The 144,179-nt window shown below is 39.7% G+C and overlaps 4 protein-coding genes across 6 annotated transcripts in view; 3 read left to right on the top strand and 1 right to left on the bottom strand.

The window, feature by feature from the left end:
• Positions 1–304: 304 nt before the first annotated feature.
• On the top strand, positions 305–67,610 carry fibcd1b (fibrinogen C domain containing 1b; the record flags this gene model as incomplete). The annotated part of the gene is made up of 8 exons (XM_079475418.1): positions 305–367; positions 21,082–21,165; positions 24,812–25,291; positions 31,285–31,444; positions 32,805–32,941; positions 48,787–48,883; positions 62,118–62,297; positions 67,342–67,610. The coding sequence occupies exons 1-8, from the start codon at positions 320–322 to the stop codon at positions 67,608–67,610; spliced, it is 1,455 nt and encodes a 484-aa protein (XP_079331544.1). The 5' UTR covers positions 305–319.
• A 59,116-nt stretch (positions 67,611–126,726) lies between these two features.
• On the bottom strand, positions 126,727–129,894 carry LOC306891067 (uncharacterized protein). The gene is made up of 5 exons (XM_079451053.1): positions 129,847–129,894; positions 128,536–128,952; positions 127,449–127,577; positions 127,244–127,311; positions 126,727–127,083 (listed from the first exon to the last, which is right to left on the bottom strand). Exons 1-5 carry the CDS (start codon positions 129,872–129,874, stop codon positions 126,961–126,963), a joined length of 765 nt encoding a protein of 254 aa, XP_079307179.1. The 5' UTR covers positions 129,875–129,894; the 3' UTR covers positions 126,727–126,960.
• Positions 129,895–133,546: 3,652 nt separating this feature from the next.
• On the top strand, positions 133,547–140,638 carry LOC306905417 (protein CutA homolog). Of its 3 annotated transcripts, XM_079476001.1 has the most exons (9): positions 133,601–133,861; positions 134,835–134,983; positions 135,625–135,710; positions 135,796–135,830; positions 135,940–135,965; positions 138,011–138,070; positions 138,271–138,316; positions 138,456–138,505; positions 139,795–140,245. In XM_079476001.1, exons 1-8 carry the CDS (start codon positions 133,774–133,776, stop codon positions 138,491–138,493), a joined length of 528 nt encoding a protein of 175 aa, XP_079332127.1. In that variant the 5' UTR covers positions 133,601–133,773; the 3' UTR covers positions 138,494–138,505; positions 139,795–140,245. The 3 variants fall into 3 exon arrangements, with proteins under 3 accessions (XP_079332128.1, XP_079332126.1, XP_079332127.1); XM_079476000.1 differs by lacking the exons at positions 135,796–135,830; positions 135,940–135,965 and having other exon boundaries at positions 133,576–133,861; positions 139,795–140,409; XM_079476002.1 differs by lacking the exons at positions 135,625–135,710; positions 135,796–135,830; positions 135,940–135,965 and having other exon boundaries at positions 133,547–133,861; positions 139,795–140,638.
• Positions 140,639–142,061: 1,423 nt separating this feature from the next.
• Positions 142,062–144,179, top strand: part of LOC306902589 (ras/Rap GTPase-activating protein SynGAP) — a gene marked incomplete at its 3' end in the record, with an annotated part of 24,604 nt that continues 22,486 nt past the window's right edge. Inside the window, exon 1 of the mRNA XM_079471262.1 lies at positions 142,062–142,254. Coding sequence (XP_079327388.1) covers positions 142,173–142,254 — 82 coding nt within the window. The 5' untranslated portion in view covers positions 142,062–142,172. The remainder of the gene's footprint in view (positions 142,255–144,179) is intronic.

Genomic DNA, 144,179 nt, shown 5'->3' on the forward strand with positions numbered 1-144,179 from the left:
GAAGTTTTTCTTATTACAGTCTTTTCTTAGCAAGTGCGTATTATTTACGATGTGTGTGGTGATAGTCTTCGCCGCCCCTTTTCGACCACATTTAGTCCGTGTGGTCCCGGAGTAGAGGCAAGATCGGTGTCTTCTCCCTCTCTCCTCTGTTCCCTTTCCCTTCTTTTCTCTAAAATGTCATTTGTCTTTTTCTATGGAATAACTGGCCAGAAAAGCGACTGAACGACCCCGTGTCTTGTTTTCTCACCTCCGCCTGAAACTGACGGGCGGTTGAGGATTGTCTCTTCTCCGGTGAACGCTCAATGATCGATGGGGAATCATGAACAGCTCATCGGAACTCGAAGACGGACAGCGGGGCAAAAACCAGGTGTGTGTCCCACTCTTTCCTCTTACACTTAGCAACGGATCAATGTCGTTTCCTGATTAGATATAATACGCATTCATGTATGTGTGTGTGAGTGTTTAAATACAGTCGTGTGTGTGTTCAGAGAACAGTAGCACAATGAGTTGAGCGCGCCTTGTTCCTGTCATTCCGCATAAACGTGCTCGTGGATCATGCGCTCGGCTGAAAGCGGCTGAATTTTGTTACCCGTTAATGCAGGTTGCTGAAGAAAAGATCGCTATTCGTGGGAAATGCAGTTGCTGTGCGGATTTGGCAAAACATTGTTTAGTGAAGTTTATCCGTTCCTTTTCCAGATAAGGTGACTAAACATAATCCAAACGCTTTAGAAATATAATTTGATTCAAGATCCGAACACTACACTGAAACGTGTTTCATAAGGATGGCGGGGTAAATAACACTGTTTGTGTCACAGATGTTGGAAGAGATATGTGCTGGGCATGATAAAACCCAGACCATTTACATACAGAAAAAACATTAATAGAAATATGGCTGTGGTAGTCATGTGTGTGCGTGGGTAAGGGAGCTTTTGTGTTCTACCTGAGGGTCTGCAGAGGGTGAGGTGGAACGGAACGGTAAGGTAAAGTGTGGATACGCCACAGAGGCACTTTTTTGGGCTCTTTAAAACAGATCCAAGGCTAGAGAGACTAAGGCAAACACTGCAAAACGTCATACTGAGACTCCTTCATCCATATAACTGAATATCATATGGCTTCAAAGTGCGTAAAACATGTTTCCATCGATTTGAATAAGTAGTTTATGGTGAATGTGAAAATCAATGGCAAGTGATCTAAAAGTCTGTGACTGTATTTGTCAATGGCATTTCTGGAACACAAGCAGCATCTGAGAAGACAACCCTTAACACGCACTGACATCTAAAAAAATACCAAAACCAACACATCTCGAGAAATACTTGAAGCTTAAGTTCACACCCACACCGTTGCACAATCAAGTACACAGACTTTTATGGGGGAGAGAGAAAAAAAGAGAGCGAGAGAGGGAGGGAGAGTAGACTGTGCAGTTACTACTCAACCTTTGCTTTTTTCCTCACCCTCTGTCCCATTTATCTTTGTTTATTCATACTTTGTGTATTTTGTAATGCTTTTTTGGAGAGCTCAAGAATGTGATGCCAATAGACCACAACACAGTATGTGTTTCTCTATGCTGCGATTAGGGGTGCCACAAATATACAGTATCAGCACTGACAAAAAATATGAATATATTGACATGATATTAAGAATCATAATTATTGATACATTACTATACATATTATAATTTTGTCAAAAAAAAAATTAAAAACTCTCTCTGCCCCCCTCCATTTTAATTGTACAATAATATGATAATTGTGTAGTGAAATTCAGATATTGTGAGAGCCCTAGCTAGGATGAGACTGTACCAACATCCAGCCTTTATTTCTCTGTGCCTGGATACATGTGTAGAACAACAAAGCCTGTGTTTCTCTATCCTGGGATGAAACTGCAATACAATCCAGTCTGTGATGAGAGAGAATCAGTCCTCAAAAATGACTTTGCTCCGATCTGCAGTAGTTATGAGAACTGGTCTCTGATGATATGATCTGGTGTGAGTTTCTTTGGATTCAAATTATCTCTATACTTATAACCTGGATCAATGTCTGCATCAGTAGCTGGTTTCAGGAAAGGAGTTTAGGGCCTTCTGATTCATATCCGTTGTCTTCTAGCCTGAATGAGATGGTTAGATGTTTGGAAGATTACAATGAATGCATCAAAAATGAAACTTAAAACTAACAAGGGTTTGATATTTTAGCTTGCCCAAGAATTTCAAGAAGGTTAATCAATCAATGAAGAAGATCACAAAACACACACATCCATACACACACAGTAGTGGATTGGAATTGATTGAGTCCATTTTTGCTGACAACAGTCGGCAGCAGGCTCTGCACGTGCATTTTAAACTCTTGACCTTAGGTGACTGTTCCTCTGAAAATCATTTGTTATTGTATACGTGTTTACATTTTAGCTGTGAAGTTTGGTTGCAAGAACACTAACAAGAAAGTTTCAGTGAATATTGCAGAATTATTGAACGTTTCTGTTGTACACAGATGCAACTGATGTACAGTATTTTTTTATTGTAGAAAATAAATGATTCAACAAAATCATTCATAAAGAGCAATACTGTATTTAGATAACTTGCCGAGTAGAAAACTAAGTTAATGCCAGTGAGAGTTAAAGCTTCCCAAGAGGGACAGGCTGAAAAAACGTTATGGGTGTAACACAAAACCTTTTATTAGTGTAGATTTGCTCTTATTTCCTCAAAGAATGTTCTCCTGCTATGATCTCCTAAGCTACTCAAGAACACACTGATACGCACTTCTGCTTGTTTGACGAAGCATATCAGGACCACGGACAGCAACAACAACACATCAGTGCCACATTCAGAACCATGGACAGAACCTGTGCTAGGTCTAGCACAGGGGTATTCAATGAAAGTTCCAAGAGGTCCAGTCTTTATATTTTCTTCCAAACGGAGGTCCGGACAATATAAATATTTAATCAATTTAGCCCAGTTGGATATACTGTATGATATATCATGTTTTATCAGGCTATTTTTTATATATTTTGATATACGTAGCCTATGTATGTGCTCTGTGGTTTTAGGGGAATGCTCTCTTAATAGAAATCTGATAATTAATATCTGTAAATAAAAAAACTACTGAAACCATGCAAAAATGTGTTTGATTACCTTTGATCAGGAAACTTTAAGTTGATATTTTTAACACACTCTTAATCTACAATATGTAGGTGTATTTTCTGCAACCTTGGGTCAAAAGGGGTTGTTTTAACCCATTTTTGGGTCAAATATTAACGGTTGGGTTTTACCCAATGGTGGGTTGAAAATTACTAAGCATTTTTTTGAGTGCAGTGTATGGACATTTTCGGGGTTATTTTATCCCAAGAGTTGGGTCGTAAATAATCCAGCAGTTTTAAACGTTTATTGTAGTTTTATTGTAGTTCAATAAACTAGGGCAAATTTCTTATACAATTATTTAGCTAAAACAAAACAAAACATGAACATGCATAATACAATACTTAGTGTAATGTAAATTAAATTATGATAAAAAATGGTAGAGAAGATATATAAATAATAAAACATTGACCAGTCAGCAAAATTCAGCCTGTAGTTTAGCCATAAATTGCAATATTACAATTGTGTCATGCTAAGAGGGACCAGAACAATCTGTTAATGTAGTAAGACAGTACAAAGCTGCCCCAACAAGGAAAAAATATGGAGCTGTGAGGAAGGGAGAGATAGTTTGAACTGCAAGTTGTGGGGATTTCTTTAAGCTTCAGGATATGCTGTAAGGCAGACACAAGATACACTTGATTGCATTTTGTTTTATATTAGATTAGTATTCTAAAGCATGATTTCCTGTAGAATCAAGTGCCCTGTTTATGCATATACTCAGATGCCAACACCACTCACATGTACCTAACATCTGCTAATGTGTGTCTGTATATATGGCATTGCTTTTTTACTGTATATACTGTTTTTATTCTCCTCGACTATCCCTTTCTCCTATCTCTCTTTCTCACAGACTGTCTGTCTCTTACCCTGCCTCACCCTGTCAGTCTATCTCTTCCTTCTTTTCCTCCATCAGGTCAACCGCTGACGGTTTCATCAATAGAGGCCTGGGGGGAGGTCTTGATTGTTTCTTTCTTTAATTCTACTCGTCCTGCCTTTCCTTTGAACCTCCAATCACTTTCTCATCTCTTCCTCCCCATGTTATTGCTTTCCTTCACAAATATGCACTGCTAACGGGAGCGTGGGCTTATGCACACAGACACACAGTTAGACACACACATCACCCCACGCACTATAATGAGGAATCATGGTTCTCCATGCTTGTGTTACACAGAGTATGATGCCCTTGTACCCTGAAAGAATTCTGTGCCCTGCGGGCCAATCAAAAAGGAGAGCGGCGTTAGTGCCTGCACATGCGGTTGCACAGGGCCTCTTAATTCACTTCCTGTTATGCATTCAGCAACACATGTGACAATAGCCTTAAGCCATTAGGCATGATTCACTCACTGAAAAATGCATGAAACCGTGTCTTATGCTGTATTTAAGATGCAGTAATAATCGTAAACATCTGTAGTGAAGTCTTCATAAATTCAGGCTGCTTCCATACATCAGAATGATGGGTTAAGCGTGTTAAAGTGTACTTATTGTTTCAAAGGGAAATGGAGGTGGGATGAATTTTCATGCTGAAATGCTTTGCATGCATTTACTTTTTATCTCACCTTTGCCTATAGGTTAGCCTATATACAGTATACTCAAAATATATAGCTAATTACTTGTTTTGTCATGTAATTACTTCCTTTGTTAAGAAAATCTTCATTTGTAGAGCTGAACATTCGCATGCCAAGGTTTCAGATGCATTGATACACTTGGTTATAAATTAAACTCATTAAAGATGACTGTTCAGTGATGCAGGGAGAATCCTCATCAATGGCTCCCTTATGACAATGCCTCCCTGATGACAATTTCTTTATATAGGCTGTGCTGATGAACTGTCACACAAAAACTAGAGTATGGTTATTTGGTTGTGGTTATGAACTTCTAAACAGTGATGGTAGGAAACGAATTAAAAACAGAACAATAACTGAATCTTTTATGAACAACAAAAGTGCTAATCTGCTTAGCAGGAGTGAGAGGAAGCGCGAGCGAAAGAGAGAGGGAGAGAGAGAGAGAAAGGAGAGAAAGCATAAGGGGCTGAGAAGAAATAGGATGGACGGATGAATCAGATAACTGTCAGGAGAGAGTGTGAGTCCATCAATGAGTGTGTCAGTCTGTGATGGTCTGAAGGCTCCTTAGGCATTCTTAGATTATATTAGTGAATGAGCAACCCTTACCGGGTTCAGAGTGACATACCAGTTGAAATGTAAGGCTGGTTTCTGTACTGTCCGTCATTTTCAATCAGAACATGTTATCAGAATTTTCATTGTACTATATACCTAACAAATAGCCTCCAAACTACATTTCTGTTTTCTGTCTGTCTAAAAGGAATACTGTAGTTCACCCAAAAATGTATATTCTGCATTGAATTTCTGACTCGCTAGTTGTTCCAAACCTGTATACATTTCTTTGATTGGTTGAACACAGAGAAAGATATGTGGGCAAACAGTTCTTGGCCACCATTGACTACCATAGTAGGAACAATGACAATTATATTCAGTTTGCTTTCCTTCATTCTTTCCACAGAACAAAAACAATATACAGTATTTTTTCTTGATATGGTAGTCAATGGTATCCAAGAACCGTTTGGTTACAAGCATTCTTCCAAATATCTTTCTCTGAGTTCATCACACAACTCAAAGGTGAGTAAAGGCTGATTTATACTTGTGCGTGAGCCTAGCCTATGCAGAGCTGCTTACAGTACGCTTTAGCCTGGCGTGCACCTCTCCCAAAATGTAGCAACGCATCAATGTGACACGGACCACATGTGCTGGTTTCACTGCTAATGCCAGAGAAATGGGAGGGTCTGTTATACTTTCAATTAGAGAACCCGTAACGGCTAACAAAACCCATTGACATTAAAAAAAAGCTAGCATCTGATCTCCTTCATGCCTTCCGTCGAAGCCAGGGCATTAGCATTAGAGGTTGCAGGCTTTCATTTTAAAAGGACTTTGCTAATGCTTCTCAGATGGCGTAACTGCTTCTTCTTTGGCTCTTGTCTTGCTTTCACTAATAACACGCCCGTGGACACTGACGCCTAGTGGTCATTGCCTGCCGACAACTACGGACAAGTATAAATGAAAACTGCCGCAGGACCAACGCAGAAGTATAAATCAGCTGTAAATGATTACAGATTTTTTGTTTTTGGGGGAACTATCCCCTTATATGTTATTAATGAGGAACATATAATCTTTTCACAACACCATGAACTAAAAATTTCATGACAGCTGGCTCCAGGAGTAAAAAGTGGAGTCTTTTGAAAAACTTAGCAATAGAAAATATATCTGATGTTGGTCTTAAAGAGCTTTGCATGAAAATCAAGGCTTCTAATTAATGTAATGAGCCAAAAAATTATTAAATGGGTATCTGTTGGTTGTGCCGTCAGTTCAAGATCCAAAATGAACATAAAGTAGCTCAAAATATACAAATAAAGTATTTAGCAGCCACCCCAAGTATGCAGCGCAGCACTATTTTAAGAACTGTTAATAGTGTTAAGTTTGGCTTCCTGCACTTCAGTCTAAAGTTCTAATAAACCTGGACCTGTTGATCAATTAGTTGTTTTGAAATCATATGCCTGGAATCAAGCGAATGGTCAAATGGGCACAGATCTAGCAAAATAAGTTAATTACATCCCCTTATAGACAGCATCGAGCCGTGTGCTTGACAGGTTTAAATAGCTGTTCAGATTCCAATTTCCCTGGAATTGGGGCTTTGTGTATTTCTGCACCAAATTGACTTTCATCTCGTGTATTAGGTGTTTGATTAATGACATTATTTAGGCCTCCCGCGCTTGTGTTTGTATGTTCACGCTTATGTGTGCATTATAAGGGGACGTGAATGTGCGAGTTGATTTAACACTGAGTGGTAATAGCATCATTAAGGCGGAATGATGTGATCAGGAATGTCAAGGTTAATCACTGGACTAATTACAGCCCAGAGATAGAGATTAAAGGATGGCGAGGAAAAACGGAGAGCAAGGAAGGCTTCACCTTTTCAGCATTTGCCAGACTGTAACCACATCTCGCGTCTTGACTTCGGCACACATCCACAGAAGTGGTCTGTCAGATGATGATTGTCTGGGGGTGGTAGCCATTAGGGATGCTAATAGGGATGGTTCCGCAGACCATTCTAAAAGGCGAATATACTGACAGATGGAGTGAAGGATGTGAAAACCAAAGTATGGAGAAAGAAACGTTGCAGGTTCTCCGACGAAGATCCAGGCCCTCGGTAACAGTAATCCAGCGCATGAATTATTTAAACTGCATCTAAGCTCAATCTACCAAACACCGATCAATTCCTCTGCACAACATATGGGGGAGGGAAAAGGATGGATGATGGAGGGAGAGAGGGAGAGAGTGGGTGGATTGATAAATGAATTTATATTATATATAAGAAGTTATTCAAATGCTAAATTATTTACATGTAAAATAAGTCTGAAGAACTGAGAATAGATAGCTGTGAGATTGCCTCATTTTAAAGCAGACAGGGGATGAAGTGAGGTGTGTGAAGAGAAGAAACAGGATAAAAGAGAGGTTTGAGGAGAGGCCAGAGGATTGGATCAATAAAACATGCGAATACATCAGCAGTTACTGCTTATTTGTTAAGAATCAAGATCGGAGAAAGTGACTGTTTGGAATTCTGTACGTATTTTTAACACGTGGAACCAAGTTCCTGAAAAAACAATTAATAGTTTATAATGACTTCTTTTGCAATTGTCTCTCTGGTTCTCCAGCATGTATAAATCAATGAAAGAGAGTCCATCATTTGTGCTGTTGTAACTACTGAGGGCAAATGAGATCAGCTGTATAATAGCGTATAAGTGTGTCGTGAGAACCTTAGATATGCACGTCTATTTACACTCTGAAGTCCTTCGCTTCCTCTTGTCTTAAACGTGTTTCCTTCAAAAGAAATACATTCCCACAGCCCAATATTAAATTGTTTTCATCTATTCGGATTGGTGAATGCTGGGTTATTTTTAACCCAATCTTGGGCCAAGAAGTGACAAACCCAACTGTTAGGTTAAATTAACCCTGAATATGTTTATTTTTTGTATTGTGATATACAGCAGCAGATAAAAGAGACCATTTCAAAATTAGTTTAACTTTTCTGAATTTACTATAGGTATGTGTTTAGATATTCTTTTATGTTTCATTCCATGAACTACAGTACTAACAATATTTCTCCCAAATAAAAATATCTGGAGAAACAGGGCAAAATAACAGAAAATATGCTCTGTATTTTTTCATACCTCTAAGACTGCAACAAAGTTCATATTCACGTTTAAGAAATACGACACACTATTGCTTTTACAATATTGTAATACATTATGTAAATGTATTTAGTTTAAAATATTTTTATGAGAAAACCTGGCTTTTTATCACAGTTTTCATTTATCTTTTCATGCTGTCAGTCTTTCACATTGCTGTTGGGTGACTTTTTGTCACTCCTAAGATTTTATTTTAGTGAAGTTTAACAGAAGGAATGGTCATATTACATCTAGAAATGCTGATTTGAAATGAAAATTTGTAATGGTCTCTTAATTTTTTTGATATTATTGGCAAAATGGCCCAGTGTGTTCGGCCGGCCGTCTGCTGTTCTTAGCTTTATCTGTGTTTGTGTTGTTATTCTCGTTTGTTGTTAAAAATGCAGGCTCTCTACTGGTGTATGATCACCAAGTGCTTCTCAACATCAGATCTGCCATGGAATACAAAGGTATCCGTGATTGGGGCAAACACAAAGCACTGCCCCTTCCTCCTATTTTGAAACGACAGGGTAAACACGGTGGCCTACTGGTAAAACTCAAGGGTCATCTAATACAGTGATTCTCAACCGGTGGGCCTCGGAGCGCCATCTGGTGGGCCGTATAGGCAGTGGCAGACTACCGCCAAATCAATTTGTATTTATTTTTAAATTGAAACATTTTCTTGTTTTGTAATGATTTAATAAGTCTTATGAATTTACATGTTAAAGAAACACTCAAGTCAAGTCAAGATGCATTATCTAAATGTCAATTTATATTTTAATGTCACAACACCAAACACGTTACAACGTCAGAATGAACTAACACATTACGACATTCAAATATAAACTACGTTGCAGTAAATTATGTAAAATGTCTCGTTTTCTGAAGAGAAAATCAGATATCGGAGACAGTCCTGTGCAAGCTAAAGCGTTGTAGTGTGTGGTGAGAATTAAGGCTTTGACAGTGGCCGAGGTGGTAAAGTGCCATGATGGTGGTGAGCTGCCACCGTGCATGTCACTATAGTTATTAGTGTAATAAAAATTATAGTTGCGATCAGGATTGCTATGTGTAGGCTTTCAATTGTAGATTGTTTCATTGAAATATTTGACATTAACACAGAAATGATTGGCATTCGTTTCCGTTGATGAGTTCAAGCATGGACGGGTTCTGCGATGGATCATTTTGTGAAATTAACAGTTACATAAAATCAAAACCTGCTATGACCCGCTGGCTTGGTGTCAGAGCGTGCGCAGAGGTTTTGTCGCAGTTGCGGATCTGTTCGTTTGCGCTCCTGTGCACATCTTCTGAACACGCATTTATTGCAGCTGTAAATGTTTTAATCTGGACAATGTCAACTATTTAAATAGGGTCCACATTTCTCTCCCACTCGTCATGTGGTTGCTACACGCAAATATAATAATATAAATATTAATTATAATGAATATATATTTCCCAAACCACCGAACAACCGCTGTTGATTTCTCCATTACCGCCACGGTGGAAAAAAAACTGCCACCATCACAGCCTTCGGCAGAATACATTAAGTTTGGTTTTATAAATGGCAGGTACTGAGACTAAGCCGAAGACATAGTGTATTATGTCGAACGATGCATTAAAACAATCAAATTTACAGAGATATTTGAACACAAAACACCCGGTCTGGTCTGACCTGCCCTGTTATTGTTACAGGAAGTTTTTAATTTGGTCCAGTTTGTGAATAGTCCGACACATGAACACGGGCATACATTCGATTTGGTTTTGTCATATGGCTTACTGGTTAGTAATATTGAGGTATGTGATGCAACTTTCTCTGATCACAGGCCTGCTGAATTGTTCTCTGGGGCTTTAACATTTTTTGAAGATGATGCTTCAATGTCCTTTTCTTTTATTAAATACTGAGGAGTTAACTTTACTATTTAATTTGACATCCCAAAATATCTTAGATACAGTTGCTCCATTTAGGATAACCCGTGCCTGTGTCGATTGATGGCTTAATGACATCACTCGGGCCGTAAGGCATGAGTGAAGGAGAGCTGAAAGTAACTGGAAAAAAGATAGGCTGCAGGTATCTTCTAACACTTTAAAGGAAAGTCTGCTAAAATATTAAAAAAACTGTTAAAACTGAAAAATTCAGGAAATCATATATAGCAGCCTTGCCTCAGGAGTTGTACCCCTAAATTGTAAACATGCAATAGTAGAACCATTGATTAAGAAGTCAAACTTGGATACCTCGATTCTTGTTAACTTTAGGCCTATTTTAAAACTACGATTCCTATCTAAAATATTAGAGAAGGTTGTTTTTACACAATTGCAATCATTTTTAAGCCAATATTGTAAGAAGTGTTTCAGTCTGGTTTTTAATCACTACATAGTACAGAAACAGCTGTTGAAAGTTTTTAATGGTCTTTTATTAGCCTGCCGCCCTCATGCTCCTGGATTTTACGCCTGCATTTGACACTGTAGAACATAATATCCTGCTTTCTAGATTAGAGCATTGCATTGAAGTTAGAGGAATTGTGTTGGAGTGGTTCAGATCTTATTTGTGTCCCACAGGGTTCCATTCTTGGGCCTGTTTTATTTTCTTTATATCTACTTCCGCTAGGGCTTATTTTTTAGGAAATACGGCATCTCATTTCAGTGCAATGCAGATGATACGCAACTCTACCTTTCTTTGAATCGTCAGGATGCAAACTCGTTAGCATTACTGTTTAAATGTCTTGTGGAGGTTAGGACCTGGATAGCCTCAAATGTTTTAAAATTTAAAGAAGGGAAAACTGAAGTCTTAATGCTAAGTCCTGGTAACTGTCTTGCCCCAGATTTAGATTTGGGTATTTTAAAACCACTTTTAAAGTCAAATATTAAAAACCTGGGTTTTATTATGGATGGTCATTTTAAAATGAACAAGCAAATTAACTCTGTTATTAAATCTATTTTTTTCCAGTTGAGGCAATTATCGAAAGTTAAGTCTTTTTTATCTTTTAATGATTTTCAAAGAGTCATTCGTGTTTTTATTTCGACTCGTCTTGACTACTGTAACAGCCTATACGTAGGTATAAATCAGGCTGACCTCAAGCTTTTGCAGATGGTGCAAAATGCTGCTGCTCGCTTGTTAACTACGACCTGCAAGAATGAATATATTTCTCCAGAATTGGCATCTCTCCATTGGCTACCTGTTGGTTTTAGAATTGATTTTAAGTTACTGGTTTTAGTTTATAAGTCTTTAAAGGGATTTGCACCAAAGTATCTCTCTGATTTAATTATTCTGCATAACGCAGTGAGAGCACTTAGATCTGCTGACCAATTACTCTTGGTTGTACCTCGAACAATGCTAAAAAGCAGGAGTGACCGTGCCTTTGCTGTCGCAGCTCCAAAACTTTGGAACAATTTACCTCAATATATCAGGCAGGCCCAATCACTTACTGTTTTTAAATCCAGTCTCAAAACCTACTTTTATACCTTGGCTTTTAACTCAGTATGAGAAATGCCGTTAATGTCTGTACGTTATGTGTTATCTGTTTAAATTTTCATCATGCTTGTACAGGACTTTGGAGAAGAATTGCTGTTTTACAAAAGTGCTTATAAATTAAATTCGATTTTGATTTGATTCTGAACATGAATATTCCAAAGTCATCTATATTTTTACAACTTTATAGTTCTATATGCCAGTGCATGATAACAAACCGTAGTACTGTTTTTTTTGTACACGTAAAACTGCATGCGTGTTAGACATGATGATGGATTTTCAGTTTATAGTGAATCATTTGCAAAATGTACGACTGATTCGATTTTCACTGTTCAGATTTCGTGAATGAACTTCAGAAAACACTATTCATTCTTTAAATATTTTCACACGAGGAGCATAACTGAGGGATTGTACTGTTGTATTCAACTTAGAGCTTGAACTTGAAATGCAGTTATGTTTGCCCCTCCCATTGTATCGTCTGATTGGTCTATTTGACAATGTTAAGCTGTGAGATTTGATATCTTTGAACTTTACTAGGCGTCTCAAGAATGATCAGCTTGTGCAAGATATTAAAAAAGTAGCTACATGAGACACAAGGTCAATGCTAATGCATGATTACATAGAAAGACCACAGTGGAACGCAAGGATCCCTACGTGTCACTGTTCTCTTCAGTCCATTTACTATGCATAATAAGACTGAAGTCAAATGATAAAGTGGAAATCATATTTTAAACAGCAGGCACAAGCTCATTTGTTTGCAGTATTCTTGCGCTGACTATGCAGAAGTTGGATTCAAACCTGAAGCAGAATCTGAGGAACATAATGACTTTCTCCAACTGAGTGACTTTGAGCCACAGGTGCACTTTATAATGAGCCTCACTGTGTGTGTGTCTCAGATAAGGTTGAATGCTACTGTGATTGATAGGTTCGAAGATCTGTCATTCAAAGTTCAAGCTGAGACATACAGAGAAATAAACAAACAGATAAAACTGTACGACAGAAACGGAGAGAAAGCAGCTGATTCGAATTGTTCCCAACCCATCAAGTGTCGCCACCACCGTCATGATATAAACCTACTGCACTAGGAGGTGCATACAGAGGTGGGTTTTTTAACAGGTGCTGTGATTATGGATACTGTATGTAGGGTACATTAGAATGTATAAGAGCACGGCAATAACAGCAAATGAAGTGTGCTTTAAAGGTGCTCCACTTTAAAGCCACTGTGGAGATACTGTCAGGCTTTTAAATGAGCCAATTAGAGGCAAGGAAAGCCAAATGGCAATTTTATCATTAGCCCTTCTGACTAATTCACTAAATTAGAGCAGTTCTTGTTAAAGTTTAATTTTGAAACATTCTGAATAGATAGTGATAATTGCCACAAGGTAATAATGGGTTTTTGGCTAACTCACTTTAAACAGGCTCGAATTAAGGTTTGCATAAATTGCAGATGATCATCGGTATATTCGTAAGGTGTTTTATCATTTGTTTGATTTTCCAAAAGAGGTCCTCCGAGCTCATTACTGAAGCAAACGATGTTATAAAAGGAGCTGAAAATGCTTTTTATAAGACCCATAACCCATTTATTGTCTCACTGTGTGGAATGAATGTGCTGTAATCTGTGATTACTGTAATACGAAAATACACAATGCCAATAATACACAATTTCAATAGTTTGCTGTTGGGAAACATACTTGATTATAAAGCACTACAACCTGTTGTGTGTCATAAATGCTTCTGCTTATTAGAAAATTACTCTAATTGACCGGCCTGTGAATTTTTGAGACAGTGAATGGTGGGTTCGGAAATATCAGCCGTCACATCTTTTGATAGGGTTAAAATGCGGTTAATTGTCACCATGGTAACAGGTGATTCGTGCAGGTGGCTTGTCAGCATTGAGCTACCAAAATGACAAGGTCATAGTGAAGCATGCATGGCATGATACACAGAAAGAGAGAGGGAGCATGATTTTAACCCATGCTAATGATGTGAGAAGAATGACACTGACTGATCTTACCATATTTCATAATTTAGCTTTAGCCTCAGAATCTGTTGTGACTTGTTTAAGCGTAAACAAATAAAGCTTTGCGCCCCAAGTTTTAATTACCAACAGTATCTTTGCGTTTGACCTTTATTAAATGCCAAACGAATTTGTTTCCCCATCTGCAAAATATATTTTTGGTTAATTTAAAAAAAATTGCGAGCCTCGTATCCTAGCTGAATTGAATGCTTTTATATCTTCACTGTCTCACAAAGAGCAAGCAGTTCATTCTACTGATGTCCTGTTCTTATCGGCCCTGCGGCCAGCTGGGAACTAGAGGTGCAAAAAGGTTTCACTCACTGTAGACATACAGATGTAAAGACTAGGAAAAGTGACTCATTAATTGTATTTGCCATCAAATTACAGGATTTGGGTTGATCAGCTTATCATCAATGTATTGTAAAGTGTGGATACGTTGTTTCTTTAAAGTAACATTAATAATAAATAAAACTATAAAATAGTATAATAATAATTTTGGAATATCATGCAAGTTTAGATGACATGTGAAACAAATTCGAGGTTTTCAGATTCAATTTATTTGAATGCTAAGTGCTAAAATATGACAGAATATTTCAACTACCCAACCTGTTGAGCTACAAAAGACTTTAATCAGTTCAAATAAAGAGATGAAAATCCATTCAGTTTAATATCTTATGATTAAGTTTAACCTAATGAAATTCGTGATCAGTTCTGCTGTTTCTTTCCTATTCGGCATGTGGAAAAATAGTTGCAGAAATGTTGTTGGTGTGAAATGGGTCGGTCTGTGATAAAGGTGGATATTCCATTGGATTTAGGCAAATTTAGCTCAAGTAGGGCTCTGCCTTCATGTGCTGCATGTTGCCGTGCATGTGTCTCTTTGTTTTGTCACTTGTTTTTCCAAACACCTATTAAAATGCCTGTCTCATTACAGCTTTGTACATCGGAGTGTCACTTGTCACTGTAGTGATGAAACTTGAAAGCAAGAGGTGTTCTGGTTAAATAATCACATTTTCACAGACACAATAACCACTAAACAAGTGTTCATTTCCAGTAAAATAGTCCCTCTCGCCGTGTCTCTTTTGTTTATATTGCCGAAATTTTATTTTTTATGTTTTGCTCATTTGATTGAAAAACATAAAATGACATTCATTTGTCAGAGTATGTGTCGTGTTACGTGGTAAAAACTGAGGGGTGTCATGATATAAGAGCCTATTGCAGGTTATGTATGCCAAAAGAAATTGTCAATTGTGTTACAGAACCACTGAAAGGCTGAATTACTAATTGCTGCCCAAAATGACACTCATAGAGAGAATAAAATCGCACCTACCCAAAAAAAACAGACCATTAAGGTCTGTTGTCCTACTCCTGCTATTTTTCATCATGAGACCTACATTAAATAAACGACGCAATGAGGCTATTTTATTTTTAGTGATGTTATACCATTATATACTCCAAAATCCCTGGATTTTGATTGGCTCTGACAAGGCCTAGCCACCTTCATTGCCCTGAACAGATTTTCTAATGGCATTTGACTTCAAGCACAGGCCTGTGTAACTTTGAAGGTTATAAGCTACACAAACACTCACACACACAAAACCCTGCTAGTTCTCTTATCCAAACCCTGCTAGGTAGGCGTCCGCTCTGATGCTTAATGTTAGATTTGGAGGAGAGAGAGAGAGAAAAAGTTGTGATGGATGGGTTTGTGAAAGAGATGCTGAGAGAGATGGTAAGAATGATGTGGGCGAGGAACAAAATGTATGTGAAAGGTACAATTTGAAATTTAAGGTGACAATTAAGCCTTATTGTTCACTTGAAGGTGCGAAAGCCTCTTTTCTTGCTCTCTTACCTTCACTGAGCAGTGACAGAGCATGGTGCTATGTGTTTTTTTTGCCTTGACTGTGTTTTCTTTAGAGTGTGTGCTCTGTGTTGTAAATTGTGGATTATGTATTTTGTTTCTGAGGGATATTAGTGAGCTGAATATTGTAAATTGAAAAGTGTCAAGGGTTTTAGGCATTAAGTTTAGTAATTGTCTCTTTGGCAGCATTTTAGGCCTTTCTGGGCTTATTGCTAGAATAATTGCATGGTAAGTGTTTTGTGTGTGTGTGGGTTGCACAAAGACTTTTGAGCTCTGTGGCACTTTTCAACAAAATTGATTTTTTTAAACATAGGCCATGAAAATAAACGGGTAACTTTCAGAATACGTTTAACCCTTATGTGTTCAAATAACTTATTTTACATTTTATTTATATTCATATGAATTAATATTGATATTTTATTGTATATTAAGTGTATTCAATTATATTTGTGTCACGATCCCAGTCCGTGTTTGCACTGTGTTTGTCAACTTTTCTGTTACTTCCTGTCTATGACATGTGTTTTGTAGTCCGTTGTAGTTTTTGGTGTTTAAGACTTCCCCAGGTGTGCCTTGTCACCTTGTTAAGTTCTCTGTATTCAAGCTGGACTGGGATTGTGACAACCAGGAAGCAGTAGAAGTTCACCTTCAAAATGAAAAATCTGTCATCATTTACTCACCCTCTTGTCATTTCAAACCTGTATTACGTTTTCTTCTACAGAACACAAAAGAAGATATTTTGATAAATGTTGGTAACAGAACAGCACATCCCCCCATTCACTTCTCTTGTATGGACACAAAACCAATGCAAGTGAATGGGGGCCAGTTAACAACATTCTTTAAAATATCTTCTTTTGTATACTGCAAAAGAAAAACGTAATACAGGTTTGAAATGACAAGAGGGTGAGTAAATGATGACAGATTTTTCATTTTGAAGGTGAAATACTCCTTTAAGTTTTGGCCATGGAACACTTTATGTCGTTGGCGCTGAAACTGTCTATATGATTAATGTATTTTATATTTAGGCTATGGCCACTACTGCTTCTGTTGGCTTTCTTCTTCTTTCTCAATGGGAGTCTATGTCAGCCTTATGAACCGTACGTAGGAAAATAATATATGAAATTGTAGTGGTGTTTTTGACCAAGTTTGGTGTCTCAAGCACTCACACTATAGTGCCACCTGCAGTTTAAATATCCAAAACTGGGAACAGATTTGAAAAATGTCCATTTATGCTTGTAACTTAGGATATGTTGGTCAGAAAATCGTGATCTCTGAGTCTACAGAATCATCGGGTCATGTCAGATTGTTTGATTACGATTCTGTTACGATTGGATACACCATTTTGAAGTTTTATCATAAATCCCAATATCTTTTGAATCGGATGATATATTGGTACTAGATTTTGTACGCGTCATTGAGTGTTTGTACCGGATTTACACGCCATGAGATTGCTTAAAACTCTTGAATGCTTTGTCTGAAATTTGTTTTCTGCCATTATTTCTCCTTGTCCGTGCCGCTTCCATTGATGCCGCGTTTTATCATTTTCTAACATTCAGTTCATAAGTTATTGTAAAGCATATGAAAAACTCGCTGCTCATTTGAAAAATGCATATGATATTTTGACTGAGCTGCACAGAATTGGCCGAATTCTTTTTTGGCCAATTTTTTGAGAAATACCTCTTCAAAGTTGACTGTGCCTGTGACATTAAATCTTTCTTGTATTAAAGTATTCTGACTGGATGTCACTTTTTTATTAAGCAAGTCAATTGATGGGCAGACCAGATAAACTGCATGCCTTGGGTACAAGAGGTCACAGGTTCAAAGCTCGAGTAGTGCGTTTAAACATAAAGTTGCATTTCATTCTCTATGATTTGTCTACAGATCGATTTCATACTCACCTATTCTTCATATCCTGTTTGCTTCTCACATACTTTCGATACCTGCTGGTTTTTGCTCTTGTTGCCCTGTGCCGCTCTGGCTATGTGCTACTATCACTCTAGACCGTGTTTATATATGCAGCTAAACCCCACAATCTGAGGCATCAAGGTGGTGGTTTTGAGTCTATTGAGAAAAGTGTAATTTTTTATGTTAAGTTTAGGTTTCGTTCTCAACCTTTAAATTGTTTCTATGTATATTCTGTTTCTGCTGTTTTGGCTCACGTGGTTGAGCTCAGCACTGCACTTGTGGCGCCATGTGGGCTCGGCCCTGTACTTTTATTTCTAACCTTTACCTAAGTTTAGGATGTCTTGTTGTCATTTTAAATAAAATGCATATCATTTCAAAATATTGTCCACAGAATGTCCCTTTTATTTTAGTTTTCTATGGGGGCTATTTAAATATATTATATTTAGGAGAGTAAGGCTAATCTACCCAAGATTATAACATGAACTCTTCTATAACATTTCACTTGATGTGGTTTTGGGTAGTGTGAACTCATTGGTATTGTAGTGGATTGGATTGCACTTTGTGGTCTTGCGAGAACTTTGTTATGTTTGCTAAGAACTGGATGTCATTCAATGAACAACACAAATCTCTGCCCATAGTGGTTTAAAGATTGCAAAGCCGACCACAATTTGAAAAACACCCTGGTCAATATGAGAAACAGCACCTTGCGGTTTCTCTCTTTAATGCACACACAACCGTGTTTCCGTTTTCACCTGCTGTGTTCAAGGTGTTTACAAATTGACAATAATTTATTACATGTTTCCAATAACTTCATCTTGTATGAACAGAACTCTACTAATCCTTGATACAAATCCCACAAGCTTTTAAATAGAGTCCTGTGCAAGATTTTAAATTTTTCGTTTTCTTCAAAACCAGTCTTGTTGAGTGAAAGGTCAAATCAGGATAATCCATCTTTTATAGTAACACATCAAAGCCCTGGCAGTTCTTACCCTCAAGTACTATCAGTTCGCACATGCCCGTGGCCATGATTGCCCCCAGCACCTCTGTGGTGGGTTGTATTTTGAAGGAAAGTGTGTGTGTGTGTGTGTGTGTGTTCAAGGTCTCCTTGGCTTGCCCTTCTATCTCTCAGTTCAATTGAGCATCACTTAACACCCGATAGTATGTGGGGTGGATCAGAGTTGAATGAACACACACCACATGCACAACGACCCAACAGCAGCAATGTCAAATGTATAATATATACAGTATATACACTCACCTGCATATCCTCTATATGAAGCTGGAGTAAGTGCAGATGAATCTGAGAAAAAGACATACAAAGAGACTGATAGAGGGTTCATCTCGGTGGTCAGATGGTAATGATTCTCCAGTTATTACATGCATTATTCACAGGAAACTCTTTCATGTATGATTGGAGATATAAGCAGTGGTTTTAAAATCAATTCGTCTTCCTCACCTCAGCACGCCTGTGCATCACGCAGATTTTTTTTTCATGTTCCCTACTTGAGCTTATTTGAAACATCAAGGTGTGTCTATGACTTTGATTCAAGGATGATATTGAACAAGTGAGATGTAGCCAATATAGTTCCGAGTGTGTTTTCATTTGTGCGTGTTACGTGTCATATGTGGGATATGTGACAGACTCTAGCTGTGGCAAAATGTTTACAGTAGGCTATTATAATTTTGTGAACATACAGTAGTCTGTATATTGTAAGCCTGAGTTTCAAGTTGCATTGTATTGTTGGACTTTTAGATTTTTAGACACAAAATAAATATATCTTAATACAAATTTACATTGGGGTGATTTGGCTTATCAAATGAAATTTTATATAAGCCAGTACAATGGAAAATTAAAAAGTTTGAAAAGTCTTTCCATCAATTCTGCTGGAACCATCATCGGTGGCACAAATACAATGCATAAGCTGCTTTCCTGTCAAATATTGCTGTGTAAACTTTTGATAGTCTGATTTCTGGATTGTTGATTATCAGTTACTCATATCGTCAGAATTTACAGCGAAGTTTTCGTCTGTATTGTGACACATACAGTATCTGAGTGTAACGGCTTCTGCAATGAGAAGAAAAGGGGCGGTGCTTCTGGAATTGATTGGTTTGTTGAAAGTTTGAAGCTTCACTTGGAAAGTGAATATAGTTTCCCCCTCGGGTCAAGACATACAGAAAAGAAAGGGAGGGGAACCTTCTGAGGGAATTTTGATTAAAGATTTTGCCTCACATTCATTTAAAAAATTGTATATAATTAACACTGCAATGTCCCCCCCCTCCAAAAAAATCATAATTTATTTTTGATTCATTTTTTATATCATGGAGACTTAAATATTTTTAAGGTGATGTGTGGTTAGTACGCACAACATCATTTTGAACGTCCTGCTATCATCAGATAAAAATTGCAGTTTAGTCTACAGATTGAGTTTCCAGAGAGTGATGCCTTCATAATTTTGGACAAAGAACCTACCAACTAAAAGCTTCTTACTACAATATGTTCCAAAGGCCTGTTAAATTGTTTTGATTTTAGTCACTTGAATTTCTCCAGATAATGCTGCAAAATTTACCAAAACTCAACACAATTTCATTGTTTCTTTCAGTTTAATGCATTTTTACTCTTTATACAAGTTTTGACAGTCGGAATTCTTAGCAGTCAATAATTCTGATCAGTGATCACTCTGTTAAGTATATCAGTTGCTCTTTCTCTCTGTCTGTCTCTCTGTCTCTCTCTTACCTCTCTCTCTCTCTGTCTCTCTCCCTCTCAAAAAACACTCCTCTTTATCCCTTTTTGTGGAACAAAGCCATAACTTCTATGGTCAGGGTCAGTTTTCACACCTCAACTATTCACATACAGTCCAGTCAAATATAAAATATGTGCAGAACTTGATGTTCTTCTATTATATCAGGCATTGATTGGATCATGAAATGCGATTGCCATTGTTCATTGAAGGGCATCATGAGCAGCGGTAAATTGTTCATAAATTTTACAAGGAACATGTAGCCTATTGAAAAAACTGTAAATTCCACATCTTCGCTTGAGCATATGAATGTATTGAATTCCTAGCAACTGTGTAACCGGACCACTCGCACTTCAAGTGAAAGCAGCATTACAGAAACACAGAGAGGCCTTCCTAATGTTCCTTTGATCTTATTCTGTAACCATTATAGAGAAATGCTAATGCAATATTGTCTGCTTTTATTGCCCGGGACATAAAACAGAAAATCAGATGAGATGCTTACAAAAGTTTATGCAACCCTATGTGTTTGTTTGTTTGTTTGTGAGATAAGAGGAGCTGTATCGCTAAGAAAAGTATATTATTAGAGCGTATTCATGAGCTTATTCTCACACCAACTGCTTTCCTGCAAACTTCTTTTGCTCTTGTCAACACAACGTATTTAAAAATGCAAAATAAAGGTGTCAAATAGTAAACAGAACAGCACTTTATTTAGTTTTGTGTTTATTTGTTTGTTTGTTTGTTTGATCCAGACATTCTGTGAGTGTGTGCCCAACTCTTCTCAACTTAAACACCGCTGGTCAGACTCAGATACAGTCAGACAAACATCGCCCAAGGTAAGGGCTCCTGTCTACCACATAATTTAAGTCCAAACTGTTTATAACACACAGTCCTAGAAGTACAGACAAGTAATATGTAAAATCTCCCACCATAAATCTGTTCTTTGCAGGGATAGTTCAACCAATTATACAATTTCTGACATCATTTGTTCAACCTCATGTGCTTTAAAACAGTAACACTTTATTTGTAATTTTTTTTCTTCCTTGGTACAAAAAAGAAGATATTTTGAGAAATGCCTTTTGTGTCCATACAATGAAAGTCAATGGGGCCCCAATGTTCTTTAAAATATCTTATTTTATATTCTGCAGAAGAAGGTCATGCAGGTTTGGAAAGACATGAGGGATAATACAGTGTCTTGCAAAAGTATTCTTCCTTCTATATTTTATTCACATTTTGTTATGTTGCTGCCTTATCTTAATCTACACTCCATGCAAAAATGTCAAAACCAAAACAGATTTGTGACTTGCAAATGTTATTAAAAGTAAAAAACTTAAATTGCACAAGTATTCATACCCTTAACTCAGTAGTTGGTTAAATCACCTTTACAGACTAAAATCTTTTTGGGTATGATGTGACAAGCTTTACACATCTGCATTTGGAAATGTTATGCCATTCTTCTCCTCAGATCCTCTCGAATCATCAGTAGACAGACAGATATTTGCAGGTGTATACAGTGATGTATAAAGCACTAGCTGGGCCACTCAAGGACTTAGACAGAGTTGTCCATAAGCCACTCTTGCATTGTTTTAGCTGTGTGCTTAGGATCATTGTCATGTTGGAGAATGAACCTTCTGCCCTGTCTGAGGTTCTGAATGTTCTGGGCTAGGTTTTCATAATCATTAGCTCAGTATGTTGTGTCGTTGACCTTTTCTTCTACTCTGACAAATGCCCCAGTCCCTGCAGCTGAAAAACACCCCACCTCATAATGGTGTTTTCACGACACTTTACTCTTGAGATGGTATTGTACAGGTGTTGAGCTGTGCCTGGTTTTCTCCAGACATGATGTATGAAACTGAGTTTCATCAGACCAAAACAAATCTTGTTTCTGACAGTTTGAAAGATTCATTAAAAGCTAAGCTTTTTGCATATTTCAGGTTTTCCTGTGTCTTCACTGAGTAAAGGCTTGAGTCTGGCCACTCGGTCGAAAAGCCCAGATTGGTGGAGTGTTGCAGTGCTGTTTGTCCTTCTATAAGTTTCTCCCATCTCCATATATGATCATGGAGCTCAACCAGAGTGATCCTCAGCTTCTTGGTCATCGCTCTAGCCAAGACCCTCTCCATCGATGGCTCAGGAGGTCAGCTCAAGTAAGAGATCTGGTGGTACCAAACCTCTTTCATTAAGGATTAATGGAGGCTAAATGCTTCTGTTAACCCTTTAATACAGCAGATTTTTTTTAAGAGTCTTCTCCAGATCTGTGTCTTGATACAATCCTTAAAGTAGTTTAAGATAAGGCAGCAACATAACAAAATGTGAATACTATGAAGGGGGATGAATACCTTTGCAAGGCACTGCACGGTAAATTATGAAAAAATAACATATAAACCCTATGATCAAAGTTAGAACCTTCATTTGTGTGTTTATGTGATTAGCTTTCAGTAGTTTGTGACTGCACCGATAATCTAACACACACATATGAGCTATGTTCACCTACGTGGATCAACACACTTTTGTATCTTTTGGATTTGTATCTTATGCACTAAACTGTCCTTAAGTCTTAAAAATGTTATCCAAACACAATTTTTTATGGCAGAGACATCATTTGTCTGGGCGTTAAAATAAAAATCAACATAATACACATATGTGTAGGAGAACACAGATTTAATGTTTCTCTCGCATATGGAATGCTCATTGGTTGTTTTTGATGCCTTGACTGTTATATACAATAACGTTATATAAAATAACGTTCATGTGTCTGTTTGTGTGTTGAAACAACAAGAGTGACACTCAGTTGTGAAGTTCTTGCAGTTTTCACTCGACAACATAATACAACAAGCTAAAATAGCTATAAATCTACCGTGGCTCAGCTGTAGAAAATAAGCAACGGGAAACGATAACAAAAACGGTTAATCTTCAGGGAAAATGGCTCATATAGTCCCGTCATCAATAACCTCCTTCCACCTTTTGAAGGTTTTGCATATAAATCTGTTTTGCCAGTTTTTCATCTAGATGAAACAGCTGCTCAGGAGGAAAGTGTCCAAGGGGCATTACTGGATTGCATTCAATTAGATTACATGTAGTTCATACGCGCATCAGCCGGGGCTTTTAAATAATATACCATTTGTCCTTTATCATGAACAGTTGGTTGGAATAAATATGAAGCATCAGAAGTCAATCAATTATGATGGAACTGGAAAGCTTTATTAAAAACTGGCCAATGGGTTTTGCTACGTTGCCATTCACGCTGACAACAGAGTTTCTTCTTTTAATCACTTTAGTGCGTAGCTAAAATAAAATAATCTACAGTATATTAAATAAAAACAGCTCCCTTTGGATCCAAAGTATACTAGAACTATGTCTCTAGCGAGCTAGCAATAGCAAAATAATACATGTAGTGCATATCTACAAACACTGAAAAGCCAGTATGATCCTATTTAAAATATTCAGCGGAGACTTAACGCCTCTGAAACATGTTTCATCAACCATCGCCGATGAAACGGGGTGGATCTCTGATCTCTCTGTGTAAACTGCTCACTGAAGTGCGTCCCAGAAATCTTTTTTATTTTCCCAGAGATGGTTGTAAAAGCCAAATCATAAAGCAAGCCATTAACCACCCATCAGCATGGGCAAATGCCAGCGTGACTGTTTTGCATATTAATGAACAGGAAGGCTTGAGACCGAACATATGTGTGGGCACTTATTCTCAAAATTACATCGTTAACATGAAAAGCACACTCACGTAGCAGCGCATCCTTGCACAATACCCAATGCGCACACAAATGCAGACTGCACATACATATGCATTTGTCTGGACGGTAAACTCAAAGTGGTTCAATTTTCTCCCATTAACGGAAGTAGGAGAGATGGAGTGTGATGTCTTTTAACTGTTTGAAACAGGTACTGTAATGGAGTGAATGAATACGATGCATTGACATCCCATACACACATATAGCAACACACACTCTCTAATACTACAGTAGGTGGATCTGAGATGTGCAGCAATGCTTGTTTGTGAGACGTATACTTCTGATGAACCCAAAGTTTGCTCTTGCTTGTGTCATTGGGTGTCCCATGTGGAATTTGCACCTGCTGAATTTTAACACCAAGTTCTGTTAATTCCCAATCATGCATGTTTATACAATTTTGTATTATTATGCTTTCAGCTCCATTCAGCGTGTAAAAATACTTTTGGCACAATTCTGTAGATTTCCTTCCAAATGAAAAAAAGGGTAGATTTAATCTAGACCTGCAGTACTTATTTCTCATTGTTACTTAAGTAGTCAGTTGATAAAAGCTCACAGGAGTGCAGAGTGGAGTGGATGGTGGAACACCTTCATCTATGTCTTTCTTGCCTGCAGTTCTGACAGACTGCACTATTGTTCTCAATGGGCTCTAAAAAGCACTCTCTGTTCTACAGAAATTCTAATGATGTTTTTGATATTATGATAGTTCTTAATCTCTCTCTTTTTCTCTATGTCTCAGCAGAGGATGAGTTGTAGCTACCTGCTATGTACCATCCTGCTCTTCGTTGCAGTGCTCCTCGCTGTCACAGTCACCGGAACCATTCTTCTTATGAACCACTACCAGGCTCCGCCCATGTCGGATGGACCGCCCCATATTAGCACTAATCAGGATGAAGCCAATGCACTGGTAACAGTTGAGAGGGGCGATGGATCTCGCATCAATATTTTCATCGACCCCAACTGCCCCGATTACAACAGTAACTTTCTTCGGCTGGAAGGCGTGCAGACGTCTTTGCTACACTCGCTTACTGACCACGATACAGATCTGAAATCCGTCAAAGGACAGGATCGTGCGCTATTGGTCAACTTGGCAGAGGAAGTCGCTAAGCTTTCTGCCCATGCAGGACAGCTGAAGATGGACTATGAGTCGTTGAGAAGAGGACAGAACAACCTGGGACAGGACTTGAGCACACTGCAGACTGAACAGAGCAGACTTATACAGGTAATGACATGCACACGCACACATTTACCAAACAGCTCCATTTTCAGGTTTCAGATATTGCCAGGCACACACAAAATGCTTGCCTGCAGAACTCAGCAGAAAGCTCCACAGATTTCCACGGAATTTAAATGCTCATCCATAATAAAGTTGTACGCATCCCCCACCCCTGTTTGTTTAGCGAATATTTTTTTCCATGATGCTTCCAATAAGACTGCTCTCATCTGTGTTTAACACATTTTACCATCTATAAATCAAATATGCCCAATTCTGCAGATTTTGCAACATAAGTCAAGATTTCATCTGTGCCTAGATACTGTATAACGTCTACAAAACATCACAGATTTAAATCACCTTTTTGCCTTCTATAGTTCATTTTGGCCCTGCGTATGGGCATTTCTATACGGAATTCAAAAAGCGTAGGTAAAAAAGCATAACATTTTACATAAATTAATTACTGGAATAAGACATTGTTCAAACCTGTTGGACACCATGTTTATATCTTTTTACAAAATAAAGGTATTAGTGCTGGGCGATATTCTCTACAGTCAGATCGTTCTATCCTGTGGATCACAGATACACGATAGTATTGAGGGGTGGGGCAATTTATGCATTTATCTAAGACGAGCTGGATTTGTGGACAAAACAGAATTTTACGTGGCTAGAAAATATTTATGTGTGACTACAATTAGCATTCTATCATTCTCACGTGCATAGTTGTGCCTGCGAGGAAAAACCAGAGCCGCACTGTCTAAGGAATCAGCTATCGCCGATACGTTTGAGTATACGCGTACAGCTGTATCTGTCTTTTACAAATTTGATCAAACTTGAGCAAAATACTTGACAGATATTAAGGGTACGATAGTATTCTGTAAGTACTTAAGATTTGAGATGTGAAGAAACTGTCCGAGTTGACGGCCACTTTAAAAAGTTGTAGTGCGATTAATTGTACAAATAGATTGAGCACAAAATTAGAGATTCCTTTTTAGAATCTGCCGAAAGATTTTGAAAAAGTTTCTGCAGTTTGCAGAAACAAATGGAATTGTGTCAAAAACAACATACCTGAGCTAAAATTGTTCTGTTTAATCATGCCGTAATAGTGTTACGTAACCTTTCTACTTTCTACACCTTTATATTTTGCGTAAGCCTTGGACAGGCATGAATGGTTGTATTACTAGCTAGCCAAAACAAATCTAGTGTTAGCTGTCAAACTTTATACTATTGTTATAATTTTGTGAAGTCAAGTTGAACAAAGCATTGCTGAGAAACAGGTGGGACCTCGGCATGGACCCTGCCCCGCTCATTACCAATGTTTGTTAAACCAGTAACAAGAAAGATCTGTATGACATGATGAAGTATACTGTATTGTATTTTCTTGTGGAGCTTACTGTTGGGATAAGACAAGAAGATAAGGAAGCGTAAGGAAGCCATTAAACAACATTACAGATTGCAATTATGTTTGAATATATAAATTGTTTTCACATCAATGCACAGTCAATATGACCAGAGGCAACCTAAAAAAGATATCACAGTGTATTCCAATAAATGCACAGCAAAGGTGAAACAGAAGCAGCTCCTACAGTAGTCACACAAGGGGCAGTTGTGGCCTAAATGTTAGAGAGTTGGACTTGTGACCAGAAAGTTGCCAGTCTGATCCTCAGGGCCGGCAGGTAAGAACTGATGTGCCCTTGAGCAAGGAACCTTCCCCCTCTTTGCTCCCCGAGCACTGCAGTGATAGCTGCCCACTGCTCCTGGTGTACGTGTGTTCACGACTTGCTGTGCGTGTATTCACTACTCTCTGGATGGGTTAAATGCAGAGGTCACATTTCAGGTATGGTTCACCATAACTGACAAATAGGTCACTTTCACTTCACTTTCATAACACAAACATGTGCATTAACAGGTTCATGCTTCACGTACCTTTTCACATTGCATTTGCTAAAATGATGTTATGACACGAGTTTTATGAATATAAAATTAGGATTTTAGAAACATGAACGTACCAATATAAAAAATTAAATATAAATGACTTCTAAATGTTACTTCCATTCATATTTGTGTCTTTACATTGAATTTGAATGCTCACTTCTTAGATGTCTTTATTTGATATTAGGGTCTACCTTGTGTCCGCATGCCACATCTTAACAAATGCCTTGTTCCATACTGTTATTTATAAAAGTAAACAAGCTGTTTTGGGCATTATGCATGGTTCTGGAGTTACAGTGGCATGTGTCGCATTCATGCCAGCTGTGGAAAGAGCAGGACGATATGAAGATATTGATACCAATTCTTCTGCTCCATGAGGTACAGTTTCAGAGCTGGGCAATGACAGATGCTGCCTGTTTCCTTGGGTTAAGTGATTTACCGCCAAATTAAAGCCTGACTTTAATCTGAATTACGCAGATTTAAGGTTTAGGATTAACACCATCTCTCTGTAACCAACAAGCTCATACAAACCAAATCTATTAAATCCGGATATGCGCACACACGAACGTATGGCGGGAAAGACCATAAGAAAGTTGTTTATCATCGGCAAACACCTGCACAACAGAGAAAAGCGTTTACAAAATCCCCCCTGAATGGAAAATAATCCTTCGTTTTTCGGAATGACTTTTAGACATGAACGGTGACCCGCCTTTGCAGGTGCATTTGCGCACATGCCTGCTTTGTTTGGTGTTTGAGGGTCTTTCTATATGATGCTCTTATTTTGAGTGAATAGTTGGATTTGGGAGTGTGAAATTTGGAAATTTGGAAACACAGATGATAAAGGCAGAGAGAGATTTAGACACCGGGTAAAAATATGCCATTTTAACCTCTCTAAACCTATCAACTCGTATTAATTAAAGCTAGTTCTAGCTGTTATTAACTCCATCCCACATGTAAGTGGAGTTCCTTCGCCTCTGATAAAACCTAATTTAACTGCCAATTTAATTGCTAATCTGTGGTGAAACCAGTGCTGATTGTGCACCAAGGTAGGATTACAGGCTACACATGAAAGCGTTTTACACATATACTCAGTGAAGAATCAGGATATGCACGCTAAAAAACCCCCACCACTTCAAGAGTAAATGCTTTTACCTACAAAAGCCAGTAATGAAAGCCTTGAGCTCCCTGTGAATTCATTTTAGCTTCAGTGGCATTTTAGCTGTAGAGACTATTCCGTTTACGCCCTGCCATTAAAGGAAGTAATACTGCGCTGTCAATCATCACAGCATTACAACTGCTATAAACCCGGAAAAGCCCTGAAGCTAAAGGTTACCTCCTCTGGGCACGACGCTGTCATTGCACTTACATGTGTGTGTGTGTGACTGCGGATGTGTGTTTGTGTGTGTGGTTGTGGGGATGTGTCAATCCAGACGTGATCATTAGAGTTCAGTGAGCTATAAACTGTCAAGGCTCCGAGTGCCTAAGCAAGGGCCCTGTCTGCTTTCTTGTCCCGGGAGAGAAATTACACCTTCACATATTCCATGTTTGTGTCATTTACCTGTATCCAAGAATATAACCAGACAGTCAACATTTGATGAGAGAGAGCTAAATATAGCATCCCAAGAAAACACACTGTAAAAAATTATATTTAACTTAGGGTTAGAGTTGTTTTTTTATGCTACAAAAAATGTACAAGTCACTTGAATTCAGGGGCGGACTTACTTTTCCGCATCTAAACCTGGAACGAAACCTGAAAGAATAACAAAAGGAGGGGACCCCCGGAACGCAAAAACACAAGTGTGATCAGGAAGGAAGTTCTTGGACCCCGTTGACTGCAATGCAGTAAAAATGGGCCCCAGAACTGTTTGATTTCCCACATTCTTCAAAATATCTTATTTTGTGTTCAAAAAAACTATAAAGTAATTTTTCCTACTATGGAAGTCAATGGGGTCCAAGCACTGTTTGGTTATAAGCATTCTTTCAAATATCTTTCTCTTTGTTCATCAGAACGAAAAAATTCCATACAGATTTGGACTATACAAAATTGGTAAAAAAACTAAGTTTTTATTATCATTTTAATGCAAGTGACTTGATGTCATGATTCTGCCATGTCATGTTTCTCTTGGTCTAGTGGCGGGATCATGACAGAACCTCATGTGTAATGTGGATAGAGGCAATTATTGTTGATTTGGCTTGCCATAACATCTTTCCGGTCTCGTCTCTGTTCCTGCCCTCTCATCTCCTCGTTATTGATTCATGCCCTACACCTGTTCCCCTCTTGATTTGGTCCCTTATTTAATGCCTTTGTCTTTTCTGTCTTGTGCTGGTTCATTTCGTTTCATGTGGTGATTTCCTGTTTGAGTTCAGTACAGTTATTTGTACCTAATGTCAATGTTTATCTGTAGTCTTGTCCAGTGTAGTTTAGTCTGTGTTCCTGTCAATGCCATGTTTTACCCTTGTTTTGTTATGTTACCCCCTCGTGGGTTTTTGTTTATATTAATTATCTGTTAACCCCTTAACCGCTGTCTGCACCTGTGTCCACTGTCCGTGTTTCACCACCCCTGTTCACGACACTTGAATTTGGTTTGCCAATTCAAGCTAATTGTTTTGATTTAACTAAAGGCATCTTTTTAAGTTGAAACATGTAACATTTGTACAGTGCATTACCTGAATATTGGGAGTTTACAGTCCAGCCTATGCAGAATATGTTTATTTTGTAATTTTAATAATAGTAGCAGAGAAACCACTTGAAGAGAACAATGCTTCAAACCTGGGTTTGTCAGTCAAAACTGCTTGTCTGTCATGTAACTGACAGGAAACACAACCCAAGTGCAGACAGCTCTCAACATGACAACATTGACATGACAAAACATAACTCTATATCAAAAAACAAGAACAAATTACTTATATCAAAACTCAATACTCTTAACTTAGCTTAGCTTAAAGCGACAGATGTCTTTAAAAAAATTCACTGTACTCACTTTGACATTTACATTTTGTCATTTAGCAGACGCTTGTACAAAGTTGTACACAAAACGTATCACTACCATTGAATATGTCTCACAAACGTACACACAAGCACACACTCACATTTTTTATCTAAAATGGTTCAGTTCCTCCAGGTTTAGAGTGGAAAGAACACAGTTGGTTTGTGTCTGTTTGTTTGTGTTCGTCTGTGTGTATCTTGTACAGGGGTCTTATTTCTAGGTAGTCAAGCAGAAACAGGTCCAGTTCACTGCCTCGAGCAGAAAACCACACCATAATTCTGGCACAAAGACCTTTACAGCTTTATTGCACGTCGAGCATTTGACTTCACTTGACAGGTTGCCTTTTGGGAACGCTCTCTCAGACGGATTTTACCTTTCCATAGGCTACAAGGGATTTTCAATAGAGAGTCACAGTTTGACAGCGCACTTTAGTGATTTAACATTTCATATAAGCCCAAACTAAAGTGTTTTCTTAAATTAAACCCATTCACACTTGGAATTAGAGTCGTTTCGCTGTCCAAGGTGCTGAAGTTGGCCTTAAACGACATGACAACATGCTTGTTCTTAATGGGTTTGTCGCATCGCGCCGCATCTAGTGTGGATAAAATTTGATTCTAATGTATTTTGTCGTAACTTGTCGCGCCTGTCGCAGACACGGTGTGAGTATAGTAGAATATGCAAAGTTGGACCCTGAATTCTTTGTAAGTCGCTTTGGATAAAACTGTCTGCTAAATGTAAATGTAAGGAACTCGCAATGGGGAATATGGATTACTAATGAGAAGTTACAATGTATATAGACACATTTTCTGTAGGTTTTTGAGATTGACTGTGAATGAGTGTTTATTTGATTTTCATGTACTTGAGTGAAATTTCACAAAAACGGATGTGACTTTTCCATTCAAAACTTGAAATATAAATTCTCAGAGAATGTATACAGAACTGAGTAATAAAACAGTGACTGGTGTGCAACTTACCTCTACCTATTTAGTGTCAATTCAGATTTCATTTACAGTTCATGTACACTTGTTAAATGTACCTACAGTATATGCTCTCTATGTAACAGTTCATATATTTGTGTTGCAGCTGCTTTCCGAAAGCCAGATAAACATGGTGAAGATTGTGAACTCTGTGAGCGATGCTCTGAATGCCATGCAGAAGGAAACAGGTGGTCTGAAAGCCAGGGTGAAGGCTGACTTGCAGAGGGCGCCAGTCAGGGGTGTCCGCCTTAAAGGCTGTGCCAATGGTAAGAAAGCCAGCATGCCTACAGCATATGCCTTAGATATGCTCGTATGTAAAATATGTTAGGGTTCAGTGACTTTCAATGTGGTAATCTCATAAGGCGCCACTAGAAATATGTCTGACTGAGTCTGGTGGGAAAGAACTTGACAGGCCTGTATAAAACACAGACCTATGTGATAACCCAACATCAGCATAAATGGGCTCAGATCCCTACAGTCATGCTCTAGCATCTAATGGAAAACCTTTATAGAAGTGTAAAAGCGTTTGTAGCATCAAAAAGAAGACCGGCTCCCAATAAAAGCTTTTGAATTTGAAACTAAGTGATCAACATGCATATATAGATTTGTATAAATGACCAATTGGCCAAGTTTGGGCTTTTTTCAACCACCATCTCAGCAGCATTTAAAAATGATAAATTCTGTTTGTCCATCCTACCTTCACCGCGAGACAATTATCAACTCCCACGATCTCGATAACACAACATGCCCTCTCGAAATCGCTCTCTGACATCATCAGCTTAGAGTCATGAGCTTTCCAGTCCCCGAGCAGAGGCACTAATCCTCCCACTGTTGACTCACCGACTCGCTCTCGGTCCGCAGAATATCAGACAGTTTAACTGAAAACTGTGTTTAATGTGTGCATATAACTGTCGCCTTATTTCTATACCCCTGCTGATTTTAATTCTCATTAGACGATTGACAGGGAACATGAGGAAAGTGCCCGTGCCTAAATTGCGCTCACCTAATGTGTCTAAAAGCATTTTGCCACTTTACTTTTAAGACCCTGATGTGTCTGCTGAAGCCACAGGTGTGGTTTGTAATGAACCCCGGTTGGAGGCAGATACTTGTATGCAGGCATGCGGCAGTGAAGGAAAGAGTGTTTGCTATAATCAGAGAGAAGAATAGCTCTTTTGGGAGCTAAGACAAGTGAGCTGAAATGCACCAGCTGCCTTGAAAAGCTGGCATGAAGTGATATTGGCTAACCTTTAGCACTATTCCTTTGTACAAAAACTCTGTAGTCCGAATTCACTGTTTTTCAGAAAATGGAAAAATCACTGTACTATGTTTTTTGTTTAAGTTGACATGCGTGTTTTAAAACTTTTTATTGGTTAGATATTTGCAAAACCAAGTGACAAAGTCTGTATAATATTATACATAATGATTATGATTCATGGCAAAAAAAACAATCATACAATATGGAGATATGAGGTTTCAGAAGGAGAGTAGTGATGTGTAGAATTATATTTTATGGTTATGGGTTATATTGTTAATTAATAAAAAAGGTTAAAACATAAAAATCTGTGATTTGTTAAAAAATATTACTATACAGAATATATCCAGAATGTAATTCTCTCTCTCTTTCAGGCTCTCGTCCACGTGACTGTAGTGATATATATGCTAGTGGTCAGAGGGAAGATGGCATCTACTCTATTTTTCCCACTCATTACCCTGCCGGCTTTCAGGTCTTTTGTGATATGAGCACGGATGGAGGTGGCTGGACGGTGAGTCACAGTAACACACAACAACACACATACACACATGCATATGTTGGTCTAGGCTTGCGGTGATACGCACTAAATGAGGGTGGATGCAGTGGGATCTGTGGTTTTGTGATTGAAAAAGCAGTGATGCTTTTCCCTATTACCTGTGTTTGAATGACACCCGATGTGCACATTAGAAAAACGACTGAATAGCTTCCAGCAAACGTCATTTTTGTTGCCCACTCCTGTTGCAATCGTTGTCCTTGTACTGGATTCACAAAACATTCCTAAGAAGAAAATTCTGCTTAGCTACCATATTTTTTCTCAAATTCGAATGTAAGAAAATGTTTAGGATTTTTTGACATTATTTAAAAATTAAATGTTTTTTTTGAAGATTGATTTACAAAGCATATACAATTTTATTCTTATGAAAAAAGAAAATATTTGAAAACTTAATAAGAAGAAACATTCTTAAGAACTTTCTATATTTTTTTCTTAAGAACAATCTTAATTTGTTTCTTAAGAACAGTTTCGTGAATTCTGCCCCTGATTAAAGGTTGAAGTCTGGAGGCGATATGTGCTGGGGTTACTATGAAAAAGAGTTGAAATGAATGGAAACTATTCCACAGAATACAATGTTGCCCTTTTTATCAGGAAGTATTCGGTTTGAGTGGATTTGCCATAGTCTCGTTGTCCAACTTTATCAATTTATTCTCAGATTTATGTACAGTAGTTATGGCTACTAGATGTAATGATGAAAACATTTTGGCATTGGTTAAAGCTTGTCTTTTGACATTTTGGCATGCAAAAATGGGTTTCCATGGTGTCTGTGTCAAATGTTTCATGTCTGTCCAACGAGAAGTGTATTTTACGTTATATTCAATGACGTGAAGCTTGTCGTTCAAGTATTGTGTGGCATCAGTTAATTTCAGAGTTATTATCGTTTAGATTTTAGTTTTATTTAGTTATTATTTTAAGATTCATGGTTTTCGTGGGAATTTTTGTTAATGTTTCAGCAATTCTGATATATACTATTGTCATTTCATAATTTATTGGTTTATTTTTTATATTGCTATATAAGATTCATTATTTTTATTATAGTTTTAATTTAGTTTTTGTTTATTATAAAAATTATTTTTATTTATCTTCGAGGCAACATTTCAATTTTTATTCAATACCATTTTCAAAGCTTTAATTTAAATAAACTAAAACAATCCTGGTTCATTTAAGACATTTAATATTAATACATTTAAAAAAAAACATGCAGCAAAATGCATTGCTATAACCATTGAATGCAGATTCTCCATCAAGCACAAAACCATTACTTTCACGTCTATTATACAGACTAAACAAATGCACTTAGTTGTATTCACAGATGTCTTAAACCACAGAAAAGGGCATACTAATCCATAACAATTCAAATCCACATCTGTGTTTTGGGGGAAAGATAAAAGCAACAAATATACTTTAGATATCATATACATTTATTTTTCGTTGAATCCCTCCAATCAAGCATCTACCAATAATCCTCCATCCAGTTCAGTAATAAAATGTAGCTGTTCTGTTTTATTGAGAGTCTTTACAGAATGAGATCATATTTTAAAGCTGAAAGATGTCATATTTGACTACTTAAATTGATTGAAGTATCGTGCACTTAGTAAGATTGAAGTCTTGATCATGATTAAGAGACGATGATAAGGATTGCTGGTGATGATCGCTCTCTGTTTTTAGATAATACATTGTGTATCCCTGCATAGAATTGAGTTCTGCTGAATACAGCAGCTCTCCTTTCCTGTTCGTTTGAGAATCAATAAGATGCATAACAATCCATCTGTGTACAGTGTCACATTCAAGTCATCCATATGTACTGTAAATAACCAGTGAGTGAATCACACAACTCATTAAAATATATCTTCTAATAATGATGCATTACGTGAGTCTAATGTTGATTACAGTATATACGTCAGTGAGTCATCTGCATATTTGATTATGCATTCTACAAATACAAGAATAAAAATCAGTGACCTTATAAAGCTTTTGAGAGAGAAAAGTACTGGCGTATTGGTCATATGGAGGAAATGGCTTGAGACGAAAGAGTCTTGTTGTCCGCAGTCTGGCAGGCTATTAGTTCTTCATAACTGCCCCACTTTTTGTTCCTCGTGAGACTGTATCAAGTGGGAAAAAAAGACACCCACTGTCGTTATGGGTGTGTGTGTAAATTGAAAGGAGACTAATGAAATTTAGAAATGAAATGAGTTAAAGAGGCAAAGGTGCATTTGATCTTCAAGATGAAGAACAACAAGAGAGAAATGCAGAGATGAGGATCTTTAAATTTGTGGAGTCTGCGACTCAAGCCTCGCAGAGGTGGTGTACGTGAATGGTTTGGTATATCAAAAAGCTGTAATCACTTTTGACTTCAGGGTCTCGAAATCATGTGACTTGAAATTGGAGATTGTTTGAAATCATCCCAAAAGGGCATGTAGTTTCTAGGTCTAGGTTATTGTATTGGACAAGAGGTCCTAAATTGACCACTCCAAGCCAAAACCTCTTTAAAGGGATAGTTTCTATTCTGTCATCATTTACTCACCGTCTCGTTATTTCAAGTCGGTATGACCTTCTTTTTCTCTTTCAAAATAGAAGATGTTTGGAAGAATTTTTGTAACCAAACCACTGTGGTCCCCATTGACTTGCAATAGGAGTGTATGGGTACCGCCGTTGTTTGGTTACCAACATTCTTCAAAACATCTTCTTTTGTGATCTGCAGAAGAAAGAAAGTCATACAGATTTGAAATGACAAGAGGGTGAGTAAATAATGACAGACTTTTTATTTTTGGGTGAACTCTCCCTTTAAATCACATACACACTTTTACAACCACCTCATGCTACAGACCAAAGGAAGCTTTTCAGGCATCTATTCATTGAATGCATATGTTTGCAGATGTTTACGCTGGCATGCCCATGTAAGCCTACTCTGAATAGTTTCACTGCTTTAACAAATGGAAACGAAAATGGTAGTTTTTAGACTGAACTGCTATGAGAAGACAGTATAGCCAAAGTTTTGCCTTACTTTTGCCTTAATTTGAGGAAAAAGTCCCCTCTATCCTCAGTGCTCTCATTCATCGGTTTCATCACAGTGACTGCTGCTTGCCCTCGTCTTTTTGTTGCCTCTTGTTTTCAATTCGGCAAGAAGCATGACAGGGAGAAGAGAGAGAATACTACACCCTGAGCTCTTATAAATAAGAGTGACATTTTTCCTCAGCAAAAATGCTAAATAGACAAAGTGAGTGAGCAAGAGAGAGACAGCAAAAGAGAGAGGGGGGAAATGGTAACAATTCTAACAGTTACGTGTTTCTGCTACAGTGATTTTTTCCTAAAACCAAGCATAGCATTAACATGGTCAAACACATATCGAAAGCTTTGACACATGAAAGAATCAGGTGGAGGTGTCAGTCAAGAATGATTCACACCGTCTCCCTTGATTTGATCATGCACTACAGACTCATTGCTTTTCTCTCTGTCTCACTCTCTTTCTCTCCTTTATTTCTACAAAGTCCCTCTCTCACACGTCCAAGTATGCATCCGTGCACATACGCAGCCAAGCTCGGTCACATTATCACCTGCAACGTTCTGTATTCTTTCCGTGACCCGCGCACTGGCCCTGGATAATGTATTCCACTATTATTATTTTATCTGCTAAAAGGAGAAGACTAAAAATGAGCACTCTATAAATCATTTATGGGAGCAGATCTATTAGAGTGCTACGTGATCTGGCATTATCAAATGGTGCTTTTATCAAAAGTACCCACAACTCATCTCTGAAATATTAAAAACGCACTAAGACCTGAAATGTAAAAGTTTTGGATTGAAACTCAATTTGTGGAGCGGCTGTGGGGAAACCTGGACTTGGAATGCGAGTCGTTTCTTTTTTTCTTCGGGAAAAATGGTTTTCAGCGTCTGACTGTTTCTTATTGCTCATCCATTTTTTATAAGGTGTTCGTATGTTTCTAAATGCATGTTTTTGAATGATTGCGCAGGCGAATGCAGTTGCACAGGTTTGTAGCTGTGATTAGATAAAGTGAGCCTCTGTTTTCACAACATGCCCCATCGTGCAGGATTTATGGTGTGTGATTAGATTTTGACAGGGAAACGAGTGGTTTAGAGTGTTTTAGATATTATAATGAAACATGAGGCATATGGAGAAAATTAAAAGATTGGTTCACCCCAAAAGAAAATTTCCACAGTTTATACAGTGTGTTTTGCTCCAAACCAATATGACATAATGAAATGAATATCCAGTAGAATACTGCAAGATATCACTTATTTTATTAGTTTAACTGAAAAAATAAGACCTGACCTTTTGAAAAGAACCACCTTAGTAAATTATTCATATTTCTGTTTGTTACCTTGAAATAGGCACTTAAAGAGACCGTTCACCCCCCAAAATAATTCACATCTTGTCATTTCAAGCCTATGATTCTCCTACGGAGAGCACAAAATATATTTTGAAAAATATTGGGAACTGGCACATTAATGATGACAGAATTTTCATTTTGGGGTGAACTATTACTTTAAGGCCCCGTTTCACAGACAAGGCTCGGCTTAAGCCAGGACTATGCTTTAGTTAAATTACGATATTTTTGTCGCTTTTATTAAAATGCCATAGATAACAATATTACTGGTGTGCATTTTGAGACAAAACAATGGCAGAGGCATATTTTATGATATATCAGGGCAATTTATTTTCAATTTAGACAGCTCAAACTAGTCTTAAGCCTTTTCCCATTTGGGTGTATACACATAAAAATTGCCCATCAATAAAAATAACAGTAAATGAAGGGTGTGGTTCCAAATTAATAATAATAATAATACATTACATTTGTATAGCCCTTTTCTGGGCACTCAAAGCGCTTAACATTGAAGGGGAGAATCTCCTCAACCACCACCAATGTGCAGGATCCACCTGGATGATGCGCCGGCCGCCATATTGCGCCAAAACGCCAACCACACACTTGCTTATTGGTTGAGAAGAGACAGAGTTTCGAAGCCAATTGGTACAAATGGGGATGATTAGGAGGCCATGATGTATAGAGGCGAATGGGTGAGTTTGGCCAGGATACAGGGGTTACACACCTAATCATATTCGCAGCACATCCTGGGATTTTTAATGACCAAAGAGAGTCAGGACCTCAGTTTAACGTCTCATCCGAAGGACGGTGCTTTTTGACAGTATAGTGTCACTGTCACTATACTGGGGCATTAGGACCCACACAGACCACAGGGTAAGCACCCCCTACGGGCCTCACTAACACCTCTTCCAGCAGCAACCTAGTTTTCCCAGCAGGTCTCCCCTCCAAGTACTGACCAGGCTAAGCCATGCTTGGCTCCAGTGGCAAAATGAGATGACTCAAACTCAAACTGCAGTTGGTTTGTTTTGATTTGAGCCATAATAACAAAAAATACACAATAAACATATTAGCATATTTTAAAAACGTTGTAATCTCATTTTGGAACCGAACTCTTCAAATATTGGATCAGGCAGCAACTTCACACTTCCTCTCTTATGTGCAGTCAATGATAGTTCTATCGTTCAATCTTCAGATTATACATCAAACATGATTCTGCCTCTCTCGATTGATCGCTCCACACCAATCCAGTAAATTCCCTTTACAGAGAAGGAAAAAAGAGCAGATCACAGAGACGGAAAGGGGTGATAAACTGTGAAGAATAGGTTTACGGAGAACATTAGTGAAAAAAAGAAACACATTTAAAGAAGCAAGGTGAATGGGAATGAGAAACGAAGGGTGAGTGCGCAATATATAAAATAGAGCCATTTAAAATTCAGCTTCATATCCGAACATACGCGTTCAGATGAGATAGTGTCTGAGAAACATTAAACCGTCTCTCGAAAGCCATCTTTTCCTTGCCACGTTCATTTATTCTCTTTTTTGGATCCTTCTACACATCCTGCTCTCTCTCTCCCTAAGCTTTTAGAGCATATAAGTCATTATTGTGGATGATTATTGCCACCCTGCTTAAAACCGGACATCTGTTTTGAGTGTCTTTCAGACAAGAGGTCCTGCCCTTGTGATGTAATCTGCCTCACTGCCAACCACAGATTAAAAACTGATCTCTTAATCACAATGTGGTGTGGAAAACCAAAAAGCGGGTTTAAGCTCATCGGATCAGATCCCATACAGCTCACACCTGTGTGACTTTCCCTGCAGCAAATGTGAAAGCTTACTGTGTGGATTCATGTGTATGAATAAAAAGGATTTGGATACTTGCACCACGCTTTAAAATGTATAAATGACATTGCATTACACAATTTTAAACTAAGTGGACAAAAATTACTGTATTGGGATACTTTCTGGTTGCAAATTTTGTTTGTAGTATATAAAATGACCTACACGTTATTATTGTATGAAAGATCATCTTTGTGGACTTGTAGTTGGTTAGTTGATAGAAGTTGTGAAAATATGTGAAAAGTGGTGGCACATTCAACCCAGTTCATTGCAATGAAATCTGTACCTAAGCGTCATAACTGTGTTCAAATACATTTGAGGGTTACTATGGCAGCTTCTCCTTTTGTAAGTCTAGGATTTAACAAATAAAATGCATGCAGACCTTCAGCAGCTGTTTTATCATCCTTCAGGTGACAATGAATGCACACACAGCTGGTTTTTACTTTTTGAGACGGATGCATTGACAGACACATTGATCTCTCAGTGGCTGGGAGATGTCCAGAACCTTGAGACTCCACACCATTACCTCCACTCTACTTACCATCAGCTTTTTGCTCTTGTTCGCAACAGTTTTGTTCTGCATTGATCAAAACTAACCGAAAATAAGGCTATGTATGATTTGTATAATTAAGTAATTAATACTATGGTATTTTAAATTCCACATCTGCGATAGGGGCCTTTTTAAAAAATATCATTTTCAATATCAATCAATCAATCAATCAATATAATTTTTATTGCAATATGTTTGTAATAAATTAGCATGCAAGAAATGTGGAATATAATGCTACGTTAGCCCACGAATGATATTGGACTTTGTCAATTGATTTGGTAGCGTAATGGTACACAGTTTCACAGTCATACAGTTGTTGTTTGAAAAGTAAACTACGTTTACGCTTTTTGGGGTACAAGGAACGGGACATTATTTTAAATAGGGATTTCTCTGGATTTGCACATTCTTGGGAACATTTGTGATGATGTAAGCACACAACTGCATGAAAAATATCAGTGATTTTTGGATATTTCATGACAAAATGATTCCATATTGTGGCTTTAAATCATGCAAAAAGCAATATTATTCTACGGAGCAATGGAAGGGACATTGGCGGAAAAAAAAAACAGAAGGCGAAAAAAAAAAACAGAAGACTTTCTCGTGCACACGCATTACAATTTCCGGCCTAAGTGTACCTTGTTTCCTGGCATCTTTTTTGGGTAAACGAAGGGGAGAGAAAGCATGGATGTGCACAAATTTATCAATGTCTATGAACGAAGATCCAAAACACACGCAATTACCATCACATCTGCAACAGTAGCAAAACAGCCTTACCTACATCGGAAATTGTAATGCTTGAGCACGAGATACTTTTCGCGTGCTCACGAGAAAGTCTTCTGTTTTTTTTTTGCCTTCTGTTTTTTTTTCCGCCAATGGCCCTTCCACGGCTCCGTATTATTCAGTACCAATGTAATTTATGAATATTATCATGCACTTTTATTTAACTTTATTTTTTGATCACTCAAATTTTTCTGCATTCATTTTTGTCTGTGCAGGATACAGAAAAGCAAACAGACAGTTTTATTTTTCATATCAATTTAAAATCAAATGAAAATTAAACATTTTAATTAAACATAGCTAGTGACATTGACTTGATTTAACTTCATCTGAATTCCCCAAACACTTCGCCAGATCTCAGTATCCATTCAACCATTGTCATGATTCCGCTGTCATGTTTATTCTTGGTCTTGCAGCGGAGTCATGGCATAGCCTTAGGTTTTATGTGAGAAAGACATGGCTTTGTTTTGATTCTGACTTGCCATGTGCTTTCTCGTGTCTCGTCAGTGTTTCCCGCCCTTCTGTCTCGTTAACCTTCCCTGAGTGTTTCAGTACCCGCACCTGCCCATTGTTATCTCCTTTGTTAGATTTCCTAGAAGATGCCCTCATGTCTATTGTCTTGGGCTTGTTCATTGTATTTGTTACCCCGTTATAGAAGCCTGGTATTTTGTCCTCGAAGCATTGTCCTGTAAGAGATTTAAGTTTAGTTGCGTTCTTGTTGAGTTTCAGTTTATCGTGTTTGTTATTGTCTACTGTTTTGTTACCCCCTCGTGGGTCTTTGTTTTCCGTTATTATTAAAGTCTGTTTGTTAACCCCTTCATCCCCGTTTTGCTGCCTGCACTTGGGTTCTCCTACACAGTTCATGACAACCATCTATGTGTGTGCTGTAATCATTGTTTTATAAAGCTTGTGAATCAAGCTTTTCCCCTTGATTCTGGAGTAATCCAGTAAGAAACCAGTCTTACTAATAATTTAAGTCTCAATGATAAAGTCTTCAAGTTTATTGATTTTGTCTTTAAGAAAAATGGATTTGCACAAAAAGAACCACATTCATTTTACCCGTCTGTAACTGTAAACGTTAGACTAAGTTTCAACTTGAACTGAATTCTGCAATATAAGACTGATTAATGGTCATAATAGCTGTAATGTGAGGAACAGAGGCAGACTTCATTTCCTTTCTAATGCCGACTGTCCAGTGAGTTATTTTTATTAAAGACGTGTATCCTTTGGCGGAATGTAAGGCCATAAATGCCTTTAAAAAGCGGCTTCATTTGATTCAGCAGTTATTGAAAAGAGAACTTTTAACTCCAACGTAAAATTTTCTTCTGAATATGTCATGAATGAAATAAACTCAAAACTTTAATAATGCATAATATTACCAATGCCTTAATATTTCATTAGTATTGACTGAGGATTTTAAAAGGCACAATCCAAGTGACACTTTGAATGTCAAGAATTGGCCTGTCTGAAGCAAACATAACAGAGCGCTTGTGGAACAACAATAACAAATAATTTTTCACCTTCTGAGTCAGACTGTATGCTAGAATAGGATATCAATTTTATAAAGGTTGTGTACTACAGAACAACAGAGAAAGCAAACGTCAGAGCGGTGCCCTTAGCTGCTGTAATCCTCTGGTGAGTAGTATAATTAAAAGAGAATCTTTAATTAGTCCAGTCTGCAGCGACTGACATTTTGGGTGCAGTTTGTCATTTGCTGTAAAATGGCAGGGCCGTGACACAAAGACCAAAGAGGGAGATTCACAGATCATTGCACTGTTAGAGTTTGGGATCACTTGCTGTAAACTGCAGTAATGAACAGGCCTCGTGAGCATAAACTGTTCGACTGCAGACGTGAATAGTTTTACAGGCTGCCCTTTTGACATTAAACAGTGTCTTGTATTCATATATTGAGGAACTAAGCAAATCAAAAAATACTGCGCAGCCAGATATGATTTGTCTGAAGCTGGCAATCTACAGTGCATGCGTGCGTGCCTCGTGGTCGAGTGATCCTTGCTTGAAGCCCGCGTTTTAACAGGAAATGCTTGTAAATTGAAAACAACTCAATTGCATTACGTTGGATTCATTCAATAATCTCTCTATTTGGAATTATTAAAAAACAATAGCTTAATCTTTAACCACCAATTCAAGTAGATTTTATTCTAGTCATTTTAAAATCATTTTAATGTAAAAAAACTAAAGTAATTTAGTTTAATAACGTTTACTAATTACATTTCATTAAATCTACAAACCCACAGAATGACGTTTTACAGTGTTGGGTGCGAAAAGGATAATATTATACGAGGTGATATGATTTAGTCTTTTGATTGGCCGAATGAGTGATTTTATATACTCGTATTGAAGAATACGGAGTAACTACTGTATTGATAAAAATCTAAACTGAACCAAAAAGCATTAACATGGTGAAAGTGAAATAAATCCTGTAAAAAACTATTTCAAAATAACATGGAAAAGCTGTAAAAAACTGTTTTTTACACTGTGGGATTAATTGTTCATATGAAATCATGATCTGTATCACCATCTGTGTTTGAAACCCTGCTTGAAAATGTTTTACTTATCTAATGATGTTAATCTTACCTTTCTCAGCCATTTGTACCCAGCAAGTAAAGTTATTCATCAAGTTGGACATCATTACATGTTTGCTGTCAAATAAAAAACATTAGCTTTTTACTTAATTTTTTAACTTTAATCTTAAAAAAATGTAATCACACCATACACAAATTACAGTATTAACTTTATAGCTTGACTTGTTGACTATTAACTTTAATCTGTATCAGTGAATGCACTTTTACAATTGTTTTGCATATTTTCTCATTTCCATTGCGAGATATAGTTCATGACCCATAAAAAGTAACAGAAAGTCCTGCAACATAAATTCAGAAAGGCAGTCGGTGCTATGCAGTGATACAAGCAGTAGTTTGGCTAAGACATCATATCAGGAATAAACGATCTCTTTTATAAACTTCCATACCACCTAGCCTTGCTAAACAGTATTACCATAAATTCCCGAGCCTGGTCGTGGCAAGGAGAGCTGCAGAGATTGCTCTTATCCTGAAATCTGTTGACAGGAACAGAGGGAAAGAGGTGGCCCATTTCTGTTTTCACCTTTATACTCTCTGTCTCCCTTCACTGTCTCTACTGACACCATGCTTAGACAGTGATGGTCAGAGCTCTTTTGACCTTTTACCGCTTACCTGCTTTAAATCAGTGGGAAAAAAGCAAGACATCACCGAGCTGTGATTGCATGTGTGTGCGTGCATGTGTAATTTCAACTTTGACAGCAATTTCTGCCTCAGTTCTGTGTAGGCAGGGTTGATCTCCCAGGAGCCTCCAGGGCAGCTACGGGGTGAGTGTGATGGAGGAGCGAGCACAACTTTAAAGATGATTGACATGTGTCACCCTGTAATGACTAAACCTTGCTATTTCTCATACACATTTCAATGAAAAAGTATTTCAGTTTATGAATAATTTGGACTGGCTATTTAATAAATGACCGGGTAGGGCAATGACATTAAACTGATGTTTTCGGTCTACACCCACATTTGACATGAAAATTGCTTTAATAGGTTGAGTTTAGATTCTGAAGTTTCAAAATCAACATGAAGGCAGGGTATGTTGCACTTTGCCTGGTAATAGGCTTTAAACTTAGTATTTAATGCATCAACCAAATTAGAACAATTATCAGTTTTGAAAACATGTCACTTAGCCAGAGAGATTACAGATACTGCAGAAGAACAAAACGAGACCCCTGAGTGTTGTTTATCTGACGATAATGCACTGAGTGCATTACTATGCCACAGAAAGCACATAGAAACTCTCACCCACATACAAACATTTAACACCTCAGTGTCAATAATTGTGTCAGGCTAATTATATGTCCTTTTTCAACCGCCTAAATCTGCACACGACTCGATTTATACCTCACAGGCCTTTGTTGTAAGACACCTCATTGAGTTATTTTTACACTCAATGTTTTGAATCTGGATCAGAGTTCAGAGATGTATATGATCCCTCTGTTACATTTGCGAAATTCATCAGTTAACATAATTTATCATTAATCTATCAACAACATTTATAGAATAGAATCACATGTTTCTATTTGGACCACTACTGTAATTCTTCATAATTCCTTTTTTATGTGTACCATCTGTCATAATAAAGAGAAAGCACTATTATTAAAGGAATCTGTCAGAAACGTGTTGTTTATTGTTTATGTATTAGGCAAATAACAAACTGTAGCATCTAAACAATATTTGTATATTTATACTCAAATCTGAAACTCATTCAACTTGAACAAAAGTCAAAGGTAACATTCAACCATTAAAACATATTTTTCACATAAGTTTTATGAAGTAAAAAGGAAATTACTATTTTCTTCTGCCAGTGACTTAAGGGCATTACATACATACTAGTGGATCAACCATTACAGAAACATAAAGGGCCCTATTTTCACAATCTAAGCGCATGGTTTAAAGTGCACGGCGCAGGTGCATTCAGATAGGTCTCCGAATCCACTTTTGTTGGTGGAAAACGTGGCGGGAAAATGAATCAGAGTGCCTTCGATTCCCTTTAAGAGCCAGTTGGGCTTGCGCCATGGCGGAACTCCCTATTTGCACGGCGGAATTTGGAAGAGCATACACTTCTCCAGAAAGAAAACATGTCTGCTTGTGCGAGACGTTCAATCGGGGCAGGACAAGCCGGATTTTTATCGTTATGTCCACAGTAATCAACTTTTACATTGCAATTACATTTTTAAAAATATTTGCCATTATTGTGTGCTGCTGCGCGTCCCTCTGTGTGTAATAAGCAGTATCCACGAGCACTGTGCATCAAACTATAGGTGCATATTCCTAACATGCTCTTTAAATAACAAAAAAATATTCAGTTCCTTAAAATACTAACCCGCCAACAATGCGCCTGAGCACACCCCTTTTTTAGCCCAACACGTCCATGGGCGTACAAATGAGAGCAAATGCATTTGCTGTTTAAACAACGCGGCGCAGGATGGGAAATTGAGATCTGCATTGGGCTGAAACTAGCAAAAACACTGTGCCTTGCGCTGCATTGCGCTGGGTGTATGATAGGGCCCACAAAATGATTTTGGTAAAACCAGTACTGTAAGTTTAGGGCAGCTGTGACACAAACCTTACAATGAGGCGGTGGTCTAATGAATTTGCTATGCACTGTATATATGGAAAGGGATTAGGAACTTTTAGAGTCCTGATCTATGTAGTGTCATGATTCTGCCTGCTCTTGTCTTGATTTTCTGGTCTAGGGGCAGAATCATGACAGACCCACGTGTTTTATGTGGAGAGGATCATATTATGGTCAATCAGGACATAATATGCGTTCTCTCCTGTCTCGTCATTTGGCCCTGCCCCTCTCGTTTCTAGTATTGCTCTCCTCCTGTGTCGCATTACCCACACCTGCCTATCGTTATCCCCTTTGTTAGTCTCCCTATATAATACCCTCTTGTCTATTGTCTTGTGCTCGTTCGTTGTACATGTTTCATGCTTTTTGCCATGCCATGTCTTGGAGTCTTTGTCATTGTCATTGTCATTGTCATTGTCATTGTCATTGTCATTGTCATTGTCATTGTCATTGTCATTGTCATTGTCATTGTCATTGTCATTGTCATTGTCATTGTCATTGTCATTGTCATTGTCATTGTCATTGATAGTCTAGTCTAGTCTAGTCTAGTCTAGTCTAGTCTAGTCTAGTCTAGTCTAGTCTAGTCTAGTCTAGTCTAGTCTAGTCTAGTCTAGTCTAGTCTAGTCTAGTCTAGTCTAGTCTAGTCTAGTCAAGTCAGTGTGAGTGTTTTGTTTTGTTAGTCTAGGTGTTTTTGTAGTTGTAGTTCTTGTCAAGTGTTAGTCTTCAGTTTATTGTGTTCCCTGTTTACCCCCTCGTGGGTTTTTGTTTTGTTCCTGTTTATTATTTATTAAAATCCTGTTTAAACCCTGTTTCGCTGCCTGCACTTGGGTTCTCTTTCCGCGTTCCTGACAGAACGAACGAGCCACTACAGAACCCAGCGGCAGCATGGACACTGACCGGTCCAGCTTGGCCCGTCGCCTCTGCAGTCTTCGCCAGGGGAATGAGACTGTGGATGAGTATGTGGGGAGGTTCCTGGACATCGCGGAACAAGGTGCGTTCGGAGAGAGGGAGCTGGCGGTGCTTTTCAACGCCGGTCTCAGAGAGCCACTCTCTCGCTCCGAGATGAGGGCGATGAGGCCGTTGGATTTCGACGCCGTGTGGGTAACTGCCGCAGAGCGTTCGGAGTCCGCGACCTCATCGAACCCATTTTGCTCATCTCCGCTGGTAGCGATACCCGAGAGTGGTCCTCTGCAGATGGGTGTTGTGGGCATTGCCACGCACCACTCTCCAGCCTCGGCAGCCTCTCCACAACCGCCCAGTCTCACTGGCAAGCGGGGGAGACGGGAATCCTGGGGGTCCTCGTCCGAGGCCTCCAATCCCGAGCCGCCCATCCCATTCACTTCGTTCCTGCAGCCGACCACCAGGCGGGTGGCTCGGCAGAAGAAGAAGAGGCAACGGAGGGCGGCTCGGAGTCCGGTGGTCCCGGTGGTCCCGTCAAGTCCGGTGGTCCCGGTGGTCCCGTCAAGTCCGGTGGTCCCGGTGGTCCCGTCAAGTCCGGTGGTCCCGGTGGTCCCGTCAAGTCCGGTGGTCCCGGTGGTCCCAAGTCCGGTGGTCCCAAGTCCGGTGGTCCCAAGTCCGGTGGTCCCAAGTCCGGTGGTCCCACCTGCACCCAGTCCAGAGTCAAGTCCTGCCCTGCCGGCCTTCCAGCCGGCGTCAAGTCCTGCCCTGCCGGCCTTCCAGCCGGCGTCAAGTCCTGCCCTGCCGGCCTTCCAGCCGGCGTCAAGTCCTGTTCCTCAGCCGGCCTTCCAGCCGGCGTCAAGTCCTGTTCCTCAGCCGGCCTTCCAGCCGGCGTCAAGTCCTGTTCCTCAGCCGGCCCCTCCCAGAACCTCTTGGCCTCCGCGCTCTCGAGCGCCGCCCCCCAGGGTGTACCCTGGTACTCCGCGCTTCCGAGCGCCAGGGACAAAGACTGTTTCCCCTTGTGCCAATCCCTACGGATTTACCCCCCCGGACTCTTGTGTTCCCCCCATGAACTCTTGTGTTCCCCCACCCCCCCTCCCCTGTTTGTTATTTTTATTATGTCACCCCAACCCATTGATTATTCTTGCCTGTCTGCCCTTGTTGTTTTTTACCATGTTTTGTTGGATGTTGTCCGTTTCCCAGTCAGTCTTGTCTCGTTAGTCTGCTCCTTTGGTGAACGCCAGGGGGCGTTCATTAAAGGGGGGGTCCTGTCATGATTCTGCCTGCTCTTGTCTTGATTTTCTGGTCTAGGGGCAGAATCATGACAGACCCACGTGTTTTATGTGGAGAGGATCATATTATGGTCAATCAGGACATAATATGCGTTCTCTCCTGTCTCGTCATTTGGCCCTGCCCCTCTCGTTTCTAGTATTGCTCTCCTCCTGTGTCGCATTACCCACACCTGCCTATCGTTATCCCCTTTGTTAGTCTCCCTATATAATACCCTCTTGTCTATTGTCTTGTGCTCGTTCGTTGTACATGTTTCATGCTTTTTGCCATGCCATGTCTTGGAGTCTTTGTCATTGTCATTGATAGTCTAGTCTAGTCCAGTCAAGTCAGTGTGAGTGTTTTGTTTTGTTAGTCTAGGTGTTTTTGTAGTTGTAGTTCTTGTCAAGTGTTAGTCTTCAGTTTATTGTGTTCCCTGTTTACCCCCTCGTGGGTTTTTGTTTTGTTCCTGTTTATTATTTATTAAAATCCTGTTTAAACCCTGTTTCGCTGCCTGCACTTGGGTTCTCTTTCCGCGTTCCTGACATGTAGATGAAGAGCTTATGCTCAATTAAACAATATTATCCCCAAGATACCGATGAAGTTTGTCAGCGCTAAGCTGTTTCATCAACATCAAGTCTCAAATCACTGTCTGCTGTGCCACAAGATACTATAAATTAATAATTCACTCTTATCACAGGTTTATTTTAGGGTAGAGGCCTAACATCATAGAGCAGATCACCACTTCAGATTTTGTGACATCTCTTCTAAAACTCTGGAGAAAGCATGTGAGATTATGTGGGTTTATTTATCAGAAGCAGGAAAAAAACTCAATGTATGATAAATAATTAAGACATTATTTCATTTGTAATTTTGGGCAGATCTTATAAAATTGCTTTAGTCTCATATTTTTTTCTTCTCTAACAGGTTATGTATCCTAATATTATTATGCTGGTTGTATGCAGGTGATCCAGCGAAGAGAGGATGGATCTGTGAACTTCTTCAGAGAGTGGGACTCCTACAGAGAAGGATTTGGAAAAATCACTGGAGAGCACTGGCTGGGTAAGTCATGCGTGCGTTTGCATGTGAGCATAAACAGAATTTTAAAGATTATCTTTTTAAGATTAACTGGCAACCCCTGCACACTCTTTCAAACACATACTGTGCAACCAGACAATTACACCCTTTTCACACATCTTTAAGACGATATTTAAGTAGGAATAGCGGTCTGGTCTGGTTATCATGGAACCCAGCCCAGTGTTGACTGTAGACAGTAGCATGCTGGCAGTAAATCTGCTGTGAAAACATAGACCAACCACAGAAAGTATGGGTGGACAAACACGGCTTATCAAAGCTCAGACTCATGGCTACACTTTAGTAATCCCTCTACTGTCTGTAATCCCTTCATGACTGCTTGGTTACACACAACTCCGACTCCATTGTTAAGGATGATAATGACACTATAAACCAGGTTTCTACTTTTGTATGGATGTGTGATGATGGTTAAACTTGATACCTAAAGTGTAAAATTTCTGCGGCGGGGGATCGGGGTGCTAGGCGGGTTGGGGTTCTAATCAGAACTAAAAAAAGACAGAATTAGAGCATAATACGGTATTTCTACATGATCAGAGAATGAACAAAAAGCACCCGTTCCCCCGACTTTCCCTCCTCTTCATGTAGTAAGCGGGAATCAAATCAACAAGAAAGCCCAAATTGCTGTGTTTACCATTTTTTGTGAGCCAAAATGGCTTTTGACAGCCAAAGCGCTATAATCAAGCTCTTAACCTGCAGAGAGGTTTAAACCAGAATCATTATTGTGAGTGAGTGTTTTTTGTTTCTCTCTGTGCATAATGAGATGAACAGTGGCTTGCTGGTCTCTGCTGCCGAGAAAAAAAGAGAGTATAAATATAGGGAATTTAAAAGACATAAGAACGGAAACAAACACACCAAATTGGTGAAATGTGTGCGAGATGATAGATGGATGTGACATTCGTGACCCATGAGAATGTACTGTAGATGAAGATACAGAGGGCTGTTGGTTCGTCACACCTCCACGGTGTGGCCAAGAAAGACACTTGTGCCCAAGGGCATACTTATAAATGGAAATGAATTCTCTGTGTCTTTTCTATGTTACATAAATTTAGACGGACAGTTTGGTTTAGTCAAGTGTGAACTTTCCAACCCGGTTTCTCCTCTCATCCTCCTTCAGCAGACACACGTCCTGTTTTCACTGCACGCCTTGGCGCAGATCGATGGCTGTCATTGCACTTTCTATAGAGTTTTACTGTTCTGTTCAATCCCCACAGGCTGAGAGAGGCACAGGAGTAGGATGCAGTATTATATTCTCAGTGTGTATATAAAGCTTACATCTCGTTCTTTTTACCATTCAAATTCCCTTATGACTTTTCTTTATTGCCTTTGACCTCCACCTCATCAAACATGGCGAGCTCATGAGAGTTTTGGTGATGGCAGAAGCTGCGCTTGTTGGATGAATCACGGCTGGTTTAGCGCTGAAGAGAAGTCGAATTTGGGAAAACAGAGCTCGCCCTGTTCAGTTTGAGTCTGCAGTCTGTGCCAAAGGGGAAAAAATGCTTGCGTTCAAAAGTACAGTTCTGCCAATATTTCAGATGCCAAATTTTATTCATGGATTTTTCACATTTATTTCAGCATTGAGTTGAATGTGTATTGGACATTGCTTTGCAGTACCCATATTCCACTGAGTTTGTGGGGAATTGTGAGCCGCTTAAAGGAACAGATCACCCTAAAAGGATTTTTTCAAATATTTTTCTCTGTCTCAGAATCATCAAGATATTTGGTTTCATCTTCATTGAACGCCTACAGAAAGCCTACATTTGAAATATTACTTGCTGAAGGTTTTTTTCTCACCCTTTAAGTGATTGTTCACACAAAAATATTAATTCTGTCATGATTAAAATATCCTTATGTCATTCAAAACCTACATGTTTTGACAAATGTCTCTGTAGTTTTTTGTTCATATAAAGGAGGTCAGTGGGGCCCATTGTTGTTTTTTCTTTAGAATATCTTTTGTGTTCTTCAGAAGAATGAAAGTCATACAGGAACGACAATATTTGGGTGAACTTTCCCTTTAGAAATACATTAGCACATAGATGGTCTCAAGGCTAATAGACAACACTTTTAAATGTTTTTTACAGCTTTAGATTGTTTTCTTTTCATATAATTACAAAACAATTTAAACTCGGATGCTCTAAGGATACTCAAAGACATTCTAATGCTTGGAAAAATATTATCTGCCCAAGTTGTCAAGTGAAACCAGACTGAGGGCAACCCACATATCTGCACTTTTGTTTCTGAACCTGCTTGTTCGCTGTTGTCTGGAGTCCTAAAGTATAGAGTGTCGAATGAAACTTTGAAGCTCACTTATGTTGTGTATTAGGAGAGAAAACATCTACTTTTATAAAATCGCTGCAGTTGACTGCCATTGAATACAAATGGACAATTAAAGCTCATTGGGAAGCACAACACTCTCTTGTCTGTTCTCAAAAAAGATTGCTCTGAAGATGTCACACATCTCTGCTAAAAGAGCTCAGATTAACATTAGCATTATTTCTGGGCTAGTTAAAACTGGTTAACCCTTATGTGATATATTATTAGAGATGGGACCGGAGCCAATTACGTCGGTACTACCGAGTATCGAATCACATGAAAGCAATCGTTGCCAAATATCGGTTCCTGAGAACGCATTGGGTTCTGCGTGAGAGCAGGTGAATTAGAGAGAGAGAGAGAACACATTTTACCTCACGCAACGCTAAAGTAATACCACTAATAAAGCAGGTTGTCCTCCTAATCAATGTACAAAATGTTAAAAAACACTCGACTCTACAGGTTATCATAACAATATTATTTTGTTCATATTTTTGTGTTAAGAAAAATAAGCATACACTCGCATAAAGAAAATGCGCGCTCATACGCAGCAGGCATGAATGATCAAGTTTTGTGTTTTATTTTTGTTTTCTGTCCACCAATGAATAAAATCATCTCATTAAGTCCCAAAACAAAGTTATTTCCATAGTGTTTATTTATTTTGTCTAGTGTGTAAAATTTCAATAAAATGTGAAATTGAGAGGTTTGGACTTTTTTCACTGAAATAAATGTTTTTATTAAACAGAGTAAAGTACAGAAAAAAGGGTTGCACTTTATTTTACAGTACATGTACATATAGTTGACTTACAATGTAGGCTACTCACCTAAGAAAGTACTGGGTCGTATAACCTCTTGAGTTTTACGTGAAAGGTCTAAGGGTCCAGTTCCAGTATATGGTCTCTGTTTTGCTATATATATGCTCCAGCAGTTGTAATATAGCATATTTGTGATGGAAGTGCAAATAACATTTTTTTTTTTAATTTGTGCGATGTTCGCTTGGGGGTGGAAGACGTGGACTGGGTCACAGCTGTAAATTAAGTTAACATAAAATGCAAGATTAGCATTAGATCCTGTTTAGAAACATGCATCTGTCTCCTCCACCACAGACCATTTTCTCTACATTTACATTTTATGCATTTGGCAGACGTTTTTATCCAAAGCGACTTACGTTGCATTATCCAATACTTAGTATCCCCGGGGATCGAACCCACGACCTTGGCGTTGTTAACGCCATGCTTACCACTCCTCTTTTTGGCTGGATTACGTTTCTCCATATAATTTATGTTTATTTTTTTTATTTTCAACAGGCTGATTATCAGCTCAGGCCTGCAAGGTAAACATTATTACGGGATAAAATCAAAGCCAAAACACATCAAATTCAACAATGTGAAATAATTAAGTTATTAAGAGGAAGAAGCATAAGTCAAAAATAAGTTTTTCATCAATAATTTTTTATGAACTAAGGGATTCAGTGTGTCATGAATTAGAGCGAGAGAACAGGAAATAAAGTACACACTTAGGAGAAAGAGTCAACTCTTGTTTTAATCCTTGTATAACTTGGACACAAATAACGTAAAATATGTTGTATTATAAAGACCTCTAGCTATTGTGGGAAGGTATATATTCATATAGTATACAGTATGTATATTTTTATATTTGCACAGTTGCTTTCTGTGTGTGCTCCAGATACTGTATCTTTGGCTTGCTGGGTCACTTCATAAACCATTATTCGGAAAATATGTGTTTAGATAGGGCTGGATATAAAATCCTTTTATGTTTTGTTTTGTGCATTTATTCTTTATATGTTTTTTTTCTATATGTGTTTTTTAGATATATAATAAAAAAGGAGTAATATATAATAATATAACAAATTAGGCTTGTCACATTCACTCTTAAAAATAAAGGTGCTTAAAAGGTTCACAACGATGCCATAGAAGAACCATTTTTCGCCACAAACAACCGTTTGTGAGACAGAATCAATAGAATGTAATATAAATCTACTGTATCTATGCCAGCACCTTAATCGTTTTAATATTCAGATATTAACTCCCTAAAGAACTGCTTTCCCTGTATCGATGTTCCGAATATATATAGTGTTTCAAAACTTTCTTTAAATTCACAGCTTCATAGCTCTCAAACCAACGAAAGTAAGATATTCTGCCTGTTTTCCTGTGATGGAACACCAGGCTGAGCTGTCATGAAGCAGGGGTCCTGTCTGATGTTAGATGGTTCATAAACAGCTTTTTAGCCTGGGCTAATGATGGCAAACTGTGGTAATCTCCACTAAACAGTTGCGACTCCGACAGCTTTGTGCTGCAGAGTGTGTAGGTTTTTCATTAGTGCTTTTAAATGTAGAACAAAGCCCTGATAACTCATAAATCAGCTCATTTCACAAACCTGGCCTTGGAAGATCCACATTGACATCACGGCGCAAACAATACTAACCTACTTGTACGCTGGTATACAGTGGACGTTCAGGTGTTTGAAATTGATTTGTTTGTTTGTATGTACACTTTTGCCAATACAAGGGTACTGTTAAAATTGTGAGGATATGTGTGTGAACTTTGTGTGTGTTATGATCTTGATTCTTCGAAAAGGTCTAAACGTGTCTGGGAAGCACTACAATTGATTTCTTTTTCGACGATTTTTAGAGTTATTGGCTATCCTAATATTTTATTAATCTTAATATGTTTTCAGACCTGCAACCTTCACTTTTCTGCAAAAATCATTGTTTCTAATCTAAAAATTGTCCGTTTACGTGATTAATGCAGACAATTTTTATTTACAGTTAATTTGTCACCAAGACAACTTGAAAACGTTTTTTATTCATTTATAGAAATATTTATTGCAAGTCTGTCAGCCTTCTGTGCAAATGCTGTCAGAGCTCTGCTTGAGTACACCAGAATGTGCACATGGTGTTGAAATTACCACCCTTGAGGAGAAAAAACTATTTATCTCTTAAGAATGGCGCATTATTGTCAGCGCCATTGCACAAGAAGGGAATTATTGAAAGCTCCATGAGGTGTACGCAGGCCATTATCCTCATCAAAGGATGGACTGCTGTTAGACAAAGATCATTTCACACAGACCATTTGCCAATTAATTTCAGCATTTTTTTCTGTTGAATATATGTGTTTATTTAGCAGAAAAACATAAAAGCAATTAAATACAACCCTCAGGAAACTGCAGATTTTGCGTGTACATATGTGCTTGTTTGTTTGTCATTTCTCTCTGATTAACTTCTGACCTGATTTGGAGAGAAACTGAATTGGCGTAAAATCTAAACAGGAACTTCTTTTAAGAATGCGTGAGCACAATGGATTTTTTTTAAAATCACAGATACGCCGCCTTTATGTTTCTGGGCACATTAAAGGGGTGCTCTGTCATTGGCAGCATTATCCATTGACATTTATCTTATTCACTGCAAATCATATTGAATAACCCATGTTAAACATAGGTCCTCTATCACTGGGAGGAAGATATGACTAAAGCAGACAAGAGATCATTATCACTTCCTATTTAGACATTTAGTCGTTCACTTCCTCCATCATTCTTGCTCTTTCTTAACATTTGCTTTAATTATTTTATTTCTCCTTTCCGATTGTAAGTTCCCACACTTTGGATATCAACGTGAATTAACGCGGGCTAACAAAGAGCATCCATTTTCTGTGCAGACTCACAAGTTGCCGCTTCATAATTCTCTCACACACACACATACGCAAATACACCCTCCCACATACTCACACACAACTTGAGCACAGAGAGTGCACTTTCCATAATGCACCAGCTCGCACTGACTATGGGTGTCATTTAATATTGCTAAGAAATATGAAACGTACAAAAAGAAAGCGGAGAATGAAGGGGAGAGAGAGAGGATGTTGAGATGAAAGATGTATTTAGAGAGAGAGAGAGAGTGAGTGAGAGAGTGCATTCATTTAATTTCGGTGTCAAAGATGTGAAAGTAAAGTCATGCAGACACTTTCAAGGTGAGTTTATTTTGTAAGATGTTATGTAATGAATTCCAATCCATTCGGCCCCATTCAAGCTGTGTTTATACACACATTACGATGCATTTGCTGTTTACTTGAATTTTGTACCCTCTTTAATTTTTTCACCCCCTCCCAAACAGCCTCCATTAGTGAACTAATCATCTCTGTAAATCTTGTTTTCCTGCATCTTGATCACTCTGCATGTTATTCATTGTATTGTTCAGCACTTGTTGGAGAGAAAATTGACAAAATTCTGCAGCGCAGCTTTGTTAAAGGAACAGTTCGGCCAAAACTGAAAATTCTGTCATCATTTATTCACCCTCGAGTTGTTCCAAATCGGTATAAATGTCTTTGTTCTGATGAACACAAACTGTCTTTGGCCACCATTTACTATGATAGTAGGAAAAAACTAAATACACATTTTTGAAGATATGTAAGAAGGAACGGTTTGGTTACAAGCATTCTTCCAAATATCCTTCTGTGTTCATCAGAACATAGACATACATACAGATTTGGAACAACTCAAAGGTAAGAAAATTATGACATTTCTTTTTTGCGCTGAACTCTCCCTTTAAAATGTGTAACAGTTTGTGTATTGGTGTATAGATCAAAGTGTTGTGAAATTGTAAGACAATATCCAGTTTTTACATGTCTTACAATGTTAAGATATTTTTAATAACCCTTCATTAATTACTTACTTAAATGTAAATTTACATCATTTTCTCAAGCCTTTTCAACCTTTCACTGAGCTCATTGCCGTGCTTTCTGGTATTATCATACTTGAAAAGGACCGATATGTAGCTGACTTAAATTGAGTCCAAATGGGGTTTCATAAGATGCCATCTTCAGAGCTTTAGTTGGAGTTCTGTATTTAAAGATTCAGCGTGGGCCTGGTTACCACTAGTACCAAACCAAATTTTTACAACCTTTGATTCTGAAAATATGACCCCTGTGAAATCATCTTCATTTTCATGCCATTTCTGTTGCTATGGCCACGTGGCTGGAGAGCATGTAAAGTGCAGTAAGCGTAGGTTTTTTTCATCCTTTCTTGATAACGTTTATTGTGAAACTCATGGAAATAGTCTTTTAGAAAGATTATTAGATACAAATGTGTTAATAATCTTAATGCTAAACGGGGACTGTGTTAATGAGGTCGTTCTGTAATGTACTCTTCAAGTTTTTTGTTGGTACTGCCTTTTTAAAACCAGAAAATCAGGAGAAGTCCAAAGCGGATTTCTGTAGTCAAAAAGCTAATAATTTTGGTTAGTTAACACTTCTAAATGTGCAGTAGATATAGCAGAAAATGCATGTTGTGTCTCAAATCGAACACACTCTTTCTGAGGGTTGTGTGAGTCATTTTTATTTCCCTGCAGTCTGCTCACTGCTTTTGAATTTCTTTACACATGTGACATGGTGTCAGGAACTGAGTTAGCAACCACACAGCTGCTTTTTTCCTCAGGGGTGTCACTTTCTCTGAGTCGCACTTCAAGCTTCGGTTTTCCTTCTGTAACTGGATTTTGGAACACAACGAGAAAAAAAAGGTGACAATCTCATTCACACTGATCCAGAGCTTCTGGTGTGGCTCAGGGCTTCTGTCTTATTCTAGTGTCTTCATCCAGCTGTGCTTCTCAAAACCCAACAATAGCTTCCATCAACAAAGGCTAAACAATGCGATGTCTGCATTGTTTTTACCCTTGTTTCTGTGAAGAAATAAAATCAGGATGAGCTGAATTTGCATGATGCAATTTTCCAGTTTGCAGGCGGCTTTCTGAGTGTTTGGTTTTGGTTAAATGGCAGCATTTCAGAGAAATCCAGACAGTAGTGTTTTTTAGATGTACAATGCAGACAATGCACTCAGTTATACCCATGCCTGAATATACGGTCAGTATTTACACTTATTTTCTTTACATTATTGATATTTGATGAATTACTGTTCCAGTTTTTTTTATAAAACTGTGTTTCTCAACCGGGGCCAGGGGGGTTTAACAAACTTCAAAGAGGGGCTCAAAATGCTTTTAAACAATTCATATATGACAAAACAAGCATTTAAACAATCTAAAGCAACTGAAAATCAAGATATTAGTGTGTTAGTGTTATGTTGGTGTTTAGTTATAACAAATTCACATCTTTCTAGTTATGCCTAGCTTTAAAAATGTTATTGGAAATGGCTGCCCCAGATGTTGTTGTCAAATTCAATTTTGTTTTTGTTTATTTTGCATTAATCTTTTTTTGGGCAATGAATCATTCTTAAAATACGAGTGGAAAGAGAGAGTTTGTATCAATTGTAGCCTTGTAATTGTAATCTTAAAGGAATAGTACACCTTCAAAATGACAATTCATATTCATTATTTACACGCCCTCTTGTCTTTTCAAACATGTATTACTTTCTTTTTTATGCAGAACACAAAAAAAGATATTTAAAAAAATGTTGGTGGCAGAACAGTGTTTGTCCCAATTTACTTGCATTGGTTTTGTGTCCATAGAATAGAAGTCAATGGGGACCAAATTTTTCTTAAATATCTTCATTTGTGTTTTCAGAAGATGGTGCAAATGATGACAGAATTTTCAATTTGAAGGATAACTTGCCCTTTAAGGGTTAAATGTGTGCAAAACTGGAATATACTATTGTGGCACTGACATTTTACCATTATTATCCTGTGTGCGGTATTAACACATTATCAATAATCATAGTTATTAATATCAGAATTATTGTCTGAATATTGACACACCTACTGAGCCAACGCACAAGTGCCGTTTGTACTGGAAAAAGGTTTTACATGCGTGTGGATACACAAATTACATTTTCCTTATAGCTTCTTCCTTTGAAGTCCATGGGCGATCCTTTCCTCTTTTCTAGTCTTGATGAGTGAGTTGAGAATAGACAGGTGTTAAAAGTCGGCTTCTTCATTTCCAATCCTCTCCTCAGTCCTCCATGGCTCTATTTGTCCCCTTCTCAACAAGACACACACTTCACATTCTGTACTGAGTTTTTTTTTCACTCTTCTTACTATTTCCTTTCTTCTGTGCAGCGTCAAATATGGAGAAAAGGCATGATGAATATTTTAACTCACAGAAATGTCCCTGAAATAGGCAGAAAGAGATAAAGATAGTGTAACGATTCAAGCGGCGTGTCTTTTTCTTTTAGTGAAACCATGTGAATATGTAAGAATGGCTCTGGGGATATTTATAAGCACTCAATGCATTTCCCTTGAGACAGACTTTTCAAATCTAAGCAAATAAATCATTAATATTTGAACCTTTTACTGTGGCAAAAAGAAAAATATAGCTCGGCACGGTGTATGAATTGTTAATGAGCCAGACGATTGTATCACTCTAATTAGCTGCAAATCGAAGACTTTTACCGCATTAATCTGTATAAAGATTATACTTTTTGTCAGTTGAAAAATGGGAAACAGAATAAGTGGTTTTAATCTTTATGTTTTGTATCAGATCTCAGAGACTCCAGAGTCATTTAATTTGGTATCACAATGCATCAGGTTGCTGTTTTGTGAAATTTACTTTTTACAACTTACACAATTTATAACAAGTTACGTTACTTAAAGGGATAGTTCACCCAATTCTGTCATAATTTACTCACCCTCGGGTTGTTCCAAGCCTGTATAGATGTCACAAAGGAGGATTTGGAAGAATGCTTGTAACCAAACAGTTTTAATATACTGCCATAGTAAGGAAGTTACTTACTTTGGGAGTCAATGGGGATGAGATCTGTTTGGGTACTGACACTCTTCCAAATATATTTCTTTGTGTTTAAAAGAACAAAGAAATTGATACAGGTTTGGTCAACTTGAGGGTGGGTATATAATGATCAAATCATTTTGGGTGAACTATTCCTTTAATGTAAACAATGTTTTCAAAATATCTCTGTTTATAAAATATAGATATATATACGTATTTGAGTCTCAGAGTCACAGTATGACATGTAAATAAATATAATTTGTGCATATGCTAAAAACGTCTGTGGTGGTGGATATATTTATGTCTGATATATGATTTTTTGGCTGGGGTCAAATGGACACCATTCACAAATCTGAAAAGTGCTTGTCAAGCTTAATAATATTTAGTGTGATTAGATCATGGGATTTTATTAAAAGAATTAAGAGAAAACATTCCTAACATTATTTTTGGACATCATCATTGGGGTCTCCAGGAGCACAAACATAAAACCTTAGCAAAACACAGGGGTTAAAGAGAGGAACAATATACCGTATGTGTGTGCGTATATGTGCTAACTTGCACATTTAACGCTAACGGTTTGGTCTTTCCTGTGTCTTTTTTTCTGCTGTTCTTTATACAATCTTTTAGAGTGTATAGGGGTGACACGGGAGCTTTGAAATGTTATAGATTGCTCTGACCCAATTTTTACCTGCTTAATTGCAGGAATATGTCATTTTTATAGTGGTATTTATCACAGGTGTGCTGTGTGAGAGCTTGTGCCTGAAGGCTTTTTATTCTACCGCTCCCCTTAATTCGCGCTCAACACACAAGCCACTTTCTGCCTCAATATATCACTGCCTATTTATATTTACTGGCAAACAGGAAGTTCCCAAGTTTCAGTATTTTGACTGCCCGTATCACAATACAGGGCATCGCTCTGAAGACCCAGGAGGTTTTCTGTAGGAGAGAGAGAAATAGGGTTATATGATCCTTTCCCAATGTGTGTGCGTGCGTGCGTGTCAAAAAACTTTTTTGAAGATATTTATGAGGTGGTCTTAACTTGTAAATAAGGGTCATTGAAGTCAGATCGTTGAACTTTAAATTTAATGATGTACAGAATTTTTGAAGACGGTATTGAATATTAGTTAATGGAATCATTACAAAAAATATATTGTATGTATGTGAGACTATCGGTCCATACCTTGTCTGAATGAAAATATTTATGTCAGCAAACATTTTTTCATCGAACATTAAAGTGCATGTTTACATTGTGTATATGAAAATTATGTTTTTTGTGGATTATAAAAATTGCCATATGTATTCTATATATATATATATATATATATATATATAATATATACTTTAGTAGTTTTCTGTTATTTTTAAGTGTTTGTTTCTTATTACACTATCTGTACTGATATGTGTTTACTGTAAAGCATCTTTTCAACAATGAAAAATTGTGAAAAGCACTATAAAAATGAATTAGAATTTGATTAGAATGAACATTATTCATTAATAGTACAATTTGTTATCTCTTACCAACATACATAATGTAATTATGATTCTTTGAAGAGTTCCAAAGAAAATTAAATAACATTTGAATATATCAGCATGCTTTTCAGTGCTTTTGTACAGTAAAACACACATAAAGAATGGTGAATTTATAACATGAACATCACATAAAAATGAAAAATGTTTCCCTGGTCTGATGTTCAAATTCTTCTTGGGTAATCTAGGCTTTGAAATAATCAAGGAAGAATATTCACCTGATGAAAGGCAACACACTCTAACTGGCATTACCTCTCGCTAGTTAATTGAGCAATCAGTATGATAATTCCATAGAAAATGCTGCCTAGTTCGTAGTTTTTAAATATCTTCACAATAATGTTAAATTAAAATTGGCGCACACCTGAGTTTAATGCGCTCAGACTCATCTCTCTGGTCCTTCTTCAGAAAAAAAAGGCTGGACGTAAACTCCCTCAATGTTTAATTATTCCAAACGCGCCTCTGGAAAAGTCTCGAGGGCTTTAATTAAGTCTGAATTAAAGTTATGTAATTTGCAAGTGAAAGCAGCAAGTTTCTTTTCCTCTTTTCAGACATAAATTCTTTTAGATAATTTTCCGTGAATGATGGAAAAGAGACACGCTTGTGCTCATGTCAACCAGCCTGTGAGTGGTTCTCTGTGTTATTGGCTTTTTCTCTACACCTCTGACACTTTCATTCATTGTCTTAGTCTGTTTCTTTCTGCTTATTTTTTATTTTCTGTTTCTATAGTACTGCATTGCGTTAGCAGCTTAAAGGTCATGGGTATGATTCCCAGTGAACACAAACGGAATAGAGCACCTGCCAAATGCATAAATGTAAAAGTAGTTTTCCTCGACTGTACTGTTTATATCTAAACTATATATATATCTTTTTAATGAAAACTTATCTTAAAAAAAAAATTTCCCCCCCTGTCGTGCCTAACACTTTACGTCAGACGCTTTTCCCATTGTCCAATCTATTGAATGGTGAGGCAGATCGGGGAGCGCCTCACGTTTTCATACATGAAAAATGAGTTCTGTGTGATCGGCACCTTATACTTCAAGGGTCCATAGCGTGCATAAAAACCGTGCAGAACGCTCATTACCAACAGAATACAGTTTTAAAAAAGGCACCTCACACTGCAAAAAAATAGTTCTTTGGGATCTGGGCCTAAGAAAGCCATGATTACATAAGATTTAACAAAAGGAAAAAAAAACAGCAAAATGGGTGTAATTGGCAAATATCTACATGCTCAAACCAACCTTTTACATAATAAAATAATACAGTTTAACCTTTTAGAATGTCATGTTGTCAGGTTATTATTAAGCAAAAGATTGCTCATGTTAAAGCACTCACTGTGTCTCACACATCTAATTAAGTTTGATAGTTCACATCTATATTTATATTTGTGGATGATACAGCAAGACGTCCTGTCAGGTGCTTATGGGTCTAATGCTGATGTACAAAACAAAAAAATATGACAAGAGTGAATCTCCCTCAGGTCCGGGTTGTTTTCTGTATAACTCCAAAAAGTCATACACGAACGCAATGAATTAAAGTATGCGGCTGCTTTGCATAATAAAAAGATAATTCCTCACCTTTTTTATATGCAAGCACACACACATTCACAGACTTAATCTAATTACACTCCCTGCGGTTTACAAAAATGACAATGATATCAAACAAATTATTCTTTCTCACCTCAGGTTTGAAACAGATCCACGCTCTCACCATTCAAGGCAACTACGAGCTGCGCATAGATCTGGAGGACTTCGAGAACAGCACCGCGTTTGCGCAATACGCCGTGTTCGGAGTTGGATTGTTCTCCGTTGATCCTGAAGATGACGGTTACCCCCTGACCGTCGCTGAATACACTGGAACTGCAGGTATACATATATTATTTATTATTTATTCATTATTGCTTCCACAAAGAACTATTCAGTCAAACCATCTCTTTCTTACTTTTTTATAATCTTCATACTCTTCTTCAGATGTTTAAGGTTCTGCATGGAACGAATAGGTCTTCAATGGCATTGAAGAACCTTTTGAAGCACCTTTTTTTAAAGAGTGTACAGCACAACCCCTGTAACTTTATTAACTGTGGGTCACTGTCACCGTCACCATTATTGTACGGTTAGTTTGCCTCCCTGTGTTTAATATTCAATATTAACTTTGAAGGACCCAGTATGCCAATCAGTTGAAAAGATTAAATCTCTGTCACCAGTAATAAGTGTTTATTTTTTGTAGATAATTGGTCCATTTCAGTGTTTGTTGGCATAGAATGAGTAATTAAAGCACTTAATGCACTCATTTAGTAACCCGCTAACACAATATACAGAATAGGTTCATTTGAAACTATGGGGTTTGAAACTTGCTTTAAACCCTGAAGAAAGCAAAGTTTTAGCCTTTAAAGTGTAATGTTGTGATGTAAAATGGTGTTGTGGCCAAGAGTTATGGTGTATTCGTACAATATTTGCTTTTAATGCGCCCTCAGGTTAGATTAAACTGTCAAACTGGTGTTTGTTCAAAAGGAACAAAACATTAAACTTTTAAGTTTTTTTTTTTGTTTTTGTCAAAAAGGCTAACTAAAGAGTATCCGGGAATATGGGTTTTATTTAAATATACAAAACAAGATGCATTAAAAGACTCACTGGTAATAAAGCATACATTGACCACCATTTTATCTCGTTTTAATATTTGTTGATCCGCTTTGTGTGGTAATAATTTTTGTCATTCTCCTTGTCTTTATAAACTTTGCAAATATTCTGTGTAATTTTTTGCCAATTATTTGCGAAGCTGAGCTCCAGTTTACACGCTAAGCACACCAATGGCACATGCAGATGGTTTCGAGAAACAGTCGTAACTACATCGTTAATTTACTCAACGAGGCATCGTACTATGGTGGTTAACCTGCGAGTTATATCGTTGTTCGGGAAACGCACCCCTGGCTAGTCTCATAATATTAATATTTAATTTATGTGAATGATAATTTATATTATAATTTGATTGTATAATAATGGTCTTAAATAAATGATTTGTTGAATCTTGTTATATGTTCATTTAAATAATTTTTTTTGAATGGGTCGTCTAGTTTTGTAGCATTTAAAGAAACCGCTTGGGACATTAACATCTAGCGGTTAAAGTTAGTATCATCTGTCCTGTCTTCATCAACCACGCCCCCTGCACCAGAGCCACCTCCCCACTACACTCGTTCACAATCACCAGACTTTTAACCCCTGGACTACATTTCCCATCATGCACTGCACCACTCTGACCTCATTGATTACCCTGCACCTGATGCTCGTCATTACACTCCACCTGATCCTAAATCGGCAAAAAATCTGAAAATAAGTCGGCTGAAAATCCCTCAACTTACCCTCAGCCTTCCAGCGCCGTTGGGTCGGTTGAGCCTCTGGATCTCCAGCCGCCAACTACATCTGAAGATCCCATGTCTCTGCCCCTGGCCTCCGAGACCCAAACTCCACCTTGGTCCTCTGACCCAACGGCTACACCTCAGCTCCAACTCCCTTGTTGTCACCGTGGCCCGTCCTCCCTCTAGCTCCACCAGGCTCTCTCGTCCATCCGGCTCCGCCTTGTTCAGTCGTTGACCATCCGCCACCTAGGGGCCCCTCTCCTCTGGCTGCGTTCCGTCACTCCACCCCTCTGTCTTTGTCAGAGTCCTCCTTCCCTCCAGCTCCACCTACATCCTCACTGGCTCTGCCGCGAATGGCCTTGGCCACTCCTTCTCCTCGTTCGCCTGAGCAATCGGTGTCACCTAGTCCCTCCGGAACCTCAGTGTCCATGGGCTCTCCGTCTGCATGACTCCACCCTGAACTCCTCCTTCGTCATCACATCACTCATCCCCAGGGTGTCATCTCTCCGCTTTCCACCATGGCTTCTCCCTCCCTCAACTCCACCTGTGAGCTCCTCCTGTCATTACACTCCACCTGAACCCCAACTCTATTTAATCCCAGTGTTTTGTCATGTTTATTGTCCAGTCTAGTTGTAATTTGTCATTGTTCAATACTCTACTCGTGGACTCTCTTTGTGTGATTTTATTTCTGTTTATTCCGTGGATGATATATATTTTGGCTTATTTCTGCCTGTCTTCTCAGTGGATATTGTTTTGGATTGTATTACTTGGATGTTCCCTATTTCACCTGATCACTAATCAGTTTGCCTGACTCCTTAAACTACTTGTTCACTTGATCTTCCTATATGGCACCCTTCCTCATCTGAAGACATTGTTACACAGGCACAATTTTTCTTCTATTTTTAATTTCTTCAGATTTGCATTAGACAAATGCTTGCTTTCAGTACGTCTTCAAATATGACGAAAATTAAACGTTTGAATCCAAAATAAGATAACTTTAAAAGAATAAAACTGAATTAACTGTATGTTTTCAGTTATTGTGCACAATAAAAAAACATGATTTTTGAACAAAATGTATCTCACTTTGGAACTAAACTCTTCAAATTCTATTTAACTTGTTGATATTGTTTCACTTAAAATGCTCAAAATAACCCACACAAACACACACATGTCCAGGAGACCAAATGTCTCCAAATCAATTGCTACCATTGACTGAAATGTCAAGAACATAGACAAATGCATCTCCGCTGAGCAGATTGAAAACCTCCTCGGAGCCTGTAACAAACATCAGGGAGCAAAGAGATAAACAGAAATAGAAAGAGCGTTCTGTGTTTGAACCCAAGGACAGGCGATATGGTTAGGAGAAACAGAGGACATAAAACACACCATGAAAAGAGCGTGAAGGAGAGGTGAGAGATCCCCTGTCTTTACAGCAGGTATATTCAGACATGAATTGTATCGTGTCCGGAGCGTTTCTGTCAGTAAAGCAGGTGGTCTCGGCTGGGCAGCGTCTTGGTGCCCTTGAGCTGCTGGCTTTCCCGCACGCTTTCTGACAGTTCTTCCCTAATACCAGCGCTGAGATTATTATTGTTATTATTTGCATCAGAGCTTGACAGGCATCTCCTTTGGACCTGCTTGGTGAGGCCTACTGCATGTCAAAATCCGTGTCAAGGTGACCCCACGTTCACTCCAGCATATGAGCACAAACAGCACAGAGCCGCACATACACACGCAGACCACGCTTCGTTACAGCGACGTTTTTATGCAGTGTGCACATTCGGCTCATCTTTTTCAGACATGGCGTTACCACATCACAACCTAAGGGTTTGCGAGATGGTAATATCCCCTTGACAAATGAATAGTGATTCCCAAGAGTAGGTGAGTGAATCGGGGGGTCTGCAAGGACATGAGTTGATATAAAGCTCCTAATGCAGAAATGTCAAGACAGCAATACAAGAATCTTTTCTGTAGGCTCTATGTGACCCTAGTGTGACTAATGGCTTATTTCCATAGCTGTAGACGAAATCTGTCAAGCTTGAAAGACGCGCGTTTCCGGGAGAGAAATTCAGCAGTAGTACACGGTCTAGGATCAGTTCTCGGTTTATTGTCTTTGACATGAGTGCCTGACTGTGAATCAGAAAACCGCAGATGTTCAAGGGCATGTTAGAAGAGAGGAATGGACGCGTATTGCTTTGGAACTGTGTATGAGATCTTTGTCGTTTAGACTGGATGAAAGGTTAAACACAAATGAGTTTTAAACAGGACTATAGAATGACCAAGCGCTCTAGTACCGCTGCATTATACCATCTGACATTTACTTCTATTGTACTCAAGCCAATTCAGATTCACTTTCCTCCTTTGTCCCTGCCTCTCTCGCTCTCTCTCTCTCAGTGAACTAGCTCTTTTACAGCTTTGTTTAGAAAAATTCTCGTTTCTTTTTTACATGAATAGTTTAGAGCGCAGCAGAAACGTCACAACATTAGCATCAAGTTTTGTTGAGACTCAAAGTATGTTTGGGGTCAACAGAACATTGCTTGTTTAAAATAAGATTTTTACATGAAGTCAATATTTGATGGGCCCCAATGGGATGCAAAGTTTGAGAACCACCAATCTTACAATATACAGCCACAGAAAATTGGAGTGTTGCCTTTAATCAGCATTTCTGTATGTTTTATTGCCATTCTAGTCCAGTGTCTGTTGGATTTCAAGAGAAATAAACCTCCCGAGTGAAAAAGTCAGCCAACTGTAATGTGAAAGACATACATTTGTTTAAATTCACAGAAATATAATATATTCATTTTTAACGAATCCTAAAAAACATGTAAAACATTAATATTGTGTTGTTTAAACATGATTATGAATTTCTAATATTCTGCCAATAAATGCCAACAAAAAAAACAATACTTTCATTTGGAATTTTGTCACTTGTTAACTGAATAAAACAAAGCAGCTCATACTTGTTTTTCAGGACATAAATTTGGCTGTTTGATGAGGTTTTGAAGCAAATGTTGAGAAGTACCACCTTCAGGTGTGAATTTGTAAAAGACGACACATTTGTTCAGATAATTCCACTTATGTTTGTGTAAGACAGCGTGATGTGGATTATAAGAAATACAAATTCACCACAGTGTAAGTGTAAGGCATTCGTTCTTTTAAGTGCTGAAATAGATACAAAGTCTTAAAGGAAGTTAGCAAGAGGACGAGAGCGAGGATAAATCCAGGAGAAATACGGAGAACCAAATAGGCTTTTTTTGTCATGTCAGTATAATCTATTGGTAACACTACAGGGATAAATCACACTGAAATGAGATAAAATTTTTGAAATTGCTCTTGTCATTTGTCTGAACCATGGAGATGAGGCAGGTTTGCTGGAAACTATCTGCACATCGGTGTCTGTGGTCATTTGTATTCATTGATGTGTGTTTGTGTGTGAAATGGCTTTCTGTGTTTCGGAGCACTTATTAAGAATACTGCAAGTCAGCTGCGTTTCAACTTCTATAATTCTCCTTGTCTGCTCTTTTCCCTCTTCTTTTGTGTATATGTGTGTGTTTGCCTAGGTGATTCGTTTCTAAAGCACAACGGAATGAAGTTCACCACAAAGGACCGAGACAACGATCATTCAGAGAACAACTGCGCCTCGTTCTATCACGGCGCCTGGTGGTACCGCAACTGCCACACCTCCAACCTGAACGGCCAATACCTGCGCGGACAGCACACCTCATACGCCGACGGCATCGAGTGGTCGTCTTGGACCGGTTGGCAGTACTCGCTGAAATTCACTGAATTGAAAATCCGGCCAACGCGTGAAGAGAGAGAGAGCAAGTAAACAGCAACGCTACTATGTGAAGAAGCACAAAAATACATGTTTAAAAAGACTTTAATATGGAAAACAGCAAGGATGGTCGTTGTTGTTCATCTGAAAGAAAGCTTGTGTTGATTGCTTAGCACTTTCGTTGTCTGTTTTGTTTATTCATTTGGCGGTAAACTCACGCTGTTGTGTGGCTGCAGTAAGCCTTCCATGTGACAATCTTTAATCATATGACCCTGAAGTTTTCTGGAAAAACACCCCGGCACTGACTCAGCTGTTTTGAGTCACGCTTCACACTGTGTTGACAGCAACCACAGTGAATCAACCGTACCATTATCAGGGTAATTCATGAACGGCAAAGACATGGTGGAATGGTTCCTAACGTCAGTAAAGGCCTTTGTTATTTTCACACACAGACACCATTTAACATTTCACTGTATGTAATATGTTAAACACACCCCACAAACAGCTGGCAGATGGATCTGATGCCTGCATTTTCTGTACATCTGTAAAACATATTTTTACGATTGCTCATCTGTAGGGTTGGGTATCGAGAACCGGTTCCAAATTTCAAAGAATCAGGAATTCGATGGGATGCACGCATTTCGGTTCTTATTATCGATTTCTGACTTTTTCAATCACTCGCGAACGGCAGTGAATATTTTACCGTTGTATCGGTCTGCCATGACCTGCGACAATGACCTAATCTCATTATTCACATGCGCAGTTCATTACCATCGGCACTTTGACTGTAGCTAACGTTCAAAAGTTTGGTTAAACTTTGTGAAAAAAGATGATAGCATTGCGACATGCAATATGTGTGGTGAAGATATTTTTTGATAGAGAGGAAGTACCTCTTATATGATGAAACGCGTCATTAATCTGAAGGAATGCACCGTGTTTAAGTCTCTCAGCCTCGAGTCCTCCCGCTACAACCCACCAGATAACTTACAGTTATTAGCAGCGTCTCACACAAAATACAGATAGACATGAAAAGACAGTCAGTTTTATTTAAGTTACTTTATATACATTCGGGAAGCTACAGGACAACACGACATGTTCTAGTATATTTAAAATTATATTATTTTGAATTATTATTTCAATCACTTTTTAGAAATTAATTAACTAAACAAATAATTGTTTAGATAGTGGACCATTTAACAACTGCATGATATGTATTTTATGTTGTACTTTTGGGTTATACTTAAAAAGTTTGGGTTTGTAATCGCTTCTGATTATTCCTTAATGGAAGTGTTGTTTATTTCAGTATTTGACGAATTGTCACAGTTAACAGTTACAGCTTACTGGTTATAGCCCAAATGTAGCAAGAATAAAAGGTAAAAACTGTATCCTTTAAGTATTAACAATTTTTTCTCTCCCTCAAAAATATTGGAATCGGAACAGAGAATCGATAAGAACCGGATTCGATAAGCAGAATAGGAACCGGATTCGCTCAAATTAAAACGATACCCAACCCCATTCATCTGCAATATGTCTCTGAGACGTCTGCTGTCAGATATTAAACAGACATCTACCAGATGTCTGTGAGATGTTTCTGATTTAGAATGAATGTAAAAATGCTCTTTCTAAGATATTTAGTAGATGTATTCCAGACCTCCAGATCTCTAGCAGACGTTTTACAGATGTACCTTTGCCCTCTGGGACACAACCCAAAATATTTTTTTAAATAAAAGGCTAGTTTAAATATAAAATATGAGTAGATTGTAGAAAGCAAGCATAAAATGAGAGAGACAGAGAGTGAGCAAGAAGTAGAGGAGAGTGAAGAGGTTTTTGAGGGAGTTTATCAGGCCATTAACAAGCACATTGGCCACTTTGTCTGACCGCCATTGCCAAGTGATCATCATTCAGGCTTTTCATCTCACGCATACACAGAAGGAGGCTGGCACACACGTACAGTAGGAAATGTGTTATTGGCCCTCTGGACAGAAGGCGCGCTCATACGTGTGTTGTTGATTTAAATGATCTGCCCAACTAGCCCAGAATTCGCTTTCAAAGGCGAAAGCAACGGTGTTTCATGCATCCTGACTTCTTAACACTGTTGAAAATGCTGGCTTCTCATCCTTAACATGGTCAACTTGTAAAAAAACGAGTTGGACTTATGATGTAGTATTTCTGTACTCGACACACTCCCTCAGCGTTCGTATAAGTTTCGGAACGTTTTTTTTTCGAACATGAAAATCCATTTCGTAACAACTTTTCTTAGTCCCTTATTGGACAATTCTTCTTGAAAAGCACGCCCACGTGTCAACCAAGGAGAGTGGGAGAAGGAGCATGCGCTCACGTCACTTCACTTGTGTGCAGGAGAGAGAGAGTACTACGTTCGTGAAGTTCAGCTGTGATTGTTTGTTCATTGCCTTTGGGTAATGGATGTTATATAAACGGTGGTTATAATGCTGGATTTTGAGATCGTTTGAAACTAATAGGTGGAGCGGTAGATGCAGTACATGAACCGCACGCAGTAAGTGAAACTGAAGCTGTAGTTCCACCCAACACCTACAAACTCACCAACCCAACTCAACTCAGGCATCTTATGTTTTCGGAAAAATCGTACAGCTGAACTTCTGTCTTTTATAAATGTACTGATATTTTGAAGGGTACGATACTATTCTGTAAGTACTCAAGATTAACATGAGATATGCAGAAAGTGTCTGAGTTAAGGCCACTTTAAGTTAAAACATTGACACGTGTATAAGCTCGCTCACTGCCTCCGATTTACTTTCCAAAGGTCAGACGTCTCAGACATGAATATTGTGCTTTTCCTCAAGTATTGCTCTGCTCCCCACACTTTCATCACTCACGTTCTCTTTGTTCTTCTCATCTTCTCATTTGTTCTACCTCTGCTCTCTCACTCCTGGAGTTTGTTTTCTTTGGTTCCCTGTGGAAGTAGAAAAGGTCAGCTTGTCATTTAGTACAATTACGCTGCTCATTGTTCTTGCGTCTTTGCACTTTTCTGACTCGTTCCCTTTCTCTCCTCTGTTCTTCTCTTATTCATAACCCCTTAAACTGAATTATTCCCCATTTTTGATAAAGATCCATTTTCATAATGATGACAGTTTCTTAAATATGTGTAATAATGAATTCTGAATGGAGAAATGTACACTGTAACTGTAACACGATTAACACACTAACAAACGTGTTTTAATTTATTTTAAGGTGATGATCAGAGTTCTTGTTGACTTGTGGATTAAGTTTGAACACTGATTCCTTCCTCTTTTATTTGAAGATTTTCATGAGCGTTTCGTTTATAAAAGTACCAAGAGCTTTAAGATATGTGTGAATTTCATGTACAGTGTGTGTTTTAGAGACTTTTAGCGCATGTGAAATGTTTTCTTACGGGAAATTGACAAAAGCACACAAATTAATTGATGTGAGACGTACAGGTGAAATCCATTGATAATGCTAGAATGCATTCACTGTCACGTGGCTGGGATCTAAAGAGCTGTTGTGTGGGTCAGAAGTCACATGGCAGACTAAAAAGTTACGGTCTGCCAGGAGCGATGCTAAAGAACATTTAAAGCTATGAGCACAAATAATGAGCACATTACTAGAGAAGATATACGGCAATATGACTGTAAAAGCAACATTAGAGGATGCTGCCGAGACACTTAAATGGACACTTGAAGACAGAGCGAGCTCTCGATCCCCACACCATCTCTCTCTTTCTGTCTCTGGAGTCCCATCTGACCGCATTGCTTAAACTACAATGTTTATTTCGCTCTTGTGTTTCTGTTCGGTCCTTCCCCTTCTCGTTTGCACTTTTTCACTCGTCTCATTCTCTCAACTGTGATTTCTTTCTGTAGAATTACTCAGCAATCATTTGCTTCAGAGTTAACCATGCCTTCCTGTTCAGCTGTCAATAACATTTCTTCAGTCGGTTGCCGTGGCAACCCTCCTCTGAACAAAAGCTAGCAGGCTGAAGAATGAAAGGAAAAGATGTTAAATGGTGTATCAATGTCAGGAAATTGAGAAAGGAACAAAAGACCAGAAGAAACCAGGAGTGTACATTCTAAGTGAGCAAGCAAGTGATTGATTGATTGAATGAAGCAAAAAAATAAGTGTAAAGAAGAAAAGTGAATTGTTATTTCTGTCTATGACATTGGATCTTCATATTGTGTGCATATTAAAAAAGTCAATAAATAACATTGAAATAAATGGATTTCTGCAATAGCACTGCATGGATTTTGAGATACATCTTCTGTGCATGTCTTTTCTGTATCTTTGTGTTGTTTTTGTCTTTTTTTTACAAATGTTTCTTTGAATGCTTGAACAAATACTAAGTTAAGACCTTGTTTCATTTTAATGATACATTAGTGATAACTGAGATTAAGGTGAGTCAGATGGTTATTCAGTATTTGCATAGACAGATTATGTGAGTTTATTGAGTGTATTAAAGGTCCAATGTGTCATTTTTGGTATGATCGATTGATAGAAATGCAATATAATATACATAGCTATACCTTCAGATGTGTATAAAGAGCTTACACAATAAAGCTATATAGATATAGAATGAGCTATTTCTATCTAAACACATCGCAGGTCAGCCGTCGAAGGGTTTCGAGGGAGGGGGTGAAATGAGCGTACAAATTACTGACTGGACCTTTAATACATTAAAACTCACTTGTATTGATTTGTGTTCGGTTACCAACATTCTTCAGAACATCTTCTTTTGTGTTCTGTGAAGGAAAGATAAACATTTGCGAAATCACTTTTTTACTGTATTGTTTTCAATACAGTTCAGCTGACGAAAACGAAGAAATGTGCATTGTCAAAAAATGTGCAGGCTTGTGTAATATAATTCACAAAATAGGATTGATTTGCTTTATGTTGTCATTATGGTGCAGCAAACAAGGTAAGGTAAGGTAAACTTTATTGTCCCAGAGGGAAATTTGTACACATGCTGCACCATACAAAAACCACCCAATCACATATACAGCATAAGACACATAATATATAACATAAATAATAATAATAACACATCATTCCATTCTCCAGAGGGGAATCTTTCCTTGTCCTCTCCATACGTTTTTTAATACTTTCAGAGTTTGTGCTGTCGACACATTACACTTCACACGCAAGCACACAGTTTTCAATTGCTCCCTGTGGACCTGCTGCCTCAAACATCTCCACTATAAATAAGTCTAAATTTCTTTCTGATGGAATCTTTATGTGCACTTTAAAGAAATTGGCAACTAACTGCCAAAGAACATTCTGTTCCAATTTGCCAGTTTTTAAAAACAGCATGTGTCTGTCTGTGCTGGTTTGACCTACATTAATGGCACAAAAAAACGTGACTACAACTTGTGGACATCACAACTTTTCTTATCATTACTATGGCGAATAATAAACTTGCTATTTTTTTATTTAAATTGATAAATGTATAAAGGTTTTTATGAGTGTTGGATTTAGCTGTAGGTTTAGAAAATATAATTAGCTCAGTATAAAAAAAACATTAAGCCATACATTACTATGTGCAGTGCTGGATCTGTCTATAGGTATTTATTTTGGATGGGCAAGAAAGAGAGATGTGATGAAGAGGCACACATTGGACTGTTTGTTAGATCACTCCTACAGTAGATGTGTCCTATATGTGAGCTCATTTATGCTTCAAAAAATGTCAAACACCCCTGTGAAGATACCAGCACAACAAAAGGTATCAGATCAGAAATAATAGAGATGACTATCCCTACAGAACAGTATAAAATATATGTATACCACGGTTATTTCTAATCCTCTAATGTGACAAGAAAGATGGTATTAAAGTGATAGTTCACCCAAAAATGTAATTGTGTCATCATTTATTCACCCTTATCATTTTAAACCTGTATGACTTTCTTTCTTCTGCAGAACCCAAAAGAAGATATTTTGAAGAATGACATAAACTTTACACTTTAAGTACACTCTCAACAATACACAGATATTTTCAAACCAGTTTGAGTCATAAAGGGACAAACCCAACTGTTGAGTGGAATTAAAACAGAAAATGTTTGTTATTTAACCCAACAATGGGTTAAAACAATCATAGATTAATTTATAATCCAACAGACAGTACGACAGTTGGGTTCGTCCCCTTTTGACCGAAAACTGGATGGGTTAAGTGCAAAACTGTGAAATGTTTGTATGCTTTTATGTTTACTGCAATCACAGTAAGTCGGCATGTGTATTTTATGTCTGATCAATGTTTTGATCTTGATAGGTGACACATGAAGTAAACTAGTTTTCTGTCTACATTGTGTGTTACTTGATTATTTACAGAAGTTAAGTACAACAGCATTGCTTGTGATGCTTCTAAAGCACCACAATTTAGAAAATGAGCAAATACATGAAAGGAAATCATGTAAGACCGGAAAAAGAGTTTGAATTGAATTAAAAGTAGCGTGTAAACATTTGACAGTTCTTTTGTATGGGATGACAGTGATATAGACAACGAGGGGTGTTAACAGCTCAAGATGCACATCAAGAATGCATGAAAAGACAACAATGCTCTTTGCTCTTTCAAGATATGCATGATTTCTCCCTGTCAGAGTTGTTAATTGTGATCCTGCATTCTTGACGGAATGAAAGCAGCACACTTAAAGTCAAGCACTTTTATATTCCCAAATAAACTCTTTGGTATGTTAGAAATGGTTTGTTAAAAATGGTTTAGGTCAACCACAGAGAGCCATTTGTCCTCCTATGCCTGCTTATTTCTCTTTCGTAACCTTTTCGTGTTCTGAATGAATGCAGTGTGAATCCAGTTAGAGAGGTATAAAGGCCCTGTTGGATTTCTGCTTCGCTCTAGTTCAGGTTTCTGTGATGTTGCTGTTAGGAAGATGAGAGCAAGGGAAATGTCAGAGGAAAATTAAAGTGATTTTATTACCATGCCAGCTCCTTTTATTTCTTGCAGGCCTGACGCCTGTGAATGAGGGAACTTACATTAGCATAACAATCAATACCATCATGTAGAGGGAGCTGGAAAGAGACAGATTTTTTATTATCATTATTATTATTTTAGATTGAGTGTCGGTTTCTTCTAAGAATGTTCCCACTGGCTGTCTCTGTAGCAGACAAATAAACGAAGTCAATCTTAGCAGGCTCATCCGAAAGAATAGACACTTTATCTATTAAACTTTCTCACACACGCACACACAATTACATTATTTTTCTTCACGTTGGCAGTTTCTTATTTCCAAAAGGAAACAACTGAGAGGTGCATTAGTAAATCTAAAGCTCTGTCACATTTGCATGGTGAGTTGATAGAGTTTTTTTTCAGAGCCCCCACAATCACATAGGAAAAATGAACACATCAAAAAAAGATGCTGCATGTACATGAATGAATTAAGGCAATTGCACATAAATCCACAACATGTTTCAGATTATTTCAAATATTTATAACATCATTATTGAATAAAATATTTAATAGGCTAAAAAAACAATCAGAAGCCTGATGAACATATGTTCCCTTTCTGTCGGTCTCTCGACGTTGTGTCGAACCGACAGATGACCTCAAGTTGATAGCTGTCCTGCTTGCACTGATGAGGCTCCGGCCTCTCGTGCAGAGTCAGCATACTGGCCCGGACAGCACGACCGGCGTAGCGTACTAAACCTCAGGGTGGCATTCGCTCGCTGCAGTCATCGCAACTCGCCCAAACGCCTCCTCCCGTGGAGACAGCAGGTGGCAAAGCCCTGCATGTCACACGCCCACCAGGTGTCCTGAACCAGACAGCCAAGCGCTCTCTCGTCAGTTGACACCTCGTGGGAAGTGACGACTCCACCCCTGGTGGAGACAGAAGGTGGAAAAGCCCCTGCATGTCACACACCCACCAGGGGTCCTGAACCAGACAGCCAAGCGCTCTCTCATCAGTTGACACCTCGTGGGAAGTGACGACTCCACCCCTGCGGGCCCGCTTGGGTGTGGTTTGGGCGGGCACAGGGGTACCTGTTGCCTCCCTGAACACCACCCAGTACCGCTGGGCACTCCCTGGACGAGGCCCCCCCTCGACACGGAGGCCCTAGCGCGCAGCTGGCCGCGGGACAAGCGGAAGTACGCTTCCTTCCAGTGAGCTTCATTGCGAAGGTCCTGTACAAGGTCTGGGAAGGGAGTATCAAGTGCTGCTAGTTGCGCCTTACGGACCCAACTACACTTGGTCCTCGGAGCTAATACTCCTGACGACAACTCCCCCTGGCCAAATCCCCTGGCGAAGGGCCTACTCGCTGGGGATGGGCACGTTGTGGCATTCGAGCCGGACCTTTGGGTCTGGCTCCTGGATGGGACGAGGAGTTCCTGGATGATCTACCCCCAACAGTGGTGGAGACTATCACTCAGGCAAGGGCCATGCCCACAAGGCTGGATGCCTTTAAGTGGCGCCCCTTCTCGTCCTGGTGCTCTTCTCGAGGAGAAGACCCGCGGAATTGTTCGCTGAGGAACGTGCTGTCCTATTGCAAGAGCGGCGGGGGAGTAATCTCCCCTTCCACATTGGAGCGTGGGTACCCGCTGTCGCGGTTATCACGTACCAGTTGCTAGTGAGCCTCTGGGGCGGCATGACCTGATTATTAGGTTCCTCTAGGGCGCGAGGGGCTAAGGCCTCGTCCGCGCCCCGTACCCTCTTGGGGCCTTAAGGTGGACCTTTGGGTCCCCTTTTTTCGGGCCCTGCGGAGAGCCCCCATCCTCGTTCTGCGGGGGGGGTTGGCTCTCCTGCTGGGGCTCAAGTCCATCCAGAGGGTGAGGCACCTGCAAGCATTCCGTGTCCACGATTGCCAAAATTCAGGCCCGGTGACTCTCACGTGATCCTGAGACCCCGGCTGATTTACTTGCCCAAAAGTTCCTTCGCCCCCCTTTGGGAACTAGGTGGTGAACTTGCAGGCGCTCCCACACCGGGAGAAAGACCCAACCTGTACGTGGGGTGTCCAGTAAGCGCATTGCGCCTCTACTCAAACCACACGGAGGGCTTCAAGGCCCTGAGCAGCTCTTGTCTGTTACGGAGGTCAGCAACGGGAGTGCTGTCTCCGAGGAGAGTTGTCGCGCTGGATCGCATACGCCGTCACTACGGCGTGCAGATCCTAGCCCGTGCCCATTTGAGTGACTGTACACTCCGCTTGGGGTGTGGCCTCCTCGTGGGCATCGGCTCAGTGTGCCTCTCTGGCAGACATCTGTAGAGTTGCGGGTTGGGCTACGCTATACCTCGCAGAGGCTTGCAACCTCCGGGGGTAAACCGGCAGCTCGAGTCTTGCCAACAGGTGAGACCAGCGGTCGTAGGGCGTACGCCTGCGCATAACGCCATTCCCCTTCTTAGGTGGATCAGTGCGCTATGGGCTGCCTCCCTTCTTTCCCCCAGGGTGAAGAATAGGCAGACCGTCCATCCATCAAGAAGCACTCAGGGCGGCGGGCTCGGCGGAGCAGCCCTGCCGCCTATGGCCGGGTATCAAGCTGAGTTATTACATATAGCTCTAACCGGACCTAGTGCCCCACACGTAGTAACCCCCCACTAGGGTGGTTCCGTCTGAGATGTCGTCATGAGATGGTTCCCCGCATGGCAACCCATGACCTCCCGCAGGTGGACATCCACCTTGCGGCATTCCGCACATACCTCCCATGAGTTCTCCCCTATTTGGTGAGACCATGTTGGTGTCTCCAGGGAACAGCGCTTACCCAGTAGCCCTACGGTACCGGACGGCTTCTCGTTTAGAGAACAAGGCCTCCGTCTGTGGTGGCCGAGGGCAGGGGCTACTCATCTTTGCCAAAAGCTCTGGGAGCCCCTGCCTGCCCACTGGAAGGTTACAAATTTTGCGATAACGCTCACATGTGGCTCGCCCAGGCCGGTCAACGTCGCTTCGCTAGAGATTGTGACGCGGCATAGTGCTGTGGCGTTTTCAATAGGAACCCCATCTGTCGGTTCGACACAACGTCGAGAGACCGACAGAAAGGGAACGTCTCGGTTACGTATGTAGCCTCTGTTCCCTGATGGAGGGAACGAGACGTTGTGTCCCTCATGCCACAACACTAGCCGTCCGCTGCAGCGATCGTGAGATGCTCTCAGGCTCCTCAGCACAAAAGGTGAATGAATGAGCACGCCGGCTCACCTTTTATACACGGATATCCGGGGGCGGAGCCCGGCATGCAAATTTAATTCGCCAAATTCATTGGCCTTTTCAAAATAGTCAGAAGATGATAGGTTCTCAGGGGCGAACCCCATCTGTCGGTTCGACACAACGTCTCGTTCCCTCCATCAGGGAACAGAGGTTACATACGTAACCGAGACGTTAGTGACTCATGTAGCAAGAGGGGTTTTAAATAATAGTAGGAATAAGTCAAAAAGATAATAGAAATATGTGTGAAAAATGTGCAGCCATTTTCCTCAATCCAAATAAAAATCTTAATAGATTTGTCTTGTTTGCCAGAAGTGTCTTCACCAGACAAACTTACTTGAGAAGCTACATTGCATGAGACAAAGTTTTTTCTTACCCAGTTGGCAAATACTTTTTAATAGCCTTGTAACCGAATTTAATGAAGCTGTCATGGCAGCCCTGAAGAGAATTGTATTATTCACAGAGTATTGCTCTTTCATACCAAAAGAGATTTAATGGAGTTGTGTTTCATTTAAGTATTCCAAATGTTTCTCCTAAAATTGCTTCGAAGAGATAAAAATAGAATAAATTAGATAATTGGATAATTTCAGGGGAAATGTATGAGATACAGGAGACTTAAGCAAAAGTTTCCATTTGCTCTCATGTATGTGTTGGAGAAATAATTGAGATATTAAACAGATCTGCTTTTCAATGGTTTGAGCTTTATGTTGTTGTAATGAGGTAGGCAGGACGAGAGCCGGGATTCGAGCTGTACCAGTCTCGTATCAAGGAGGGGATCAGGAGCATAAGAGGACGAGCGACGGACCGTCAGTGAGAGAGGACCAGGTGTCCTGGGGAGGGAGCTCTGAGCTCGGTAATGCCTCCCGAACTCTGAGCACCCACCCCTTGTCCGGGGAGAGGGCCCCGGGCCCGGTTTGTGCCTAAAAACGGGCGAGGAATCAGGGTGGTTATAGAAAGCCAGCCGGGTTAATTATCTGGTTGGTGAGATTATTCATGGCAAGACAGCCGGGTTAATTATCTGCGCATGCTCCTCCCGAACTTTGTTAATAAAACATAATGTGTTGAACTAATTTACTAAAGCTTAATTTGCACCAAATGGTGTCATGTGATCAAATTCTACACTACACAAGGACAAAGATATGTCTTGGACGTGTGTGTGTGTGTGTGTGTGTGTGTGTGTGTGTGTGTGTGTGTGTCAATACGTGTGCACTCATGCCTGCATCAATGTTAGTAGGTGTTGTATCTGTCTCTATAGTAGCTGTCATTGCTGGGTTTGATGTTCCTGGGGTGATGTCCACCCTTCATCTCTGCTGTCACAATCCCATCGCTCACTCGCGCACACATCATTTTCATTCAAAAAGAGGAATGTGTCCATCATGACTTATTTCAATCCAAACTTTTTCTTTCATCACAACATCTGATGTGCTTTTCTATTCATTAGCTGAACATTCACTGTAAAAGTGCTGTGAAATCTATTAATAAGCATCAGATGTCTGTAGAAATAAAACAGTCCCTCATGGACATGTTTATGATCCTGGAATATGGCTCTCTGTTGGCAACATTTTCACAATATGATGATGCACACAAGGCGCGATTCGTGAATTAAAGACTCAAAATACAAATCAGCACAGTAAGTTAAAATATGGCGGCATATCAATAAATGTTATGAAAATGTCATTATTAATAAAGAATTTGTTTTTGTATTTATGAAAAGGTGCAGCTCAGGCTGCGGCATGATTGACAAGTTTGATGCAAGTATATATCAGCTGTTACACCAGGGCAAATCAAGTCTAAACCTGGAGGGCCATTGCCCCGAGTCCCAATCCTAATCAAACACAAATCTCATTCTGTTGAGCATACTATATATGTGTGTGTGTGTGTTTGAGTGTTTCAGGGGCCCTTAGGGACGTGAGCTGTAATGCTGGAACGGTTAAGGCTTTTCACAGCTGCTGAAGAGTGAAGAGTCTTTCATGTGATAGACACACCATCAGGAACGGCAAATGGAAAGTGAATGATATTGAAGGGGAAAGGTGAGCATGTTTATTCATCCATCAGTTGGTGTGTATGTGACACCATTGTGCATGAATGCTTGCTGATGTGCTGTCAGGTTATGATCATGTCATTTTTATGCTATCATAAACAGTCACCTTGCTTCTCCTTTTAGTAAATGGCCATCACACTGCATCCACATAGAACGAAATATGATGCACACTGACTTATATTAACACAACTGCTGCTATGCACGTGGTATATACAACATTTTGTGGATGTTTTTTTATTTCCACACATTTGGTTATACAAAAGAGGACATGTAAAAGGATTGTTGAAAGCATAAGTCTGAAGAACTGAGTTAATAAAGAAATTCAGCAACAGAGGAGCCAATGGTGTTTCATCAACACAGGTTAAACCGACACACAGGTTTTTGCTCCCGTATCACCAAAGGTGTTGTTGTTCATAAGAAAGGCCAAGAGAAAGAGATAGCCGATGGAGATTATAGGTCTACAAGAACTTTATATCAACAATCATTTCATTATTTATTACGAAAATTACTATTGATGTGAACGCATGAGTAATTTTGAGGCAAAATGAGTTCCAGGTCTCTGTGGATCCAGAGCTATTGATTGAAGTGTCTGTTACGGAGGATGATATTTTTTGTATATGTTTGCTTAGTGTTAATGGTGTTTGTAGAGCTTTAGGCTCTCAAAAACCCATGGGATCTGGGTTTATTGAGGTGCCTTGATAAATCAATACAATTCTTCTAAAGGAGACTATGTGAGTATTTGTGTGTTTGAAGCCACCGATGTGTTGACTCTGTAAAGTAGAATATTTGGTAAAAAATTAGAAAGTTCTCAGTAAATGCTTTATTAAGCATTACAGTTGAAGTTCAGACTAAATGTGCAGAAAATTTCTAGCAAGCCGTTTTAGGTACATTTTCCTTAAAATAATAAACACTGTGAATCAGTGGTGCTGTTAAAACATACAAGAATATGGCAATAATAGAACACAGTGGAAATCTTTCAGGAAGGATATTATTTTTGCAGTTCCAGTTGGTGAGGCTAACGGCAATGACATAAACATTATAAATATGTATAACAAAAAACATTTCTGTGTGAGTGTTAACACCTTTGTACATGGTCAAAATATCTGTCTTTAATCACTAAATTATGATTTTCTGCAGAAACAGAAATATAAAAAAAATTCTGCTTTACAATGAGGCATTTTGTCATATTGTGTTGTTGTACTACAGAAATAAAACTGAAATATACCAAACTCTAACCCAAAAATGACATGTATCAGGTACAGTGTATAGCTGCATTTAGTGGTGAAGATACACCCAATGGCTCACTCCACTCCTCCCCTGAGGCTGACACAGAGCTAAGATGTTGTCACATTTTCGCTTCTTTATTGAAGGAGATGACATATTTACGAAATGTGCTCTGCAGAGCAGTGTTCTGTTTAGGGCTTCTGTAGAAACAACATGCAGTTCACTTAAAGTATCCTGGAGAGGTGAGATCACTGAGTCCCAAGATCTCAATACAGGGGTGCCTCAGGGCTGAGTGCTTGGAACGTTGCTCTTTTCCATATACATGTCATCCCTAGGTTCTGTCATTCAGAAACATGTATTTTCCTTTGAGTTCTATGCGGATGATACACAACTCCACTTTTAATTTCAGTCTGACGATCCGAATGTTTCTGCGCACATCTCAGCATATCTGAGTGAAATTTCCTTGCAAAAACAGAACTGCTTATGATCTCGGTTTCATCATAATCTCTCCATTCAACTGGGCTCATCAACCATTACATCTTCCAGAACGGCAAGAAACCTGGGAGTGGCAATCGATGATCAGCTAAACTTCACGGATCATGTTGCCAGCACCACCCTTTTCTGTAGATTCATCCTTTACAACATTAGAAAAATTATACCTTTCCTGTCCGGGCATGCTACGCAAGTCCTAGTCCAGGCTCTTGTCCTGTCCATTGTGGTGCGTTACTGGACTCCCACCTTGCACAACTAAATTAACTAAAAAACTAAGCACTGCTCTTGGCCTACAAGACCACCACTGGTTCGTCAACCCCATATCTTCCCTTGCTGAAACAGACTTATGTAACCCCCAGATCCCTGCGCTCTGCAAACGCTTACCTTCTCTGGATCGATTCCACATTTGTGGAATGATCTTCCCGCTTCTACAAAATCAGCAGATTCTGAATCTATCTTTAAGAATCTGCTAAAAACACATCTCTTCTGTCAACACTTGACCAATAAGTACTGACTTCTATTTCTTTTCTACTCTTTCAATAAAAAAACTTTAGCTTTGTATACTGTGCTGGGCTTTGTGAGACCAGTTTTTACAGCACTTGTGCATTTTGTTGTCCTTATGTCTTTATTACACTACTGCTTCTGTTGGTATTCTTCTTCTACTTCCCCAATGGGAGTCTATGGCAGCCCTATGAACCGTACTTAGGAAAATGATTAAATTTGGCACACTCGTAGTGGTGGTACGAGCCAATTATTGGGGCCATAGCACACACTCAATAGCATATGTATTTCACCGGTCATGCATGTACCATTCCATGTGCCACATTAAGACTCTGCCTATTACAGTAGTGGCCATCTTGAAATGTACAGAATTGCGTAACTAGTCCTAGAATTGTGACTGATTGTCATGAAAATGGGTTCAGACAATATTTGGACTGAGCTGCACAGACGTGACCAAACAGAATTGTGATTTTTGCTGTTTTTTAAAAGCTATGTTGTCGCAAACTTTTTTTTCCTCAAGTCAAGCCTTCAGGGATTGGCCTATCGCTTTCCACTATGCTCAACCTAATAAAGTGCATGACTCGAGACTGCAAGGTTGCATGATGATTCCCGAGAGGCATGTGAATTGCTTGTCTATATAAAGTGTACATTGTGATTTCATTCTCGGTTGTTTTTTAAACTATCCACTTTTCACATACATTTTTTTCTTGTGGCTTTTCGCTGTCATAGCTGTAACTTTGGTTTTTGTTACATGTCACTACTTACACCTCTGTCAGCATTACTAAGGTAATAAGGTAATAAAAACAACACTTCATCATGTAAGGTCTGAAGACATAGTTATGTATATTATATTGCATTTCAGTCAATAGTCCCTTCCAAAAATGAAACACTGGAACCGGTCAAATAAATAAATTACTAAAATACATTTAAAAAATATTAAAACTGTTTCATGCAATTACAATGGAACACTTGGAACATAGTGATTGAGTCATACAAAGTAAATTTATAAAATTTTACGACTTCCATTTCTTGTTTTCTTTTTGAACCCTAAAAGATCCAGCCTCACTGATTGCAGACATAGAAAAGATTTGGTTGAATTAGGTGACTATTCACCAGGTCAGGCCATTTCTCGCGAAAGAAGCTTTCAATATTCTGGTTCAGACTCAAGTTTATGTTACAGTAACTCAATCCTGACCAGACTCTCAACATATACATTCAAAACTCTGCAGCTCATCCAGGAAGCTGTTGATAGGTTGATATTCAGTCTCCCCAGATCCTTACATACAGTACCTGTGCTCTTCTCTTTCCACTGGATCTTATTCCAGATCAGATCATGTTCAAAACCACTGTCTTGCCATATTAACGAGCAGTAATCTACATACAGCCAGTGATCAAATCTAAAATAACTCAACCTCATTTGGCATACTGTCCATACAACCCTCCCACAAATGCGTATGGACATTACATAATGTAAAACATCCTTTAAATGTATAAATAAACTATTTACCATAACAAATATTGTGCCGTTGTTAAAAAGTAAATTTTTATTTTTATATTGTACATCAACACCCAAATACCTCAGGTACTGGCATACCCCTACCACTCCAAGATAAATAAGCCCTCATGCAATGTTATACACATAACCAAAATGTATGTACCTTTATATGATAAAATATACTATAGCAGTAGGGATAAGAATTCGATGACTGACTTTAACCTTGTTGCAAAGTTTATTGGATGCCCATAACCTCATTTTGCCTCCAGTAGTACAGAGTCAGCAATTTATTCACACACACCTGACACACACACACCTGACCTGAGCTGATGCCTTCACACCAGTGTAGCACTGCATGCTGTAGGCTTTGTGCAATTTAAAGTGAACAAGACAATGGGAAAGGGAAATAAGGAATGTGTGTGTGAAGTGAGAGAGAAAATATTTTTTGGAATAAAGATATTTCTTAAGTGCATCTGCTTACTGTTCTTTGGCAGACCGATATATCTTGAGCCCTTTCACGTTGACATTAAAATACATATTGGACATGAAGAAAAACGAAGAATTAAAAGTACAGATGGACAAAATAGCAGATAGATAGGGAAATTCTCGATGCATTTTCGTATAGCTTTTTATTCTCGCTGTGTGCTGTTACTGAGCTCTGTTTACTGCCTGATCACACTGTACGATAGCCAGACTTTATAAGCCTTGCTTAATATTTAACACAATGCAAATGTACAAACACATTAGATGTGTTAAATGCTACAACTACTGATGTGAATTTCAGTTGATACTGTCATTAGTGTAACATTGGATGGTGTGGTGAGAGGAGGGGATGGGAACATAAATTGGTTTTATTGGGAAGTAGATTGTGGAGAGGCGCTGACAGGTTTATGACTCCGGGCAGAACAAACAGAGTGGACTGTTGCACGCTGGAGCCTCTCTTTGACTTTGTCATGTTAATAGCAGGTGACTTAGTGCATCCTTCTTCCCATCAAAGTCTAATATACGTCGGCATCACTGCAGGCACTGTATGTGTTCCACATAGAGTCATACAAACATGCAATGAATACAGAAATGAAACATATATGGTACATAACATGCTGGTGTCAGGGTTTGATTCTCCTCTCTCGCTCTCTGTTTACAGCCTCCGCACAGCTGTTCTCACTCACACTCTCTCGCCCTCACGCACCTGTTCCTTGTTCTCCCATTATTTTCCTTCACCTTATTTTCATCTGCAATTTTCCTTCCCGTTGCCAGTGTGTTAGCTTCTTAGCATTTATTCACTCGCAGTCTTGTCGTGCTAGGATTTTGTTCACTAACCCTTTTTTCCCTGTATTGTACTGGCGGCTGCTCTCATGCAGGGTTGCCGTCTCGCGGCTGTCTTACGGACACTGTTAACGCCTCAACCAACCCATCCTGCCCGACTCCGATTCTCGCCTTTTCCTGCCTTTTGCCCAGGCCGACGGCTGCATACCTCTGTTTGCCTTTGACTTTTGTGTTTTAATAAATCATCTAACTCATCTGCTTTTGGGTCTACCTTCTGTTCCTGACAGCTGGTATGTACAGCGGAATACATAGACTGGGCATGCTGTTATTAAAGTATTTAATATATACTGTAGTTATAGTATGTCTTATCTGGGAACATTTGGTACACTGTGCATATACGTTTTTGTCCAATAATGCTTCTTTACCTGTGGACCCATATTACCATCGATTGAGTAGCAAGTGGCAGTTTTTCAAGTCTGAGGCGTAACCTAACAATTTAATTTAGGCTTCAACACTCACTCACGCATGCGTGCAAGCACAACCAGCCTTTCTCATGCAAAGCCCACTAGACACTATATTAAAGGGATATTTGCCCAAAAGAAAATTCATAATTTGCTCACCTTTATCTCATTCTAAACCTGTATGACTTTCTTCTGCTTCTATCTCTTTAATATTGAGTAAAAACAACCTTTTTAAGAATGCACATTGAAAATAATGTAAATAATTCGCAACTCTAGTTGTTTCTGGTGTCACTAAACATTTCTAAACAGACATGTGTATCTAAACTCAGCTATAATTTACAGCCGTCTCTGTTAGTACATTAGTGAATAGAACACAAGGCTAACAAATTAAACATAATCCCTGACCTTAATGGGCTTCCATAATTGCATTCCTTTCTGACTGCAGTTGCATTCAATGTAGCAATGAGAATTATTTAAAAAGGATCACAGGTACAACACAATTTAGGAAGGAAAGATATTTGGAAGGATGTCAGTAACCAAGCAGATCTTGTCCCCCATTTACTGCCATTGGAAAATAAATAATATGGGAGATCTGCTCTGTTAGTGACATTCTTCCAAATATCTTCTTTTGTGTTAAGCAGAACAAATAAATACATTTTGGAGTAACTTGAGGGTGAGTAAATGATGACAGAAGTTAGATTTTTGGGAGTTTAAGATCCAAGCTTTTGTAATACTACTTGTAGTACTGTATAAGACATCTGAATAAGGGATGCCTGTGACTGGAATCCAAATGATTGCTCAATGAATCAAATTAAAATCAGTCTTATTATGAATAAATGCGTTGAAGGAAATCCAAAAGAAAAAGCAATGCTAAATAATTGATTATGTAATATGCTGTCATAAGATGACTGCTCAGCAGGTCATGAAGACACGCATCAGCTTTTCTCATCACGTTTTAACTGTAACACTCAAGCTTTCTAGCAGGGCTTTTAACCCCTCAGGGTGACTTTAATGAAGAACAGCTACAAAAGCATCTCTGTATAAACGGTAAAGAAAGGTCTTCATCTTCCTTTTTGTCTTTCATCTCCTATTTCCTTTTAGTAGGGGATTCTCATCACTTTAACTGTCTTAAAAGATGACATACAGAAACAAGTGGAGTTTTCTTGGTCTCTTGGTTGTTTTGTGTTGCAAAGCAGTGTTGCATTGGTAAGGGGATGTTGCAACATTGTGCTTATGAGGACGCAGGTTTGTGTTCCACCTGCAATGTATTTGTTTCTGTCATTCTGTGATGCGCTGAATCAGAAAATCACAATATTTCTCGGATCACTGCATATGCATTTAAAGGGCCAGTGGATTTTAATTGCCAATTAATAACTAAGAGATTTTTATAGAAAGTCATAAATCTTGCATAACTTCAAATGTATGCAAAGCCATGCTTTATAAATGTAAAATGTATAATTTCTGCACCACTAGTGACACCAACGTGACCTCTGTCTTCCACACTATTGGTTGAGGCATTGTTATGATGTCTGTCTCAGTTCGCCTACACAGATTGTAAATGTATTGGGTTCCATTACATTTCACACACTTAACCTTTAAAGATAAATGACAACAAGAATGATAAAAAAAGATGTGATTACACTGTAGATGTAACACTTGCGTCTGGGTTTGTAGGGACACCTGCAAAACATGTTGTTGCAGTTGCTGTGAGATTTGATGTTTTAGAATAGAAGGGAATAAAAGATCTAGAGGATACACACTATTCTGGGAGGCTTTTTGGCAATCCCATTGAAAGTGTTGCTTCTGAATTGGATGTTTTTACAAGTGCTTCTGCAGAAGCAGAAAAAAACTAAACAGCCAATAGACACATGCAATCACAATTTTCAGAAATGTCAACATACGATTCTTCCAAGAGCACCAACACACAATCCTCTGGTAACAACACTGTGACAAAGTTAACACACCTGTCTTCCTATCTACTTCACTTCACGAATGATCAGAAAGAAAAATGGCATCATTGAACTGTATTCAAAGTGATTGAGTTTAAAAAATGACCGGGAAACAGAATAGGGGGATTAATAAACTGGAGCCGAGTATGGGTGTTTTTCAGTCAAAACATCATCAGAAATGTTCAGAAGTAAATAGGCTACTGCATTCTATGATTTCAAATCTATTGTCAAATCTAAGCTCCATTAAATGTGCTTTTTAACACTAGTAAGCCATTTGTTTTTATAATCTGTGTAAATTAATTTGCAGATGGATGTACCTTTGTGTGTTTAAGATAGAACGTATTATTTACTTAATATGTGTGTAAATTTGCTACTTAAATGTACTCAAAATACACTTAGTGTAACCTGAAAATCCTTCCCTCTGATGTCTTGATACAATTTAAATATGATTATCCAATAATATTTCCTGTTAATATAGACTATTTTGCGTGAATTATCACTGGTAGAGCGATAGGCTAGCACATTTTAGAATGAATTTAAGGCTGATTTTATGTAGCGCTGCTCATCATGTTTAACGGCCAGCAAGACCTAAATACAATCAGGCCACTTTAAAGCGTCAAAGAGGATATGGGGAGATATATGACATTAAGGCTTTAATGATAGGGCTAACATTAGTAATAATCCCATTTTCATAATATTGATAGCAATATCAGAAAACTTTTATTAGAATAGGTTTAATGTGAGTTAGAGTGTTTTTGTGAGCATCATGATTTATCTCCCCAGTGCTTTTAGTGGCTTCCCAGAGGTCTGTTAAGTCACACTGTTTTCACAACTTGACTGTCAAGTCCCAGCACGCACTTTGTATTCCCCGCATAGAGTGGTTCTCAATGTCACCAGATGGAAAAGCAAGCATCACAAAACATTTTACTTTGTTTTATCTGTCTGATAGCAGAAATAAACTGCATATACATTTACATTTAGGCATTTGGCAGACACTTTTACCCAAAGCGACTTACATAGCATTATCCTATACATTTTTACATAGGTATCTGCAATCCCCTGGGATCTAACCCACAACCTTGCATTGTTAACGCAATGCTCTTACCACTGAGCTACAGGAAAGCTATACAGTATATAAACTACTTAATTTGTTAAATTGTGTTCAAACATCAGGGCTATGTTTGTTTTTGTTTGTATGGTAGTCCAAACACAGCAAATTAACACTGGGTTTAATCAAAGCATCATTTAATCAAAGTACAATATTTTAGATTTCTGCTTTCATGACCATGCTCATAATATCTCACTTATTTGGAAAAATTAACTGTAAAACAACAATAATGGTTAAAAGATTTCAGATCATGACACATGCGCCTATCCCGAAGTTAACTTCTGGTTTGTGTTTGGTTATCAGTCAGGAGTGCGTTTCCCAAAAGCATTGTTAACCAACTATGGTCGCAAGTTCCGTCGTTCCAGCATAGAGCTGTGGTTAGAAGCATCGTTCCTTATTATTATGACATGTAGACTTACATGCATCAAGCTTTTGATCAAAGTAACAAGCAACACGCAGTGCATTCTATATCTATCATTCTATATATATATATATAAACATTTTATTTGTCATCTTTTAGTTTGTTGACATAGGAGGACACTTATAAATGAATTATATATCGTGAAATAAAACAAGAGATAACAAAAATAGAATAAAAAAGTAGTCCTTAAATGTAATGTATGTTATTTACAGCAAGACATTTACATTAATTAAATCTGAACATATTTATTTGTAGTCGTCATTACTCCTTCACCTGTGTGGCATCTTCAACTAGATTGTTGAACCAACTTGGTTCATACAATTGATCTCCGACAGAGTTATACGGTTTCAGGAAACAGTCGTAACCACATTGTTAATTTCCCCAATGATGCATCGTACTGTGGTTGTTAACCAGCGAGCTTTGTCATTGTTCGGGAAACACACTCCTGGCTAGTGACTAATATAAGAATTAGATTTATGTTTCATTTATATTAAGATTAATTGATATTCATTTTTTATTGTATAGTGATTGTATTCAATAAAATTAAAACTGCTCAACAGTTATTCAGTTATTTATAGGCCTACTATTTGTATACCGCAAGTTATGTTTGGGTCACATAATGTTTGTTTATGTTGTCACCATTGAAACCATTTATATGTCTAATATAAAAAGCTGTAGAAGCCCTCTAAAGCGCTCAATGGGGGAGGCCCATTGAGATTGTTACAAGACATTTCCAGTTGAAGGACTTACCCTTCAATTTTGCCTTGTTTGTACGAGTCACAGTTTGCCATTAATGAAATTTGATTTAGAACATCACTGAAATGAGGGGCATTGGCTATAGTGTAATGTTCAGCATGGTTTCCATAAAGTTACACTGTGTGTGACTAAAGATGACAGGACACTCTGATTCTCACATTCACTTAATCTCACACTGCTGGTATATTGATTCTCCCCACGATGTTTTTGCTCTTACAGCCTGGATAAAGATGCTGCGCACACAAGCATTCACCCACACATACACACTGTTTGTCTTTATTATCATTAACATCATCTACCTTTTTTATCTAACCCCTGCGGTGACCAGCAAGACACAGCGAACAAGTGCTTTGAAATTAAAGCATACAGTTTTACCATTCAAACAAATTTAGCAAGCACATACTATTTATTTGCATATTCAAAGTTCTACTGTGGTTAGAAATAGCAATGTTTGTTGATCATGTAACATAGTTCTGGGTTTTTAATAAAGCTTGTCATCCAGAAATCCGGACACTGAAAAAAATAGGATCTGGGATTTTACGCTTTCTGATGCGCCCTCACACATAGAAAGAGAGAAACAGAATGGGGAAGAACTTGTTTGTATCCCCCACGGCCATTTTGGAGGATAAAACCAGCCTCTAGTGAGACTATGTAAACACGTAATGCATGCACTTTTTTATATTTCCAAGCAATGCATTCTAGTTGGTAAACCAGAGGTGTCGGCGTTGACTGGCATGGCAGCTTGGTCACAGGTTTGAATCCCACTTGGAGTTGGTCGAGCAGTAGTGGATTGAGCAAAAAGGTTACATACCAGAAAAGAGCTGTGTTCAGTTGTGCGTTACTGTAGACTTACACCATGAGCCATGTCACTGAGCTGTGCAAAGACCGATGAACAACAACAATCGAAAAAAAGGATACAGAAGAGATTGAAATAAGCAAAAATGAGTTCAGCGTTCAGGCAAAAAATATGTGTGTTTGTAGTGGTTCGCCTGAACGCTGTTTTCAACCTCCTACGTCCCTCAATGAATCCATCAGCAAAGTCATTACCAATCATTACCACTTTAATTAAATATAGCAGTCTGAGGGTTGATTGAGGCCCACATCTCATAATTACTTTTCAGCTTCAGAACTGTGTTTGAGCACGACCAGCTGAGATGTATGTAGTAATTGAAGTAATTATGCATAAAGAAAAAACTGAACATTGTAGTATAGTGAGCAGAGGGACACTAAAGTTCTGCCTATACTGCGTAGATTTAATGCAAATACTTTTTATATGTTATCACTAGTGAATTTAGTGGTAAATTGTGGTTTAGTGGTTTTAAAATAACAACAACATTTGAATACAGAAGGAGGGTGACCCCTGTATTCTACGTTTAAAAACAACACAATCCGTGTCATTTCTGGGTATAAGCATTAGCAAAATTTGAAAAAGTGTACAAATACAAAAAAAGCATTTTTTAAAAGTATTAGGAAAATGTGTTGATGAAAATGTGTGAAAATGTGAAAACCAACACAATCTCTCAACAAAAACGTAACTATTTTACAATTTTACATAGCTAAGTCGTATGAATTTGTACGATCTTATTTATACATTTAGTGCAAATTGCTTTCACAACATTAGGGTTATGGGCAGGGTTAGGGGAGGGGCTTCAGTATTGCTTATTACATGAGATCAGGTTGACAGAACACATCTCTGTAATTTCTGGGACAACACATTTTGTGTAGCTTATAACTCAACTTGTGTTGTCCCTTTCATTTATTTAGCCCAATTTCAATGACGAGGGTTAGAAATCAATTCCAATTCGGAATCGGAAAGAATAAGATACTTTGTAATTATAACTTCAATTTCTCATATTAGGTCCTGTGTGCATATTTTCAAAAATGTGTATCTGTTAACTTGTGAGCTACTGATATCTCAATACTATAGTTTTATTAGAGTAAATACAGTTTAACCATAATGTAAACTATGGTATTACAAATTGTAATAAATCAAAACATGGTTGCATGGTTGACAAAACTTGGTTGATATGTATATGTACACCAAACGGTGCTCAAAGATATATAGCCTATTTTTTGGCAAACCAGTCAATAAGGAGTCTAAATTGCCATACAAGTTGATTTATAAGTGTTTTACTTCAACTGTGGAATCGAAACTGGGAATCGATAAGAATCGGAATACTCAATACTCAACCCTAAAAACATTGCACATAGTGTGTTAAATAGCCTAACACAAACAATGTGTTAATAATTATCATATCTTTTTGAAAGTGTATTTCTGGCCTAAGATGTCTCTCGGTCCACAATGATGCAGATTCTACTCAGCATCAAGTCCTTATTCTGATTCTATTTTCTATGTTTCTGCTAATGTATACTGCTTTACAAACAGGTGCAAAAAAGATAACTGACATGCAGTGTTAAGGTGGAAAGCATTTCCAAGTAACAAGAGATTTTAGAAACAGGATTGTGATTCTTGCATAAATACATTTACGTCTCCTCTGGGGCATATTTAAAAGACTTCATAAACACGTTTTTATTGCATATATGCAGCCTCCAATGTGACATCTGCTGCATGTGGTAGTGTAAAGAAATAGCAAAAATAGTCAACCCAATCCACTTGTTAAAAATTAATAAATAGAAATTTAAAACGATTTAAAACCTATGGTCAGCAGCAAAAAGATCATTTATACTGTCTAGAGAAGAAACTGAAAGGCACTAAAAAAATTCTAAATAAAGAATGAGAAAACAAAGGGACAGAAAATCAATATTACCTTCCTCACCAGAAAAGGTTCTGGTCATGATCCAATTTGTTCAGATTGTTTGCTTAACCAGCCGATGTTTGTATGTTTTCATCCCCTTTGACAAACAAACAGCTGTTTTAAGGCTGAATCTGGTATCGATAAGTTTGCTCTGGCTAAACAGCCATGAGGATAGAGAGTTTTACATAAAGGAATTGTTTCTTGCTCACAAGATGATAATATAGGAGACATAATGGGTCTCTCCTGTCTTTTATTAGATCTGGTATCATTTGTTATTTAGATTTATGTGTGTGCTTTATCCATTATTGTGTGTCCCCAGTAAGGGGTCACATACACTGAAAGAACACCCTTATAGGTGCTGTGTGTAATATTTAGGAGGATCTACTGACAGAAATGGCATGTAATTTAAATAATTATGTTTTCAGAGGTATATAAAGAGATTACATAATGATGCGTTATGTTTCTATTACCTTAGTATGAGCTTTACACCGTAGTACATACTGTAGACCGCATGTCCCCTTACAAGGAATTTTTCATTTTGTTTCTACAGTAGCCCCAAATGGACAAACTTTTTGGTAAATATGTTATCTCCTTTCGGCAAGAAGCGAAAACGTTACGACAGTGCTGTGTGAGTCGCCTTAGTGCTTTGACAAGGTGAAAGGGTGGAGTGAACCATTGCTTGCAATTGTCAATATCACCACTAGATAACGCTTAAATTTCATACTTTAGATCTTTACAATACAGTTATATTCTGGCAAAGAAAAAAAAAAAAACATTAAATAACATACACTCACCTAAAGGATTATTAGGAACACCATACTAATACTGTGTTTGACCCCCTTTCGCCTTTAGAACTGCCTTAATTCTACGTGGCATTGATTCAACAGGGTGCTGAAAGCATTCTTTAGAAATGTTGGCCCATATTGATAGGATAGCATCTTGCAGTTGATGGAGATTTGTGGGATGCACATCCAGGGCACGAAGCTCCGGTTCCACAACATCCCAAAGATGCTCTATTGGGTTGAGATCTGGTGACTGTGGGGGCCATTTTAGTACAGTGAACTCATTGTCATGTTCAAGAAACCAATTTGAAAGGATTCAAGCTTTGTGACATGGTGCATTATCCTGCTGGAAGGAGCCATCAGAGGATGGGCACATGGTGGTCTTAAAGGGATGGACATGATCAGAAACAATGCTCAGGTAGGCCGTGGCATTTAAACAATGCCCAATTGGCACTAAGGGGCCTAAAGTGTGCCAAGAAAACATCCACACCATTACACCACCACCACCAGCCTGCACAGTGGTAACAAGACATGATGGATCCATGTTCTCATTCTGTTTACGCCAAATTCTGACTCAACAGAAATCGAGACTTCAGGAGATTGTCTTGACCAGGACAACAGCCCTAAATGCATTGAAGCAACTGCCATGTGATTGGTTGATTAGATAATTGCAGTAATTAGAAATTGAACAGGTGTTCCTAATAATCCTTTAGGTGAGTGTAAGTGTAATAAGATGTATGTGTCTTTTATGTTATTTAACAATGTACATTTGAGGTGTAATTTTGTAATTTTACCTTTTTCTGCATTCTAAAAATAGTTTATATTTCTGGTAAATAAAACAGTCGTTATTTAAAATTACGTTTTTTTCTGTGTAGTACAATGTGGGAATCGGCCAGCAAAAATGTTTCAGTGAGGGTGAGAGGACAGCTAATATAACAGTGGTAAGCAACACTTGAAATGAATAAAATGTCCTTGCCTGGTATTACAACACCCAATATTGGCAACAAATCAAGAGACTTTTAAAGAATAATTGTATGCACAAAAACAACAAAAAGAGAAGCTTTCCCCGTGATGCTTTGTGATGTGTTTGTCCCTTCAGGGCTTGCAGTAGAAAGGATGTGTTCATGTGTGCTGAGGGACCTTGTCAGGTAAAGTAAGAAAAAGTTGTACATAATCACAGACTTTAAGATTTGACGAGTGAGGCAAACTCTCAACAATCCTTCAATCTTTTTTACCATGCACAGCAAATTAGCTGTACATGCCTTTGATTCTGCAGAAGAAGAATGGTTTTGCGGGTCTTTAGCATGAATTGGGAAACGAGAAGTGGCTCACCAGTGACTGCCAGGGTTTTAAAGCCACCTGAATTCCACCAATAAATCGAAACCTGTTGGTTGTTCAAATGCCCTGAGGAGAGTCAGTGGGGCCATTAAGCCAGTCGAGTGTCGAGACGCTACCGCTATTTATATTGATACTCCAATGATACTCAGTGTCCGGCACGTAGCCCCCCATAATGTTATTTGCAGCCCACCCACTATTATCTGAACTGTTTCTAAGAATTGATTTGCCTGCACTGCAAGTGAGGGGAGTTGGGGCTGAATGTAGAATGGGACACAGTACTTGTGTATAGTGTATTTATATATTCTGGGAGCTGGTGTATCAATGTCTGTCTGTCAATCTATTTTTTGCTCTTTGTCTAATTTTATAAAAGTATTTTATACAGTGAAATGAAGACGGCAGGGTTTATCTACACAGGTGCGCGAGTGCAATTATAGTGTGTGAGTGAAATAATGATAGATTAATTACATCAGTTAATAGAAGCAGTAATTAAGGAAACAGCAGGATTCGGATGCATGTGAACTGATTTATGACCTGTGCCTGAAGGGTTGTTCTCCACCGGCTGTGTGAATGTTCGCACGTGTGTGTGTCACTCTATCAGGTTTATGTCTCATACATCAGATTCTGTCCCTCCTTTTGTTAGTGTCATAAAACAGCTTATATTTTCAGAGTGAGCTTCATCCATAACTCACCGCTTTCATTCAGTAAAGAGTCTAAGAAAGCATAATAATGAATGAATGTATAATGTTTTTAAATGAACACATAAAAATGTCATTTTTAAAGATAATCTTTCAGAAAGAGACATATTTTGCTGTGGTCCGTAACTCACAAGTGTGGTCTAGCAATACCAGGTGGTATTTTTTGTCAAATGTTGAATGACTTTTGTATGATTTCACTTTGAAGATAAGCACATTGTTACTTTCGACCCCGTCAATAGGGACGAAAGTAACACACAGGTGGGTCAAAAGTAACACAACAATATAAGCTAGATTCTTATGTGTTACTCTGGTTTTTATTAATTTAACTGACTATGACCTTGTTAATATAAAACTGCAAACACATATTAAATTACATTTCAGTGGTGAGGAAGGCGGGACGAGAGCCGTGACGCGGGGCCGGTGGCGTGAGTGATAAGTGCAATCAGCTGTGCGCGCACCGGTCCCGCATCTCTCACGGAGGAGATCGGGAGCTTAAAAGGACGACCGGCAGGACTGTTGACGAGAGAGGACCGGGCCCGGACATATGTTTAGTTTGTGTGTTTGTTTTATGGCCGGCAGTCTACCGTGAGGTGGCTGCCGGTTACTTCCATGTTTATTGTTCATTTAATTAAAGTTTTATTGTTCAAATGTTCATTGTTCATTGTATCTAATATTTTATGATTGGCAATGTCAACGCATTTTATAAAACATTTCAACACCATGAACAACATGAAAATTTAATGAAATTAAATCTGCATAATCTAATTACAATAGCAAACGGATGAAAGTAACAAGTGTTACTAAAATAAAGATGTGTACCTCTTCTAGACGTATGCTTACTCAACAACAGAAGAATGGCAACGATGGCAACCTGGTAGTTGTATATTCCTCTGCTTTCACAGTCCATGTCACAGAGCAGGACCAGGACTTAGATATCTTGGAGCACAAAATCAGTACACTTTAGTAAAATCTCTTGAAATGTTTATTCATGCATAAATCCCAAATTAATTATTTCCAGGGCCGGGTCTGGGGGGCTAGGTGGGCATGACCCAACAATGACTTACACAAGCCAAAATTTTGGGTCTAAACTATCAACACGGTCTCATCGGGTCTGCAGCAATGCAAAATATCGTTGGATGGGCTTGTGTTTCCAGTCTGTCGCATTCGCATCCGTATAAATGGAAGTCAATGGAGGGAAAAGTCAAGTATGATCACTGCATTAGCGTCCACAACGCGACTAAATTATACATTGTGGTGTAATTTTGCCACCATGACGCGTAGGGTGGGGTTGCTGTTTTGTTTTCATTATGTCACATTCTTGTTGTTTTTAAGTGTAGTACATGAACCTGCAGGACCAAATAGATCCAGTGTTCTCTAAAATACAAAGATGTTTTCAAGCTAATGAGGCAGATAAAGCAAAAGCATTTTTTTTTTAGAGAACCGTACAGAGAAACAAAAATAAGAACAAAATCAAACATTTCAAGCAACAGTTAAAAATATGCATTGCATTAATTAGGTTAAAAATAGAATGCTTTTCCGTAGCTTAATGTAAATTCTGTCACAAAATGTTGTTTTAAGACATTTTTAGGCGAGATTGTATGTGTGGTGAGCAGGGCGGGACGAGAGCCGTGAGGGAAAGGCGCGAGGCCGGTCACGTGAGTGATAATGAGCGTCAGCTGTGCGTGCACCGGTCTCGCATCTCTCATGGAGGAGATCGGGAGCATAAGAGAGGAGCGACAACAGGAAAGTGCAAGAGAGGACCAGGCCAGGACATTATGTTGCGTTTTATTATGTTTGTATGGCCGGGAGTTGACCGCAGGCTCTGATGTCTCTGTAGCGGTTAACCATGATATAAATTAATGAGATAATTAATCATGCTTATATGTTTGACAACCACAGAATCATTCAGACATTGCTACGTGTTATCTACGTGTGTCTAAGTTTTGCAATTTTAGACGCTCTAAATGAGTGCGTAAATCATGTTTGCATGATCAGTTTAAATCTGCTAGCATAGCAGATTTAATGTTTATGCCCTTTATTTCGGAAATCTGCTGCTACATACTTATAATCAAATAAATCGTTTGTGATTATTAGTGGTCCATATCCCTAGCACAATGTGATGTCACAATGTGAACTGTTCATATCCAACACTGGCCTTCAGTGGGATAATATTGCTTTACTTCCCAACAATAGTTATAATATTAAAAAAGTCACATTATAGCTATAACCATGTCCAACAGGTACTTTGTGAGAATGTAATTATGACTCACAGGACTACACACTGCACCAGACCAACTAAAGATCACAGTCAATCTTTCCTCTGCTAATTAACTTTTTATTGTGAGAATTGTAAAAATCATGGGGAGGGAAACATGCTTTATGTCTGGAGAACTTGACAAAGCAAGGCTGTGCAAATACAAACACCATACATTTTCATGTACCATCACCAAATTTGTTTTAGTGCGACTATGTCTAGTATGGAATAAGAATGCCAAAAAAAGAACTTTGCATATTCCCTTTTCCTATACAAATGCCAAAGCTGTTTATCATACAGTATGTATCTTATATGTCGATTATTCTGGCTCTTGTCCTGATGGAAATCAAAGGAAATTCCCACTAGCTGCCAAACTTGGTCACATCTGGGTCACCAACTAATTAGAGAGGGGATTTTGCCAGATTTCAAAGTTAATCCTGTTGCAATAAAAAAGGTGCACCTTTATTAAGCTTTTGCAGGCAGTAATGAATGACATGAGTTGGCATTAAATGCTATCTGCGGAGTTCCTAATAATCCAGAAAAAGCTACATAATTAGCCGTTTTCAGTTTCCACATGATAACAAATTCTGGCGCCAGCACTGTTATCTCAACAAGGAATTTCATTAGGGTCTATTCACATGAAGTCCTCATTTTATTGCAAAATGACATGGGGACAGTTGTGCTTCAATAAACGTTCAAGAAAACCACAAGCAAGGAATGTAAGGACATACCTGTTCACAACTCCATCTCCAGTAACAAGGTAACCGAATTTGAGCAATAATTGCCAAGCTTAGCAATGTGCAAAATATAGATGAGTCAAACTTTGTTTCTAGTCTTTCGAAGATTATATCATAGTCACTAGCTGCAGTACCCTCTCAAGGCCACAAGAGGGCACTCTCCACATCACCCGGACTTAACAGTGCACAACAATTCCCATAAGCCTTTGGACTCATTCGTCAGTATTGCATTCACCTGTTTCCTGTTGCACCTCACTTATAGAGGGTAGGCATTCACTACTTTCTCAAGTGAACATGCCGGGACACGCCCCTTGAACAACAGGACACTGTGCCCTGAGTGGTAAAACACTCGGCAAAAGGGCTGAGGAGAATAGGAGAAACAAAGAAACCGGGAGTAAAACACACAATTTGTGTGAATTTACTGAAATTACAAGTAGCTGGCCTCGACGGTGATCCTTACGACTTCCCTATGACTTTCAAAGGAATCAGGTGTTACTGGACTGAAATGCGGCACGGAATTGCGTTTCCTGATATTGTAAGCAGGCATTTTGCTGAATGTTTGGGCCATACCCTCTATTGCTATGTCTTGTTTGTGTCACACTGCTTTTCTGAGCATTTCGCTGTTGGATTATTGTTTGATTTTGGATTTGTTATCGTTTTTGAACCTCTGCTGCCTGCACGACCATTGCCTGTTGTATCGGCTATGCCTGTTTTCTGCCTGCACTGACCATTGCCATTATGGTTTGAGGATTAAAGCTAAGAGTCTTTGAGCAGTTCATGACATGATCCTTAATATGAAATTTATGTGAGAACAGGATGGTGAGATTTTCATCAGTGTGATGAGAGGAAAATTTATTACAATACAGTCAAAGAACACTTTCATTCATTTCTCAGTCAATTATACAGTGGTGGCTGCCAAAATGTTTGGGTGGAACAATAACCTTACAATTACACCAATTATTTAGGACTAAATGTAATTGTTAAACAGGTGATATAACCCTTTATCATGACCTCTTATCTTAAAATAAAACATTTTACCAGCAAAGCATGTATATACTTATAGCATTTAATAAGTGAGTTTTTTTATTGTGGTTTGTCCAGCCCACATGAAAAAATACTGTGGTAGCCTATATTTTATTATTTACTGAAGTAAACTGTGGTATTCTTAGATGGAAAAGTTTTGATGTATATTGTTTTTGAACTATACCATAGCAAGAGAAGAGTTCTGTAATTACTACAATGCACGACAATATGTCATAGTTGCTTCCACTTGAGTATTTATTGTAGTCATATTTATTAGCGGGAAGACTGTATATTCAAGCAAATGTCGTATTTATGGGTGAAGCTTTATTAGTTTAGAATGGTGAAGGGTGTTGCCAGTAGCTGGCCTGAGTAACTGTTTGGAAGTATTTGACATTTTACATTTGTACATGACGCGTTTGGAAGTGAGACCTTTCTTTGGTGTTAACCTACTACCAAATAAGCCTATTTATGTCTGTGGTTTGACCATGATCTATGGACTTGTAATAAATTACTGTTTAAAGGGAAGGAAGGTTTTTAATGTTATTCGTAAATAGGCATTACAAGTATACTAAATATATTAAAGTTAAGTTTAGTTAACACTCAGTTACACCGCAGTAAAGACATAGTAAACAGGGAAAATAATTAAACGTTTGACTTCAGGATTCAATGTGGACATTATCATTGTATTATTATGATAATAATGGTAATGGTGGCCAGAATAGATAAAGTGCTCGGTTTCCTCCATTTACTTTACTGCTGCTGTGAATATGTAAATCGCCTTGAAAGAAAATGTTGTGTCATAGAAAAAAAACCTGACTTCATAATCTCACGCAGTACTGGGGGTCAAGAATCATCTAATGCACAAGTTAAGATAGCGTATGATGACCCAAGCACATTAGGGCTCGTCTCATCCTCAACATGGACCGTTGGCTGAACGTCTGATGCATAAGGCACACTTTTTTGGAAACACTTCAGCACGTTCTAAGTCGTCATCTGATTGGTTGAATTTCACAGGATTTCCGGTAGGGTAGACATGCGTGTCACATTCTTTAACGGACCGCCTGGAAGTAAGCTGTCGTGTTTACAACGGTTGCTATAAGAATTCATCACGATCGACTAAATGCTTAATTCTTAAAAGTATGCAAGGTTCACAGCATAAACTTATAATAATTTTGTTGCAGTTAACTTTTAACACATTCCTGAATTTACACCTGTCTGTTACTGTGGGGACATATCCACACCTCTAAACATGACACAGGGCTCAAAATGAAATTGATTGGTTGCTTTACTGGTCTGTCGTAAGAGGAGTCATATGGCATTGGCCAAAGAAAGCGGCGATAAGTACCAGACCTTCAGTAGTAAGGTCTGGCTGGGCAAGGCTACATTAGGGCTAGCCCTTCGGAAGCCATTGGGAATGCATTGCAGGGCCTGAAGTTAGAAAAAAAAGCTCTTTGTATGGAAGTCAATGGGATGACTCGGGGCGAATCTCGGCAATAGTGAAATTGTGCAATAATGGGGCGGTGCACTATGGAACGCTAGTCTCAGTGATGATGTATTTTTGTGTGCAAAACTAATTACAATTACAATTACAGAGACTAGGACTTCAGAAGAATGCGGGCAAAATCATCCAGCAGAGGAAATGTTTGTCCTGGATTTAACTACAGTGAATGAAGAGGAAGATAGATCCTCAGTGGATGTAATGAAGACAGTCCAAGACGTTCCTACAAGAAAACGCAAATGTTCCGCAGCTACAAACCAGGATGGTGAAAGCTATAAGTTGCTTCTGAAACGAGAAACCGAAAGAGCAGAAGTACAAAATGAACTGGGTAAACAACAAATCTTGCTTACCCAACTACAGCAGAAAAAGTGCAGATGGAGATACATCTCCTTAAGGCAGAGATGGAAAGAGCTGGTATCTGTCCTGTAAATGAAAGTAAGATGGATCAGGTGATACTGGATAGTAAAACATGGGATTTACAAATCCGGATCAATTTGATTCAGATTAATTTTTTTGAAAAACTGGGCCCTGGTGATTAAAAGCAATGACCTTGGAAACGTCAGCTTCAGAGAGGAGAGAGAAAGAGGGGAGCGAGCAGGCTTCAGGAGTTTGTGCATGTTTAGGAAGCAGCGGCACAGTGAACTGACTGCTGATAGTTTTAGTTTTCTCTAGAAAGAAGGATGCAAAATAATTTGCTGTTAAATCCGCAGGCGGGCAAAGAATAGCAAAGAAAGGTTTTAAAGGTGGCATCAGCATTTTTAAGTTTAGTGGAGAAAGAAGAGTGGAGAGACCAAAAGAGACAGAGGTCAGCAGGATCATTTGATTCTTCCACTTCCTTTTAGCAGATTTGTAATAAAGTTTGAAAGAGTTTTCGTGGTTCGTGGGGTGACGTTGATTTAGAGCGTGTAGTCTGTTGATAGCATTGTGTTAGCTTTATATTTCAAAAGTAACAAATGTGGTCTTAATTTGTAAAGATTATCTTGATAGACAAAACGTGTAAACATCATAAACCTTTGTTAATCACAAAAATAAAAAGGCTTTTGGTCGAGGGAACCACACAGCGCTTACTTCCAGGTAAGACTACAATAATACCTGTCCTGGATTACTGTGGTTGAATGTGACAGAAAAATCCCTCGTTTTCATACTTACTGGTGCACCGCCCCAATCGATCTAATGGACGAGCCGCCCCTGCATTTATATAAACCGATTTATTTTAATATGAAGATAAAACCATTCATTTGTATACATTTTGTGTCAGTCACTGCATTGTGAATGAGCCAAACTCAAATGCAAATTATAAGTTTTTAATGTTGTCTTCATTAGCTACTTGCGCTGTAAAATATCAGTAAAGACATGCAAGTGGCTGTTAAGTGTGCTGTTAAATATGTTAAGAATAGTTTGACAGATGTGTGAATCGTATAATTGCTCATTGCAGATGTAAAGACCTTACAATGGTATATAAGCTTTTTATACACATACACACCATATTAGGTGACATCCATGCAAAAGAAAATTGTCATCAATATCTCAGCTTCTCATAAAGGTGGAAACACGAACAAGAGAGAAAAATTTGAGAAAAAAAGTGTTTGATGGCACGAAAGCAGGGCTACAGATGGAATCCAAATACAGCCCTATTAGTTTAAATTAGTCCATCACACATCTAAGCTCCAGGGATGCTGTTTTGTAACACACAGGGCTTCTCTCTCTCTGTCAAGTTAATCCTCACTGTACATTTATTAGATGATAACCATTTCTAACCAGGAGGTATGTCAATAGCCCAGTTTTTTTTCAAAGATGGCTGGATGTGACAGAAAGATCAAATGACTGATAGAATTTTACACCACCATCATTGAGTCTGTTCACACCTAATCAATCACTGTCTGGTTTGAGGCCACGTCTGCCCACACCAAGGACAAGCCATGCCACATTATTAAATCTGTGGAGTGCATTATAGGTTTTGCCTGCCTTCTCTCAACAACCTGAGGGCAGGAAGGGCGTAAGAGGACCAAAGCCCACCACACTCCCCATTCCAGACCAGTAATCTTCTTTTCCAAGCTGTTCCCTTTGGCAAAGTACACAAAAGACAAGCGCATGTATTGCCATCACAACAATAACTAACACCGAAACTGTCCTTTCAAAAGATACTTTTGACATGACCCGTAATGCACACAGACAACAGTATTCTCAGCAATGAACTCTTCTTTTGGATGATGTTTTGGTCATTGTGTGGCTGTTCGGACAAACTTCTTCATGTAAACATGCTAGACAGCTAAAACAGCTGGTTACTGTCAGTTGGAAAGATGGACAGACGGTGGGTCAGAATGTGGATTTACACCACAGGAGATGTGAAACAATATATTTTATTTTTATTTTATATACAGTATGCCTTAATGGTAGTATTATTATATATATATAACTAATTTATGCATATGTAGTAGTAATTTCACGTTACATTACATCCTTATTTGTGTCCCTGCTCCTCCTAGTGGTGGCCTGTACTACTTTGGTTGGTCAGGGTCAAACATAGGGCTCTGTGTGCCTTTCCACAGCTTTGTAAGTTAATATTTTTGTATTCCCTTAAAACACATGCAATACTAATATACAATACTAATGCAATATTTAGGAAATGGTATTTAGTCAATTTGAGGTGTTGGCTCAACAGCTGTGTTAGACCTGTGTAACCTTTTGCTGAATGGTATTTAAATTTGCTGAATGGTGAATATATGTCTTTGTTCTGATGAACACAGAGAAAGATATTTGGAAAGAATGCTTGTACCAAAAAAGTTCTTGGCCACCACTGACTACCATGGAAATTTAGCCAATGCTTTGGAAATTTCATTGTTCTGAATGTATGAAACCAAACAGTTCTGGGGCACTTTAGACTACCCTTGTAAGTTGTCTTGCTATGGTAGTCAATGGTGACCAAGAAGTGTCTGGTTATGTCACGATTGTCAGCTGGAGTCCCCATGAACTCCAGTAGAGTGCACTCCACTCAGGACTACATTTCCCAGAATCCCATGCTAACCGCCACCAGGTGTCTCATGTCACAGACAATCACCACCAGATGATTCCCATTACCACTCCCCTATATATACTGTGTTTGGACTCTCAATCTTTGCGAAGTCTTGTTAGCCTGTCTGCATTTCTGAGCGTTTATATTATCTGTTTACCCGTGTATTACCTGTGTCTACTCCTGTTCCTTTGACTCCTTGCCGCCTGCCTTTTGACCCTCTGCCTTGTTGATGACCTTGATTCTGCCTGTCTATGTTATCCTTGTCGCTGTTGTATGACCTCTGCCTGTTTGACCATTCTGAGAGTAAAGCTGCATTTGGATCTCACCCTAAGTCTCGGAGCAGTTCAATGACAGGTTATAAGCATTCTTCCAAACATCTTTCTCGGTGTTCATCAAAACAAAGAAATGTACACATATTTAAAACAACTCATGAGAAAATGATCACCGAATTTTTTTTGGGGGGGTGAACTGTCCCTTTAGTATATTATTAGTAGGGACAGACAAAATCTTGAACACTTCTACACAATAACACAGCATTAGGACAAGCCTTGATACATTAAATTAAGTGGGTGGTTTTTATTTGTGCTTTGACTGAGAAATCAAAATTTTGGATTTCTACAAAACAGAACAACCGAACAAGAAAATATAATATTTTATATATAATAATTGTTCCTACTTTGGTAGTCAATGGTGCCCCAGAAATCTCTCTTGCTGACATTCTTCAAAATATCTTGCTTTGTGTTCAACCAAACAAAGACATTTTACAGATTTGGAACAATTTGAGGGTGAATAATTCATGACAAAATTTTAATCTGGGTGAACTATCACTTTATAGGTGTCTGGTAAAAAAGAACTTACAAATATTTGTACTTTATACTATATTTTAGTTAATTGTTTGTGATTTATGATTTATGAAAATGCATGATGTAGTTGAAAAATGCTAGCTCAACAACTTTCACAGATGTTACTAGAGACTATAAATATAAACACAGGAATGTTGAATAAGACACATACTGTAGACAGCGAGTATATTGTACAATTTAATTTTATTCAAGTTTTTTAATGGAAATTACAGTTAACATGTGCTAGTGTTTCAAAACATGATTTTGAATATGTACAAAAAATATGACAAACATAGAGATATTGTTTGGATTTTCATTTCTCACCTGTCTAGAATTTTTCTATAGCTTTGTGAATGTGATAATAAGACCGTAACACAGCGTCTACGCCACAAGTTGGTGGTGTGACGCACATTTGCACTGAAGACAGTTTTGATTATGAAAAAGCAATGAAGTCTTCACGTTTGCAGTATAGAGACATGGTGTTATCTTAAGTAACTAAAAGCATACCCATAACAGTTCCGTTTCATTTCACAACTTCAGGAGAAACTTCACAAAATAATATCCTCATGTCTGTTATCCTTATGCACCTCAACAAAATCCTCTTTTCTACAAAGTTTGCTGTATTCTGTCAATTTAGGATTTACTGACTGCCAATGTGCATTTGCTCTTGAAAATAGAGAAATCAATAATCAATAATAATCCAAGATGTACTTAATAAAAAGAAATGGGAGGTGGCTAGGGTCATACAGCTGGATGTAGATACCATATGTCCCCTCCCCTGATGCCTCTGTGGTGCATTCTGCATCTATGAGAGGGCAGCTGGTTCCAACAATTTGGAGCAACCAGATGGTTGTAATTGTTTCTGTCAGTTATGCTTGGGTGGAAAAGGTAAAGCAGACGGTTAGCAAGCAAACAGCGATCATATGTTAAGCTTGATTTGAATGCACACTATATGCCTATGCGTATTTACACCCTACTCTCTCTCTATATAAAAGCCTTCTTTCCTGTCATCTTTGTCCTCCTGCTGTTAAATTATCATATTTAAAAACTAGAGGATTTTTTGTTGCGGTAATAAAGGTTAAACTGTAATATGTTTTGAATCCAACAAATGTGATTGAGACCGTTTGGCCATATTTACAATAATTCTGAATCTAGATCTTCATTCTATCAAAGATAATTAAAGATGAACTATAGTCATACACAAGTTGCCTGTGATACTGCCTGTTGTACTGTTTTTTTGGACATGAGCATGTCTCAAAGAGAATTATTTATTTCCCCACTGTTGTTGGATTGTTTTTATTGTATTTGTCTTTTGTGTAAAGCCCAGAGGCTGAAGTGAGCCTTGGTGTAATGGAAATTGTCCCATAGGCATTTTAAGCCGAAAAACGTTCTGAAAGTCCATCAGAAAACACAGAGAAAAAAGTAGCCCCATTGGCCCCATTAGCCCCATAGTAGAGCAGCTACTACCTCCTAAGAGAAAGTGTGAGGAGGAAAGGCTTTGATATAGAAGGTGTACAGTGTGTGTGCACAAGAGGAGCACAACAATGTGATATAATTTAGGAAAGAACAGAATCACATTTAGTGGACACAAAATGTTTAAATGTGCTTAAATACATAAGCCAAATGTAAATTTTAGGTCCCCAGGAGAAAAACAGCTTGTAAAATATGAACTAAATGATGTTGATTTGAAAATGTAAAACTAAAGAAAGGTTTGTGTGATAGGTAGGGTGAGGGTTATGGAATATAAGGTTTGTATAAAATAAAAACCCATATGTCAGTCAAGTTCCGATAAAACATGGAAACCCAGTGTGTGTGCTTGTGCGTGTGTGTGTATCCAGATTGTAGTTCTATATAAATATTTAACACGGTGGGGATAGGAGATAAAGGGAATGAGAATATGGGTAGGAAATGAAACAGGAGGACAGAGAGGTGCTGGGCTATGCAGCCTCAGAGGAGAGAAGAAACCTTCCATACAGCAGCAGCGTTGAGCACACACTCATTTGATCTGCTCAACTCCTTTTATTTCTCTGTCTTGTGTTTGTTTCGTTCTGTTTGTCTTGTTTCATGAGTGAGAGAGGAAACTCAAAGCAAGATTGAGAGAAGAGAAACGAAAGGGTGTAGTTATATGACTCAATGTAGACAGAACTGCACACAAATACAGTATTAGTATGAGCAACTGCTGTGAGATCGTGCATGTGGTTCTAACACTGTTCAGAGAAAACATTAAGAACAAATATTCCTCTCCATCCTAAACAACCAAGTGCTCAGGAATCAACGTGCAAGAAAAACAGAAATATATTTTTATATTTTAAATTCTAACATGCTGTGAACTTAGCATCCATCTTTATTTCATTTCCGTAATTGACACTAAAATGCGTCCACAGCCTTATAAAATGCATCATTAAACAAAAAAATACAAGATTTACCTTAATATTTATGTATTTCTGTTTCCTTTAAAAGTTTTATGGTATTATCTTTTATAAGTAAACAATTCGAGCCGGAGAGTTTAGACTCTCCTTCAACTTAAAGTCCAAATACCTCATTTAGTATACACAGATTCATGAATATACGAATCAGTCCCCGCCTTCCACTCAATCACTCCAACTCGGACCAGATAATGTGTACATAGTTGCCGCTTTTGACACTTACATTCGCTGCTAAAACTAAAGGTTTCTCAACGCAGTTTTAAGGAGGAAATACTCGGCAATGGTTTAAAGGGATGAAATTGCACATGGTTTGTCTTCCTCATTTCTTTAAAATATCTCTTCTTTTTTCATCAGAACAAAAAATGGTAGTGGATGACATCCTCAACCCTTGACCAGTGGTCGTTTCAGACTCTTCCTCGGGAGTCTGGTTACTCTGTCTTATCTTCACTTTGCCATTATTCTGTGAAGCGTTAGCCGCTCCCTTATCAGCTTCCACGGCCTTGCTAGTCTCCCTCATTAACATTGATTTCCCTCACAAACACTGAAGGAGAAAGGTCCGGCTCACAACACGGCTAATCCATCTTTTTCTCACAAAGGCATAATCATTTGTCATTTATCGCTCTCTCTTTTTCTCCATCAGGAAAATGCATACCTCGTTTTAATGCCTTGACATAAACCTTGGCATAATTTACTTAATTCCTCACATATGCATGCAAACCAACAGTCTGTTCATTGACTTTTGCCTTTTATCTCATTAAGACAACATTTAGTATGTCTCTTATGTAAGTTTTCTCATGGTGATTGTTGACTGGTCCCTACAGCATAGGCAAAACACATACAGACGCTACCTTTGATCACTGTCTCACATCAACACAGCTGAATCTCTACACATACCGATCATACTGATCTTCTTGTGCTCCTTTAGAATTTCTCTTTGTTAATTTCAACCTTCCACATTTCTTTTCCCTCTGTATTAATTTACTATTTTTGCCCCTCTCTCTCTCTCTCTCTCTCTCTCTCTCTCTCTCTCTCTCTCTCTCTCTCTCTCTCTCTCTCTCTCTCTCTCTCTCTCTCTCTCTCTCTCTCTCTCTCTCTCTCTCTCTCTCTCTCTTTCTCTCTCTCTCTCTCTCTCTCTCTCTCGTGATGTAAAGGTTATCAGTTCCTGGCAAAGCCTCTCTGCATTATAAATGAACAGCTGAAGACCCACTCCAGGGACAATTAAACCTGAGGCTGTTTAGCATGCAGAAAGTAGAAGAGGGAGGGTAGATACGTCCAGTGCTGGGTGAAGAAGAGAAGGTTGGCACTTATGCAAAGGATTTAGTTTGTTTGGTAGCCCTGAGTCTGCTCAGAGCACACACACACACACACACACACACCTACATTACCCTGATCTCGCCGTCCCTGTGAATCACGCAGCTTTTAGGCGTGTTTACTTGAGCGTTTGTACATTTCATTTGCAACACTGGCAACAGTAATGATTGCATCAGTTTTTGGTTTCTTCAATCCATTTAGTTTCTTGCTTTATGTCCATCTCTCATTTCTCTTGTTGCTATGTTCTTGACTTTGTACAGCTTGATCTTTACCAATACAAATTCACCTCAGATCTCCATTTTAGATCTGTTAGTATAATCCACAATTTATGTCAGATATTTCGGTGTGTGTGATTTTAATCCTATTTGTATAGATTTTAGGTTTTCTCTGTTCTTTTGCTTGTTTTTTTTGTGCTTTCTTCTTTTTTGTTGTTGTTGCTTATCTTGTTCCCTTTCTGTCGGTCTCTCGACGTTGTGTCGAAGCCGACAGATGGGGTTCGCCCTTGAGAACCAATCATCTCTGACTATTTTGAAAAGGCCAATGAAATTGGCGAATGAAATTTGCATGCCGGGCTCCGCCCCCGGATATCCGGGTATAAAAGGGGAGCCGGCGTGCTCATTCATTCACCTTTTGTGCTTCGGAGCCTTCGCATCTGATGACATTCTTCGAATTGCCGGTTTCTACGACGCGGTGCAGCGGAGATTCCCCTGGGCGTCCTGGCAGTTCCTGAGGTATTTTTCTAAAAGAGCAATTTCCTCAGCGTGGCATTGCCCGCTGATCTCTTGGGTGCAGTACACTCATCGAGGACGGGGACGGACACGGTGGTTGCCGCAAGTGTTCGGGGGTCCGATCGCTGTGGCAGCCTCGTGGATTCGTCCTGCCCGCACGGCGCGCGGATGGCTATTCAGACGTTGCGTCACTGCGCGCGGATGGCTAGTCAGACGTTGCGTCACTGCGGGCGGACGGCTATTCAGACGTTGCGTCACGTTGGCTACGTTCTGTCAAGAGCAAGCCACCACCTCGTTTGCTTCCCGTTCTGTGACCGCAGCGGCTACGGCCCTGCCGTCAGCGGCGGCGAGCAGCGAGGGTGATGTGGGGATTATCGTGAGCGTTAATCCGTCAGCCGGTCGGCTCGCGGACCGCTCGCGCCCCGTCTCGCTTGTTTAGCAGGTCCCCAAGGATGGTCCTAAGCCATCTTATTCCTCAGCCACGCGCTCGGACACGAGCCGTGGAGATGAGGTGTCTCTTGCAACATCGGAGCGCGACCTGCTGGCATCAGACTCTGGCGATTCCCTGAAGCTCCCTCCCTCGGGAGGTCGAGCACAGGTGAGAGCAGACGTCAAGATGTCAGCCATGCTCGCTCGGACCGCCGTGAGCGTCGGGTTGCGGTGCAGCCCTGGTGCTCGCGGCTGGGTACTCGCACATTGGGCCCGGCTCAAGTGCCAAGTTTTACCGAGCTGCATAAGGAGTTCAGTAAGACCTGGAGCGTCCCTTTCGGCGCGCTTCCGTCTAGCTGACTCTATCGCCCTCTCTTCCCTCGGGGCGGGGAGGCAGCTAGGGACTATGTCAATGCACCCTGGGTGGAGCATGCAGTCGCGGGTATCCGCAGACGGCGGCCACCTGGGGGGCTTGACCTAGACTCACCGTCCAGGGCATGTAAGGTCTCAACATCTCTGGTGTTGAGGCTGGCAGTGCCGTGGACCAAGCTGCCTCCACTCTTACGCATGGCCTTCCTGCAGGCCAGGGCGCTAAAGAGAGCCCCACGGGGTAAGACCGACCCAAGTAGTGCCGCCGCCGACTGGCCCTCCGGGGACCGCGGTGGCAGCGCAGGCTGGGTCGGACGATGTCCACATCAGTGGCCCGGAAAGATGCCTCGGACCCAATCTTGCGCAGGGGGGCGATGTCGAGAAAGGCCACTTTCCCGACTCCCCTCTCGCAAGGTCGGCTGATTGGTGGCGCTGTCAAGGACTGCTCCAGCAGCCTTTTGACAGTGTAGAAACAGACCGGCCTGCTGTGACCCGGCCGCCTTTCGGCCGTCGAGGTCTCGCACGTGGTCTGCCCCCAGCAGCCCTGGCCTTCTCCAGCGTCGACTCCGGTTCTGGTGCCCCCGCAGGTGGCCCCCCGGAGGAAGACGTTGAGAGGAGGACCACCTAGAGAGATTGAACCATCGGGCCCGACCCAGCCTGGGTTGCTGGATGGTCGGACTGGGGCGGTCCCTGCCGCGTCCCAAACACCTTCTGGGCCCCTTCGGGGGCCTAGTGCCCGCCTTCTCACAAGGAGAGGTCTCTCTCTGGGTCCCACTTGCAGCCGCTCTCACCCTCTGAAAGATGGTGTTCGGCAACTCGACGTTGCGTCGTGGCGGCACGCAATGACGAGTATAAAGCAGCCCTCAGCACTCTCGCTTCGACGGTGCGTCGAGCTGCGCCATCGCCTGGCAGGTGATTTAGCGGAGCCGTTCCCCCCGGGGAGAACAGCACTGCTAGTCATTGAACCAACCCCCGCGGGTTGATGAAGTAGATCGCAGCCCCCCCTGTGAGGTCTCTGGGTGCTTGGTTAGCATTTCAAACCATCACGGTGGCTGGGAGTGTGGTCCGTCTCGGCATTCGATCCAGCTCGCCAGACCTCCGCCGGACTTCAGGCATCCTCTTACCTCAGCAGAGGCAGGGATGTTCCTGTGCTCCAGGCCGGGGCTGCCACCCCTCTGGCGAAGGCGATCGAACCGTCCCCTCGGCCGAGATGTCCAGTGGCTTCGACAGCCGCACTTCATCATCCCAAAAACCAGGGGTCGCTGCATACCTTGAGCAGCACCTTGCAAGGGTGCCGTTCGGGAGGCGCAGAAGCGCGTCCTGGTGTCTGTCAGACGCCAGGAGTGGTTCATGACAACTGACCGCATACTCTCATGTACAGTTTCCCTCGGCACTGTCGAGGGGCTGGCATGTCAGTAACGGGTCAGCCGGGAAAAAGAGAGCAGCTCTCCCTGGCGCGGAGCTCCCCCTTTTCCTGGTAGAGAACTCAACACTGTCTCCATGACGGTGTGCTCGCTCACGAGCACGCACAGTCAGTGCTGAGCTGCTTGAACTTTCAGGCAGCAGCCAGCGGTCCCCTGAAATCAGTTTCAGAGGCTCCTGGGCATGGTGTCCTCGGGGGTGGCCTGTCCCCCTCGGGTTGACGCACATGGGACCGCGACAGCACTGACTACAGAGATGAGTTCCCTGGAGAGCGTGGCGCACTGGCAGTAGGCGTATCGTCATTACGCCTGCTGCCGTCGCATCCTAACCCCGAGCAGGTCTTGAGGCCGGTCGTGGAACGACAGACGCCTCCCTACGGGGTGCGGGTGCGGTGTGCAATGGGCGCGCAGTGTCGGGTCGCTGGACGGGCCCCCGCCTGCGTCGGCAGATCACTGCCTTCAAGTTGCTAGCTGTCCTGCTTGCACTGATGAGGCTCCGGCCTCTCGTGCAGAGCCAGCATACTGGCCCGGACAGCACGACCGGCGTAGCGTACTAAACCTCAGGGTGGCACTCGCTCGCTGCAGTCATCGCAACTCGCCCAAAACGCCTCCTCCCGTGGAGACAGCAGGTGGCAAAGCCCCTGCAGGTCACAGGCCCACCGGGTGTCCTGAACCAGACAGCCAAGCGCTCTCTCGTCAGTTGACACCCCGTGGGAAGTGATGACTCCACCCCTGCGGGCTGGCCTGGGTGTGGTTTGGGCGGGCACAGGGGGACCTGTCGCCTCCCTGAACACCACCCAGTACCGCTGGGCATTCCTTGGACGAGGACCCCCTCGACACGGAGGCCCTAGCGCGCAGCCTCCAGTGGAGACAGCAGGTGGCAAAGCCCCTGCAGGTCACATAACCACCGGGTGTCCTGAACCAGACAGCCAAGCGCTCTCTCATCAGTTGACGCCTCGTGGGAAGTGACGACTCCACCCCTGGTGGAGACAGCAGGTGGCAAGGCCCCTGCAGGTCACACGCCCACCGGGTGTCCTGAACCAGACAGCCAAGCGCTCTCTCGTCAGTTGACACCTCGTGCGAAGTGACGACTCCACCACTGCGGCCGGCTTGGGTGTGGTTTGGGCGGGCACAGGTGGACCTGTTGCCTCCCTGAACACCCCCCAGGGCCGCTGGGCACTCCCTGGTCGAGGCTCCCCCCTCGACACGGAGGCCCTAGCGCGCAGCTGGCCGCGGGACAAGCGGAACTACGCTTCCCCCCAGTGAGCTTCATTGCGCAGGTCCTGTGCAAGGTCTGGGAAGGGAGTATCAAGTGCTGCTAGTTGCGCCTTACGGGCCCAACTACACTTGGTCCTCGGAGCTAATACTCCTGACGACAACTCCCCCTGGCCAAATCCCCTGGCGAAGGGCCTACTCGCAGGGGATGGACACGTTGTGGCGTTCGAGCCGGACCTCTGGGTCTGGCTCCTGGATGGGACGAGGAGTTCCTGGATGACCTACCCCCCTCAGTGGTGGAGACTGTCACTCAGGCAAGGGCCATGCCCACAAGGCTGGATGCCTTTAAGTGGCGCCCCTTCTCGTCCTGGTGCTCTTCTCGAGGAGAAGACCCGCGGAATTGCTCGCTCAGGAACGTGCTGTCCTATTGCAGGAGAGGCTGGGGAGTAATCTCCCCTTCCACATTGGAACGTGGGTACCCGCTGTCGCGGCTATCACGTACCAGTTGCTGGTGAGCCTCTGGGGCGGCATGACCTGATTATTAGGTTCCTCTAGGGCGCGAGGGGCTAACGCCTCGTCCGCGCCCCGTACCCTCATTGGGACCTTAAGGTGGACCTGTGGGTCCCCTTTTTTCGGGCCCTGCCGAGAGCCCCTTCCTCGTTCTGCGAGGGGGGTTGGCTCTCCTGCTGGGGCTCGAGTCCATCCAGAGGGTGAGGCACCTGCAAGCATTCCGTGTCCACCGATTGCCAAATTTCAGGCCCGGTGACTCTCACGTGATCCTGAGACCCCGGCCGACTTACGTGCCCAAAGTTCCGCCGCCCCCCTTTGGGACTAGGTGGTGAACTTGCAGGCGCTCCCACACCGGGAGAAAGACCCAACCTGTACGTGGGGTGTCCAGTAAGCGCATTGCGCCTCTACTCGAACCACACTGAGGGCTTCAAGGCCCTGAGCAGCTCTTGTCTGTTATGGAGGTCAGCAAAGGGAGTGCTGTATCCGAGGAGAGTTGTAGCGCTGGGTCGCACACGCCGTCACTACGGCGTGCCGATCCTAGCCCGTGCCCATTTGAGTGACGGTACACTCCGCTCGGGGTGTGACCTCCTCGTGGGCATCGGCTTAGTGCGCCTCTCTGGCAGACATCTGTAGAGCTGCGGGTTGGGCTACGCTATACCTCGCAGAGGCTTGCAACCTCCGTGGGGAGTCGGCAGCTCGAGTCTTGCCAGCAGGTGAGACCAGCAGTCGTGGGGCGTACGCCTGCGCATAGCGCCATTCCCCTTCCGAGGTGGACCAGTGCGCTATGGGCTGCCTCCCTTCTTTCCCCAAGGGTGAAGAATAGGCAGTCCGTCCATCCATCAATAGCACTCAGGGCGGCGGGCTCGGCGGAGCAGCCCTGCCGCCTATGGCCGGGTATCAAGCTGAGTTATTACATATAGCTCTAACCGGACCTAGTGCCCCACACGTAGTAACCCCCCACTAGGGTGGTTCCGTCTGAGATGTCGTCATGAGATGGTTCCCCGCGTGGCAACCCATGACCTCCCCAGGTGGACATCCACCTTGCGGCATTCCGCACATACCTCCCATGAGTTCTCCCCTATTTGGTGAGACCATGTTGGTGTCTCCACTGTATTCCCCCCTAGGGTGGGAAGTGGTCTCCGTAGCGCACGTCCTCATTGAAGGAACAGCGCTTACCCAGTAGCCCTACGACTGGATGGCCCTCGCCAATGGGGCCGTCTGAGTTGGCAGAGGGCAGGGGCTACTCATCTTTGCCAAAAGCTCTGGGAGCCCCTGCCTGCCCACTGGAAGGTTACAAATTTCGCGATAGCGCTCACGTGTGGCTCGCCCAGGCCGGTCAACGTCGCTTCGCTAGAGATTGTGACGCGGCTAGTGCCGTGGCGTTTTCCATAGGAACCCCATCTGTCGGCTTCGACACAACGTCGAGAGACCGACAGAAAGGGAACGTCTCGGTTACGTATGTAACCTCTGTTCCCTGATGGAGGGAACAAGACGTTGTGTCCTTCTTGCCACGACAATAGCCGTCCGCTGCAGCAGTCACGAGATGCTCTCAGGCTCCTCAGCACAAAAGGTGAATGAATGAGCACGCCGGCTCCCCTTTTATACCCGGATATCCGGGGGCGGAGCCCGGCATGCAAATTTCATTCGCCAATTTCATTGGCCTTTTCAAAATAGTCAGAGATGATTGGTTCTCAAGGGCGAACCCCATCTGTCGGCTTCGACACAACGTCTTGTTCCCTCCATCAGGGAACAGAGGTTACATACGTAACCGAGACGTTATGCATAGTGATACGTGGTTCTGTTTGTTAAAGAGGCAAAAAAATACTGTAAAAATACTAATATTATCATTTTCCGAAACCTGACCCTAACTGTATATTTAGCCTCTTTGTAGCAAAAAAATCTACATGTTGTAATGTCTACCCTTCACAATCCGTACAATGTCTGCTTTTTGACTATATTTACAAGTCCAGTACGGTGTACCAGAGGGCTAATTTTAGGGCTATAAAGTGGTTGTCCAGTAGGCTTATTACAAAACCCCTAGCAAGTTCAAAACGCAGAAGCTTCTTACACAAACAAAAAATCATATTAGCCTGGTTCTATCAACATTGCACTGGTTACCTATTATGTAAGGCCTCAGTACCTGAGTGAGCTTCTCTTGTATTACAGTCCTTCTCGGGGCTCCAGTCAGTTGGTAAAACAAAGAATTTCAAAATCAAGTTCAGGTGATAGATCCTTTTTATATCTAAAGTCAGGCCTGGATTAAGAATTCAGGGGCCCCTGGGCACAAGTGTGTTTTCTTAAGAGAAAATATAAGAACATATAAGAACTTTATTCAAATAAATTATAGGACGTTCTTAAGAATATTCATAAGTGTTGTGACAGGTAGAGAAACAATACGTATAACAATTGCCCCGGAGGGAAATTCAATAAGGGTGTGGCCGTAAACCGGTGGGGAATCAAACAAAGGGAACAAGTCTCCGAGATCCGGTGCTGTGGTAAGCCGTGTTCCTCAGTGATTCCTGTGTCCGTGAAATCCCTCGGTTTCGTGAAATCCCTCGTGTCCATGGCGGGGCAGCTGGGTGCGTGGGTTCGCGGGTCCGTGGCCACTGGTCGTCAATAGTCCGAACCTGGGATAAAATACAGGGGAGACAATAATTAGACGCCTTTTGGTATGGAGTTGTAGCTCTCCGTGCATCCTGTGAAGCCGGCTTTTATGCCGACTCTGATGAGTCTTTGACGACCAACAGCTGCACCTTGTTACCTTCCTCTGTTCCCATACCTTCCTCTGTTCCTCTGTTCTGATTGCGCAAGGGTGACTCGCCACATCCCCCCCCAAAGCGTCGACTTGTAATGGCGGGATGTCTGCTTGATGGCTGTGGTTGTTGGGGAAGGTTTTTTTCAGGATGGCCTCCACCTTTTTCTCCTGGGGTTGGATTAATCCTCTTCCAACATGGAAACCCAGGTACTGAGCTTCGTCGAGCCTCATGTGACACTTTCATGGATTTGCGACTAGCCCTGCTCTCCTCAGGTCGATAAGCACTCTCCGCAATCTGTCAAGGTGTTCACCCCAGCTCTCCGAGTGAATGACCAGATCGTCTATATATGCCGCTAGATAGGCTTGATGGGGCCTTAGGAGGATGTCCATGGGAGGATGGCTCCGTTGCTGCGAATGGGCTGGTGGCGCTTTCCATCTTTTCAGCAGGTTCAGCAGTTTTTCCTCCCGTTGGCGTCCCAGTTGACAGACACGGTAGTCGACCGGCCCGACCTTTTCCACGATGGAATAAGGCCCACTCCAGGATGCCAGGAATTTTGAGGTGGCCGTCTTGAGTAAGAGCAGCACCCGGTCGCCTGGTTGGAACTCCCGAGGCTGGGCTGGCCAGTTGTATAGCCTCCGTTGGGCGCACTGGGCCTCCGCGAGGTGTTTCCGGATGAGAGGCACCACTCGGTCGATGCGAGTTTTCATCTGCCGTACGTGCTCGATGATGCTGCGGTGTGGAGCTGGTTGTTGCTCTCAAGCTTCATTGGCCAAGTCACGTAAGCTTCTAGGCTGCGGGCCAAAGAGAAGTTCAAACGGGGTAAACCCCGTGGAGGCCTGGGGCACCTCCCGGATCCCGAACAGCAGGTAAGGCAGCATGAGGTCCCAGTCACGCGGGTCCTCTGCCACCACCCGTCGCAACATCCGATTCAGGGTTTGATTGAACCCTGGTCAGTCAGTATCTCAGAAGGGATACTCACCTGGCTGAAGAACAGGAACAACTCTTTCGCAATGGCCTTGGAGGTGGCCATCCTCAGGGGTATGGCTTCAAGGTACCGGGTGGCGTAATCGACTATGACCAGTATGTGCTCATGTCCCCGGGCAGACTTGGGCAGCGGTCCCACCAGGTCCATCCCCATGCACTCGAAGGGTACCTTGATGATTGGTAAAGGGATGAGCAAGCTGGGGGAGGATTACATTAGATCATGAAAATTACTTTCATGCAGTGTGATATTTTGCCGTGTTTGAAAGAAAGCAGTCTGCCAAAAGTTATAATGAATGCAAATGAATAACAAAGTTATCGTTTTTGGTAAAAAAGTCAACACCGAATCACACAAACAAGACGTGACCTATTCCGAGTATCCAACTAGTACATATATACGTCACTCGAAATAGTCGCCGCCTGTAATGAAATGTCGGACGCAGCAGGATCCATTTGCAGCTTTATTTGGAACAATCAAACAGGCAAGGTAAATCGGGGACAGACAGAACAACGGAGATAATCCCAGAGTCGAAGTGAGTCACAGGCAGGGGTCGAGACAGGCAGAGAGCAATCGGTGGTCGGTATAACAATCCGGGTCGAGGCAGGTAGCAGAAGAATCAGAAGTCAGTATAACAGTCCGAGTCGGGGCAGGTAGCAGAAGAATCAGAAGTCGATGTACACAATCCAAGGTCGATAACAGAATAGCAAACTCAACGAATAAACCGCTCAGAAATTGTACGCCGGGGCAATGCAATACTTCGCGAAGAACTGAAGGTAAGCGGGGCTTATATGGATGGATGTAGATTAGCTGCAGGTGTGTATGCAATCAGTCCCAGGTGAATGGCATGATGGGATGTTGAGTTTGAATCGGTTAATATACTGGTGGGTTTGTCCTACAGTGATGGAGAGGAGGTGGAGAGGAAGCCTGCTCTGTAACACCGCCTATGTTTTTCAGGGAATGCCGCGAATCTCCTCCCCCAAACACTGTCGCTCCTTTGTGATGTGTGTGCATCATGTCTAGAACCTGTGTTCTACGTTGTGAAACAAAGTCTGTCTTATTTAAACTACCTAAGGAAGAACTTCTGAGGAGACAATGGTTACATTTAATTTTTCAAACAACACCAAAGGAGTATAACCCCCGCGTCATTTCCCAGAAGATTGCTTCAATAATATTGGCGCGTGCTCTGCAGGATATGTTAAATGACTATCATTGAAACTGTTAGCTCCACCGAATCACAACCTGAGATAAAACTATTTATTTTTGTCTTTTTGGGTCAGAGCTTTAGGGGTGCTGAGCACCCAATGAGGCCCACTGCCACCACCCACCCTCTTTTCACACAAAAACAAAAAATGTGTCTATTGAAAAAACTTAATCATTTTAACATTGATTCAACTAACTCCAAAATCCAGATTTTTTTTGCCACCTTTTTTGGAGACCATTTTTTGCAAAACAGAACTCCTTGCATGGCAATCCCTTTTAAGTAAGACCGTTAGAACGGAGCCGTTTTAACTAACTAAACCTAAAATACTGAATGAGTGGTCGCTAACACATCCAAACAAGGTTTGAGACCTTTTCAGGACACCAGCTTAATTGTGAGAGTTCACACAGACAGCCCCCTGTAACAAACACAAAACCTTCTTCACACAGCTTTGCCTGACCCTTAACTCCATGTGCCTCCTTATCAACAGTCATCAGATTGGTTAGATTATCTTCAACTTTATTGTCATTGAACAAAGTAACAAGGTTAACAAGGTACTTGGACAACAAAATGTTATTCATCTTCTGTAAATTATTTACAAATGACCATCTCTAACATATCTGGTCGCACGCCAGTCTGAACTTTCATAATCCAATATAAATCATCAATAAATAAATAAAAGAAGGTAAAACCAAAAATTCCAAAATATCCAGATAATTTACTGAGGTCTTGAAAATACTTAGAAAGTAACGATATAAAAAAGAAATAGAGGGAAATCTTAAAAAAAGTACTTCCCCTGAATCCCCATTTGGCTCTACTTTGGGAGAGTTAATCTATGTCGCCGCACTTTGAGGGTGGCAAAACTGTCAATGACCCTTTGGGGTTCAATTATTTCAAGCAACTCCTTCTCAATAGACATCACAGCTAGGTGCTGGAGTCTGCTTTGGCCTGTGGTCCTCCTGAGCCATGTATGGAGCCGACACAAGGCACTAAAAGACCGCATAACAGCTTTCAGTGAAGGGAACACGAATCTGAACTGTACCAGCCTCACTCTTGCGCTTCAGAAAGAATCACTTCCTCTGACACTCTGGTCCAAACGCCAGGGCACTCATGTTTCCATGACGACTGACCAGAAAAGACGCACGTCACGTCATGTTTACATGACTCCATACTGTTAAAATGAGTATCAAATGAACGATATACTTTAACAACAGAGACACAGGTCCGCAGTTTAGTTGTTTTTGTTTCACGCTCTAGCAGTTAATAAACAGAACTGAATGCGTCTTGCGGAAGAACATATTAACCGGCGCTACTTCTCTCCGTTTATGACTATGGACGAGTCACCCATGTCCTGTGCTACTCCACAGCGGCAGCGACTCGCTGGACTAAAATAGTCCGAAAATAAACACTTGTTATAGGTGTACCAAGGTTATTCAGGATACTGACTCCAGTACTCACCGATATGGTTTCGCAATCGGAACAACTCTATGTAAAAGGAAAGAAGTGTGAGAAAGCTTTGGAGCAACTTAGTTGATTCACAACACAACATAACGGGTTCTCACTCCGCGTGTGTTTCGCGCTGGATGACGGTCGCGCTGAGCGGTGCAGGTACAAAGGAGAAGTAGAAGAAGAGAAGAGGATGACACCATTTGCTAAGTGGGGAGGTTTCATTTTCATCCTTAACACCTACATTTTAAACAAAAAACTACGGAGTATGTTTTGGACATAATTTAACCTTGTAAAAGACGAATTTTTTTAGAATAACAACATTTCTTACTCCAAGTTTTAGGGGTGCTTCGCTTCTTTTCAGGGGTGCTGAAGCACCCCTAAAAAGGGGCTAGCTACGCCCATGGGTATAGCGTTCCTGCAAGCCTCTGCAATGCGGTCCTGGGTTTGGGACGTTGTAGTGGGCGGTCTTTGGCACGGCTTAATCGGCTGGTGGCGTCTGGTTGAGCAATCACTCGTCCGACCCTTAAAACACACAGAAGACATGGGATAGTTAACACCATATGTGAGGAGAACGTGCTCACCGTGTCTTCTGTGTGTTTGGCTTTTATAGCGGCTCTGATGTGCAATGGGTGACTCGTCACAAGATATATGGGGTGAAACAATTTTTTTTTATAACATTGACATTCTACAATGTTCTTTGTAACATAACAACGCACAGTGAAGACGAAATTATATTATTACTAATGTATTACCAGACCAAATAATATTTAATTTCGATGATGAGCAAAGCATGTTGTCACACTGGAAGTTTTGATGAAAATAGTTGTCACTTGCCACTGAGAAACAGAGTGCTCCAATCGTGCTGGAGTTTCTTGTTTACATTTACATTTACATTTAGTCATTTAGCAGACGCTTTTATCCAAAGCGACTTACAGATGAGGAAACATTGGAAGCAATTATAACAACATAGGCAACAAAATACATAAGTGCATCAAACTAGTCCATTAAAGCCTAGCACAGTATAAAAAGCTAAGAATAGTGAGGTTAGTAAGTTTAACTTTTTTTGTTGATTAGCGTCTTCGGATGTTTCTTCGTCAGATTCTGCGTCAAACTGCTATCCATACACTGTATATAATATCCGACAACCTGTAAACCGTAATCCAGTTATGATGACAGACGTTCCATTTCGAGACACATGATTAACACGTTTGAACAATCACAGCAGACTCCCGTAATGATGATAGGCGTTCCGTTTGCGGCACAAACTGACTACGTTTGACCAATCACAATAGACTACACCATCCGACCAATCACATGACACTAGACTCGCAGATAGGAGGGGATTAGATGGATGAATCACGGAACGAATCATTTGAGAGTCAGTCAAGAAGTAAGGTAAGAATAACTGCCTATTATTACAACATAATAGTGTTTGTATATACATAAACTTGTCGTTGGACACTCCATAAACCAAATTAGGACCTTACAAACCCAATGTTACGTACTCTTTAAATGTGTACTTCTCTGTGATAACCACGCTGTGTGTGTGTGTGTGTGTGTGTGTGTGTGTGTGTGTGTGTGTGTGTTTCATGATCCTGCTGCACCTTGTCATGCTTTTCTAGTCTAGTTTAACTTGGTTTGCTGGTTTCTGTCTGTCCCAGAGTCGGTCTTGTCCCGTAAGTAGGGCTCTTGGGGGGGGGGGGTCCTGTCATGATCCTGCCTCACCTTGTTATGCTTTTCAAGTCATGTGGCAGGATCATGACTCTGCCACAGGTTTTGTGAGAAAGCACATGGCCATTGTTTGTTATGATGGCCATGTGCTTTCCTATGGTGTCTTGACCCCGCCCCCTCTGTGCCTCTTCTAGCTTCCCACCTGTTAGCTTCCCGGAATTTTTTGCCCCATCGTGGATCTCTATTTTGTTATTAAACTTTTGAGATTTGTACCTGCTGATAGCCTGGTTTCTGCATACCAATCCTTAAAGGTGTGTGCGCATGTGCATGCCTGTGTGTCAGTGAGTTTGTATTTCGTGTTCTCTGCATGTGGAGTTGTGTGTTTGTGTTTTATGTATGTGCGTTTGTAACTGTTTTCTTTTTACTTGTAAAACTTGTAAAAACATGTTTTGTTTATAATCAAAATGTTTTTATGTACAGCTGCTTTGTAACAATGAAAATTTAAGCGCTATATCAATAAAGTATATTCAGTGTATATAAAGTACCTCAATTTTATAACAGCTTTCATGGGTCTTGTCATGCTGTCACTTACATTGCTGTTGAATGACTGTATGTCAGTCCTAAGGTTGGATTTTGTGGATTAAAATTTTTTTGAATCTATGAAATCTGTAATCATTCCAACAGAGTTAATCACTGATCAACGTGGTTACTTTCTAGTCCTGTCTGTTGTAATAAACATGTAATAAAACAAACTGATGTAATAAACAAACTTCAATTGCCTGCAGCCCACTCACGGTCGACTGCCTGCCATACAAACACACTAAAACAAAACATAAAGTCCAGGCCTGGTCTAGTCGTACCCTCCTGTCGCTCGTCCTTTTATGCTCCCAGAGCTCCTCCGTCAGAGATGCGAGACTGGTGCAACCCGCAGCTGACACTCATTATCACTCTGTGAGGGACTGTTCCCTCACAGCTCTTGTCCCACCTTGCTCGTTACAATGGCCCTTAATGATACATTAGTTTTCAGAACAGCAAAAGTGATAATAACAGACATGATATTGTCTGACCGTCTTACACTATCTGATCTTTTCCTTCTGCCCTCATTCTGGCCTGTCTTCCTGAAGTCCACTCTCTTGTAAATTAGTAAAGCTGGACAAATAAACTGAAATCCTGTGGCATTTCCGAGGTGGATTCCCACTGAACTACAGGCTTGTCTGCAACTGTATGTGTACAGGGAACAGTGCTTTCAACTGGGGCAGGAGATGATGGATGTGCCCCTCACTCCACTGGAGGAAGCCTCCATGTATTTCAAGCTCCATAATACACCTACTCATTCATCTCGCTCTCTCTCCAGCTATTTCTCTCCCTCTCATCCAACACAACATCCCCATATGCTGTTGGTAATTACTGTCAGTAGTTTCTCTCTCTCTATTGCACTATGGAGGGAGGAATACTCAGCGTATTTGTTCTTAAAATGTAAAGGTAAATTCACACAGGAAAAGATTTAAAACTCTTACACTCTAGAGATCAATTTACTCTAGTTCAATCATTTATTCACCCTCTTGTCATTTTAAACCTGCATGTCTTTCATCTGCAGAGCACAAAATAAGATATTTTGAAGAAAGTTGGCAACCAAACAGCTTCTGCACCTATTCACTTCTATAGTATGGACACAAAACCAATGCAAGTGAATGGGGCCAGTTAACAACATGAATGGTTTCATAAAGAATCTTTTACATCTGAAGAGCTTTTCTGTTTAAAAAAGGTCAATTTTTTTTAAAGAAATGGTTCTTGAAGGATTCATTGAGCAAATGGCGTTGCTGAAAATAACCTTTTAAAGCATAGATAGATTGAACAAAATTAACGGATGCTTAACAAAATTCTTCACAGTGATGCAAAAAGCATGTTTGGTTCCTGAAGGAACTCATCAAGTTTTACACCTCAAATAATAAATTACATTGTTTGCCTTTGTTAGTTTACTTGTAAATGTATTAAAGGATGAGATCTTCTTGAAGTAATTAGAAAGTTGATCTAGTGAAGTTCACCTGGTCTAAACAGGTTGTCCCGATTCTCTTAATGATATTGAGTATGAGTATGAGTAATGGGTGTTTTTTGGGCGTAACGTGCAGTAAAGCAATCATAGTCTCATCACTCATTCCATTTAGGAGCCAGTTGCGCTCGCCCCATTTACACGGGCGAATTTGCAAGAGCAAATACTGGATGCCTCTCCAGAGAGGAAACAGGCTTGTGCGTAAGATTAAAGTGCTTGAGCAGATATCTACAGGACAACCCGGATCTTTATGTATATAATCATAATTCTGCTGCGCTTCCCTCTGTGTAATAAGTTAAGTGAAAGTGCCTTGTGAACCCGCCCAGAGGCACATTTTCTACTAACACTTTTTAAATAATACAAAAAAATATTTTGTGTTGACTTTAGACCAGGTTTGAGTTGGTCTATGGCGCAGTCTATTTTCAGTTCCTCAAAAAAGCAACGCGCCAACAATGCACCTGAAACACCTCTTTTTTAGACCAGCATGCCCATGGGCGCACAAATGAGAGAAAATGTATTTGCTATTTAAAGAACACGGCAGAGGATGCGAAAATGAGAATTGCGTCGGGCTGAAACTAGGAAAAACACTTGCACTATGCCTTGCGCCTGTCACAATCCACTGTCTGTCTTTCACCACCGGACTAAACTCCCCATAATCCTTTGCACCCGTCTCACCTGATCCCCAATATTTGGACATTAATAGTTAATCCCCATCATCTGTCTACCACTCGTTATCTGTATTATTTTAGTTCTCTTCTTAGTTTGGCACCTTGTCCGGTATTGCTAATATGGATACATGTTTATATATGTGGTCATGTGCTTCTGCCTGTTTTCCTGTGGATGATATCTGCATTTCTCAAGAATTTCCTGCACGAAACCATTACAGAATACCGGACCGAAAAAAAAAAGTGTGACCGTCTTCCCGTTACCACTCGTTTTGTTTCCATTCTTCGTCAGTTTTTCTCTATTAGTGCATTCAGTTAGTTTTTGTCATGGATAACTATTGCTAGAGCATGGGGAAAGTTTCTCCTGGGGACCATACAAGACTGTTTGTGCAATGTATTCATACCCACTACCCAGATGACTGCCTCTGTATGTTCTACGTGAAAGACTGAACTTCCACTCAGCCTCCCTCTCCCACCTCCTCGTCCCATGTTAGCAGCACCACTTCAGCAGCTGTATCCTGCCAGTCCCTCTTCTCACCATCAGCCAATCATCGGTGGTGTGGGATCACCATGCGGCTACCAGTCTTCATCAGTTTCGTGGCTCGTCTCCGTCCTCAGCCTCTGAGTTCCCGACTCAGTCTCCGTCTCCGCCCATTGACCACATGGATCCACCTCGGCTTCAGTCCCGCCGGTCACGCCTTGATTGGTTGTCGAACTGCCTTCGCCTCTGGACTCCACTTCGGCTCTCTGACTCAGGCTCCACCTCCCCATGTGTCACCTCCGTCAGTCATCTGCTTCTCTTCATCCGTCCATTGGCTCCTCTGTGGGTTCCCTTTCCAGGCTGTGGCCTGGGACCCAAATGGCTCCTCTTACTCCAGTCCCCTTCTGTCTCCACCCTGGCTCCTCCCACCGTCATCACCCCCTTGGACATTCTGGTCATCTGCCTGCCTTCACCACCTGTGGTCAACGGAAGTCCGGCCCCCTCCTGAACAATGACCCTCCTCTATTGGATCAGTTTAGTCATGGTGATGTGCTTCTGCATGTTACATAGCACTGCGGCGGATGTACGATAGGGCCCTAGGAATGCGTGGTTAAAGTTGATTTTTAAAGACGTTCCAGCTCAAGTGGGTAAAACATTGAACGGTTGTTCACTTAATTTCACCAAGGATTCCTTTGTGAACAAGGCACAGGTCAATGCTGTACACTAACCTAAAGGATTATTAGGAACATCTGTTCAATTTCTCATTAATTTCTCATTAATCTAATCAACCAATCACATGGCAGTTACTTCAATGCATTTAGGTGTGTGGTCCTGGTCAAGACAATCTCCTGAACTCTAAACTGAATGGGAAAGAAAGGTGATTTAAGCAATTTTGAGCGTGGCATGGTTGTTGGTGCCAGACGGGCCGGTCTGAGTATTTCACAATCTGCTCATTTACTGGGATTTTCACGCGCAGCCATTTATAGGGTTTACAAAGAATGGTGTGAAAAGGGAAAAACTTTTTTTTTCTTGGCACACTTTAGGCCCCTTAGTGCCAATTGGACATCGTTTAAATGCCACGGCATACCTGAGTATTGTTTCTGACCATGTCCATCCCTTTAAGACCACCATGTATCCATCCTCTGATGGCTCCTTCCAGCAGCATAGTGCACCATGTCACAAAGCTCAAATCATTTCAAATTGGTTTCTTGAATACAGTTCAGGATACCTATAAAAATTGCCAATACATTCAAACATTTAAACAAATATTTATGAATATTCCATGAAGCACATATTATTGAACTATATTGTTATCAATTATAGCACATTTTATGTTCATTAAACAAAACTGCACTGACTACAATTTGAAACTCTTCAAGCCTCTTAGTTTTTTTATAATGTCTTTCTCATTCACATGTGCATTTTTTTCTCTCTCTTTATCTAGGTCTTCTTTCAAACCTTCGATCTCATTACAAGGCTGTCTTTGCATTTAAAAGGCCAGATTTAGCAAGCATACAAAAGACTAAAAACTGAACTGTTTCACTTCCTCCATTCTCCAGGCCTCAAACAGGCTGCAGGAGTGGCCGTTAAGTCTCTTAGCATCTCACCCTCCTGCTGTGAGAAACCACAGATCAAAAACTCTCTCTCTTATCCCCTCCCTCTCTTCATGTCTATTGCTTTCTCTACCCACTATAATTTTACCCATTTCTTTTCTTCTCTATTCTTCATTAACTATTCCATCCCTCTCAATCATTCCTTTCTAACCTTCTATATCTGCTTTCATTTCACTGTTTTTAAAGAGTTAAGGATAAAACAAAAAGCATGAATAAGTGGTTGCTTTGTAATTCCTTTCCATGTGAATCGTTTGAATTTGTTTGTTTTCTCAAATGTGTGGTAATACATTTGGTGCCATAGATTATTGCTTTTTCTTTTAAGAGATGTTAACAATGATTTTACTCTTTCTAAGGTCTTGTGGTGTCATCTAGTGGTCGAGGAGTGTTACTAACCTCAAGAAAAAAGGACAAATTTATTTGTAACATAAATTCATTTTAAAGTCAGGTCATTTAAGTAAATTAATGTAACCATTTTATGGACTTAAAAATTAATATGGAGAACTGCATGGCTTTACATTGTTAAACATAAAAAAATCTTACAAAGATCAAATTGCTAAACAAATGAAAGATATTGTTTTTGGGTATAGATGGGAAGATTATTACTCTGAAAATTATTTCAAAGAATAACACAACAGAGAAATAAATACTGTGTGAAGTTAAAAAATTCTTTATTTCTGTTTACTTATAACTATAAAATATTATATTATTATATAAAAAGTGAATCTCTGAATCAAAGATCTTCAGTTGTCTCATATTCACATGTTTTGTTTCCGTTCCACTTTGAAACAACACGTTGTTTCCTCTGAAAACTTTTATATCAACCTACATGACCTATATTTAATTCAGGTTGTGACTAAATGCTGCAATGTGCAATTTTGTTGTGCATGCACAGTGACAATGAGTTCTTATGTTCTATATTCTTAACACTGTCGAGCAAAACATTTTTTTTTCTTACTATGCCCCCTGTAATATCACTATGGGGCTGTTTCATGGAAATGGGATTAGATTAAACTAGGTAGAGGCATCAGTTAAATTCGGATATTTAAGTAGTTTTTACAAACATTCCTTACAAACTAACATTAATTGTATGCGTTCTGAGACAAAACAATGACACTGACGAATTTTAAGATATGTCAGTTTAATGTTTTAAATAAACTTTTGCAGATTCATGTGTATTACCTAAATGTCTTGTTCCTCTCACAAAAAATCTACTTTACGTAACTTAAATATTTCCCATTTTTACGTTCATGTAAGCCAAATAGATGTAATGTAATAACTGGAAGTATTATTGCAAAAGGCACCTTACTGATCAGGCTTGTATTCATGTTTTTTATGTAATACCTTGTTCTACATTTCTTATTAGTGTATTTTAATATCATTGTACACACTGTTATCAGCATTTGGCATTCGGTTGTTTCTCTTCTGTTTGCTTCCTTGCTTAGGGATGTTCAGTGATGTGTAGCAAATTTCTTCAATATCATCCTGTAAGTAGTTAATTATTATGTCAAACAATTGTTGCTATTACAGTAAGGTCAAAACATTTTTTTCAATTTTGTTATATTGAGTGGAATTGAATAAAAATATGACAATTTTCATTTTGGGGTGAAGTATTACTTTAAGCTGGGTTAAAGCCTGGGTGTACCTTTTCCTGGATCTGTTCCTGTCTTTGCATCTCAGAAGTGTTTGGAAGACTTCTAGACGTCTTACTCGCTGTGGATAGAACACAGTCAAGTTTCCAATCTCTTACATAAACCAAGACAAAAAACACTGACTTCCTCCAGAAACCAAGAAAAGTGCTGATCCAGTGTTTGGAGATGACTAAAACGATTAAGAGAAAAAGGCCTCACCTTTTTTGTGGTTGCAGCTCTTACCACAAAGAAAAGCCAGTGATGCTGCTAAAAGAGAACAAGCTGGACATATTGTCAGCAGAATCAACCAACACTGCCAACACTCACTGACTGGGTGGGTTGTCTGATCTACAAATAAATGTAAATAAAATCATAAAATGATTATTGACTTGTTTCCTTGATGTAGTTTGGTAAAACATGTTATAAACATTCAGTGCAGGTTGATTCATTTGTGGTTCAAAGTTTCCACTGCCTGATCATATCAGATGTTTTGTTTCCTTTGCATTACACAACAGCATTTTGAAACACGTATCATATAAAAACAGGGCACAACCTACATTTGAAAGTAACCCAGTGTCTGTTTTCTGCTTACAGATATGAAGGACAATAGTAATAAGTTAGCGTGATATAACGGACTACAGACAGATATTATTTGACTAATGAAAGTTACTCATGGGGTTCAACTTGTGCAAAAAAATGTGTAGACTGTTTTATGCCTTGTACTATACATTTGTCCTACTTGTTCAGGCAATTCATTATATGAAGAGTTTTAATCCAAAATGAGATAACTATGTTTTTAACATTTTGGAGGACGACATATAGCCTACAGATGAGATGGAGGACAACATATGCTGACAAAATGGAGGATGATATATACAGACGACAGTTAGGACGACAGAATAGGACAACAATAAAGATGACAGAACAAAACGACATCCTTACTGTCGTTTAGTTCTGTCATCTTTATTGTTGTCCTGTAAAAAAAGAGTAAACAGTAAAAAAGACAGAGAGAAGGACAGAAGGATGACAAATTAAGACGACGTCAATAGACAACTTACACGTTAACATACTGTACACTGATTTAACTGAACAAGTAGGAAATGACTGTAGATGAAGACAAATGTATAGTACAACGCGTACAATGCAACCCCATAAGTTCTATGTTTTATGTATGTAAAGAAAATCTGGAAAAAAAATGTTATTTTACGATTTATTTCTGCTGCCCGAAAATTTGCATTCCGTGCATGCTGATTTTGGAACAATATGTATTAAATATATGAATTCATAATGTTTAGCAAAAACTTACCAGATGCACCTGAACATTCATTCTCATCTGAACTTGCATAAGTGAGCTTTGTGAGAGTATCACCGGTATGATAGATCTCCTTATCAAACATTATTCCTTTGTGGTCGATAATCTGTTTCTCTACTGTTGAGCAATAGTACAATCCAAGATCTGCATCAGTGATATTCTCTATCATCAAGTCAACAGATTTTGAATTATTGTTCCAGAGCACAGAGAATCGAGGAATTGGGAGTAAAAGCGTCTGTTGTGCAGAGACAATTAGAGGTGGTTGGATTTGTGAAGAACAGATCTTGACCCAATGGGTGTCCTGTCCTCCCTCATTCTTACGGTCACAAAGTAGCGTTGCATTATCTCCAGGTCTGACCACCACATCCACTAGCTTCCCAGAGACCCTCCAATAAATGCAGCCCAGTGCAACTATTTGAAAACAGAATTTATGCTTTTTACTTACATAAATACCAGATTAAAATTGTTTTATTTAGAGCAAGCATTATTCAAATTTATTTCATGTGGTTTGATGTGGTCAAATTAATATAATTTGATTATTGATTTTAGCAAATGACTTTTATGACTGTCAGTTATTTGTGAAGCAAACCTGTTGTCAAAAGATGCATTGTTCATTTTATAAAATGACTGAATGTGGCCATGCCTAAATTTATGTATTATCATCTGTAAACGGAAGCTTATTTACTAATAACAAAACAAATTTTAAAATACTGCAAACGAATGCCTTCCCTGATGTTGTAGCATGCTTCAAATGATGTAAAACTAAAATGTTAGTTTGCCACCTGCAATATCTCTTATTGTGTATGCTTATATCTCACATTTAGTTTTTCTGTATATTTTAATAGTATGTGGTGCTATTTTGTAATATACACTGGTTTACACTTGAAATATGATAAATGTAGTATATTGTATTTTAGTATAATTGAAGCTTAATTTCTTTACGAAACCAAGTTTTTAATAATGTCGTATGGTACCAAGTATTCTTCTTAGTTCATACTTTTACTCAAATAACATTATAAAATGTGTACATACATAATACTTTTACACCAGTTAAAGTACTGTATTATTAGGGTTCATTATGTTATTTTACCCAAGTCCACCGCTGTTGCATTTATATTAACATCTTACTATATTATTGAACAATATAGGGAATACATTTACATAAAAGTATATAAACAGGATGATAAAGTTGAACATAAACTGAATGAATAGAGTGTCCATCTAATGTTAAGAAAGCAATTTATGTATCTGCAATAAATATTAAATTACATGTTCAAACATAAAATATAAAAATAAATAACTTACTGGTAAGTGCAGTCAGAAAAACCCTCATGTTGCCACATCTGAATGTTTGCTTGTAGGTGTCAACCTGATTTCCGCCCTTTTCATAGTTTTGTGTGGGTTCAGTGTCAATAGTGTATTAGAGTCATGTCTTTTATTTTGGAAATTGTGTTTTATTGTCCTTCTGTGGTCATCAAAGGTTTCCCCTTTTGTGTGTAAAAGAACAAATATTTAAGGAATCTGTCAAAATCTTGGTTAACTAAGAATTGTATTGCCCCCATTAGGCTTTATTCACGTTTTTATGCCAACATTTGAGATCACAATCTAACAATCAAAGACTTACGTAAATAATTAAGTGTAACATTCAACCGTTACTATTGTGGCGAGGTGTCTAGCTCCCGATCAGCGCAGACACCAACAGGTGTTGTCAGCACCTGTACCATATTACCAAAGAGGATAAAAGCACACGGCAGAGAGAAATGGCTGAGCTAAAGATCCTGGTACAGGAATCGCTGGTGCAGCAGTATATGTGCCAATTAATTATATTTATATTAAGAAGAGAGTGACTAATCATGTGTCAGTTTACACAACTGAACTATTGGCAATATTATTAGCCATACAGTGGACAGAAAAGAGAAGAATAAACAACAGTGTCATTGCATCTGATAGCTATTCAGCTCTGGAAAGTATTAGATCTGGAAGGTCATCAATAAGAATGGATATTATCAATGATACATTTAATAAGATGTATGAACTAAAAATGAAAGGTATATGTGTAAGTTTCGTATGGGTCCCTGCTCATGTAGGGGTAGAAGGAAATGAGAAAGCTGATATTCTGGCCAAACAAATGTTAAGAACAAAGCAAGTCGAACTAGATATTCCTTTGAGTAAAACTGAAGCAAAGACACTTATTAAACATTATGCACAATCGGTATGGCAGGTAGCATGGAACGAAAGTGAAACAGGGAGACACTTGTATAAAATACAAAATCATGTTGGTGTGGGGAGAAAAGAGCATAGGAAAAGAAGGGAAGAAAACAATATAACACTGCTTAGAATAGGTCATACTGGGCTTATAATAACACACTGCAGATGATAAGCAAGCACCCAACAGGGGAATGCACTTTTTGTAACCATAAAGAAACAGTTGAACCAGTTATATTCCATTGTGAACAATACAATGATAATAGAATATAATTTTTCCAGTCATTAAAAAAAGGTTAAACACCATGATGTTTCATTACCAGGGATTTTAGGAAAAACAGGTGATAATATATACGACAATATAATAAATTTTGTAAAAGAAACAGGGTTAAGCAAAAGAATATAGGTTACATATGTTGACACAGTATTTACTTTTTCATGAATAATTGTATTGTCATATCTTATTATGATTAATAGTAGTATCAGTATTATTATTATTATTTTATATTATTATTATTTTTTTAAATTTTTTATCCATGTAATGCACCTTAAGCTGGTTTGCCAACCGCCAATAAACCCTAATGAAGAAGAAGAAGAAAATGGCTGAGCTATGACTCCTTTATACACACTGACGCTGTGCTTTGTTTGTTTGCTTGTCTCTCGTTTAAGACGCCAGTGACTGACAACCGGTATAGAGGAATCCACAACAGTCAGCTCTACTGTGTCGCCCAGAGACGGGGGGAGAAAAAGCGGCTACTGGTAGTCCCAAAAGACCAAGACGTCCACCGTTCTAGAGCTGGCCCACTCCCATCCACTAGCCAGACATCTGGGTGTGGCGAACACGGTTGGGCGTGACTGGGATCTGATGCTGCCCTACTTGCTCTTTGGCATTCGCGAAGTGCCCTAGGCCTCTACAGGTTTTACCCCGTTCGAGCTCCTCTTCGAGCGGCAGCCCAGGGGATCCTGGATGTTGCCCGGGAGGCCTGGGAGCACCAGCCAGCACCCCATTGCAGCGTTATCGAGCATGTGCAGCAGATGAGGACATGCATCGACCAGGTTATACCCCTGTTGAGGGAACACCTGGCCCAGTCCCAGCGCGCCCAACAATGCCTATATGACCGGCCCGCCCAACCCAGAGAGTTTCAGCCTGGAGACCTGGTTCTGGTCCTCACGCCGTGCGCCATGTCCAAGTTCCTGGCCTCCTGGAAGGCGCTGTACACTGTGGGGGAGAGCGTAGGGCCGGTCAATTACCGTGTCTGTCAACCGGGACGGCGTGGGGTGGAGCAGCTCTACCACAGTAACCTCCAAAAGCGGGGGGTGGCACCTACGGTCCAAATGGTCATGTTCAACGAAAAGAAACCCCCAGTGGTAAAAATTGGACAGCAGTCCCCCACCCAAAAGACGGAACTCAACGCCCTGGTCCGCCAGTTTTCCAATGCGTTTTGTGAGAAACCCGGGAGGACAAAAGTGGTACAACACAAAATCCGGACGCCACCAGGCTCACCGGATTGCTATAGAGGAAGAGATCAACTGAATGAAGGAGCTTAAGGTCATCGAGCCCTCCCGCAGCGCCTGGTCCAGCCCCATCGTCATGGTCACCAAACCGGATTTCACCCTCCATTTCTGCCACGACTTTCGACGTCTCAATCAGGTCTCATCGTTCAATGGATATCTAATGTCCCGGGTGGACGATCGCCTCAGGAATTCCCAATTCATTTCCACCCTTGACCTAACCAAGGGATATTGGCAGGTGCCGTTATCACCCTCGGCCCTGGAAAAAACTGCGTTGAACACCCCCTCGGGCCACTGGCAGTACCGGGTCTTGCCCTTCGGCCTACATGGGGAGCCCGCAACATTCCAAAGAATGATAGATGTCCTGTTGCGGCCCCACCAGGATTATGTAGCCGCCTATATAGACGATGTAGTCGTCCACTTGGATTCGTTTTTTTATTCAACTGGGGGAAAACTGTTTTATGATATTAGTTTAAGCAGGATGAATTAGCAGCATTCATTTACAGCACTGCACCATACTTTCCTAAACGTGGAGGTAAACTTAAAGTCGTTTGAAATTTAAATAAAACTTGTTTAAATAGAAATCCTTGTCATGAAATCTTGAAAAACAAGCACTGCAGTAGCACAAGACGCAAACATTGCGACCTCTAGCGGTCACTGAAGGAGGCTCGCAGACAGGTGCACGTTTTCTTACCGTTACTGATTTGCATATGAACTCTTTGTAACCATATCAACAGTTATGGTGTATACGTTATTTTCCATCATCTCCTTCTGTCACTCTGTTCTTGTACTATATTTCCTCTGTTTTCATTTGAATGAATCTCTTCACTTGTTGCTCTACAAATGATACCCATTTAGGGTGTAACACATGGGGATATTTTAAACAAACATATTTTTTTCCCAAACTGTAGCAATTAAATTACAGCAAATCTTCTAACATTGTGTGATATAACTTAAAGAATGAAGAAATATTACATATTATTTTTGGGTCACCAACGATACAGTGATGCAGTAACCAACTTTAAGCATTATTTTAAAACACGAATCAACGATTTGATTGCATGTTAACGTAACATTTACATGCTTGTTTAACGACCTGATGTTTTACTGAAATACTTACATTAAATCATAACAAAATAATAAAGACACAAGAATATAATAAAATATGTGTATTTTTTTATTCGCCATCGAAACGTTCTTATGGCTACATCCCTCAACAATTTACAGTCCGTGAGAAGCAGCATTTGAGTTTATTAGGTTTAAAATCCTCTTATGATGAGACTCGCGCACTCGCCAGGATCCGGATATGAGCGTCACACACAATCAGCCTGAAGCGCAACACGCAGCCGCTTTGGGAAAAGCCCTCACCGTCCAAACTGTCAAACAGGCTTAGACCCGACAGAGAGGTGACGCGAGACGCCCGATAAATATATTCTGCGTTTTACAAGTTTACACAGTGTAATATATTGTAGCGTAGTTCACCAGCGATGTAACTTTACTGCTGTGGAAAGAATTATGCAACAAAACAGATTAATGGTATCAGCGGTATCCCAAGGACATGTCTTCAGCTTTCTCTCGTACGGTGTTTGTGGTCATTTGTTTGGTAAGTCATGTCTCGTTTCGTTTCTACTTGTTAAAAAACAACTCAACTGACAGTTCAAGCAAGATCGTATGCTGTTCATTTCAAGTTTACCTTTCAAAACTGCACCAAACTCGGAACTGCTTGAGTTATAAAACACATGTCAATATAAGAAGGTAGTGTGAAATTCTGTAGAGTAATGTGGTTGGTGCGAATGTTTTAAGCTCTTCCCTGCTGAAACAAACCCCGATAGAAAACACAGATATTCTAATGGCTTTAATGGTTATTATGGGAGCTGTATTGGCTTTAATGTAACTAATGGTCTATTATGTGGGTCTCTACTGCTAATTTGTTATGTGATATATTATCTGGCCGATGGGAACCAGTAGAGCAATTCTAGGAATAAAGTCCAAAACACAGGACAAAAAGGCATTTGTAATGGATTTATGGTAAACCTTAATAATGGAAATTATTAGAATTTGCCTTATTTTTCTCAGCAGGGTTGTTTATTTACCACAACTATAGAAATGTTTAATTAAATAAAACCTGAGCGAGCACACTGCATTCTTATAACAAACTAAATTCATTGCATCATGTAATCTGTTATCAGGTCATAGCAGGATAATCCCCTCACTGTTCTTTTCTCATCCAACACAATAATGCATGTTTTACTTCCTCTCCAGCTGTCAAAGATCCATGCTGACATTCAACCCAGTAAACGTTTCTCTAGAACAGTATCCTATGTCTTGTGTTCCCTGTGAGCTTGAGGATTTTTCCCTAATTTCAATATCTTTTTTGCCTTTTATAGAATACACCCTTATCCTTGGAAAAAAACGTGCTCGTCATACTTGTAATAGTTTATTTGGAATTTATTTGTGCATTGTAGTGTAGTCACATCCCATGTGATGGGCGAGTGACCCTGAAAAGATGAAATATTCTTTACATAATGCATCGTGTATAACTCTTTTCTCTCTCAATGTTCTGTTTGTATGTTAAGACTATAGTTATAAATCTTGCCCTTTACCCTGTGCTGAGGACGCTGTGCATTCAGATCCATTCTGCTATCACAGGAAGCTATGTGCCGGGATATCATTCTGTGTTGCTCATCAACTGTCCTTCCGAACTGACCGCAAGAGACATTGGCAGGTACAATTACTCAGTCATAGACAAACACAAGAAATATGGCTTTGCTTCATAGTAGTACCATCAGAATATGAGGAAATGTGTTGTAACCAAGGTGGATACATACAGATAGACATACAGTTTTAACTTGTTAGCTAATGTAATTCACTCATTATTTATTTTGCTTGCTATCAGTAATAATTTAAACGGACTCTTTTCTTTTGCGGATGTATACCGGTAGTTATGTTTGGGATTCAAAAGCATGCATGCGCAGTAAAGTTTATGTTGTTGCTTTGAAACCGTCTGGTGGCAAACATGGTCAGAACCTTGGTTTGGTGAGATTGCATGTGATGGTGTCACACAATAACTGTTTCATGAAAAAACTCAACAACATAAGCCTACTAACCAATCTTTTAAGTAATAGTTCACCCAATTATGAACATTCTGTCATGCTGCTTCTAACCCATATGACTTCAGTTATATATATAAAACCTAAATCCACACCAAACCCCAACCCTAACCATAATTTACCCCTAAAATCTCAGGGAAATGATGTACAGCAAACAATGGTCTAGAAGCACCTAATCCTGGTTGTAAGATAAAACAAAAAATAAACTGTAAACTTATTTCTGAAATCTAATTGGTTGATTTAAATGTTGTCCCAGGGTCAACACGATGTTGCCCTAAGGACCTCAACGACTTGGCAAGATCAGGAAAGCCTTTGTGCAGACAAGGATTGTGACAGCAGCTGGTATGCTCTGCATTTAATTTAGTTAAGTTAATAGAAGTTCAATGAAGTTGATAAATTAAATAGATTTTTGTCATTTGTACACAAGTGCCTTCAACCTTTTCCAGTACTGTAGCTTTGCAGGTAGGCATCTTCAAGCGGAAGTGTTATAGGCAGAATGTTAGGTTGTCATTCATATTCAAATTTCTTTGTATGCCGAAAATAAAACGTTGTTTAATATTTGTTTTTGCAGAAAGGTTTAAAACAATAGGAGGGGAAGTAAGTAAATATCAACAGAATGTTTATTTTGGCTGAGCTATGCTTTTAACTGGATATACAGTACAAACTGTTGGCAGTCTCAGAATCGCAAATGATAAATCACCTGTAAATGTTATATTGTACCGACATGTACAAATATTAGGTCATACCTAACTGCTTTACAGTTACTTTGTCACCCATAAGGCAAATAGAGACACCATTTGTATGGTTTGTCATTTTTCATTAACTTTGGTTAATGATTAATTGAAACCTGTACACTAAATACAATTATGATTATTTTATAAAATGAATGATACAATGGAATTAAGAATTAAGATAAACTAAGATTTTGACACCTGAAGAGTATTATTTCTGTGGAAACAATCATTAATTCTGTTAAGACAGTGGTACAGAAATTACACACTTCACCTTTAAAATCCTTTTCTATCTTAGTGCTATAGAAAGAAAAAAAAATTCTTACGAAGTGAAACATCTTAATATAAAAGGTAGCCCAATACATTGAGACAACAGCCGTTTGAGGGGATGTGGTGAAATAATATTTCAACATCTTCCGAAAAAAGCTGCATCATCTGGACACATTGTGTAGTGTTTTAGTGGTTAAATGCTATACTGGATCATGTCAACGGAAAATTCATATGCCAAACATTGTATGTAGATTTTAGCATATACCTTGACGTTTATCAAAAATTATACTTTGTCTCTTGTACCACATGCATCCCGCAAGTATTAGGTGTCTGTATTAGGTCTGTTTTTTCTGATCCGGATTTGCCAAAGAGAAATAATCAAGATATAGAAGCCTAAATATTTAAGAATAGACCAAGGCATAGTAGGATTTTGTAAGCAATCATTTATTGTTTGGTTTCTTGAATAAAATATGAATGGGCAATATGGACAAATGGTAATAAGTTGATTTGAGATAGCATGTTAGAGATTTGCTGTTCAAATAGTATGTCTATTGATTCATTGAGATGAAGGAATAGGAAATTGAAGTGAATGGGGGGCCAGCAAAAGGAGTAAGGAGTACAGAATGACGAAAGGGAAGTAAAGTTCAGCATGGAAACAAAACAATAGCAGCACATTTAAGCGATGTAGCCAAAACAATGAACTGGCAAACAGGTCATATTAAACTAAGCTTTCCAAAATGGTTAAAGGGGGTCATGCCACGAACAGTCAAACTTTTGATCTTTTGATATAAGAGTTTATTGTACTGTACTGTAAAATACTGTAAATTTCGCACTTTCTCCCCACTGCCTCCTTGGTTGCGCCCACATGACCTTCTAGATGTTTTAAGACCTCCGGGCATTTTTCGGAACACAATTAAAAAGATATTTTAGGGACATCGAGAGATTTCCAAGCCTCCTCATAGACATAATGTTTATAGTTTTTGTCAAGGTCCGGAAAAGTACTAAAGACAGATTGCTTAACCTGCTCATAGTGGCTCAATTACATTTTTTAGAAGCGACGAGAATATTTATGTGCAAAGAACAAGCCAAAATAACAACTTTATTCCATATATTCTCCTATAACCATGATGTCTATGAGGAGGTCTGGAAATCTCTTGATGTCCCTAAAATATCTTTATTGTGTTCCGAAGAAGCCAGGAGGTCTAAAGCATGTTGAACGTCATGTGGGTGAATAAAAATAACACAATTTAGATTTTGAGGTTAACGTTTCCTTTAAGCGCAACCAAGCTTTAAATGTAACTCATAACTCTACTTCTGCAATTTTGCAATTATTAATAAGTAACCAGTTTCAGTATGTTACACTTGCATTCAGGTTTATGCAGTGCATGTCATAAAATATATATTGGCATTTGGAGGCAGTATTTAAAGTAAGATTGGCTTTCAGAAACCTGAAAAACATGTGAATAATAAGACTGGTTGAATACAATCTTACAGGTTTGAACCCGTCTGATTAGATTAAAGAGTTCCACAACTACAAAGAGTACTGCAGTCTGTTTCAGCATTAAACATGCACAGCTAATAAACTGTATTCAGAGCACTAAGAGACAGTACTTTATAACTATTTCTCTCTTTCTCTTATAGGGGCATCATGGAGAAAAGATTGGCAGCATGTGTGAATATATTTCCTCGCACTGCCACTATGTAAGACCACCGAGTTTACCTTTAACTCACTATAACCTCTAACCTAGAATTACCTGAGGTCATGTTACCTGTAACCCACGTGGCGAGTGTTTTGTCAACTCATACAGCACAAACACAGAGGGTGCAGTTTTTAGACAAATTAACAGCGGCGAATGCTTTAGTGTTAAGTATTTAAAATACCATACATTTATTAATTCCAGGTACTACTGGAAAGGAGAGATTCGGGATGCATCAGAAATACTGCTGGTGTGTTTATCTTTTTTGCACCAAATACATTTAAAAAAGAGATTTTATAAAAATATATAGTTTTATGATTTTTGTTGTAAAGCAACTGCTTATTTCTATTACGTGTACCGTATATATATGTGTGTGTTTTTTCTTATAGCTCGTCAGGACAAGAACATCTCTCATACAGAGACTTAAGGCTTATTTAAGGCAAGTACAATACTTGTTTTAATGCTACATTATCTCCCAGGAGGATGGTTTAAACATAAATGTAGTTTTCACTGCCCATACTTATTTCAGCACCGTATTTAAAACCAGGAGCAAAAGTCAAGTGACATCAATCCATGTTATGGTTTAACCGTTTTAGGGCCTGTTCTGACAGAACGCCTCTTTCGCTGTCAGACGCGCTTCTTTTGAATTGTTTTCAGGTGGCAGGGAACATTTGCGCGCTGATTTTGTGCACCGGGCACCTTGCGTTTTTAGAAAGCGACTTTCCTTTCCGAAAACTTGAGGCGCACCACGCTGCTCTTTTGGTTGACTCTTTGAAAAGAACAGAGCAGAGCATTTTTTATATGTTGCTAGGTAACCACCAAAACAGCTGTCAGGATAAGTCAAGGCAAAATTATATATCAGATACTTAAAAAAGGTACAAGAAAGGGCGCTTGCTCTGACTTTGCTCGGTTAACAGCCAACACAAGTTTCTCCTTCATCATTACAGTCTATGGTGTCAAGCAATTGTGAAATTGTTTACAATTACAAAGAATTGTATTTTTCGCGTCACTTGTGCGAAAATAACTAGCTTTTCCCGCGAGTAATATCGCTATAAAAACGCAACCTTGAGCAGAAAAGCTCTTGACTTAATGATCCTTTTTCCCCATCGTCCAATCGAATGAAAGGAGAGGCGGGATGTGGTGACTGAACTTTACAGTTGCTTGAAATGTCCGGAGGCTGCAATGATGAAGGAGAAACTTGTGTTGGCTGACACATTAACCAAACAAGGTCAGAGCAAGCGCCCTCTGCTTGTACTTTTTTAAAGCTTCTGGTAATATGACAATTAAAAGCAACGAGAGCACTGGCGCTATAATCCTTGACTGACAGGACAGCTGTTTCACTGGTTACATAGTAACATGAAAAAACACTGCGCAATGCTCTTTTCAAACCAGTAAAGACACATGGATTTTTGTTTCAGATCTCCTAAAGTGTTTTTAAGGTGTAAACAGACGTGTACTGATTGCTTCACAATTACATACTTGAGAAGACACACGTGGATATGTGCTTGTTTATCTGAGCTTTGTTGTACAGTAGTACACAGTATACAGTATTTTGGAAAGATGAATCATATGTTTATTTTCTCAATAAAAATAAGGACCAGCATAGTCCACTAAAAAGGATATTTTCTAAAACATCAACCATTCTAATGTAAGGTCTGCTGTTTCCCAAGACAACTAATCAATGGTTTACCTACAGTATTTGATATGAATGTGCTTGTGTTCCCATAGAGCTGTGCATCCATACGACATTCCAGAAATCATCAGTTTTCCCATTGATGATGGAAGCTTGCACTACTTGAAGTGGATGGAAGATGCACTAACTGATATTTGACACATGTCTGTATTTAATTGACAAGCAGCCCTTTTGAAAACTCAGAGAGCAGAACTACATGAGATAGGCCTACGTGGACGCTGGATATGGGATGTGAGCAAAAATGCTTTTTCAGTAAAAGTTCAGAGGAACATTAGAATGAATGTCTCGTAAAGGTCAGATTATGGTAAATTTGTTTGGAAAGTGGTTGGTTTTTCATAAGTTTTTTACCAGTATCTCAGAAAGTAAAAAATCATCCAAGATTGTTCCAAGTTGCCTTTCATACTTTTAATAGGATCCTTTGGCGTGAACAGAGGTATTGTTGAAAACAAACTATCCTCATAAATTAAATATATATATTTATTGACTCTTTTTTTGTCTTTAATCTGAATGTTTTGGTACTGTAGTGTTATTCATTTAAAAACCGAATTAACGAAATAATGCAATCTTTAATGGCATTACTTTGTAAAGTTTATTATTAATTTATATGGCAAAACTGCAGATACAGTACAGTGTATTAAACACTATAGTCGAAAAACAGACTTTTGTCAAATACAGTAATCATATAAGTTCTACTGAGCTGAATGAATAAAGGCTGAGGTTTGGTGAAGGGTTGCCTGTAGAGAACAGGATTTTCGCAGTACACAGAGATACAGTGTCCTGATACTGGATGGCACAGACTCCAGAGAGTGTAAATTTATCTGCACCTCACCATACAGTATTGTGCACCAACAAATAAACCTTAAAGGTGAAATTTGTATTTAACTTTTCGTACCTTTCCCCCAACATGACTCACTTAATTAAATGCATTTTCTTTTTGATTCAGAAATATGACACCATTTCTGGTTTATCAGAAATTGTCCATTAATTTCACTATGGGTGTTATCGAAATAGACAAAATATAAAAATTGCATAGATATGTTTTATGTACGTACACGTCTAAAATTGAATTGATATTACAGTTTAAAGAATTAATGGATCTCATTTTATAACTGCTATTGCTCAGCAGACATGTTCCAAAACAAAAGGAATCACATTTTCACTCTAAAGGGCAATTGTGTTTTGTTGAACTGGTTGAAGTCTGCACTGGTCTGGCCTTTACAGTGGTGTTTCCGGAACTGTGGAAACACAATAGAAGTGCCGACGTGAGGATGTGCTTTTGTGTGCATAGGGATTTGATTTAATACGCTCACAAAGAAAGTCAGTAATCTGACCACCCATTCAACCAGCTAATTGTGACTCTCGTGCTTTAAGAAAATTTGTGTACTAATCGGCCCGCTCAGGGCGAGCTTCCATCCGACGTCGGTCCTGATGGGAGACGGGTGCGCTAACGAGGAGGCTAAGCTATATTTTTTCTCAGATATAGAGTTAAACATGTCTTTAACATTTTTATTAGGTTATACATTTTATGTCTGTTGCAATCTATTAAAACGTGAAAAAACTAAAACAGGACCAACCAACGTTGTTAACGTCTTCCGAAGTGGTTTATAGTGTTTAAAATGCTACTACAGTCTAATATAGTACATACAAAAGTATACCAAAAAACATTCTTCACGCGGGAATCAATTTATCTATACAGCAATAAGGAAAGAAGAAACATAGCCCAATGCTGCTTTTAAATGCCAACACGGCAAGTAGGTGGCAGCATTCTTTTACTGAGTCGACTCGTTCAAAACATCCGAGTTGATTTACGGAGACTATAACGTTCAAAACCTGTTATTCTCTCGCTTTACAACCACTCCTCCCAGTGTACAAAACTGCATTGCATTTTTACTAAATAAGAGAGGTTGATGTTGAACTCCCCCAACATTGTTATTTTAGCTTTAGGATGTCAACTTATATACAAGACAAAACAATAATATTATCTCTGAGTGAGAAGTTATGTGAATTGTTCTTTTTCACGCAGAATGAATGAAGCAAACGGAATTATTCGCACATGTCAACGTAGGCTACTTCTACTTTTACTGTAACACTTAGCCTCGAAATGACACTGAAGAAATGCATTACAAAAATAGAATTTTATCATTTGGTAAATCTAGGCGCACCCAAATCTTAATCAATCAATATCTCTCTCTCTCTCTCTCTCTCTCTCTCTCTCTCTCTCTCGCTCGCTCGCTCGCTCGCTCGCTCGCTCGCTCGCTCGCTCGCTCTGGTACCTACTGTGCACAATAAGGCTACTGCAGCTGACATAGGCTTGAGCGTGGGACACTGTAGGACGGATGGGATGTGCGCCCTTCTCAGAACACTACCCTGACGCGAATAGCCTATTGCTTTAGGCTTCACCATAACCCTAGTCATGCAGAGGAGAAGGAACACAATGGAGAATCCCTTGCACTATTCATCTCAAAGCCAACATCACGGATGGATTAAAGTCTCAGGTAGGACCGTCCCGTTATAACCAGAGTATTATATGATGGGAAGAGCATGTTTTACTTTAGACAAAATATTTAACTATCATTTATTTATTTTGGTTGTCTTTAAAAAGCTTTTTAGAGCAATAAGGAATGTCTATATTTCACGAATAAGTGTCAGTTTCTTAAGATGGAACACATTTTATGTTTATGTATTAAAATAAAATCAGGTAAAATAGGTACCACATCTTATATTCTATGTACTCTTGTGTCCTGTAATGGAGAGATGGTGGGTCTCTGGATGAAACTCACTGTGCCATAGCAACAAACTGTAATTTGTTATTGTTTTTAGATCAGATGTGTTAATTGAGGCACGGTTTTACCTGATACTTGTTGATGCTTTTTGAGCTGATGTGCTGTCAATTTAAGCCCAAAATCACTACATAACATTTTTGAGATATCAGGCTCTGAAAACAGCTGTCTACCAAGTCTTAGATTTTTCCATTTACTTATGTTTAATATATATAGACCTAAGAATGTAACATGCTACTACTGAATCTACTTAATCTTGTGCGCACATTAATAATATATCATGTCAAAATGTTTCCATACTTTAGAATCAAATTAATAATGCGGTCATTATGAGCAAGTTGCATGCTCTGTATATGTGTGTTTTTGTCTATGATACTAGTCCAAAAAGTGATGAAGTTGTCCACAATACGGAGTCATTCACTAACACAGAGAGTCAGTTCTTCCTCTTTTACATTTGTGCCATTTCCAGCTGCACTTACTGACACACAGTCATCTGCTTTGAATGATCACATACACTACCATACAGAACATGTCACATGAGCATGCAGTAATATTGGTACATGGTTTACTCATGTTTTGCTACAAAACAGTGTGCCAAAAGGTCTGTTTGTTCATGAAGGAGTTCTGGAGTGCTGGGATTGTTAATAATACAATATATTTTTAAATAAGATCACCATTTCAACTATACAACATTTAAACGGAATATTTAAATATGCAAATATGAAATTATAAGTACATTTACATTTAGTCATTTAGCAGACGCTTTTATCCAAAGCAACTTACAAAATAGGGGAAAACAATAGAAGCAATTTGAGTAACAAAAGAACAACAATGCATAGGTGCAGTAAAACTGATCTCAGTTAGCCTACCACAGTATACGAAGCTAAGATTTTTAAGTAGAATACTAATGGGTCAGATGTTGATGGAAGAGAAGTGTTTTTAGCCGATTCTTAAAAACAACTACAGCATCCTCTGAACTTGTGGCAAGAAGGAGATAATTCCAGAGTCGTGGAACACATCCGAAGAAAGTGCGTGAGAGTGATTACTTCCGATTTGTGGGAAGGCACCATAAGATGTTGTCTTGAAGAGTGCAGGGATCGTGCAGAAACATAAGTCTGAATTAGCGGGTGAAGATATGGGTGTTTTTGTAGGCCAAGAGCAGAGATTTGAATTGGATGTGAGAGACATTCCCTATGTCCTTTCCAATGATTTCAAAGTGCGCATTAATGGAGCTGCTTCATGCATCTCTTATGTAAGGGGTCCTTGCCCTGAAAAATGTTGAAGATCCTTGCTTTAGATGGACCGGAAGCAATTTTGCGTTTATGTGTTCAATCCAACACAACTGTTCAAGCTTTAGACATTAGTAATCCATCATTACCCAGACTCAGTCCTCTACAATAGATCTCATTTGATTTTCTAAACAGTAGTGTGTGTAGGTGCGTGTATGTGTGTGCCGGGTCAGGATGTGTTTTATTTGTCTGAGATCTTGAGTGTAGAGACGTGTGTGTGTGCCTGACCGCGCATGCATTCTCCTGTAATTTCTTAGTTACAGTTTAGTGCCTCGGGACTCAGTCACACACAGCCTCTCTTTAATACCCTGCTAATAGATTTGTCCTCTGGAAAATGTCAGTGGGTGTGAA

Source organism: Barbatula barbatula (genome assembly GCF_947034865.1).
Source record: "Barbatula barbatula genome assembly, chromosome: 2".
Taxonomy (NCBI): Eukaryota; Metazoa; Chordata; class Actinopteri; order Cypriniformes; family Nemacheilidae; genus Barbatula; species Barbatula barbatula.

Excerpts from the sequence above, each read along its gene's own strand:
- LOC306891067 (XM_079451053.1), bottom strand. The coding sequence starts at position 129,874 with ATGAGGGTTTTTCTGACTGCACTTACCA. Across the intron at positions 127,578-128,535 it reads TGAATGTTCAGGTGCATCTG|ATCAGACAACCCACCCAGTC; the intron begins GTAAGTTTTTGC and ends ATTTATTTGTAG. Across the intron at positions 127,312-127,448 it reads GAGCTGCAACCACAAAAAAG|CGAGTAAGACGTCTAGAAGT; the intron begins GTGAGGCCTTTT and ends TTCTATCCACAG.
- LOC306905417 (XM_079476000.1), top strand. The coding sequence starts at position 133,774 with ATGCAACAAAACAGATTAATGGTATCAGCGGTATCCCAAGGACATGTC. Across the intron at positions 133,862-134,834 it reads TGTTTGTGGTCATTTGTTTG|ACTATAGTTATAAATCTTGC; the intron begins GTAAGTCATGTC and ends TTGTATGTTAAG. Across the intron at positions 135,711-138,010 it reads AAGGATTGTGACAGCAGCTG|GGGCATCATGGAGAAAAGAT; the intron begins GTATGCTCTGCA and ends TTTCTCTTATAG.